Source organism: Myxocyprinus asiaticus, chromosome 5 (genome assembly GCF_019703515.2).
Source record: "Myxocyprinus asiaticus isolate MX2 ecotype Aquarium Trade chromosome 5, UBuf_Myxa_2, whole genome shotgun sequence".
Lineage (NCBI taxonomy): Eukaryota > Metazoa > Chordata > Actinopteri > Cypriniformes > Catostomidae > Myxocyprinus > Myxocyprinus asiaticus.
The window spans coordinates 12,311,754-12,455,932 of NC_059348.1; the positions used below are offsets into that span (position 1 = coordinate 12,311,754).

Consider the following 144,179-nt stretch of genomic DNA (forward strand, 5'->3'; position numbering starts at 1 on the left):
TAAATAGAGTGAGAAGTATATAAGGGTTGAGTTAAGCATGTTTAAAGATAAAGAAGTCAACAAAGTTACTAAGAAATGTACTGTACATAAAAATATCAAAGTTACTACAGGACATACAAAGGTTCAGCAACCAATATTAAAAATCATGAAAGTGCAGTTGACAAAGAAAATTATGAAATTGGTAAATAGCTCAGTGTATTTCTATTTTATTTTATTTCACGTATAATATTTAACGATAAAAATGTAATATTATTTTCATCACAATAGTTTGGAAGTGGTTTCCGAGAGTCTTTTTCTTTATCAACAGCGACCTCATGCGGACAGTTACACGCATTACACACTCACACACACTGCAACACGAATGATTGGGCGCTTGTATAGCACACAAAATCAGACGAATCTTAAATTGGTGAGAATCTTGATGTTAAAAAAAAGTGTTCAAATAGACTGGGCTCACACAATACAGATCATAATCTTAGTTCTGTTAAATATGCAGATCATTTCCTGATCCATCGAAACCGAAGCTGTTTTGACATGCTTGACTGTCGCTGAGGTTCATATCACAGTATTTGCGCTCACCTGCTGTCTTACTGAGCTGGTAAGTTACAGTTTAAGTATGATGCCACGACATTAAGTCAACACATGCATTTTTATTTAAAATATTTTGTTGCAAACCAATCGTTTGTTACAGTGCACGATATCTGTTCTTATGAATAAGGACGAAATGAAACTAGATTGTACCAGTCAACAAAACTGAATTGGAGGTGGATCCACTTGTTTGGGCCTTGTTTGACCTATGTTTATATATATATATATATATATATACTATTGACTTATTGTAAAATATTTTTTTTAAAAAGCATACAACTATGAACATGTGCCCTCTTGATCCTTGCCTTAAATGTATCTGTAGGTTAATCTGATAAAATTCCCACAATCTCCACTAAACAGACTAAAGATTATCAGCTTTGATCATTCTCATTTAATAAGCTCCATTACAGTTGTTTAAGGTTTACATTTGGACATTTATATGCCTGCCAAAGACACTAGTTTTACCACTATGACCACATTTACCATGTTACTACTGAACAAAAGTCTTGAACAAGCTTTAAATGTGTTTCTTTCTTTAGTCCAGTGGAGAAATGAGTGAGCCTCTTCTTAACCCGTTGACCGTCATAAGTACGGGTTCCTGCTTCGCCTTCTCTGGACTGTTTTATAAACTATACTCGGATAAAAGGCAAGAAATAGAGAAGTTGAAGGTAATGATGTCCATATCACCCACTGAAAAAATTATAGGAACATGAAATACTGGTTCAGCAGAGCCGCGACTAGGATACAATGTTTGGGGAAGGGCATTTTAAGGTTTAGGGTGGGCAATAAGTTCTCTTTCCATCTGACCGGCCCCCCTTGGTTGTTTCACCATCCGACTGGGGGAAAATCTTGGGGGGCTCTGTAGCTCCATTCAATGCAAGTGAATGCGACCAATGGCACATAAAAGCAGCATAAAAGTAACCCATACAACTCCAGTGGTTAAATCCATATCTTCAAAAGCGATATGATACACTTGAAGTCAGAAGTTTACATACACTTCAGTTGAAGTCATTAAAACTAATTTTTTAAACACTCCACAGATTTAATATTATTAGTAGTCATTTAGGACATCTACTTTCTGCATGACACAAGTAATTTTTTCAACAATTGTTTACAGACAGATTGTTTCACTTTTAATTAACTGTATCACAATTCCAGTGGGTCAGAAGTTTACATACACTAAGTTAACTGTGCCTTTAAGCGGCTTAGAAAATTCCAGAAAATGATGTGAAGCCTTTAGACAATTAGCTTCTGATAGGAGGTGTACTGAATTGGAGGTGTACCTGTGGATGTATTTTAAGGCCTACCTTCAAACTCAGTGCCTCTTTGCTTGACATCATGGGAAAATCAAAAGAAATCAGCCAAGACCTCAGAAAAAAACTGTGGACCTCCACAAGTCTGGTTCATCCTGGGGAGCAATTTCAAAATGCCTGAAGGTACCACGTTCTTCTGTACAAACAATAGTACACAAGTATAAACACCATGGGACCACGCAGCTATCATACCGCTCAGGAAGGAGACGCATTCTGTCTCCTAGAGATGAACGTAGTTTGGTGAGAAAAGTGCAAATCAATCCCAGAACAACAGCAAAGGACATAGTGAAGATGCTGGAGGAAACCAGTAGACAAGCATCTATATCCACATTTCTTAAAATATTTCACATTCTTAAAATAGTGATCCTAACTGACATAATACAGGGAATGTTTTCTACGATTAAATGTCAGGAATTGTGAAAAACTGGGTTTAAATGTATTTGGCTGAGGTGTGTGTAAATTTCTGACTTCAACTGTAGGTGTGCATGAGAAACAGATCAATATTTAAGTCCTTTTTTACTATAAATATCCACTTTCACATTCTTTTGTTTTTGGCAGTTCACATTCTTTGTGCATATCGCCACCTTCTGGGCAGGGAGGAGAATTTAGAGTAAAAGGGACTTAAATGGTGATCTGTTTCTCACTCACACTCATCATATCGCTTTCTGAAGAAATGGATTAAACCACTGGAGTTTTATGGATTACTTTTATGCTGACTTTATGTGCTTTTGGTCACCATTCACTTGCATTTTATGGACCTACAGAGCTGAGATAATCTTCTAAAAATCTGCATTTGTGTTCTGCAGGATTAAGAAAGTCACACATCTGGGATGGCATTTTTTTTATTCAAAGCGACTTGCAGTGCATTTAAGCTTAAGCATTCTTAAGAATTATGCTTGCAATTTGGCCGTGGCTAGCACTATGCTCTACTAGTTGAGCTACTATTAATTCTATATAACCTATTTTCAACACTTACATTCACAGGAGATTCCAAACTTTCAGCCAGACCATCACCTGCTGAGGATTCTCAATGCATCACCCAACAAAAAACTACATTATGTTGCTGTAGAAGGTACATAAAACTCTCAGTAACTAAAGAAAATAACTGCGCATGCTTGGAAACCTCTGAATTAATTCATCTTCATTTTCCCTACGTTGTAGGTTTAGTGCAGGCCATCGGTGAGCCCATTTCTAGTCAGTATGTGCCACGGTGTCATGGTGTTATACAGAAAATTTCTGTGCATGAGCACTGGAAATATTGGAACTCGTATCTTCAGTCATGGTAAATGCTTCATTGCTAATAAAATACAAAAATTTTAATAGTCCCTGAAATGTTGTTATTGTGATTACTTTTAATAATAAATGTCACTATTTATGGAGCATTTGTGTCTTTTATCGTGTTACTGTCCCGACATTTTATAAAAGTAACGATTTTAGGGATTTTTACTCTTTTTAAGAGTGTTCTTAAGAGTGTCATCTTAAACATGACAAACATCTTCCACCCAGGGTCTCCAAAAAAGTGAACAAGAAACAGACCACCAATACGGTTCCCTTCAGTCTGGTCCTGGCCGGCTCATACATCAGTGACGTATCTGTCCGCATCGACTCTCCTCTGGAAGCGAGCGGCGTTTACATGGAGCAGGTGCACAGGCGGCTCCGGCATGCTAAAGAGGGTTTGGTGGACATCGTGGTGCAGGAGTTGAGCGGAGAGAAGCCTGTAGCTCAGGAGGAGCAGGAGGAGCTTCTGCGGGTGGGGGCATCCCTCACAGGGTTTGGAGAACTCGTGCTGGAGCAGGACAAGGTGATGAGGTTACAGCCACCCAAAGATGGCCGCAGCTATGTATTGATTCCCAGTGATTACAAGAGCTTCATCCAGCGACACGAGAGCAGCGCCAGCATGTGGAAAGGGCTGACAGCACTGTTTGGAATCACAGGGTTTACGCTGCTGGCTGGTTTTATCCATAGTGCCATTAGTAAGGACAAGAAGAACTAATCAAACTAGTCTGGTCATGTGTTACACTTGTAATAACAGATGAACTGGGTCGTGCGGTTTTAACATTTGTTGTGGCTCTTCACGTGGGATTTTGTTTGGTAACTGACTTCAAAATGCTTTCATTTGAATAATGATCATTTTTATGGTGATGTTTGTGATTGTTGAAGATAATTATGAAATATGCAATATCATGAGAACAATGAACAACTATGTCCTACAGTCTTTGTTTGTGAAAATGTATCCAATGAAAATATTTTTCAAGTTATATACTTAAAGGAGTGATCAAGATAATCTTCTCATTACAGTTTTATTTTTATAAATCTAAAATCAATTGCCTTTACTGAATGTTATAATCTGTTTCACTAAGTTGCCTCCTGAATGTAAATGAGCTTAACATTACAATGTATATGCAACCCAATTTGCTATTGTAATATCACATTTTTCAGTATTTTCAGTGTAGAGTACTATTTTATTCATTGAGAATTAAGGTGTTCAGTTTGTAGTCCAAAAGGCCGGAGAAGAATTGGCATTTTCGTGCTATTGGTTCCCTCAGGATTTTCCTAGTAATGTCAGTTTTGTATTTATGAGTAAAATGAGGTCTGTGTTAAGCATTACTTGAAGATACTTGGACGTTTTGTTCTACAACATAAATTTCACAGTCATATCTCAAACGTGAATTTTTAAGCTGCTGATTTTTTAAAAAAGGATGTTGCTAACATGTTACTAGATGAGAACTACAACTGTTTTCCCTTTCGTTAGGCTTGTTCACTCACATGCTTGGGGTATTTCAGGGTTCCCACTTTTTTCAAGGAACAGTTTTCCAGGACATTTCATGTGCCACACGGGTGTAATATTTAAGCAAAAACACACGAGAGGTCATTAAAATTCTGGATATTGAAGGGTCATTTTTGTTCCGTATTCGACAGTTTAATTAAATTTCATTCAAACAAAATGGTGTCTAATCAAATTAATTTGTGAAAACGGAACTAAAATTTTAAAATAATTGACTTCATAAAAATTTTCAAAATAACATTGCATTATTTTAATCAAATGAAGTGCATTTAAGCACAACCCGAAACAACACGAGATGTTTTTGTCAGATGAAGTGCTGCACAACAGAATATCACCGATGTGAGACATTCCTTTAAAACATTATTATTATTACAGTTATTATTATATGATTGCATTAAATTGCATTGCATATTTTAAAAACACAGCAGCTTCAAAATTCACGTCCGAGTTTTGACTGTGTGTAATTTGTTGTAGAACAAAATGTCCAAGTTTCTTCACTTCAAGAAACATTTTCCACAGACCTTATTTTACCTTATTTTACTCATAAATCCAAAACTGCTGTTATAAAAAAACCCATAGGACATTCCAGAGGGAACTCATGGTGAATTTGCCTTCTGGGTTCACCTACAAATTGACATGAAGGCTGAACAGCTCTATAGATTGGATCGTGAAAAGTGGGGGTTTCTTACCAGAATGGAGCAATTTCCAAAATGAAGGATGGCAGGGCCAGTGGAAGAGTCATTTATATTCATGAAGAAAGTCACAAAAAAAAAAAAAAACGTTTAAGAAAGTAAATTTAGCAGATTTCTTGTTGACTTTAATCAATGAGATTCTGTCAGGGCCGGAGTGGCAATCGGGAGAATTCCCGCTGGGCCGGTCAAATATTGGGCCGGTTAGGTCCGCATGTTGATTGACAAACTTTCATCATATGTCACATAACAATTGCCACAGTCCGTAACATCTGGTATTTAAAGGATCAGAATTGCGTTCTGTATTATAGCGGACGCAGTCTGTATTTTATCATCTCACACCCAAACAAATGAGAGAGAAGCCTGTGAGAGACCAAACTGATGTTGTGCCGCTTCACTTGACAGTGCTGGAAGGATCACGGAAGATCCATCGAGAACAGATAGGCTACTAATAGCTGAATGGATGAACATGCTTCAGGTGCAAGATCATCACAAGTTTAATACTGACTGCAGTCTCACAATCTCAATCAATTAATCTCTGAAATCCTCTTCCTTAGCAGTGCAGAATGATAATAGCAAAATTATTTTTTGTCACAAAATAACAGAATACTTAAAGTATATGAATACAGATGCAACAGCACGACACGGTACGAAAATAATGGGACTTTACTGCTCTCAAAAGATTAAACTCAACGAAACAAACTGCACAGAGTGCCTTCAATGTTGTATAATGCGATAAAACCCTCTTAAAGAGACAGAAACCATTTTGCCGTTGTCCTGAACATTTACAAGTCTGGGTCATCCTTGGGAGAAATTTCAAAATGCCTGAAGGTACCACGTTCATCTGTACAAACAATAGTACGCAAGTATAAACACCATGGGACCACGCAGCCATAATACTGCTCAGGAAGGAGACGCATTCTGACATAATACAGGGAATGTTTTCTATGATTAAATGTCAGGAATTGGGAAAAACTGAGTTTAAATGTATTTGGCTGAGGTGTGTGTAAACTTCTTTCAACTGTATATAATAAATAAATATATTTCAGATAGGGGAGAACAGAGGAGTAGAGGCGTCTTAGGATAGAAGTTGATTGACTTTAATTCATGAGGTCTTAAAATTTGCTTCACTTCTTTGGTATGAAAATGACATTTTACATTATTAATCAAATGGAAACTCTAATACAAATAATGAACTAGTGAAAACAAAAGTGTTTATACTTTTTATGTCAGGACGTTTGGTCAAATATGAGGTCACTGTTTTCCAATAAATGTTTTTAAATAAGCATTACAACAACCATACATCAAACCATAAGAAATAGAGATGCCAGTTTTACTCCTTTATATGTTGCCATTCAACTGGTCATTTTGTCAGGACTGTCAAACCAAGAGAAACCACTTCCTGGAAGTAAACCAAGTCAAGTCAGCTCTGGCAGAACATGGCATGCCTCACAGCTTGATTTTTTTAGGTTTGTAAAGTGTCAGAATGATGATTAGATGGTTTAAGGTGGTCACACTATCAGGTCCTGATGATGGTTTATGTTCATTCATCTCCTTCTGATGACTCTTCAGCCTCCTCCAACCACTGGATGAACTTCAGGAGCTGTGGAAAGACAGATGGTAAACTCCAAAGCTGGATTTGACTTCATTTTAAAGCAAGAAAACCTTACCTTTTTTTATTATATGACTAAATAATTGGTTTTTCCTCATGCTGTGGTACTCACCCCTTGATTCTTACGGAGTTGTCGGCTCTTGTCTGTTGTGGCTCCCTGAGAGAACCAGCGCATGATGGCGTCCTCCTCCAAGATCTCCAGCTGGTACATGTTCATCAGAACCTAAAGCGGACATGAACAAAATGATGTACAATCAGCCTTTAACAGGGTTCCCACATCTTTTGATTAATTATTTCTATGACCTGATTATTATTATTTTTGCACTCACAAAAAGCAGTATATCTACCAAATGAAATGTAGTTTAGTTTAGGGCCTCTTTACGATTCTGAGCATAGCCAGTTGGAGTGTTTAAACGTACTTTGACCAAAGCAGCCCAATGCGTGTCGCGCTCCAGAAAGACCTCCTCCAGAGATGCCAGACAGTCCATGTGGTCTTGAACTCTCTTCACATAGTTCTTAAAGACTGGTGCCCACTTCTTCAACATCTGCAAAGGAACATGACAAGGACTATTATTGGTCTCTTCAGCTACTGTATAATCATTAAATGCACAGCTGAAGGGACTGACAGTCACTCACAGGCAGCAGATGAGATGAATATTGGGCTGTGGTGATCTGAGCTCCCTGTTGATGGAAAGGAAACTCAAGCACAACTCTGGTCAAGATCTGCATGACCTCCTTCAGAGTGATGTTGTAGGCGTACCTGACAGAGGGCAAATAATAAAAACAAAAAAATAATTGTTTAAATACCTGACTTTGCGTTTCAGAGCAACCTTTAAAGTGAGTACATGATACATATTTGACTTACTTGAGTGAGTTAATCTCAAGAACCAGATTGTCACAGCTAATGTTCTCATCCAAACCTCTCTGTAACGTTCCATGGACCTCATTCTGAAACACTGAGCGCAGGAGAAAAAGACAATAAAGAAAACATACAGTGCATATTAAGTACAAAAGTGATCAGGGAAATATTTACTATGCATAAAGCAATGCAGTTATGTAGTTTTTCACTTTTACAGTCCTCACCTTTGTCATCATCAAGTTCAGGTGATGGCGTGCGTCTTCCTGTGTCATGTGACCCTTGGCTGACCTCACTCTCACTGTCACTCTCTGGATCGGGATTCAACACTAGGCCTAGTCAAATACAAACGTTATGAAGGTTTTCACAGTGATACTTAAAGGGATAGTTCACCCAAAAATGAAAATTCTCTCATCATTTACTCACCTTCCTGGCATCCCAGATGTGTATGACTTTCTTTCTTCTGCTGAACACAAATGAAGATTTTTAGAAGAATATTTCAGCTCTGTAGGTCCATACACTGCAAGTGAATGGGTGCCAAAATTTTGAAGCTTTGAAATCCACATAAAGGGAGCATAAAAGTAATCCATACAACTCCAGTGGTTAAATCCATGTGTTCAGACACAATATGATAGGTGTGGGTGAAAAAATAAATCAATATTTTAGTAATTTTTTATTATAAATTCTCTTCCCTGCCCATATCACCCCATATGCACGAAGAATGCGAATCACCAAAAACAGAAGAAGGAGAAAGTGTAATAAAAATGACTTCAATATTGATCTGTTTCTCACCCACAACTATCATCCTGCTTCAGACAATATTGATTTAACCACTGGAGTCATCTGGATTACTTTTATTTTTGCCCTTATGAGGATTTTGGAGCTTCAAAATGTTGGCACCCATTCACTTGCATTGTATGGACCTACAGAGCTGAAATATACTTCTAAAAATCTTAATTTGTGTTCTTCAGAAGAAAGAAAGTCTTACAAATCTGGGATGGCATGAGGGTGAGTAAATGATGAGAGAAATTTTCATTTTAGGGTGAACTATCCCTTTAATGAACTTTTGAAGTGTTCATGGAATATGACAGACATCTCACCCCAAATACATTCTGCAAGCTCATCTTCTTCGGTGTCATCGAGGTTGCTGGTTTTCCACCGGTATCCTTTACCCTCTGTGCCCACCTCTGCTGGATTAAACACTGACCACAGATGCACAAAACTTTAAACATGCTAATCACATACAGTATCAAGTCAAGCACAAGAAGGGTCAAAAAATGTTAGTGAACCGTAGTCAGGGAGGATTCCACATTTAATTTGACACAAATTAAAACGAGGTACGTGAAGAACAGATGTGAATTAAGTTCAGTCCTCCTGTCTTAAAAGGAATATTCTGGGTTCAATACAAGTTAAGCTCAATCGACAGCATTTGTGGCATAATACTGATTACCAAAAAAATTAATTTTGACTCGTCCCTCCTTTTCTTTAAAAAAAGGCTTAAATCTGTATTACAGTGAGGCACTTAAAATGGAAGTGAATGGGGGCCAACCCGTAAGCGTAAAAATACTCACTTTTTCAAAAGTATAGCCACAAGACAAAGGATATGCGTGTAAACATGATTTCAGTGTGATAAAATCACTTACTAAACTTTTATGTGTAAAGTTACAGCTAATTTTACAACTTCATCGCCATGACGATGTAATGTCAACAAACCCTAAAACCCTAAAATGACTGTAAAAATGACAATTTAAACAACTTTTCAGCTCAAATAATACATGAGTTTTAACAGAAGAATTAATGCAAGTGCTTTTATAAAATTATAAGCTTCACATTTCTGACTTTAAACCCTCCAAAAACTGGCCCCATTCACTTCCATTGTAAGTGCCTCACTGTAACTTCGATTTTTGCTTTTTTTAAAGAAAAGGAGGAACGAGTCGTAATACATTTTTGTGGTAATCAATTGCCTCTTTTCCAACATCGGGCCGAACTGTTCTTGTTGCGAATCTGTTCTATTCTGTGCCGATTCGGGCCAGCCGACACGATTTTTTTTCCACTGCGGTGCTGAAAACAGACTTTGAATGTACACAAGAAATATGTCAGTCGTTACCTTGGTAATGTAAGAGTTTAAGAACCGTGCGAGAAGTGTGTTTACTTTGCACAAATAGTGTGCCTGGCCAGCTACAGGGAAAAAATCTAGTAACCGTGGCAACTGACAAGTGACCAATTGTGAGTCGCGACGTCACTACAGGCATTCCACCAGCACAGTTGAGCACGGTTGTCTAACCATGCTGAGAATTCTGGGCCGAGAAAGGTTTCTAATCGTGCTGTACTGTACTGTAACCATTTCTCACCATGCTCAGAACCGTTCAGCTCGATGGTGGAAAAGAGACTAATATTATGCCACAAATGCTGTTTGAGCTTAACTTGTGTTGAACCTGGAACATTCCTTTAAGGTGTTACAACTAGGGCTGTCAGTAGAGTAAACATTTTTAATCGTAATAATTTATTTTTTTATAGTTAATTGCAATTAATCTCAGATTTTAAAATTGTTACTCTATATAAACTTAGTTCCTGTCAAAATGCATTTATTTGTTCTTTGGAAAGAACAACACAATATAACAAAACAATACAGCATGTAACAAAAATACTTTATTAACATTTTCCAAACTCCACAGAATAAAGACAGAAATGCACTAAAATAACTCCAATTCAAGTAACATTAAACATTTCCCAAAGTCTAAGTGGGATGTTGACTGTTTGAAAGAACTAGTTTTCATTGCAATGTGCGATAAATCCTCATTTAATATTAATCAGTCGGCATGCTGTCTTTTTACATTAGATTTATGCACATTATTCGTGTCAGGGCATCAAGCGCCGCGTTGAACTCCATATGAAAAGCGCGTCTTGTTCTACTTTTAGTGGTAGCACTTCCAATATAAAGATAATTCATCCGAAATGTCCACTGATAATTAGCTGACACTTCTCGCATCAAGCTCGGCATCAACAGGTACAAAGTTTAAATCAAATTAAATTTGAGCGGAGCGTCAACAGGGAGAAAAACGTCACCGGTTACACATGTAACCTCGGTTCCCTGAGATGAAGGGATACGAGCCTTTGCGAAAGCTGGCCGCACTACTACTTCATGTCAAGTGAACTGAATCGAAAGGGAACTACAGCTGCACAGCGGGCTTGTAAGAACTGACATGCTTATGTGGTAAAATGCTGACTTACAAAGGACTCGTGAAGGACTTCAATGCTGTTGGGTGTTTGTTTTTAGTGTGTATAAGAGTATAAAGTTCCCACTAAACACATTGCAAAGGCCTCGCCCTCTAACAGTGTTTAACATTTTAAAATAATCACGTGTTAACACTGACAGCACTAGTTACAACACATCAAGTTTTCACAACCCATGTTTCGGCAGCTGAACAATCAACACCAAGGTACACCAACAGTATAACCTATTTAACCGACTGTGCTTTTATCCATCAACACCTTGTTTTTTTAATTCATGTGAAATTAAACATGGTGAGTTCCTCGACAAAGGTCCAATTCCTCAAGAACTGTGTTCTTGGGGGCCTGGGTAGCTCAGCGAGTACTGACGCTGACTACAACACGTTGACTCGCGAGTTCGAATCCAGGGTGTGCTGAGTGACTCCAGCCAGGTCTCCTGAGCAACAAAATTGGCCCAGTTGCTAGGGAGGGTAGAGTCACATGGGGTAACCTCCTCGTGTTTGTGATTATTGATTCTCTCTCTCAATGGGGTGCGTGGTAAGTTGTGCGTGGATCGCGGAGAGTAGCATGAGCCTCCACATGCTGTGAGTCTCCGCAGTGTCATGCACAGCGAGCCACGTGATAAGATGCGTGGATTGACGGTCTCAGAAGCGGAGGCAACTGAGACTTGTCCTCCGCCACTCAGATTGAGGCGAGTAACCACGCCACCATGAGGACCAAGTAAGTAGTGGCATGCCAAATTGGGAGAAATGTAAAAAAAAAAAAAAAAAAAAAAAGAACTGTGTTCTTGTAAATTCGCATGATTGTGTGCAGTTATTTACTACATTTCACAGAAATCTTTGTCTACATTTAAAGAAATAAGTGGAACATTCACCTTTCTGTTTGATTTTGTCTTTTTTGTGGGCGACATCATTGTCATCACTCAGGAACTCATCATCATCCTCTTTATCTTCTTCATCTGGATGGTGCATGGACAGAACTGTGCCTCCTGGAAGCGTGACATCTGGACCCACCACGGCCTGCATATAATGACATCTGGTTAGAAGACAAGGCAACCAGCTCATCTTTTAAGAGACTCTTATGGCACAGTGGACAATTCTCTATCAATAAAATATCAAATGAAAGGATGTTAGTGATTATCACAATAGATCTTATTTACAGTAGCAGCATCTTTGATTTTTGACGTGAATGACAACGAGGCTGTGAGAGATAGATGTACAGTTCCTTCAATGGGCTGTACTGCAGTTTAAAGTTTTTTGGATCATTTCAGTAGACAATAGACTCAGTGAAAATCAGATGTGATCTAGGAACTTTATACAGCTTTATACCATACATGCCACTGAAGAGACTACAGGTGCATCTCAATAAATTAGAATGTCGTGGAAAAGTTCATTTATTTCAGTAATTCAACTCAAATTGTGAAACTCGTGTATTAAATAAATTCAGTGCACACAGACTGAAGTAGTTTAAGTCTTTGGTTCATTTAATTGTGATGATTTTGGCTCACATTTAACAAAAACCCACCAATTCACTATCTCAAAAAATTAGAATATGGTGACATGCCAATCAGCTAATCAACTCAAAACACCTGCAAAGGTTTCCTGAGCCTTCAAAATGGTCTCTCAGTTTGGTTCACTAGGCTACACAATCATGGGGAAGACTGCTGATCTGACAGTTGTCCAGAAGACAATCATTGACACCCTTCACAAGGAATGGACTGAGGCTGGGGTCAAGGCATCAAGAGCCACCACACACAGACGTGTCAAGGAATTTGGCTACAGTTGTCGTATTCCTCTTGTCAAGCTACTCCTGAACCACAGACAACGTCAGAGGCGTCTTACCTGGGCTAAGGAGAAGAAGAACTGGACTGTTGCCCAGTGGTCCAAAGTCCTCTTTTCAGATGAGAGCAAGTTTTGTATTTCATTTGGAAACCAAGGTCCTAGAGTCTGGAGGAAGGGTGGAGAAGCTCATAGCCCAAGTTGCTTGAAGTCCAGTGTTAAGTTTCCACAGTCTGTGATGATTTGGGGTGCAATGTCATCTGCTGGTGTTGGTCCATTGTGTTTTTTGAAAACCAAAGTCACTGCACCCGTTTACCAAGAAATTTTGGAGCACTTCAGGCTTCCTTCTGCTGACCAGCTTTTTAAAGATGCTGATTTCATTTTCCAGCAGGATTTGGCACCTGCCCACACTGCCAAAAGCACCAAAAGTTAGTTAAATGACCATGGTGTTGGTGTGCTTGACTGGCCAGCAAACTCACCAGACCTGAACCCCATAGAGAATCTGTGGGGTATTGTCAAGAGGAAAATGAGAAACAAGAGACCAAAAAATGCAGATGAGCTGAAGGGCACTGTCAAAGAAACCTGGGCTTCCATACCACCTCAGCAGTGCGACAAACTGATCACCTCCATGCCACGCCGAATTGAGGCAGTAATTAAAGCAAAAGGATCCCCTACCAAGTATTGAGTACATATACAGTAAATGAACATACTTTCCAGAAGGCCAACAATTCACTAAAAATGTTTTTTTTATTGGTCTTATGATGTATTCTAATTTTTTGAGATAGTGAATTGGTGGGTTTTTGTTAAATGTGAGCCAAAATCATCACAATTAAAAGAACCAAAGACTTAAACTACTTCAGTCTGTGTGCACTGAATTTATTTAATACACGAGTTTCACAATTTGAGTTGAATTACTGAAATAAATGAACTTTTCCACGACATTCTAATTTATTGAGATGCACCTGTATGTAAGTCTATCCCTCACAGCCTCGTTCATTCCTGTTAAAAATCAAAGATGCCGCTACTGTGAATAAGGTATATAAATGGTCGAACAATATGGGGATTTTAATGGTCGATGCCAATTCCGATAACTATACAGCAGAGTGACAGGTATATACTGTATTTGTACTGTAGCATCCCAGTATGTTTTATGTCAATTGTAAGCAGAGAGGCATTGGTTGTAAGTGTAGAAGTGCATTATGGGTAATTGCAACCGCTCAATGGGCTCACACTCTGTTAGAAGGTTTGCATCAGTAATTAGGCGACTGTCAGTACGTTTACATGCGCAGTTATAATCCAGCTACAGCGGGTTTTTGTGTAGTCGAGCTTAAGTCTTTTTGTCCAAATCTGTCCATCCAAGTATACACTACACAGTGCGCAATCAAATATTTGAAGGAAGTCAAATAAGCCAGGTTAAATACAAGTCATGTGTGGGTTGCCAGTTTTCTTCCAGCCAAATATGATGCAATTCACTGACTTTCTCAAATGCCTAACATGTAAAATGCTTAACGTGACTTAATGTGCTTATATGAGCAAGCAGAACCAAATTTCTCTCCATCTCACTTCTACCAAAAGAACGAAACCGCAGTCCATGGAGAAAGACAATATTTTTCTGTTAAGCATTTTCTTTCCTATAATTGATAAATGCTAAGCCATTTCTTTTCCGTTCTGTAAAGCTTTTGTTTTATAATGTGCTAAAAAAAAAAGAAAAAAAAGACTACAACAATACATTTGGTCTAGGGTGTGGTTTTAATTCACCTGTTTTTGACGGAAAACAGGACAAAAGACACGCTAATTGTCATTGATTTTCCTTGATCTTTCCCCCACTGTAGAGTGTAGTGTAGTAGGGAGTGTCTGTGTTTCAGGTTCATTTCTCTGGATGTGTTGTCTATTGTAATCTGTCATTTTTACCACTGACAATTGAATGCCAAGAGGATTCAATAGCAAACAAATACTGAAACTTGCTCAGCTGTTCAGGTGTGAGATGCTAAAAATACAGGACAAACTATGTCCTCTATGAATTTAATCTGGAACGCAATTCTGTTCCCTTAAATAAAGGACGATTCCGTATTATATAGGACGGTTGGCAATGGCAACCCAAGTCGCACGTCATCGGCAAGTCCAGTTCTGGTCCAATTAAAGGAATATTCCGGGTTCAATACAAGTTAAGCTCAATTGACAGCATTTGTGGCATAAAGCTAATTACCACAAAAATTTATTTCGACTCATCCCTACTTTTCTTTAAAGAAAAGCACAAATAGGGGGCCTGGGTAGCTCAGTGGTAAAGACGCTGGCTACCAGCACTGGAGTTCGCTAGTTCGAATCCCAGGGCGTGCTGAGTGACTCCAGCCAGGTCTCCTAGGCAACCAAATTGGCCTGGTTGCTAGGGAGGGTAGAGTCACATGGGGTAACCTCCTCGTAATCGCTATAATGTGGTTAGTTCTCGGTGGGGCGCGTGGTGAGTTGTGCGTGGATGCCGCGATGGATGGCATGAAGCCTCCACACGCGCTATGTCTCCACGGTAACGCGCTCAACAAGCCACATGATAAGATGCGTTAACGGTCTCAGACGCGGAGACAGCTGAGATTCGTCCTCCTCCGGCGAGTCACTACGCCACCACAAGGACTTAGAGCAAGCACATTGGGAAGTGGGCATTCCAAATTGGGAGAAAAAGGGGAAAAAATTCCACACAAAAAAAAAAACAAGCAAAAATGGAACATTCCTTTAAGGTATGTAGCTTGGCTACAAATTGCTTTATCGTCATTCGGACAAAAGCACTTACAGAACATGACACTTTATAAAGACAAATTATTGTTAAGTCCCATTGAAATCGAACTGATAATGTGCATGTACTGTGTGTTTTGTTCATGCTGTATGCTTGTTTTCTGTCATGTCTCAGAATGTATGCATATGCATGTTATGCTTTTTTATTATTTCTTTGAGCAGAAAAATGCTTATTGTTCATTGACAAGGCTATTGGTAGATTTTGAAATGGACACAATGGGACCTAATACGTCTGATAATCATCCATGTTATTAGCTTCTAATCTCAAAATAGCCAAATGTTGGCCAATTAAAAAGATTTTTGTTTTTACTATAAAAAATAAATAAATGATGTGGCAAGTTGGGGGGAAAAAACACTGAAAAACTATACAAATTACACAGATTTAATAAAGCACCAATAACTCACACTGTATTCGAACATCAAAATGTTCATTTAAATAAATGAGAACAGCCTTACTTTTCAAACCTACCTTACCTAACTTCACTTTGTTTACCTTTCATATTTAAACACTTATTTAAACTCCAGCAAATGGGTTGGAACATTGCAAGATAACCCTTATGATTGAACCCTTATAAATTGTTTGTATTTTTCAAACAAAACATACTGTAGTTTCTTACATTGTAAGCGAGCACACACTGCTCATTAAGAGTCACTCTCTGTTTCACCTCCACACCGTCACAGATTACTGACTGCTGGACCTTCACATTGTTGGCAATACGGACTCTGTTCCAGATATAAGCTCTGTCCAGAACCACGTTGTCCCCTACGAGAGAAAACAGCAGAGAGACGGGATCAATCAAACAGATTTTTACATAATCACATATTATTTTTAAAAAAAAATAACATAGGAATCAAGTGATAAGACGGAATTGACTCTCTACAAGCGTTGACCGTTCGTAAATGCAAAACAGTGAAAACAAAACCATCAGAGCCATGTCATTCACTACAACATAGGGGACAGAGACACAACATCAGTTAATATGAAAACCGTACCGATGACACAGTCTGCACCGATCACAGTGTTGGATATGGTGCAGTTTGCTCCAATCACTGTGTTTCGGCCAATGAGAACGTTCTCCTCCATCTGACTGCCGTGACCCAAACTGACCTTCGGCTCACGGTACACGTTATGTCGAGAGTGTGTACAGCTCTGGCCTTCATGGTCTGCAAAGTTTGCTTCAGGCGTGATCGGATAGATCCAGCGTCGAATCATGTCGGAAGATACAGAATCGTACATGAGGAGGTTAGACACCCGAGCCCCATATCCATCTTTAGTGACATGCATGTGGATCTGGTTTCCCAAGATCTAGAGGAAAAGAAACGGCTTATTAGGATAAGATAAGAATGCATGACAGAATGTCACTTTTTTGTGCATTTTATACCTCCTCACTGACTAAAATCCCACGGACAAAGTCGTTTCTTGTCTGGTAGTCAAAGTTATCAGAGAAAAGTTCAGCAACCTATGAGACACAATCTTCACTGTTCATCTGAGTTTTTGTCTTAGTCAAGATACATTTAGATATGTCTATAATTTAATCAGACAAGTACAAATGTAAAATGCCAAACTCACCTGTGGAGAACAGATGCTGATATGACAATCCAGAAGATCATACCTAACTTCAAATTCATCACTTCCACTATGGAAGATATTCTGTGTGCAAAAGAAGGAACTGCCATCACTTAATGACCATGAACTTTTGAAAATGGAAATATATTACACATACCCAGGAAACAAGGCTCTGAAACTTCATGTTTCACCAAAGCAAATAAATAAAAGAATATTTTTTATAAAGAAAATGCAACTTACAAGACCACTAATACTTGTTTTGCATTGTAACATTACTTTTATGACAATTATGCACGCACTATTCCCCCAAAATTATAAATACCGTACTGCAAAAAAAAAAAAAAAGAAACTTAAATTGTTACATTTATACATCATGGTGGTATTTGTTGTACAGCGTATAATTTATTTAAATAAAAAAGCAATTGTGTGTTGACAGGAAGGATGATTTTCATTATTGGGATTCAACATTGAGAATAATGAGGATTTGAATGTTACACATAGCCAGGAAACAAGGCTCTGAAACTTTTCATCTAATAAATAAATAAATAAATAAATATAATACAAAACATTATATTGTGCATAAAGAAAATAAGAAAATTATTAAAAACAAAACTTCATTGATATAATTTTTTCTGACAATTAGGCACAATTCCCCATAAAATAGAATTACTGTAATGCAAAAAAAAATTATGATACATTATTTAAATTGTAAAGTATTTATTAGGGCAGTCGATTTAGTGTGATTAATTATATAAAAAATAACACATAAAAAAAACTTAACAGTTAATCATGCCTCCTGACCCGCAAGTAAATTCGGTATTTTCTTAGTATTGGAATAATTTTAGCATGAAGTAAATGTAAATGTGTTTCTATGAGCCGTGTCAGCAGGGGGCAGTCAGCGCGGCTCAAACAGGTTACAAAGGATGCGTTCTTAACAGCTGGACGAAACAACAATGCTGGGATCTCGAGATGCGATTTTCTAAGTTTCAACTATTTTTCAACTTCACACAGCATCCTTAAAATGTGGCAATTAAGACTTTAAAACCAATGAGATGCTCCAAAAGCGGCCATCTGTTGCATATGTACATAGACCGACAATATAATTAAAAATAGTGCAGATGGAACACAAGAATGCGTCCTGTGAGATCAGGACAGATTGATGAACTCAATTGCAAAACGGATTGCTGTCAATACTGTTTGCGCACAAAAATGCTATATATTTCAATCTGATTATATATTTGAATTATTATGTATTATTTATATTTAATTACCTTTATTTACGGGCCTTGCTCAGCAAATAACGACATATGCAATTAATTAAGAATTAATTAATCATGAGTAGGTCATGCAGTTCATTCAATTAAGAATTTTTGTTGTAATGAATTTAATTTATGTTCATTTAAATAAAAAAGTAATTTTGTTTTGACAGGAAGGATACTTTTCCTTTATTAAAATAATAAAAATCAACACTGTAAAATAAAGAGGATCTGAATGAACCCATAAACTCAGTTAAACAAACTTAAACTTTGGTGTGTTACTCATCCCACATGTTTGTGCAGTGAACATTATATCTCAAATCAAGTGGCTTGTTGGGGAGATACAGTGTTCAATTACTTTCTCCAAATGCAGTCGATCTAATGGTTTTCACATGGGTCACATCAAGAGGCAACCATGTCACAGGGGGTATTTACCGAACACTTGGTCACTTCATGCGTTTTTGTTGATTGGATTGCTATCCAATCCAGAAAAGACCAAGTGACAATGCCCTCCAAGACGATACGAGACAGATATAAATCCGATCATTCAAACGACCTCTGGAGGAAATTCACTCTAAAATATCACTAAAATCTTATACCATAGGGAACTGAAATTTCTTTAGCCCTTGTGCTCTCTGGTAATGAAGGACACGCTTGTTCTTGCTGTCCATGGCTACAATGATGTCGTCTTCTTCACAGCGAGTCTTGTGGCCGGGCGAGGACTCTTTGAAGATCATGGTCATCACAGAGACATTCTTTTCCATTTTGCGCCGTTGCCTTCGAGACAAATCACCACATATTGTATTAAGTGTAAAAATCAACAACAATGTATGATATAACGGTACATTTAGCCCAGTAACTAATGTTAAATGCAGTTTATAGACAGGACAGAGTACTATAGACCATGTTTACTGTTTAGGTATAACCATCACCTGTGCTCCTGTAAGGCCTGGGACACATCAATGTTGGACACCACATCTCCATATACCAGCAGAAAGTCTGAGCGGACCAGAGCCTTGGCGTCCACGTCCCTCAAAACATCCCCAAGGGAACGGTACAGGTCAGATGTGATGATGTGCACAGTGTTTGGGGACGAGGGGCGACACCATTTCGACTTCCTGTAAAATAAGACAGAATAGAGTCAAGAGGACCCCGGTCATTCTCAGATATCAACTTAAACAGTATCTTACTGTAAGTGCTCCTTGATTTTGTTGGACATCCAGCAACAGAAGACAAATGTCTCTTGCACTCCAGTAGACGTCAGGAACTCTAGTGTGTAGTCGATCATGGAGACGTTAGCCAGCGGCAGAAGAGCCTGATAGGAGGAAGCAAAGGTTTGATCTGAATTAAACAGGCAACAAATAATGCTAACCCTTACAAAAAAAGTACTATGGCAGTAGCATAGTACAGTGACTGTTCAGCATGGTACTGAATTATTAACATATTCAAATAATGGTACTCTAATGTACGTCAAGAATACCAAGTTCTACTCTACATAAGCTCAAACCAAGAGCAATACTTAGGAAATTAAATATTTTAGAGCACAGTGCAAAATCGAAAAATGTATATTCACTTTATAAATTTTCATTATTTTCCCATGACTTTTAGATTATATTAGGCTAATTTCCATGACTTTACCAGCCATTTGTGATATCTGGAACCCAGCTGTTTGATTCAGACAGATTCGCTAATGAATCATCGAACACTTTGTAAAGCATTTTAACCAAATAACTAGGGATGCACCGATATGAACATTTCTGGCTGATACCGGTATTAACAAAAAAAAAAAACCTTCAAAGTGGTACAAAAGCTTTTTATTTGTCTAACAATAAATAATTCTAATTGAACATGGATTGGATCTGTTGAACACATGACAGGCCAAAATTTAAAAGATAAATAGAAGATAAAAAAAAATATTTAAAAAATAACTAAATATCATAGCATGATGATTGGTGTGAAATATTTTGCACTTCAGTTTTTACAGTTCAAAACAACAGAACTCACATTATACATGTTTGTACTGTATAGAATAGAACATCACAAATTAATATTATGCATAGTTTGGGCAATTCCATGCAAATGTCAACCACATCATAGAAAAATAAAATGTCTTAACCAAAGGAACAAAACAGCCTTTTAAATTGTGTTATTATGGATAATGTCATCCAAACCGCTAGAGGGTGCCGCTTGCTTACACGATGCTGACTGAAGCACAGAATGCATACTATTTTTAAACAAAGCCTTTCAAGTTTAAGTAATCGTGCAAGACCATATTGCGATTTCATTCTTAACTCAATTAATCATGCGGCCTTAATGGATACCATTCCAATGTCTCACAAGTCAAGATTTGCTGGTTTCAAAGCATTTTGGATGGATGTGCCTCATCATATATAGGTCAGTGCCACTTTCACAACTGTCACGTCCACTAGGATGGTTTTTCCTCATTAATGTGAGAACGAGTATGATTACAAATTAAATATTACATGTTTTTAGGAGTTTAAAGTTAGCATTATTTCTGGATTGTGCATTTGAATTCACAGTTTTTACAAAGTGTGCTGATAATTAATTATAAATAATACTGATAATACAATTCTGTCCAGCCATCATAGAGTCTGTCCTCACTTCATCCACATGTGAGAGGATGAAACTCCAGCGCATCATCAGGACAGCTGAAAAGATCATTGGCTGTAGTTTGCCTTCTATCCAAGATCTGTATGAGGCCCGTTGCAGAATGTGAGCAATTAAAATAACCAAGGACTCTTTACATCCTGCCCACTGTATTTTCCAGCCTCTTCCATCAGGAAGGAGATTCAGGTCCATTAGATCAAAAACAACAAGACACAAGAACAGTTTTTTTCCCTAGAGCTGTATCTTTGCTGAACACATAAGAACATAGGTGGCACTGCACTCTCTAATATCATGGGCCATTTTTAGTGTTTATCTGTACGTCTGCACTTGCACTTTTTGTCCATACATACATACATATTGATGTAATCGTATATATGCTATACACTGCTGCATACCTTTGCTTCGCTCTATCTATTCGCACATACAGTATTTGTATTTACTGTATTGTAATACATGTCTGTACTTATAAGTAAGTTTGTCTATATTAATGTACATCCTCCGTCTGCAACTGCCAAGTCAAATTCCTTGTAAGAGTAATCTTACTTGGCTAATAAAAACAATGATTCTGATTTTTTATTTTTTTTGTTCCTGAAAAACTATTCTGATAAACCATCGTTTTTTCATATCGGCGTATTTTGTGCTTAAAAACGATTTGCCGATGGTTTTCATTTGGTAAATAATTGGCCGATAAATATCGGTGGCCGACACATCGGTACATCCCTACAAACGGCTGCAAAGAACCGACTCAAAAGAAGAATTCGCACACAAATCCGACATCACTATGGCTTGCAAGCACGTTCTAGCAATGTTCAGAGAATGAAATATATTAGAGCAGAGTGCAACTCGAAAAATGTATATTCACAATAAAAAATGTCATTATTTTTCCATGACTTTTAAGAATGTATTAATTTTCATGACTTTTACAGGCCTGGAGAACACAACTGTAAAATTCCCTGATATCTCCAGATTTCCATGACCATGGGACCCCTTTACCATGCTACAATGTTCGAAAATAATTTTGGACTACCACTGTGTACCTTTTCTTAAAAGAATAGGTACACAGTTGTACCATGGTAGTCCAAAAGTATTTTCTGACATTCAGATATTTAAAAAGAACTTGGCTTTATAAGGTAAAGGTCCAAAAAAAAAAACATGGTAGTACCATGGTATTAGGCTAGATGCTACTTTGATGGTAGATGATACTTTGATACAATAGTACTGAATGACTGGCATGGTATTTACATGGCACTCCAAGGAACTTAAAAGAACAGGTACCACAATGGTCCAACAAACTATGATACAACCATGGTACATGTCTAAATAACATGGCATGACTATGGTATCATGCCGCACAAAACAATAATCGTCAATAAATACCATGGTACAATACTAAAAAACAACACAGTGGTACCATAGTACAGAACCACGTTAAAGAATATCATGTACATACTGTATTGCAAAATACAAATACATCATGCCATACTACAGGTGCAGAAAACATGATATTCCAATGGTATCAATGGTAATACCATGATACTATATACAGTGGTACTGAATGATAACCATATTCTGCATGTATCATGGTATTTACATGGTACTCCAAGGCACTTAATTGAACAGCATGGTACTACATGGCACAAACACATGGTATTGCCGCTGTATGGGACTTTTTGTAATTGTTGTATCATAGTGATGATGAGCAGTGTTCAACACGGTGATCCAGAGACACACATGTGCTCGCAGTCATGTGCCCTTGACTCACCCGCGGCTGGTCTTTAGTGATCGGGAAGAACCTGCGGTTGAAGCTGTCCGCGATGAGAACCGCGCGCAGCGGCTGATCCTCTTCATCCTGATCCGCTCCGGGCTTCCGAGCGCGGCTCTGTTTCCCTGCTTTGCCTGCCATGTTTGTCATCTGAAACTACAGTGAAGCGTTTAGAAAACCGGAAGTTAGCTCTAGTCGGTTAGGTTTAATGGTTCAACTTCAAATTAATAGTTCTAATATTTTAACTCTATAATGTGTATATGCACTTTAATGGCTATTAAAGTTGTTCAGTGTCATTGTTTAAGTGTAAATTATAGTCCAGAGCGCTGCTAGAGCAGCACGTGCATGACGGTTCGTGTTCCTTTTCTCAGCGCTGTTCAAGCTGGACCAATCACAGTCGTTTGTGATTAGTGGATTAGCCATAATAGCAATTTTGTAGGGAACTGCTGACGCCAGTGTACATTTGTAGAACACGTAGAAATTCTTGGAATAAAAAGATAAGAGGACAACTATGAATACTGTCTCCAATTACAGAAAGAAATGTCTTTGGATTTTGAATTGGATTGGGGATAGGGCCTTCTGAGCCGCCGTGCGCCACCTGCTGGTTAAAAATGAGTGTTGCGCATTGAACAGCTGTAGCATTATTCGAGTACAGAAGCCGGACTGGGTCATGAAAGTCTTTCTGCTGTCTAAAGTCGAAGTAGGTGATGTAAGTTTAATTGAAACCTACCCACCACGAAACAAAACATCGACAAACTATTTAATATTCTTTGTGAAAGAACAGCACAGAGTATCAAAATGTAACTGGCCCTTGGGGTATATTGGTTCCACAAAAAAAAAAAAAATTTTTTTTAGCCTATTTATTTATTTTTAATCCCCTTTTCTCCCCAATTTTGGAATGCCCAATCCCCACTACTTAGTAGGTCCCCGTGGTGGCGCGGTTACTCACCTCAGTCCGGGTGGCAGAGGACCTCCGCTTCTGAGACTGTCAATCCGTGCATCTTATCACGTGGCTCGTTGTGCATGACACCGTGGAGACTCACAGCATGTGGAGGCTTATGCTATTCTCCGCGATCCACGCACAACTCACCACGCGCCCCATTGAGAGCGAGAACTACTATTTGCAACCACAAGGAGGCTACACCATGTGACTCTACCCTCCCTAGCAATCGGGCCAATTTGGTTGCTTAGGAGACCCGGCTGGAGTCACTCAGCACGCCCTGGATTCAAACTCACGACTCCAAGGGTGATAGTGAGCATCAACTCGCTGAGCTACTTTTGAACACTTTTGAATAATTGAATACTCAAATTCAGTTTGACTGAATTTTGTTATGAAATTGAAATGTGTAAATGACGTTTTGGTAACATGTTATTCACCAAATTTCAGAATAAATAAACTTTCCCTTTTGCAATCTGCTTAAGAAAGAAATGTTCAATAAACGTTTCTGTTTAATACTTAACAGTGCACTCAGTGATAAAGGTAGCCTACATTTCTATGTTCAACAATATTTGTGCTTTGTTTTGTTGGACAAAGCTTCATATTATGTGACCCACATCTGGTTTTCTGATGAGTTAAATAACAACTTACATATGAAGCGACATTGAGAGCCTAATATCTCTGAGATTTGACCATACAGGGCCTTAAATATGAAAATACAAAAAGGACAGTTTGTTCTGAAAAATAATCTAAAGGGATATTAAGATATTTTTAATACTTCTGGAGTTATAGGCACTCCAACTTTGTAAAAACAACACAAAAAACTTGATTTGACATGGAATAACCCTAATTGCTAAACATTTAAACAAAGAAATGAATCATATTTTTGAAAAATATGTTTACAATGATGTACTGTACACTCACATGAGATGAAAAGTAGTCAACACATGTCAAGGACTGTGTGAACAATAGGACTGTACATTTGCAATACATTGCATTTTTTATTAGAACAGCATAGAAAGAAGACTCGGACCCCCAAGTTTGCAACAACCAAAAGATGCTTTATTTAAAGTGCAAATTGTCAGGAAAATGATAGAACAGAAAAAGGCACAAGCTCTGGAGTGAAGATACAATTGTATAAAGGTTTACCATTACTTAATCCATTAATTAGCATACCTGGCCAGAGGTTGCTTTCATATCTATGAACGACACGTATAATCTTACATGCAAGTTACGATAACAAACCCAATAATTGAGGACAGACATCAGTCCCTGACTGAGCCCCTGATGAGCAGAAGTGTCATAACTGCAGAATTGTCCTTTGATGCTGGTTAATTACATGCAGGATATGAATAGCAGAAGATGGAAGAGTTCCTTCAAGATAGAGAAGAAAATCATCTGCTCTTCAGAAGACCTTTGCACATAAAATCTAACGTGAAAGTGTCTTACCTCGTATTTTCTCTAAAAACTCGGAGGTGTTTTTGAATGTCATTTGCTTGAGGTAGTTGAAAGCATTTCCCTTCCAGATTTGGAATTTGATGTCTAACTTTTTAAACCAGCATTAACAAGACAAAAGATGACATTTTAATTTAACAGCTAAATGCAGAATATATGTGCAAAGGCCACAATCCTCAATGAATCCAAAAACTCAAATAATACAAGTGGAGATTCTTCATGAATGGAAAGGACAGAAATATTTCTGCACAAGTATCAGGAGACTTAAAGTTATATATATATATAACTTTATAGTTAACCCAAATATAAAAGTTATGGCATTATTTTTAATTGTATTTTTACTCTAGGTCCTCGTGGTGGCGTAGTGACTCACCTCAATCCGGGTGGCGGAGGACGAATCTCAGTTGCCTCCGTGTCTGAGACCATCAGCCCACGCATCTTATCACGTGGCTTGTTGAAGCGCATTACTGTGGAGACATAGCGCGTGCGGAGGCTTCACGCTATTCTCCGCAGCATCCACGCACAATTCACCACGTGCCCCTCCCACGAGGAGGTTACCCCATGTGACTACCCTCCCTAGCAACCGGGCCAGTTTGGTTGCTTCGGAGTCCTGGCTGGAGTCACTCAGTACGCTCTGGATTCAAACTCACGACTCCAGGGTAGGTAGTCAGCGTCTTTACTCACTGAGCTACTCAGGCCCCTAAGTTATATCATTATTAAACTCTTTAAATGTCTGAATGTCATTGCAATAGATACAATTTATCAAGTGGCATCTGCAAACACATAGTTTTAGAGGTTTTTACAGAACAAACTTCACTTTTCTGAGACATTTTTCCAGTACTTTTACCTAACTGGTCCCAAAATTATACACATTCACAGTCATTTACTCAAAAGTTCACATAGTGTTCCTAGCAAAGTAACCACAGCTGCAGTTCAGTACATTAACTATGTTCCACTAATGTCTGAAAACCAGAAATTGTCCAAATATGTCAATTCCATATTGAAAATTATACCTACTGGTTTTACAAACTTATTTTTATTAAATGTTTTGCTTGAAATGTGTGCTTGATGACCTTCTTTAAAATGTCACTTGCTTTGATATTTTGATATCTAATGCAATGATATTCAAACATATTTAACTGTCCAAAATTTTTGGGGCCACTGTAAATGTTAGAGAAAGAGTAACTATAGCACTCTACTGTTGTGCAGTTCAGATGAATCATTGACCACATTTACATGCACATTATTTTCCTGATTAAAGTTCATATTCTGGTTAAGCCTTTATTCAGAAAAAGATATTTACAAGCCCCACAGCAACTGGAATATTCCTGTATACATGAAATCAGCATATTCTGAATGAACTAAGACATGAACGTTCTTTTCCTGCTATTCTCTGTTCTATTTATTTCAATTCATTTTCAGTAATTCTGCATTATCTAATCAGCTTATTAATCCTGATTCACGTCCTTAAAAATAGCACGCAAGAGCTAACTGTAGTCATGAGGCTTTCAACTGTCTGTGTATTGACTTATGTTCATTTTGTGATACAATACAAGCATTTGACAGTCACAGTTTTCTTATTCAGATTTCTTAAAACCGGAATATTGGTTTAATCGGGTTATGCCAATCAGATTAATCCATTAACATGATGCATACATAATCGGAATATGACCAAATTCCGATATTAATCTGAATACTCATGTGCAGGTAAACATGGTCAGTGACATACAGATGAGTTTCAAGATTTAATTTATAATTTTACCTCAAAGGTAACTACTTTGGTTGACCGATAAGTATGTATTTCCATTTTGATATTAAACAGAATACTAGACAATACAAATATTCAAATAGGTTCAGGAACAAACAAGCACCCTATTGATGTTAAATGATTAAAAATGACTTAATTTGATTTTATAAACAGAACAGACCTGAAATTCATTAGGTCACAAACAAGCACCTGTGCAATGAGGAATTTTTATACATCCGATACGTGATGCGACTCCAAATGAGCAAACATACATATAAACCACCAACGTATGCATATATCTGTAATAAGAATTTGTGCTGTTTGCTGGCGAATGACGACACACACTTGGCTTCAGAAACCATAAATATGCCTTAGATGCTATATACACACTCACCAATAAAGGATAATGTTCGTCAAACCTACAACAGTTGTGGCGTCCAGTGTAACTGCAGGAGTTATACCAGTACCTGATCTGTAGGTTGAAGAATTACGCTATTGTACGCTGGTGGTGTGTTGAAGTTTAGGGCTCCTGAATTTGTAAAGTTATAAATACTTGAATACATTTTTTATACTGCTGCTCTGTGTGACTCTTAGAGAGAGAGCATGGACCTGACTGACCAAACGCTCCCTCAGACTCCCTCATCTCCTCATTCATCTTAGCCAAACGCAACCTGAGAGACAGAAAGAAAAACAATATTTTAAGTCTGGATTCATTACAATATGACAAAAAAGTTTGAATTCAATGAACAGAAATTTTAATGAAGGAGCAGAGAACAGTTTATGGTGTGTGTAACGTACAGAGTGACAATGTCAGCATTGGCGGTCTCTACTGCGATGGACAGCGGACTTCTGCCGTCAATGTCCACAGTGTTCTGCTTGGCCCCTCGCTTCAGGAACAGACATACTTGACTGACACGAGATCAACACAGAAGAGATTGATACTGTATACTGTATGTATTGTTTTCTTTCAAAATGTAGTGGATGTATTGGATTCCACTGGCTAAATTTGGATCATAAATACATTTCATCATACTAAGACTACAAGTAATCTGTATGTGGTTTTTAAAAAACATATAAATTTGTTTAGAAAGTTTTTCTTTCAAGATTCTTACGTATGAATTATCATAACAAAAAAAGAAAGAAAAATGTGTTAATTGTTTTAAATAAATGTAACGCTGATAAACATGTTGTGTAACGTGACATGACATCTTTTCGTGAGTGTCTTTGTGCATTTATATCGCAATTATATTGTAATTTTACCCAACTTTGCACAAGTTATTTTTAGTTGTAGTACCCTGTGTGACCATGTATGGTGGCGTGATGCAGCAGTCCTCTGCCACGGATGTCCTGCTGGTCCACGTTAGCAGCGTTTTGAAGCAGGAACTCGCAGGTGATCAGAGATTCCTGGACACGCACACAAGAATGGAGTCATAAACAGTGCGAGGGTTGCAGTTGGGTAAGTGCAACAATTGATTTACAAATGCCAGACACTTTTAAGTTCAGTCATGACAACTCTCTGAAATATATAGCATGTTAATGTAGGTATGACATATTAATAGGATATTGGTCTTGGCGGACTAGATATGCTACGCTGCTGTAGAACATTTTAGCACGGAGGAGGGCGGGGCCGGGCGGAATGACGGATGCCCGGACCCCAATCAGCCTGATGAGGCGAGCGAGGGATAAAGGCGACCGGAGACGGCAGCTCGAGAGAGAGAGAATTACAGGCAGCTGCCCTGTATGTGTTTATGTTTGAGTGTTTTTTAAATTAAATATTATTTATATTGTTAAGCCAGTTCTCGCCTCCTCCTTTTTCCCTTGTACCCCCTTTACATTGGTGCCGAAACCCGGGAGGGAGAAGGGATGCCCGTCGTAGAGTCCTCGACACTGCCATCCACCCAGGGGAGCGCCGCTGCCATCCGCCGGGGGACGGAGTAGCCCGACCACCCGGACGCGGGGAACGGCCGCAGTCTGCGAGGCGAGGAGGGACGGGACTCCCCAACCGCCTGGAGCGATGGAGTCACTGCCAGGGGCGGAGGAGTGTCCCCATGTGCCTCCAGAAAAGCGGAGGGGCATTCTGTCCATTGGGGGTCGGAGGTTTGACTCCGGTCTGCCTGGGGAGGCGCGGCTGTCGTCCATCTGAGAGGGTGGAGGAGTGATCAGGGACCACGCGACGGCGCATCAGAGAACCGGTGAGTGAGCTTTTTCTCTCTCACGCGCTGTCGCTCCGTGTTGGCCTTTCCCTCGCCCCTTTTTTTTTTCTGTCTCCTCGCAGGTCGAGGAAGGCGGGGATGACCTTCCGGCTGGAGAGGAGGTGGGGGATGTACGACATGCCGGGGGCTGTGTTTGAGGGTTTCTAAACCTGTATTGTGTTAAACTCACCTGGTTCACTCAGGCTCCTGTTGGAGGGGGTAGAGGCCAACATCTCTCTGCTGCCATCTGCACTGTTCTGAATACCGCTGTCTGCACTCCTCACTGCCATTACATGAACAAAAGTAAAGACTGTATCTGACCTTTTCAACCAGTGCATGTGTAATCAGAACATTGCAGCAGTAAAACCTACAATGACACACTGGTACTGGTGCTACAATGCAACCAGGTGCCCAACAGTCAGGCAAATAACATAAATGGAGCTTTTTCAACAGCAGGTTAAATCCGTTTTAAGAACTGTTCTAAGACAGACAGAACAGACAGAGCCAGTGATCTTCGAAAAGGGTTTGGGCAGTGTAGCACTTACAGCTTCGTAGCTTTGAGGATGTGTCAAAATAAGAGAAGAGAGAATCAAGCTCGTCAGGGCAGAACAGAGAATCACATCGCACCTCCTGACCATGGAAGGGAGCTGTTCACAGCAGATGTTAATAACAGGGTCAAAAAAAAAAAAAAAAAAAGCATTAGTCAGCAGGCAAAAAGCAGTAACATGGCAAAAATGTATTTTCTTAATCAGTATGGTATTTTTGTATTGTTTCCCAGCAAATATATCTAAACATCCTTAAAACAAGATCTAGTAGCTGGTAACACTTTACAATAAGGTTGTATTCATTAACATTAGTTAACACCTGGAGTTTGCTAGTTTGAATCCAGGGTGTGCTGAGTGACTCCAGCTAGGTCTCATAAGCAACCAAATTGGCCTGGTTGCCAGGGAGGGTAGAGTCACATGGGGTAACCTCCTTGTGGTCACTATAATGTGGTTCGTTCTCGGTGGGGCACATGGTGAGTTGAGCGCGGATGCCGCGGTGGATGGCGTGAAGCCTCCACACACGCTATGTCTCCGTGGCAACACGCTTGACAAGCCACGTGATAAGATGCGCGGGTCGATTGTCTCAGACGCGGAGGCAACTGAGATTTATCCTCCGCCACCCGGATTGAGGCGAATCACTACGCCACCACAAGGACTTAAAAGCACATTGGGAGGGGTCCTACGCAAGGGACCATCATATCTGAGGTTTGAAACATTTTTTTATGATTTTTTTATAATTTTTTTTATCTATTAAAACACAGGAAAACAAAACATAATTATAAATACACAAAATCAACATTTAACACCCACTACCACCCCTCCTCCTCCCCAACCCCAACCCCACCGCAAACCTCAACAAACATCCCTGTGGTCTTAGATGAACACATATAAAAGAATACAAAAACAAAAACCAAACAACTAAAGGAGGAAAAAAGAGAGAGAATAAAAATTATAATAAAAATACATATATATATATATATATATATACAAATATAAAAATCACACACACTGACAATTACCCCTCTCTCTCCACTATTCCACCCGAGAACCCTCCAAGAACGCTAAATATCCACCCCATTTTCTTACAAACAAATCCGGATTCCCTGGTCTTCTATAAGACCCCTCTTCTAAGGCTGCCACTCTCCCCATCTCCGAGCACCACTCCTGAAACAGGGGTCACAGGTTAGGACTCAATCCTCCACATGTTTATTCTCCACATTCATTTATGCCCCATCTCCCAAAATACAGAGTCTGGGGCAAAACGAAACCTGAGTGCCCAAGACATCACATACAAAATTCTGAATTCTCAACCAAAACCCTTGGATCTTAACGCACCTCCAAAAAACATGGGTTATACCTCCATCCTCCGATTGGCATCGCCATCAGGTAGGTGTGTCTTTAAGACCAAGCCTATACAGTCTAGTGGGGGTCCAATAGAATCTATGTAAAATCTTGAACTGCATAAGGCGAACCCTTGCATTTCTAGATACAGACTTGACATTTTTCCACACTCCATCCTCCGATAACAAATTCAAATCTTTCTCCCATACTATCTTGAGAGAAGTTAAAGCTCCGTCCCCCAGACTCTGAATTAACAGAGAGTAGTACACTGATGCCTCATGACCTTTTCCAAAAGCCGCAATCACCTCTCCCAAAGCATCTGCCTCCTTAGAGGGGGGTATGCTACTCCCAAAAATAGTACAAAGCAGGTGGCGCAATTGTAAATATCTATAGAACTGAGGTCTGGGGATCCCAAACTGTTGGACCAAGTTTTCAAATGATCTCAACACTCCACTTTCATATAGGTCACTGAGTGTAGTAACCCTCCTCAAAATCCACTCTGGCCAGCAGAAAGGGGACTTGCCAATATGTAATCTTGGGTTCTGCCATATACTCGAGGCAACATTTAAATAAGTGTCCAATTTAAACAATATGGACACTTTAGTCCATACCGAATGTAAATGCGAAATAACGGGGTGTAACTTAACTTTTCCGATTAGTTTGATAGAGATGCTTTGTAATGATGAAATAGGGGCAAGAACTTCCTGTTCAATAACAAACCAGGGAGGGGCTCTCAGGTGGAAGTGACCAATGAGCCAATTGTCTGAGACTGAATGCATAGTAATAAAACAAAATCTTGGGTAGGCCTAGCCCTCCTTTGTCAATCGGCCTATGTAATTTATTAAAATGTAATCTGGCGCCACACCTCCCGGCACCACCCCTGGAAAATCATCCTCCCCCCTTATCGTGGCTGCTAATGGTTCCAGGGCAAGACAGAACAATAATGGGGAAAGAGGGCAGCCCTGCCGAGTGCCCCTATCCAGAGTAAAATAATCTGAAATTAATCAATTCGTTTGTACTGCCACTACAGGGTGTCTATAAAGTAACTTAATCCAACCAATAAATGTACTCCCAAACCCATACATTTCCAAAATCTTAAAAAGATAATCCCATTCTACCATATCAAATGCCTTTTTGGTGTCAAGTGAGTCTGATCATTCGCTACTGACCACATGATATTGATGAGACGCCTGATGTTATCAGAAGAGCTGCGGCCCCGAATAAATCCCACCTGATCTATATGTATAAGAGATGTCATAACTTTACTTAATTGGTTAGCCAAAATTTTTGACAATATTTTTAAGTCTAGCTGGATCAGGAAAATTGGACGGTAACTTTTACACTCGCTTGGATCTTTGTCCTTTTTAAGAATCAGACTGATCCGGGCTTGTGTCATGGCTGGAGGAAGCTTTCCATTCTTTAACGATTCAGTATAAAATTCTAACAAAAGTGGAGCCAGTTCTGTAGCATAGGATCTAAAAAAATTCTGCGGCAAAACCATTTGTCCCTGGAGTCTTGCCAGTAGGTAAGGACTTAATTACCTTGTCAAGCTCCTCCAAGGTTATCTCAGAATCAAGAGAGTTTTTTTGCTCAGTCTTCAGTTTAGGAAGATCTAATGGTTCCACAAAGTTTCTAATATCTTTATCAGTAGACGAAGACGTGGAACTATAAAGATCAAGATAGAACTCTTTAAAAGCATTATTAATATCAGTGGCTATAAAAATTTCACCACCAGCAGATTTCACTGAGGGAATGATAGAAAAAGACTCTCTTTGCTTTATATATCTAGCCAAAAGCTTCCCTGCGTTGTCCCCTGACTCAAAGTATGACTGTCTTTCCCTGAATAACCAAAACTCCACTTTCCGCAACAAAATAGTATTATATCTATATTTTAATCGGGTCAATTCTCTGAGGCCATCAGCTGACATACGGCGTTTCAGCTCTGCCTCAGCACTTTTAATATTCTTTTCCAACTCCACGATTTCTTGTGCTTTGGATTTTTTGATGAATGAGGAATACTGTATGATCCGACCCCTAAGAACCACCTTAAGTGCCTCCCAAGCCACGCCCACAGAGGATACTGAGGACCAGTTGGTCTCCATATAAACACTGATTTCAGGCTTTAACATTTGTTGGAAATCAGGATTTTGCAAAAGGGATACATTAAAGAGGCAACTATATGATTTCTTTTTCTCCGTATGTGGCACCACCTCTAAACTTACCAGGGCGTGATCTGAGACTTGAGCAGTCAACAATAGATGAAATGTGGAATTTGGATATATAAAAAAAAATCTATTCTAGAATAAATCTTATGGACTGATGAAAAAAATGTATAGTCCCTACCAGATGGGTTTAAAAGTCTCCAAATATCTGTAAAACCGAGATATTTACACATCCTGTGAAGCATCAATGTTGCTCTAGGGGGCTTACACACTTTTGCTTCACTATGATCAAGGACTGAGTCCATTAAAAGATTAAAGTCTCCTCCCAATATTATATCATGAGGGGTGCCAGCGGTTTGCAACATCCCTTCAAGATCTATAAAAAAGCCCTTATCATCAGCGATAGGTGCATAAATATTAGCCAAAATCAGACTTTGCCCTTGAATTTCAGCTAAAACAATAATTACTCTTCCTAATTTATCTTTAATCTGTTTGAGATGTTTGAATTGTAGATGTTTATTAATCAATATAATGACTCCTTTGCTCTTACTTGAGCCAGCACTAAAAAAAAACATGTCCACCCCATATCTTCCCAAATTTTTCAGCTTCCTGCGGGGAGAGATGTGTTTCTTGAAGAAACACTATATCATATTTCTTACGTTTAAGAAAAGTAATAACCTTCCTTCTTTTTATGGGGTGCCCCAACCATTTACATTCCATGTGGAGAGAGATAGTACACTCATATTAACATCTGACATTTTGATATAGTAGAAAAAATAAATTGTGTGTCAAAAACAAAATGATACAGACCACATTCCTCATTAGTGAAACAATCAAACCCCAAACTTCCCCCAGAAACAAAACAAACAGAAAAAAGAAAAACGTGCGCATTATCCCCACGCATGAAAGCGCCAACCGGCAACAATCCCTCTAAACTCAAAAGGTCCATGAACACCTACGAGTCCCCACGACAACTTTGCCATGGGATTGCTCAATTTTGCCTCACAAATTTGTGAGGCAAAATTACATAACAGAAAATACTTAGTAAAATAAACCCCAGCCAATAGGAAGAATGAACATAAAGAATGTGTAGATTCATTCACAGAACTGTCTCAAAGGTGTGATCTTCCACAAAACAAATTCCAACTGATATAAAACTGTTCAATGTTCAATGATGCCGGCAGTTCAACGGATGACGTAATCATTCCAGTGTCCCGTAAAAATATTCAACAAAACAAACTCCAGCCAGCAGGAGGAACAAGCACAAAGAACAAATAGATTAATCCACAGCTGTTCCAAAGGAGTGTTATTCAACTGAACAAGTTCCAGCCGTTAGGCGGAACCAATACAAAAAGAAACAAAACCGGCATCCCGGTTCCCCGGATAGTCGAGTCAATTCACTCGGAGGCTGCATAAAAGTATATACCATGACTTACACAATCCATCAACTTTATAAAAGACATCCTTAGTGTGAGCATGTAGATATTTTGCGGTCATCCGTAGTGTCCACTCTCAAACTGGCCGGGAACTTCAGTGCAAAAGTTTCTTTAAGGAAAAGTGTTATTCACAAAACAAGCTCCAGCCACTCGGCGAAGAAAAAAGAAACCAAAATGACTCCCAGCTTCCTCAAAAGCCAGAGTAAGCACAGCGAGTCGACCCACTCACATGAGAAACACCCAATGGTTTACTCACCCATTGATTCAATAAAAGACATTGCCTGATTGGGACATGTAAATACTTTGCGACTGACCTTCGTTTCTATTCTCAGTTTGGCTGGAAACATCAAAGTGATCTTTCGCTGATGTAAGAGTTTCTTACATTCCTTGAACCGATCGCGTCTCTCTATTGTCGAACTCGCAAAGTCCGGGAATAAGAAAATATTATGGTCTTCCAAGAAAGCTTCCCTTTGCTACTCACTTGGCGTAACACAAGATCTTTATCAGATGATCTCAGAATCGATCGGGGCCTGTCTCCCTCAGCAAATCTGTGAGCTGAGACTCTGTGAGCTCGCTCGATTTCCAGCTTGTGGCCTGTTATGTCGAGCAGACACGGGAAAAGCTCGTCTAGGAATTTCACCATATCACTGCCCTCCTCATGCTCAGGAATTCCAACAATTCGAACAATTCCCTCTCTGAAGATTCCAGAAAATCGATTCATCTCTCAACATCAGTCACTCTTGTAACTATCTCAGAGAATTTTATTTCCATCGCCGAAATTGATCGACGTATTACAGCGAGATCCTCCAAGTCAGCAAGAACCTTCGTCAACATCACGGACATGTTGGACAACTGACGCTGGATCTCCTCTCCCGCCGCGCCATCCAAATCGAGTCCCCAGTCTGTAGGCCTGTCGGGGCTTTCATCCTGAAAACGTAAGTGTCTTTTAATGTCTCCAGAGCCCGAGGATTTTGACTTCTTTGCCATGTTTTGCCTCAAAGAGCAAATGTGTAACTGGGTGTATCAAATTTCACCAGATTAAAACATAAAAATAATTAAACATTTAGCAAAGTGCGCAGAGCTCATCGCTCACACGTCTGCTTCTTACATGGCGTCACGTGCCAGTGTTGCCTTTGATTTATGGTCTCCAGCTCTCACCTGAGGTATTAGAGGCAGTGCGGAGTTTGGGTGTAGGAGGTGGAGGACGGGGGGGAAGAAACTCCATGTTCCCCTTCATCCGTTTGTCATGTTTCCTCAACGCCATATTCTTTTCCTTTTGCTGCTGAGCTGTGGGTTTCAGAACAAACTTCTTCTCAACATATTTTGCTCGGATGAAGGCCTCAATCTCCAGTCTTGAATCACACATAGAAAAGGTTTGAAACAACATAACAGTGAGTAAATAATGACCAGTTAGTTGGGAGAACTATTCCTTTTATATAAACATGCATGAGAGTGTCCACTTTCAGACAGTTAAAAATGTGGAGTTCATTATGAAGTAAGAGGAACTGATGTGGTTCAGAGCTGCAGTCAAAATAAGCAGTGGTTAAGCCATTGGGAGGTACCGGGGATCTCCAAGCTGAGATCTTCTCGACGAGCTTCATGGATATGATTAATGATAGTGTTTCCCAGCTCACACATCAACTACAACCAGACAAGAAATAAAGTGAACCCACTTTATATTAGGTGTCTTTAACTACTATGTACTTAAGCATTTGATACAATTGACTTATTATGTACATATGTGTTGTTGCATTGCACTAAAGTGCCTGGATTTAATTACATCTGTAGTTACACTGTTAACCTTACCCCTAACACTAAACCAAAGCGTACCTAAACCCAAAACCCTACCCCAGCTCCTTAACCTACCCGTACCTCAATCTCAGTAGCAGTAAATGTGAATCTTGTGAGAACTGTACAAAACAACATATAGTTACACAGTAAAAACACTGTATTGTATTTTAAAGTTAGTACATAGTAGTTATAGACACCTAATATAAATGGGACCAATAAAGTTATATTTGGTTCTATACTATAGAATATAGTCTCAGATCTTCCACCACTACAGTTGGGTTATCCTGAAACACAGACACACACACATAACTGAAGAATACCACTTTAGATCCTGTGTGTTAGATGGATTTGGTTGTTTAAACCAGACTTACCCTAAATCTCTTCTGATAAACCAACTAACTGTTTTGAATGGAGAACCATCGCCTATGAGTGGGGAGAAAATAACTTGATTTCTGTTAAAGATAAAAAGTTTAATGGAAGAGTATTTGTGGACAGCACTAATGAAAGAGTATTGAAGTGATAATTATAGATATCCAAAAGGAGTAAGAAATGGAAAAAAACCCTACATAAGTCTATAATATAGTACATACCAACCTCAGTTTTGTGTGTCATTTCAACATCCGTGTGGACCAAAGCAGATGAGAGCAAATAAACCAACAAAAAGAAAAAGAAAACTGAGGTAAAAGAAATGTCAATGGATAATGAATAAATTCTGATATGAAATGATAATGCACTGAACTATGCCGACCCAACCAACTGAATGCAACACAAATGCATTAATAAACAAATCCCATGTTACTACAACATAAGGTGATATTTGGAGCGGAAGTTTGTCAGACAGAAATAAAAGAGCAGTTCTGCTGTACCTGTCCACGATTTGAAGGCATTGCTTGCTCTTTTGAAGAGATATCCCTCCATAGCAATTCCATTATCTGTGTCCACATCTAGTTTGGTGTCATCAGTGGACAAATCCTTGAAAATTCACCCAGAAATGTAAGTCAAATTCTACTGTAGTTTGAGAAACTTCAGCTAAATTTCAAGAGGGGAGACTACTGCACAATTGCAGAAAATAAATATACTGAGAAAATAATTGGGTAAATCTCATGAAGAACATGCCCAGGTCATATTTAACCCCAAAATAAAAATAATAATATTAATATTAAAAGCATTATGATTTTAATGTAATATTATATAGTCAAAGTCAAAGTTAGCTTTATTGTTGTTTTCCTTTGTATGGCAGAGAAAAAAACTAAATATAGTTTCCCGGGAAACCTTGGTGCATACATTTAACAAAGAAAACAGTTACAGCAGTGCAGTAGATACACCAAGTAGATACAACAGACACAACTACAAGCAACAGAGAAGTGGTGCAAATACATGCAACAACAAAACAGAGACAGCAGACAAATAAATACAACCAGTACGAATCCAAAAGTTACATAAAGTGTGTATAACAGCATAGTGCAACATCCTGTAAACAATGGCAGATGAATGTTGTGCATTATTGTCAGTTTTAAAGTGTCTAGGGTGAGGTATATAATATATAATAAAGTATATAATATTAAATATTATTTAAGATTATATGTTGCATAAAATAAAGCCCTTTTTTTTTAAACTTTTAACCATCAAAAGATCAAAACATAGGGACTGATGATATATTTTATTTTTTCCTCCTTGATCATGTTTTTACGAAGCCACTTTAATCAAACCCTCATGCACTGTTCGGTCATTTTTGACCTAAATCAATTTTGTTTCTTTAATAAAACTGGTTTCCTTTATCTGATGGGTACGAGACTTGGTGACTTTTCGTCCATTTAATATCTGAACACAAACAAATAAATTGGAGTTGATTCGATCAGTGGTAGGGGAAAAAAAAAAGTTACACTTGTACTGTTCCCGGTCAAAAGTGACCGCCATATGAAATTAACGGGAAACACTAAAAATCACAGATTTTTTTTCATTATTTATTATATAAAATCTAAAAAACAGCCACAATGCAGAAAAAACACACACAGACATGAAGGGGTGAGACTACCAAACATCAAGATCACAAAACACAAACACACACAAACATACACATACACAAAACTGAACTGGTCAGACTATAAAAACAGAACCATTTTTTTTTTTTTTTTTTTTGTCAAAAAAACAATTATTTTTTTAAAATGGACAGCACAGATTCTTGAGACTTTAAGCTTTCAAACGGTATATAATTTATAAGGATTGGTTCAGTATTTGAGAAAATATTCATAAGAAAATTTAAAAAAGTAAATTTTCAAGCTCAAGGTCATATAGGTAAATAAATTAGTAAATAAAATAAAAAAGGTTTCTGCTCATCCCTCGTTTATTTAAAAAAAAAATCAAATTGTGGTTACAGTGAGGCACTTACAATAGAAGTGAATGGGGCCAAAACTATATATATAATACTAAAAATATAGTCACAATATGTAAACATTATACATGTTAACATGATTTTAGTGTGATAAAATCGATTAATAACCTTATCCATGCAATGTTTTATCCAATATTGCAACTTCATTATCGTGATGACACAATGCTGGTAAACCCTGTAATCTGTTAAATGCTGTAATACCGGTTAAACCCTAAATTTTTTGCACACTAAAATCCTGTTAACACATAATGTTTGTCTTGTGGCTATTATTTAAAAAAAGTGTCTATTTGAATGTTTAGCGACTAGCCCCATTCCCTTCCATTGTAAGCCTCAGATATGTCAAAATTATTTTTGTGGTAATCAACATTATGCCACAAATACTGTTAATTGAGCTTAAAGGAATAGTTCACCTAAAAATGAAAATTCTCTTATCATTTACTTACCCTTATGCCATCCCAGATGTGTGTAACTTTCTTTCTTCTGTAGAACACAAATGAAGATTTTTATAAGAATATCTCAGCTCTGTAGGTCCGTACAATACAAGTGAATGGGTGCCAAGATTTTGTCAGCATAAAAGTAATCCAGACTCCAGTGGTTAAATCAGTATCTCCAGAAGCGATATGAAGCAGAGAGAAGCTTTCACATTCTTCTTCTTGGGTTTTTGGTGATTCACATTCTTCATGCATATCACCCCCTACTGGGCAGGAAGGGGGCGAAATTCTATATTAGAATTTCTAGCAAAAAAGGTTTTAAAATATTGATCTGTTTCTCACTCACGCTTATCATATTGCTTCTGAATATGTGAATTAAAACACTGGAGTCGTATGGATTACTTTTATGATGCCTTTATGTGATTTTTGGAGCATCCAAATTTTGGCACCCATTCACTTGCATTGTATGGACCAGCAGAGCTGAGATATTCTTCTAAAACTCTTTATTTGTGTTCTACAGAAGAAAGAAACTCATACACATCTGGGATGTCATGAGGGTGAGTAAATGATAATTTTCATTTTTGGGTGAACTGTTACTTTAACTTGTATTGAACCCTGAACATTCCTTTAATTGTTATGAATATTAATTCTCAATGGCAAAAATTGTAATGGTCCTAAAAACAGGCTCCATTTTCTTTTGGGATATAATACAATTAATAATACAATTCCGTTTCTTTCTTTTGATTTTAGGTTGAAATCTGACCTGGACATGTTCTTGAAAGGCCTTATGAGATTCGCATTTTCACTGTTTTTGTTTCCTTACAACTTACAATTCCTTACAACAATGAAAGAGACATAACTGCGATTAGAAGTCTTACCTGCAAAGCAGCCTGAAAATGCAGACAGAAATCAGAAATTAGCCAAAAAGACTTTGAAAGGAAGATACAGAATTACATTTCTTAAAGCATGCATGTTAATTCAGTTCCGTTTTGAAAACGATATGAAAATGAAATCTAGTTTCTGTTCATATTCTTCCTTCTGTTGGATAGTTGAATACTTTTGCTCCATGTCTCTCTTTTTTCTTGCTGAATCCACCACCAGCCGATCCAACTGACAAAGAAAACATTACACCAACAAATTGTGAGCTTCACATCTGAACACAGGACGTGTGTGTGTATGTGTGTCTAGTACATGCTGCAGTGTTTGTACCTGACCACCCAGCTGCTTCATTAGCGGCTGAAGCTGACTGAACAAATCATATCCTTGATGGAAAAACATGAGGTTGGAGTTCATATAGGACAGCATCTACAAAGACACAAATAATGGACGGAATATATCCTTAATAGTTGGAATTAAAAGGTCCTTAAACTTTCAAAACTATCTTCTATATCTTGCCGATTTGAGGATTTCCAGTCTTGTTTTGGACTGAAGGACGTTTATCTGGAAATTTAACACAACATGTTGAACTACAAGGAAAGTTCATCAAGACAAACTTGAATGTTGGCTTGACAAAGCCTTGCCTGAAAGTTCAAAAAAGCCTTTTAAAAAGCCCTTTTGAACATTTCCTGGTGATCAGTTTGACCAGTAAAGGCCAAGTCAACTTTTTCACTGCAGAAATTACTGAATACAAAGTGCATGATGATAAAGAGCAGTTAACTGACCTGTAGCACATAGTCCAGTGCGATGTGGCGGAAGCACTTGCGTGTGGTAGTCAGGATGTTGGTGGCCTCCTCCACCTCGTGCTGTTTGTTACGAGGAACCTGAGCATTCTTCACCAGCGCCACCTCCTTCTCTTCGCTCACCTTATCAGACTGCTTCTAAGCATCTTTAAACTTTTTCAAGTCTCTGGAATGAGGTGAGAAACATCATCACGGTCCCAAAACAACCAGCACAGTACATAAAAAAATTATAAATGACGTAAAAGTCTTAAAATACTCACTCCTTCACAAAAGCTTGAAGTTGAGACCTGATGGATCTCTGGGCTTGATCAAACAATATCTACAGAAAAGCAATATAGAAAACAAAAGTTACAAATATAAATAAATATGATAATGCACATTTTTATAGGTTTGACTATGTGAATACTGAGTTTAATCAGAAAATAAATAATATTTAAAGGATTTATAATGAACTTTTATTATATTTAGTTTTGCTAACACTTTAAATTACATGTATAAGTTATACATAAATACAATTATTTTATCTTATAACAATTATTATAAATACAGTTGTCACAATAGCTATAACATAATGTGTAATTACAAGCAGATCAACAAAATAATTCCATTATAATTGTGCATTATAATAACTAGCTGTCATATACTTATATAACTTGCATATAAACATGAACACTACTGTAAAGTCAAACCTTAACCCTTATGTTGTGTTCTGGTCATTTTGACCCAGACAACTTTTTTTTTTCTATCTTATTTATTTTTTTACTTAATGAATCGATTAGACTACAAAATACAGAAATATGAAGTGTTCAGGAGCATCCCAATCCTTTAGATGAGCACATATGTGGATGTGTGTTTGCACACACAAGATCCTCGAACATTTGCACACACACACACACACAAACACACACAGCGCCCTTTTGTGCATCGTCTTTCCATGTACACTCTTTAAGGAATATTTCAAGATCTACAAATCATATTATGTTGTGTTTGGGCTCGTTTGAATCGGGTTAGTCTGCTGTAAGTTATAATATGTCATTGTCTATGTTCTATGTATGTTTCAGGAAGTAATAAGGAAAAACTTTACAAAAGACACTTCTGTTTATTATATTTATCTGTGTCAGTGGGAATTTCAAACACTAATACTCACTGCAATTTGGCTTCTGAGTGAAACAAATTCACTCATTGCATTCTACAAATTGAGCCTTTTCCAACGATACATAACACATGGCTATCTCATCTTTTTTATGGTTTTACCAACTCTGAATATAATTGTTGTGATAACAAATTTACAAATGATAAGATCAAAACAGTTCTTTTTTGTCAGCAAATTAAAAAGCATTATTTATGAATTGGTAGGATCATCTATATGCATTGTAAAGACCAGATTCTACGCTTTAAAATTACACCTGTTTTGTTCAGATCAAGCAAGTGGCTATTAATTTATTATGTAATTATTTTTTGTTTTGTTTTCCACAGGGAGTGCCCACTAGCCTGGTATGAGCTCAGTTCAATGAATCCTTCTGTCAATACAAATTTATATTTTTAAAAATATGTTCAAAAAAGGAGTACAAAACCAGTCATAAAAAAAAAAAAAAAAAAAAAAAGATGTTTATAAAAAGATCTAATGCAATATCTTTTGATGTTATATGCAATATGAGAAATTTATAAACAATCTTAATTGGACGGTCATTTTTGACCGGGAACACAAAATGTGTTAGTACAAAATGAAAGGGTTAATTGCATTCATGTAAATTAGGAACAGAAATTGATAAAGGATGAGAATGAGAATTACATCTTAATCTTGGGGCACATACACACACACACACACACACACACACACACACACACACACATTTACCAAGTTATTTAAATGAGAACAAATCTAGCTCATTTTAATTACAGACCAGTGCTGGGTGTAATCTGATTACACATTATAGTTACTGCAATCTAATTACTTTGTCACCATGTTAAACTTATGCATTTCATTTTAAATTCCTGTCAGCTAACAGTTACTGACCTTCAATTAAGTTAATTACTTTTACTTACATTATTTAGGTTACACATAAAATAAATAAAATAGTATTATTTATGTAGAATACATTTAATACATTTATTATATTCATATGTACGTCTGTTTGCATTTCTGTGACAGGTGACTGTTAAAACAAATTTGTTTTTATTTGTTGTATGGAAAAACAAAACATTTCTGTGACAAGTGTTTTAGAATGTAACTTAAAAGTAAAGTAATCAGTAATTTGATTACTTCTCCCATAAAGTAATCAGTAAAGGAATATGATTACAATTTTAGACAAGTAATTGGTAATTTGAGGTTGATTACTTTTTTTGAGTAACTTACCCAACACTGCTACAGACTACCAAAACTCAAACCCAAACCCTGCCCATTTTCCGCATTTTTAGACTTTAAAAAAAAATAATTCAATTATCTAATTTATTTGTGAATAATTTTTACATTTGAGGATTTCCCCTGGACATACACAAAGGGAGGTTTTGTCCCATTTAGCATACTTACAAGGGCAATTTTGTTACTATGGACCATGATACTATTTCCACACAAAAGTGGTTTATGCAGCAGTTTGAGCAAGGAGCTTGGTCTGAGGCCTCTCCTCTATTCACTTGCGTTCAAACCGATTCAAACTGCTCTCCTTGTATGGCACCGCATTTGACGTATCCAGACCAGCCGAATGAGGCATCTATGTATTATTATCTATGCCCCTCTGTTGTAGACAACACTTGGCTTCCATATTGTATCGTATTTTACGCGTCAGTTCTTGCATGAACTTGCCAAGGCGCTTACATCACACTCGTGATATTTTGCAAAAAAAAGTTTTAAATATTGATATATTCCTTACACACACCTAGCGTTTTGCTTCAGAAGACATTAATGAATCCACTGGAGTTGTATGGATTATTTTTATGATGGTTATTTGTGCTTTTTGGAGCTTAAAAAATTTGGTCACCATTCACTTGCATTGTATGGAACTACTGAGCTAAAATATACTTCTAAATATTTTCATTTGTGTTCAGCAGAAGAAAGAAAGTCATACACATCTGGGATGGTATGAGGGTGAGTAAATGATGAGAGAATTTTCATTTTTGGGTGAACTATCCCTTTAAGTGTCCAGATAATTTTTGGGGTAACTGTTAACACCAACAAAAATGAATACCACCAGGAGAGTGTGAAGCTCACCTTTTCAAGTTTTGACTCATGTCCCCTAATGAGCAAAAAAAAAAAAAGCTACATTCCTCCATTTGAACATCTCTATGCACTGGATAATTAATTGACCTGGGACAAACTAGAAGTGTTTAACATTCTAGTTTAACAGGATGCAAGAGGTGTATCCTTCACTGGCACTCACAACCCACAGTTCTTTGCTTCAGCGTTACTTCCCAAGTTGAAGTACCTCAGTAGACGTGTGTAATTTATAAAATAAGTATAATTATAATAGTATATAATGTAAAATAAATGATTATAAACTAAATGTACACTAAAAGTACAGCCACAAAATCCTGTTTCTTTTCTCTCTACTACATCATTATAACTCTTCTAAAGTTTCCCTCAGGAATTCCCTTCTCACTCAGAGCGCACGTGCAGGTTAATCTAAACTCTGCAAAGATGAGTCTCCAGGATTAGAACTGAGCCCTCCAGGTTTATATCATCATTTTCAACATTTCACAAACACTTTACTTAGGCCTACATTGAATAAGCCTACAGTAGTGGAGATTTAACAGAAAGCACAATTTTACAACAGCTGAGCAAAAGTAGAACATCAAACCCACCAATAATGCCAGCATTTTGAAAACAGGTAATGCAAGTATTCCAGTGAACTGTTTCACGCAGTAATCTTCAGCACCAATGAAAAACACTTGGGATAACATTGGAAAAATAGTTTGTTTTTCATCTCTTTTAAAATATAAAATCATATGTACAGTACACATTAGTCATATTTCTCAGATTTGCAATAGTTTGTACACTGTAAAAAAGACTGTAAAAATGCGACAGTAGAAAAACGTTAATTTGTTAATGGGTTTTATATATTTAAAAAATCAATACATGTAGTTTTACGGTAAAATGATGTAAAAATTCAATTTTTTAGATGTAAAAAGTATGATTTCCCCATATAATTAATGGTAAAAATTTATATTATGTTTAACAAGTACTTTTTACAGTAAATTATTGTTAAAATTACAGTAAAAAAACAATAATAGGGCATTCCCAGAACTCCCTGCATGAGCCAGTTCATTTCATTATATTTTATGGGAATAGTTATGTCTCTTCTTATTTTTAATATCAGTTACGTATATTGGGGTGTTCTGTGTTATATTTGATGTTGTCATGAATCCCGCCTCTGTAGTTCCTGCCACAAGCCACCAGAGGGCTCCATCACCTAAATATTGACTTTTATACTCTGAACTCCATTTCCCATAATCCCCGAACCCGGCACTGATTACCTGCTCAGCTGTTCCTCATTTATTCAGCTATTTAAGTCTCTCACTCTCTGTCATTGCAAAGTCTTCTTTTGCCCTGGCTGACATTTCTGAGCGTTCTGTGCGTTTAATGCATCTCCTGTGTATGATCCTGGACTGTTTACCCTGTTTTGACCCGTTGCTGCATGCCAACTATTACTGCCTTGTTTACCTGGATATAACCTGTGATTGTCTGCCGTCTGCCCTGACCTCTTGCCTGTTTATTGACTATCCCTCTGGACTACCTTGGATATTACTGTTTTTGGTGATTGACTCCTGCCTGTCTGTATTACTATGTTTATTGTTATTAAAGCTGCACATGGATCTCAACTCGGGTGACTCATTACAGATGTAGTTTAGTTAATGTTTACTGCATTATTTTAATTTCACATGTGTTACCCTGATAGTGTTTAGTGTTTGTGTGAGTGACACTGAGCACTGTCTCTGTTTATTGGTCATTGCTCCTGGAAAAGCCTCTAATGATCAACTTCAAGTCATCATGTGCCCTTCTGGAATTACTATGGTAATTAACAATACATTATAAAGTATAAAGCAGATTTTTATAGTTTCAGAAGGTAAATGTATACGTTTTTTATTGAATAATATAAACAACGGAAATGCAACATGAAATATACAGGAATCAAAGTTACATCCCGTAAAGCCTGAAACGTGGTTACCGTATTTGTTACAGTAAAAACAATTTACACAGCTGCCAGTTTTTTACCGTAAGTTTAACAGGATATTTTTTACAGTGTACATTCTGGAAATAAGACATGGTCCATTAAATAGACCAATGAAAGTATGACATCTGTAGCGAATAGAATAGGGCCTAGTATACTAGTACTGATCTTGTTGTCCTGGTAACTTAAAAGCCATGTGTTGGGAGATGAACAAAAATAACATTACATAATCATAATAATGGGAATTATTATGTTTTCCTGTCCCTGTCTTTACAATCCAAATGCACATATCATATCATGACGTGTTTCTATACTTTCTATGTCTTATCTGCTAATCAAACACTCAAGGTTTAACCCACCATATAGTGACATTCATACACACATGCAGTGTTGGGTGTAACGCATTACTAAGTAATTAATTACTGTAATTAAATTACTTTTTCATTGAGTAAGGGATGACTCTTTTCAGAAATGTCATTATAGTTACTTCTGATGTAATTGTGTTAAATACTGTATAGACTATAGAACAATTCTATATAAAACAACAGTGAATTTAAAATCGAATTTTAATATCTAATGTTAAAATATATGTTTTCTAATATAACACTGCCCCCTTAAATTCTTTGGCCCGTTCACTTTTGGCCTGTGTCTTAAAACTTAGTGAGCTGCCCAGAGATGCTGTCTAGCTAGGCAGCTCGTTAGGTTTGAAACACAGCCCGCTGCATCATGAGGAGAGAGGGATGCAGGAGCGCCGCTTTTGTGCATCATTCACGCGTGTATTTGCAGGACGTTTATGGTTTAATCTTTTAGACATTCTTCAAAATCCACCGTCACTTTCATTTTGATGAATGAATGAATGATAATGGTGACAATGATGTCTGAAGATGATCCCAAGAGCTCGATACACAAAAATGACAATGCTTTACAATGCGTTTGCGTTTAACGCAATAAATGAAAAGCATTTACAGTGCAAACAGTGGCAGTTATTGCTAATGTGGTCACTGTATTGATTTGACAGCACCGGGTGCATCCCAGATGATACAGTAGCACTGCGCCCCATCGGGATAGCGGATTCACCAATCTTACCACTGCGAAGACTACAATCATGAATTTAAATGACGTAGAGTGACGTTTGGTCTGTAGGACTTACTGATTGGCTGAACCGAGGGTGACCAGACATCCCGATGAAAGCTATGGGAGGCCAGAGTTACATTTTTCTCTAGGCGTAAGGAGAGTGAAAACATTAGACATCAATTATATATCAATTTACGTAAAATAATAATAATAATAATAATAATAATAAAAAGGAATAAGAAAGAAAAGAACCTATAATTCCCATTTTCATATTCATTTCTGTATTATGTCATAGTATTTCTCAACCGGGGGCCGCGGACCCCTAGTGGTCCGTCCCGTAATTGCAGGGGATCCATAAAATCATTTTAAAAATATGCATGATCATATCACATCTATGCATCATATCATTGCATTTTTTTCTGGGAGCTTCTGCTTAAAGTAACTGTGTGCAACAGTATTTCATATTATGTTCATGTTTCTTTAAAAATGCGACCAACAAGCCACTTCTGTTTGTAACGTGTGTAATTCTATGCTGTCGCCTATACAAATAAACTGCTTTAATCTATGAGCGAAACAATATGCTTGTTCTTTTCTATTTATTTATTAACTTTAACGACTGACAATCATGGACATTTCTTTTTTTTTTTCTCCCAATTTGGAATGCCCAATTCCCAATGTGCTTTTAAGTCCTCGTGGTGGTGTAGTGATTCGCCTCAATCCGGGTGGCGGAGGATGAATCCCAGCTGCCAACGCGTCTGAGACCGTCAATCTGTGCATCTTATTGTGTGGCTTGTTGAGCGCGTTGCCACGGAGACATAGCGCATGCGGAGGCTTCACGCCATCCACCGCGACATCCACGCTCAACTCACCACGCGCCCCACCAAGAACGAACCACATTATAGCAACCACGAGAAGGTTACCCCATGTGACTCTACCCTCCCTAGCAACCGGGCCAATTTGGTTGCTTAAGAGACCTGGCTGGAGTCACTCAGCACGCCCTGGGATTCGAACTAGCGAACTCCAGGGGTGGTAGCTAGCGTCTTTTACCACTGAGCTACCCAGGCCCCTCAATCATGGACATTTCTGATCTGTGCAACACAATTAATTGTCCGATTCACTGACTGAATGTTTTTACCACAAGCGTGATGAAACGTCATTTTATGGGAATGTGAAGAAGTCATATCAAAGTTGGAATGTCTCAACCAAACACCATTCAGGTCTTCATGCTCATCCACAGCAATAATGTATACCTGTAACTTTGATTGATTTCACTTATCAAAAGTACATTTTTACATTCTTTATTTCCCTTCATTTTATTGGTCGTTTATGAATTATTGTAAGTAACCATTTCTGTATCTTGTAATACAAGACTTAATGTAAGGTGGTGTAGTTGCAGCTATCCTAATTTTCCACTGTTGTCTACTTCTCTGTAGCTGCTGGCTTGGGTGTAAAATGTGTTCTTCACGCACACACATAATCCAGTCTCCAGGCGTTATGGACAGGGTTTGAAATAAACGTTTTGCCTCACCAGCCACTGTGGCTAGTAGTTTCCACTCAACATTTTCACCAGCCAAAATCCCCTGCCTCACAAAAAGAGATAAAAGTAACTGCATACATTTGTTACTGCAAGAATATTCGTTTAGCAGGACACAAGCCTAATGATTTAAGTCATTGTTAGAATGTGTGAAGGCAAACATGAATAGTCAGAACAGGAGTAGGATAGAACAGGTCAATAATTTGTCCATAATTCATGGAAGTTTTAATCCCTTCAATAATTTTTCCATTGCTCTACCCTTGTTTAACAGTGGCATTTGTAATGATATGGCCATTACCACATTCAAGACCATGGGTGGCTCCTTATTACTGTGGTTAGGTTAATGTTGATAGTCTTTATAATAAATACAAAAATAAACTATAGTATGTTATGAAAAAACTAATAGCCTAAACACAGTTGAAAACCTATAGCTATAACTTTCACAGTTATAATACAAATATAGTCTAGTAGATTCGCCCTATAGATTTAATATGAATCTATACAAGTTACCAGTTAATGATGTGCATTTTAAAAATTGTAGAAGACCAAAAAATACAAACAAAGGCACTTTGTGAGGAAAGCCTCTCAGTGCAGGTGCTGAGCACAGGCGACAAGTCGTCCTGTTCGTGTCTTGCTGAGAGGTTCTGTCCGCTGTAAGTGTATATCGACGGAGAAGCAGAAAGGGTTCCAAGATGAAGACGAAGACGAAGTTTGTAGTCTTGAAGGAAGAAAATTCAGAAGAAATGGTGACTGAGCACCCGCTTATATAGGCCAACTGCACGCCTAAAGCGGAGGGGCTCAAACACTTTGCCAATCAGAAGATTGGCGTGATTGAATAAGGGTTTCAACAAGGTTGTCTAGAAGTAATTCCCCATACTACTTATGGCAATGTCGAGTGAACTGAATCGATAGGGAACGAAGCTTTCCGAAACTTCGAGTCAATTGAAACAATTGCTTCGGAAAATGATGCACTGTTTTGAAGCGCTCCAAACGCTGCACGCTGAGGACATTTGCTGGTACACAGGCGTGTAAATGCAATGAGAAAAGACTTAAGTCAAAAGCAGCTACAGTGACACAATGCAATGATATACATTTACTGCCCTGTTTTGATCATATATTTTTCATGGTTGTCAACAATATCCTGGAATAAACAGATTTGATATATATATATATATATATACACTGGCGGCCAAAAGTTTGGAATAATGTACAGATTTTGCTGTTTCGGAAGGAAATTGGTACTTTAATTCACCAAAGTGTCATTCAGCTGATCACAAAGTATAGTCATGACATTACTGATGTAAAAAACAGCACCATCACTATTTGAAAAAAGTCATTTTTGATCAAATCTAGACAGGCCCCATTTCCAGCAGCCATCACTCCAACACCTTATCCTTGAGTAATCATGCTAAATTGCTAATTTGGTACTAGAAAATCACTTGCTATTATATCAAACAGCTGAAAGTTATTTGGTTCATTAAATGAAGCTTAACATTGTATTTGTGTTTGTTTTTGAGTTGCCACAGTATGCAATAGACTGGCATGTCTTAAGGTCAATATTAGGACAAAAATGGCAAAAAAGAAACAGCTTTCTCTAGAAACTCGTCAGTCAATCATTGTTTTGAGGAATGAAGGCTATACAATGCTTGAAATTGGCAAAAAAAAAAAACAAAAAAAAAAAACTGAAGATTTCATACAAAGGTGTACACTACAGTCTTCAAAGACAAAGGACAACTGGCTCTAACAAGGACAGAAAGAGCTGTGGAAGGCCAGATGTACAACTAAACAAAAGTTCCCACATGGAAATGGTGGCTGGGAAGTGCCCTAATGTTCAGTGGATGAACACCCTTGCCAGTGCCCGAATTCATGTTCACGAAATAGGGAGCTGATTGAGACACGTCAATCATGAAGTAAGAGACCTTTTCTAAATTCTCAGAGAATGCTATCCCAATTTTTTGTCATGGTCATTTGGAGTTTTTGTTTCATTAATCTGCTTTCTTCCTAAATGAACACAATGTTCAATTTAACTTAAATGAAGTTTAAATCCAAATTAAACAATCTAAACTGGCAAGATGTCAGAAGTAAATTTTAGCTTGCCGTTTATGTCACTTGTTTTGCACTTTTGTTCAAATTTTAATGCTTAAATTCATTTAAATAAATGTATTCCAGTTGATATAACAACAAAACTAAGGTCATATTTATAATAAATGAACTAAATTCTTCCTGTACAAGATGAATTTAAATGACCATGATGAAAATTTCTGAAAAATGACTACACCTGCAAAGAAGCGTAAATGACATGATAAAACAGTCTAGAACACACAATTTGACCAAAGAAACTGGACAGTGTTAATGCTTTGGTGTAACTGATTATTATTAGTTTTGCAGTCAGTGTATCACAGTCCATTTTAGCCTTATTTGTTGTCAAACGGTTAAAGATTTCTTTTAGGACCACATTTTCAGACCAGTGTCACAATAAATGTGCACTTACATCAAGTTTAACACATACAGGAGTGCTGACAACAAAGCCTCTATTAAAATACCATATCCAGCACTGACAATCTGACATTTTATACATTGACTAAAACTACAGGGCTGTTACAATTATACAACTGGACAACTTTTCATTTCTCACCTTTTTATACAGCAGTTATTATCATATACTGCTTTCTTGTTAACAATATGTGACTCTTTCATTGATAAAAAAATAAGTTTTAATTTAAAGGGATAGTTCATCCAAAACCGACAATTCTGTCATCGTTTACTCACCTTCATGTTGTTCCAAACCAATAAAATAAAATGTAAAAAAATAAAGTTTTAATCATTTTAATTTAGTTAAAAAAAAATTACAATTTAACTTGGTCATTTTTGTCATGAAATTGAGATGTGAAAATATTCAATAGGCTAAAAAAAATTTAGTGTAAATGAGAGAAATTAAATTTTTTTGAGCAAACTATGCCTTTAAGGTGAGCTGATGGCAGCTGCTTTTACTTGTTCACTTGTTATGAACATATTGCTGGTTATAGTAAGTGTATTCGCTCCTGTAATTGGCCCGAAGCATGACATTTCAAAGCATACAGTAGATAACATTTTTGCTATATCAGGAAGCACAGAATTAATTAGTTGATGTATCCGACATGGTCCAATCATTGGCAATATCACTAATAGTGAGTGTAGAATATAGAGCTGTTAATATTATCATTCCATGTGCAAAAAAACTAAACAAAAGAAATCCCATTAAATGAACTGTAAAATACTACAAATCACCTTAAAGCATAATGGAAGTTAATTATATATGAAACAGTATGCAAGCGGTTGAATTTGGGGATATGCCTTTACATTAACTACAGTCACTACGCTGCTGTCAACGGTTTTCTGACAGTTGAAAAAAAAAACAGTTAAAATAATTAAAAAGCACCTACAGTAAACAACAAAGGATTTACCTTAAGGCCATGCAAAAAAAAAAAAAAAAAAAAAACAGGCAACCTCTCAGCCAAACTAATCTATTAGTCCAAAATTACTTATTAAAATAGCATCTTCATTAAGAGCTCAACGCTTCCCATTGGGAAAAACAAAATAATCATGAACATATCTGCAACTTCTGAAGTTGAGAAAAAAAAACACCATTTCTAAAGTGCTCAACTCGCATGTAAAGGCTGAAGTAGTTTTAAGGCAGAAAAAAAATACCCAAATGTTATAGAGCATACAACGGTGAAAGGGTGGAAATAAAATATTGGCATAAAAAAATTAAGAACAACTAAGCCGAAAATCTCTGAATATAAGAGAAGTTCAGCTTGATTCGAAATCAAGCAATTAAAACCAGAGCTGGTGTAAATTATTTGGCAACATCCCTGAACACAAACCTTTTTTTAACACTTGCCGAGGCTAAAGCTAAAGATTTCAAAAACATGCACATGTAAAATCAACTTAAAACAAAATCTCAAGATTTAAGAACAAAATGTAAAAAAAAAAAAAAATTACATAAAACGGAAAAACAGTTCCTGGTATCTTGGTGCTTTCGTAATAAATAGAAAAGCAGCCTGAATCATTATTGATACGCATATTGTGCAACTACTCGTCGAGTGGACCAATCACAGGTCGTTTCTGTTGGTTAAGAATATTTAAGAAAAAAAAAGAATATTGAAACCAGCAGAAATGATAAAATAGTGTTTGGGCTAATTCTTACGAGTGTGCGTTTATGAATGCGTGTTATCCGATGGTCTCTTGAGCACAGCGCTGTATTTACTAAGAGCTCCATCAGCCTTCAGCTGAACATTCAACAGGGTGAAAATGGAGATCTCCTGCAGAAGAGGAAAAAACAACATTATCCACTGCAGGAATAATTCAGATAGGAGCAAATCTGACCAAACTGACGAGGGAAGCAGAAGATTTTGACATGACTAGATTTTGACATTTGACTCATTTTATCATCCAGCATGTGAAACTTGTCTGAAAGTTGGAGTTAGGGCTTTGTTCAAATGTGCTGCTTCCCGTGTGCTACTGAAGCATAAATGCTTCAACACATTTTGAAATTGTAAACTCTCTGTTTGTAACTGCATGTTTAGAAACAATCTTGACTAAGAATGTAAAAGAAATTGGGTTAAATCATATTTCTTATGATTTGGATTTGGCACCTGTTGTATGAAGTCTTTTCTCGGGTCATCTGTTTCCCAAACAAGCGTCATCTCTGGTCTCTTCCTCACTTTACGGAAGTGGAATGTCTTTAGTCCCTCTAATGCCTTCATGAGAGAGACAGCACATTATGTATTATTCATTATGTCATGCGTTGTTCAGAAGTAATAGAAAGTCTCTGATGTCATTGACATTTATGGTGCCGATTTCCTGCCTGAGCCTGGTTTCATACCATGTTACATTCAGTTAAAGGTGCACTCAGTAATTTTTTCCCCATTAAAAAATTTCTCCTAAAGAAGTGAATTGTACTTTTGAAACATATATATAAAATTAAGAGCACTCACATGAGATGAGGACTCTAGTCATATCAGTAACCTTATAAAAGCTGTTTTATTCTACATGGGGCAGGAGTGCCCTCTCATGGGGGCTGCCATTTTAGAATCACATGACCAGCTGAATACTAGTCGCTTAATCTCAGTAACCGTCCTGTTATTGGACACTTTCACTCTTGGATTAAATTAATCATGGCTGATTGTGAATAATGAATTTCTACAATGGCATCTTGAACTGAAAACTGTTGATTTTGAATGATGCTGCATCCACACCACTAGGTGTCAGTGTAGGTCCAAGATGACACTTGCAAAAAGCTACTGAGTGCACCTTTAAAAGGAATATCCAGGGATAAATACAGATGCTGAATTACCATAAACAATCTTGTCTTGAAACCTTAGTTTGTAAAACATGCTGACAGCACTTATCAATGGAAATCTATGGGGCAAGCGTAAATGTTGCCCCTTATACTTCAAATGCAAGTGGATTTCTCTACACGTTTTTGATTTAAATAATTTTTTGTGGTAAATTTCAGTATGTCACAGATGCTGTTGATAAAGCTTAATTTATGTTTAGTAGAGGTAGACCGATATTTTACCGATTAAATCATTGCCGATAGTTGCCAATAGTTTTTTGGAGATTTTATTCATTTTTGACTCGACTCTTGTAGCCTCCCCATTTGTGGGGGGGGGGGGGTACATTCTATAAATCGATTTTATTGGTGATTAATCAGTTATCGGCCTTTTCTACCACTTTAGTTATCGGTATCTGTAAAATCCACTATCAGTCGACCTGTAATGTTAAGCCTGGAATCTTACTTTAAAAATTAAACCACTCAGTCTGACTGTGTGGTAATTAATACACTCCATTGCATATGAGGTTAAAGGTTCTAATCTATCCATATGAAACTATATATGTGGGGGCCTGGGTAGCTCAGCGAGTATTGACGCGGACCACCATCCCTGGAGTCACGAGTTCAAATCCAGGGTGTGCTGAGTGACTCCAGCCAGCAACCAAATTGGCCCGGTTGCTAGGGAGGGTAAAGTCACATGGGTAACCTCCTCGTGGTCGCGATTAAGGAGTTCTCACTCTCAATGTGGCACGTGGTAAGTTGTGCGTGGATCGCGGAGAGTAGCATGAGCCTCCATGTGCTGGGACTCTCTGCGGTGTCATGCACAGTGAGCCACGTGATAAGATGCATGGATTGACGGTCTCAGAAACGGAGGCAACTGAGACTTGTCCTCCACCACCTGGATTGAGGTGAGTAACCGCACCACCATTAGGACCTAAGTAGTGGAAATTGGGCATGCCAAATTTGGCGAAAAAAAAAGAAAAAAAGAATTAAACCAATCCAGTTTGCGAACATGTAGAAATGTTAATGATTAATCTATGATCAATTAATTGTCGTTAATCATTTGATCGTTTAAGCTTATCGATCGTTAATAAAAAATTTCAGTACAAATGCATTTCAACAATCTTGCCATTAGACGTTGAAAAGAACATCTATACAATAATCGGCCTCTAGAGAGCGCACTACTGCTTGCGCGCCGCATGTCACGTCTTGTCCGCATCACAGAATAAGAAACAGATACGCATCCTTCACTTCCTCTCTTGTAAAGATGAAGTGGGCTCAATTTAACCAATCATGCAGCGTATCTCTATAGATGAACATGATGTTTTACAATTACGTCAGTGATCTTCGGTATAGCACAGAGGCACTTAACTTGACATCTCATCATCAGCAGAGAAGCGGTATGTAATTGAGTGTGTTTGTACGCAGTGGTTATCATTTGACTTAATTTCAAATAAAAAAAAGCATGTCCAAAGGTCCGAAATATCCCAAGATCCACAACGTGAAGTTTTAATGACTTCAAATATGTATCTTCCATAAAAGTTATTATTGACCGTAATTCATAAACGGTAATTAAACAATTCTCAAATTTGTACTAAACATAAGCCTAAAAGTATTAAAATACACTGAACTAAGAATATTTTAAGAGGACAGTGCTCATACTTGCATTTCTTAAAGTGTATTAATTAAAATTATATTTAAACAGTAGGCTACATGCACGTGTATTTCGAGTCCTCTACGTGCGTTTTGCGGTATTAGCGTCAACAGTCTATCGATTAACTGATTGTGAATTTCCATAACAATCGATTATAAATATGTCTGAAAATTGACATCCCTACAATGTTTAGAAAAAAATACCTTTAAAAACTATTTTCATGACTGTTGTGATGAAATATGAGGATAAATTGTACACATACAATGCCTTTGTTAAACAGATTTTGCATATTAAAGAATGCAAATGCAGCTTAAACAAATACATAGAAACAAGTGGTACGTACTTTGCAGTAGATTCGTTTCTGCACTCCATAGCGAAGCACCAGCACATCAAAGGACTGATCCAAGACTCCCATGACCATAGCCTCAGAGTCCAAAGGACCACACTCCTACAAACAACAGCATCCTCGCTCATCAATACACACTGACTCCGATATAGACTACGATATGTTTGACCTCTTCAACATCTAGATTTACCTTCACAAAGACACCAAAGAAAAGCTCAGAGCTCAGCTCTTGGACTCTCTTTGAAGCAGTCTTTCTATCGTTGCAGTGCGACGCCTGTTTGTGAACATCCTCCCCTGAGAGATCAAAACGTGGCCCACAATCTGCAACAACACACAAATGCACACATGAGGCTTCAGATGAAACTATTACTATGCATTGTTACCAATGAAATACAGCACAAACAACTAATGAGTGACCCATGTGTTCTCCCGGCCGAAGAGTTGGTCGATATTTAGTTATTTGGCATTATTAGGCATTGGCCAGCAACCATACCCACTCAATAAACAAAAGTGGTTGCTCCCCCCCAATCACTGTGGTCACTCAACACTAGAGTAACTCACTGAGGGAGGCGGCCAGTAGACGGTGCACTATGACATCAGCGTAGCGTCGTATAGGGGAGGTGAAGTGTGTGTAGAGAGGCACGTTCAGAGCGTAGTGACGGAAGAGCTTCTCATCATTTAGCGCTCCAGTACAGAAATACACCGCCATCTAAACACAACAACAACAATAATAAATCAATCAACAAAGGTCACTATTGCTTCAGTTCTAATAATGTGACATAAAATGCTCTGTACACATTGGACAAGAGGAGCGCGCAGAGATTAAATAGGAGGAGAATATTTTCACCTGCATCGGCCTGGAGCACATATGAGTGAGAACTTCCTTCCTGGCTGCTGTGTACTCATCATCACTGAGATTTTGATGCAGAGTCCTCTGTAGAAAATAATGTTTCATGACAATCAGACATGGCTGACATTATCACTTTAAAAGTTCGATTTCAGCCAGACTAAATCATTCGTCTTTTTAAAAATGTCATGTGAATGCTTTTTGATGTCTGCGAAGTCAGACTAACAGTCCTAGATAAATAAGATAGATAAGTTACATTTTCTAATTGCCTTAGATGCCAATGTGAAATTCACAGTTTAACATGTTTTTAATGATTATTGACAATGGAAATCCAGGAAAAAATATCATGAAAAGCATATACTTCAAACAAACATGACAACCAACTCTAAAACAAAAACGGAGGAGATATTTTAAAGAATGTCCTTTTAATTTATTTCCATGTTAAAGTACAAAGAATTGGGACTAGAGATTTCAAGCTTCAGAAAGAATGCAAAAGCACAATAAAAATATCACCTAGTGTAATAAAAATAGTCCATAGGACTCTAAGATAACTCTTAAAGTCTTAAGTCTTCAGAAGCCATTCGACAGATTTGTGCGAGACTGAAATTTACGTAATTATTCACTGAAAATGTTGACATTCGCCCCAGCTCTCCTTGGCACATTCATGAGCATTCAATGGGAGTTCATGAGAGCAGTATTGATGTCAGATTTGTGAACAAATTGTTCTTTGTCAGTTGATCTGGTTCTCTACTTCAGCTCACTGACTCAATGATCTAGTTGCAGAAGTTAACATATCTCTGAACAGTTCAATTATCCGTAAATAACTTTTGAAATTTTTGTCTGTTCTAGAGGTCGACCGATAGTGGATTTTCCAATAACTAAAGGAGGTAGAGAAGGCCCATACCCGATTAATCGCCCAATAGTTTTTAAAATCAATTTATAGAATGTTAAAAAAACCAAGCCCTTTTAATTGTAGAATCCTCCAGCACCGGCCACACAGGAATACCAAGTCTGTTCCTCAAAAAAAGCTATCATATGGATTCAGAAGACATAAATATGTAATGCCATATGTAAAGTCGTACAGACAACTTTTAAGATACTTTTATGGTGCTTTTGTGTCCCAATTCGAAGCTTGAATGCCTCAGTCCCCATTCTTTTTAACTGCATTAAACAACCAGTACAATTCTTTTTTCTTTTATTCCCCAATTTGGAATGCTCAATTCCCAATGCGCTCCAAGCCCTCGTGGTGGCGTAGTGACTCGCCTTAATCCGGGTGGCGGAGGACGAATCTCAGTTGCCTCCGTGTCTGAGACCGTCAATCCGCGCATCTTATCACGTAGCTTGTTGAGCACGTTACTGCGAAGACACAGCGCATGTGGAGGCCCACACTATTCTCTGTGGCATCCACGCACAGCTCACCACGTGCCCCACCGAGAGCGAGAACCACATTATGGCGACAACGAGGAGGTTAACCCAACGTGACTCTACCCACCCAAGCAACCAGGCCAATTGGTTGCTTAGGAAGCCTGACTGGAGTCACTCAGCGCGCCCTGGATTCTTGCTGAGTTACCCAGGCCCCAACCAGTACAATTCTTCAAAATTCTTCTTTTATGTTCTACGTAAGAAAGTCATATACTGCTTTGGAACAACATGAGGGTGTGAAAATAAAGACAGAATGTTTGGGTGAAGTAGTGTTAGACCCACATGCAGTGCTCCAGATGAGGAGAAGTCGATGTTGAGGCCCATCTGATCACAGAACTCCTGCAGGTCATCCACCATCTTGGTCTGAGGTGGCGGGTGTCTCCTCAGCAGTGCCAGCTCTGGGTACGAGCGGTAGATCTGATGAGCCACCGCAATGTTTGCCAGCAACATGAACTCCTCTACCAGTCTGTGTGAAACAGAGCATGTGATTCACAGCTCAGAAGCTCAATTTGGAAGTGGTCAGTGCCACGTTATGCACTACTGGCACAGGAGGAGAGAACGTACTAAGAGAAAGAGGACAGAGCCGAACAAAGCTGGCTGTAGATGAGAAAGCATGCGTGTCATCTCATAGCACAATCTCAGATCACTAAGAAGTGAGTATTTTATGACAAAACCCACAGTCGGAAGCATTTGGGCTTACTTGTTGCTGTCGCGATACTGATTGATGTAACAGCCCTGAGGCATGCTGGACTCTTTATCCAGGGTGAAAGACAACTTAAGCTGCAATCAAGACATGACAACAAATTAATGAAATGAACATTACTATAACCACAGTCAAACCATCTGTAAATCTATTATTCATCACAAAGAACATGGCAAACATTTAATTAAACACATGCCACGATGACCATAAAGGCTAAAGTCACTTCGGTTTTCCGCATAGTCCATCTTGGGCACAGTGTGCGTGACGTAAATATATTCCATCGTCAGCACAGTCCGCACGTGCCTGGAGTTGTCTGTACTAAACATCACAGAGCAATCACAGAGAGTATCACAAAGCAGTCGAAATGCACATGCATTGAACATGTCCATATAAGCTTGTGGTCAAAAACACGAGTTGTGGAAAATTAGATGTGGCCTTTGAGCTTTATACAGTGCATGCCATTGAAAAGACTGTAAGTCTTTCCCTCACAGACTTGTTTTCATTCACGTCAGAAATCATGGCGCTACTGTGAATTAGGTCTTTACCCTAGCCTTAAGAACATCTACACTATGTGGGTAAATCTCAAAATGACTGTAAAGAACATGTCCAGGTTCATATTTTGACACAAATATAAAAAATTACAATAAAAAAAGAATCTTTTGCATACAGAAAATTAATCCTACAGCAATACAAAAAAAAAAATCTCATTCTCATTAAGAAAATAATTAGTGAAGAACTAATAAAATATCATTTAAATTGTTAAGTATTTATTAGGGCTGTCAATCGATTAAATTTCTTTATGCCATTTAATTAATTTAAACTAATCGCATATAATTATTTCCCAAAAAAAGGTCCCCAAATAAAGATACTGTAATTCAGTATATAATAATCAACATATTATATATATATATATATATATTTTTTTTTTTTTTTTTCCTTTCTTCTCCCAATTTGGAATGCCCAATTCCCAATGCGCTCTAAGTCCTCGTGGTGGCATAGTGACTCGCCTCAATCCGGTTGGCGGAGGACAAATCTCAGTTGCCTCCGCGTCTGAGATCGTCAACCCGTGCATCTTATCACGTGGCTTGTTGAGCGCGTTACCGTGGAGATATAGCGTGTGGAGGCTTCACGCCATCCACCGCGGCATCCACGCACAACTCACCACGCGCCCCACCGAGAGCGAACCACATTATAGCGACCACAAGGATGTTACCCCATGTGACTCTACCCTCCCTAGCAACCGGGCCAATTTGGTTGCTTAGGAGACCCGGCTGGAGTCACTCAGCACACCCTGGGATTTGAACTAGCGAACTCCTGGGGTGGTGGATAAATATAATATATTTAATGATGAAAACAATACAGGTTATTAAAATACTTTAGGCAGACGAGTAAAGCACTGATTACACAATAAAAAAAAGTGGCTTTAGAAGTCAATATATTGTTAGGTTTATTTTACATTTCATTGAACATAAGCCCATCACTGGCCTTCAGTCCACTGCAATCTATTTTGCAATTGAATTTTTATATCTGTTGACTTACAGGACACATTCTTGCATTCCGTCTGTACGCATGCATCAGATGCACGCTTGTGGAGCGTCTCATTGTGGTGGTGTTGCGTTTCACTGGTTCACTCCGCGTTTTTAGGACGCTGTGTCAATTTACATGTAGTTTGAAACTTTAGAAAGAGCAACTAGAGACCCCTGCACTCTACTCCGTAGATGTCTTTGAACAGCTGTCGGTTTGGAGCCTGTAAAGATGGAGTTGTGGTGATTGCCCCCTGCTGACTGCGACTCAAAAAACGTGAAGGTAGTACTTCAAGCTTGAATTGCTACGTTGATGGGAAAATTCCTTATGGAAATTACATACAGTCAGGGGGCATGATAAATTGCGTTAATTTTTTTTTAACACATTTTTATTATTATTTACATTTTTTTTTAATAAATAACATTTATTTAAAAGTTATAAAATAGCATTTATTTTAAACAAAAATATATTTACATTTATTTGCATTTTATTTTAATTAATCATACTGAATTAACATTAAAATCAACAGCCTTAGTATTTATACATCATGGTAAAATGCACTGTACTAAATTTAATTTATTGTACTAAATTTAACAGCATAATTTATTACTGTATTAAAAAAATTAGGATAAGATTTCCTTTTGCATTATGGTAATGAAAATTTGGGAAAATCATCATGAATATAATAATAAAGTTCTTGGAACAAAAGTGTAAATGTATAAAGAGTCAAGTACAGAACAGTAAATTGTGACTACAGGGATGAGACGGAGAACTCGAACAGAGGGGATATTAGTATTTTGCTAAAATGAGACACACCTGGTCAAGCCTCAGAGCTCCGCCCTCGAAGCGCTGGGACCGCAGTTGTTTGGCGATGTTGTGTAAGTTAAGGACGGCCTCCTGTATCTCAGAGATGGAGTGGTCTGGGGAGCAGGGTGGCAGCTCTTCAGCACTGAAGCTCTTGTCAGGAGCTTCAATCATGCTCTGAGCATGATCATAACTCAACTTAATGCAGGAACAGATGACAGAGCGGCCAAACCACTCACTTAGGATCTACAGGATATACAGAATATAACACTATAGAAAACACCAGGCAAAAGAGGTTATTATTCTAAGAGCTCTTTTAGACATTTGCTCTAAATAAGAGTCAAAGATCCTTCTGACACACACATTACCTTCCCATCTGGCGAAAGCTTCCAAATGATGGAGAACGTCAGTCGATCTGTCAGAGGATTCAAGCTGCACAGCTCCTCACACAGGAGACGAGGCAACATGGGGATCACCTGCATCAGAACATACATGTATCAAAATTCCAACCCATAAAAAGATAAACATTCACGTATGCATCCGCAGCTCTTCTTTCAAACTATACAAAATGACTTAAAACTGCCCTTTAGAAGAGATCTGTAAAACAATTCAGCATGAAAACCAGATGTGCTTGATTATTATAGTGAGTGAAATCTACTAGATGGTTCCAACAAAAAAAAAAAAAAAAAAAAATGTCAGATGGAATTTAAGATTTTACAGATTTTTTTTTTTAAACATTGTGCCCATTTTTTAATTAAAAATATTGGTGTAATTAAAAAAAAAAAAAAATGAAGGAGATCAGCAGTTACAGAAATACTCAAACCAGCCCATCTGGCACCAACAACCATCCATGCGATTATCTAATCAGCCAATCGTGTGGCAGCAGTGCAGTGCATAAAATCAAGCAGATACGGGTCAGGCAGCTTCAGTTAATGTTCACATCAACCATCAGAATGAGGAAAAAAATGTGATAGTGATTTTGACCGTGGCATGATGGTTGGTGCCAACAGTCTCTAGAGTTTACTCTGGTGCCAAAAACATCCAGTGAGCAGCAGTTCTGTGGACGGAAACACCATGTTGATAAGAGGGGTTTGAACTGACAAAGTCAATGGTAACTCAGATAACCGCTCTGTACAATTGTGGTGAGAAGTATATCATCTCAGAATGCTGTTCTGAGATGTGTGTTGGTGCTGTTTTGACGGCACGAGGGGGTAGTTTTAATGTTGTGGCTGATTATATATATATTACACACACACACACACACACACACACACACACACACACACACACACACACAGTGCATTCATAAACTGTTATCCAGTAAAAGTAATAAGAATCACCACTGAGAATAAATTGGAATCACAAAAAAAAAAAAATACTAAAATAAACCTTCTTAAGTAAAACATCCGGACATATTACAGTAATGCGTGAAAATACGAAAATAACCTCAAAAAGGCAAAAAATCTTTTTCACCCATAAGTGAAAATTCTCTCATCATTTACTCACCCTCATGCCATCCCAGATGTGTATGATTTTTTTCAGCAGAACAAAAACAAAAATTTTTAGAATAATATTTCAGATTTTCAAGTCCATTTTTTACTCTAAATCTCCACTTTCACTTTCATATGTGAAAGTGAAACTAAACAGGCATCACATGTGACTCACAGTAAAAGATTAAAGGGTAGGGTAAAAAAAAAAAAAAAAGATTTAAATGTTGTTGTTTCTCACCCACACCTATTATATATAGCTTCTGAAGATATGGACTTAACCTCTGGGGTCATTACGGATTACTAAATTTATGCTGATTTATGTGATTTTTGGAGCTACAAAAGGTCTGATCACCATTCACTTGCATCGTATTGATCTACAGAGCTGAAATATTCTTCTAAAAATCTTTGTGTTCTGCTGAAGAAAGAAATTCATACATATCTGGGATGGCATGAGGGTGAGTAAACGATGAGAGAATTTTCATTTTTGAGTGAACTATTCCTTTAAAGGCTCAAATAAAAGGATCCAGTTTCTTTATGCAAATTATTCTTTTTTCGGTGAAATGTGACCTGGACATGTTGACTTGTTGGGAGATTCACCCATTCACTAAATAACTACTAAAATGATCACAGCACAAGGTAAAAGAAACATTCATTAAAACATAGTTAAACGAGGTGTGATGAGTCCGATCAGTGCTTTCCCATTTCAGATTACAGATCAAACATCTTCCACATCTGCAGCAATTTAAGATGCATGTCCAAAAAAAAAATACCACTCTGTCAAACACTGGTGCCTACAGCAATGTTTAATTCAGTCTAAAATTACCATTGCTTTAGCACTGCAAGATGAGAGATTTAAGAGGCTTTCACTAAGAAACTACTGTGAATCGATTTGGTTTGTCAATTTAAAGTGAGCAGGCTTTGTACCTTTTGAACCAGATACACACTTGTGGCTCTTCAGCTGGCGATTTGATCCAAGGCATTTCCTTCCTCCACAAAATAACTCACATCAGCTATATGAACACCAACCTCAAAATTACCTACATCAGGAGAGAGGAGAAATAGGAAGTCACTTTTAACTTTTACCTGAACTGTATGAAAATCCAAAATGTAGTGCACAATAACAAAACAGCCAACAGTGTCAACAGCAGGAAACATACCATCCGAGAGCTGTTTGCAGGACAGAGCATCATCCAGATCTCTGGCTGTAGCTGGGTCAATCGTAAAGATGCAGTCTTTTCTTTAAATAAATAAATAAATAAATACAATTTAAACTGGAGCGTCTTTTGCTAAATTTATGTTTTTATTCAAATTGAGTCCCATTTATTGAAAGATTAAATTAACTGAATTAACTCTGTGGCGAGTCACCTATGCTTTCAGGGTCGCCCCTGGAGAAAACAGCCCAAACCACACCCCTCGAGGAGGAGTGTCAGGATTGAATACAGCTAAAACCACTCTGCTCGTCAGCCCAGCAGGGAACAAGCTCACTCCCCCACACCAGGAAAACCACCACTCACACCCAGCCGGGCTCTCCACCTCACTCCCCACACTCCTTTATCTAATACAAGTTTCTCCGGGGTACCCACCCCGGTCTGTCATTCACTGCATTCTGAGTCGGGTTGCAACGGTATGAGATTTTCACAGTACGATAACAGTATCAGAAAATATCACAGTATACGGTATTACACAATTATTATTATCAGTTACAATGACCCAGATTTTACATTGGAAATCAAGTGGTGACCCACCATAGTAAAAACATAACCTGTATTTAATTTATCCTGGGTCGCATTTCCTTTTATGTTGCATAGTTTTGTTCATGGTTTTCAAGTAATAGAACATGCATCAAGTGGCATTATTTTTGTTGAAGTCAACAACAAAAGCGACAGGAAGTTTTCTCTCCATTTTAAAAATGTTTCTAATTTCAAACATAATTCAAACAGAACATACATATTTTACACAGGAGAAAAGGCTCCTCATTACCATGGTTAGGTCAGTGTAGCTAGTCTTAAATAATAGTAATAATAATAATAATAATAACAACAAATTATAGTATTTATGAAAAAATAAATATTAGCTGAAACACATCTTAAAACTATAACTACAACTGCCACTGTTGATATAAAATGAGGTCTACTAGATTCTACCTTTAGATTATTTCATATGAAACTATAACATTTTGTCAAAATATAACGGTTACTTTTACTCATGAAAAATCGTGAAACAATTTTGTAAAGGTGATGATGCATAATGAAAAAATAAATTAGCGCATAACACAGTGTTGCTCTTCTCCTCCTCAGTGCTGTTTGGCATGTCAGGACTGCCTACTGTTTGAGAGGTTCGACTTGACTTCCTCCGTAACACTTTAAACTAGAAAAGTCTCACTAGAATTTAAATTGGTCACATCAGTTTTGAAGTCTGCGCTCCGCAATATCGAGGGAAGCCTGGTTGCTGCATGCACGTGCCAGAGAGCAGAGTATATCATGATCGCGAGCTGGTTCCGTTACACTCGTGTGAAAGTGCAGATGAGAAGCCTTTAGCTGATTGCGAGATTATGATTAAATCTGCCTCAGCAGTTCTAAATAGGCTATCACTTGGGCGGCCGCCGAAATATCTTCAATGGGAGAACCATGGCATTGTTCTTTCCCTGCTGTCCGCGACCCAATCCGAATAGACCTGTGACCCACCAGCTGAGAAACACTGCTTTAACTCACACAAACACACTCATGTCAGACCCCCCCGCCTCGCTTGTCTCTGACATTTTCTCCGCTGTATGTGTGTGTGTGTGTGTGTGTGTGTGGCAAGTTGACGAGTCTGACAGGCACTCGAGGAGGAAAGGAGATGCGCACGCGCAGGTGAGATTCTCTGTCCGGTTGCATTTTTTTTCTCAGTACCATAGATAAGCAAATGTACATGGTATGATAACCGTCAATTTTCATACCGTGGTATACCGCGAAACCGGTATACAGCTGCAACCCTAATTCTGAGTCTGTGCCTTGTTCATTCCGCTACACCTCATTAAAAAATAATGTTGCTGTTTTTTTTTTTTAAGAACAATTTTATTGATTCAATGAGCTAATTTAAGTCGAACAATTGAAAAAAAATTAAAAAATTAAACACATATACATATATACACACATATATATACATATATACACACACACACACACACACACACACACACATACAGAAAAGTGATGGTTGATACATGTGGAAAAATGAAAAGCTCTAATATGAAGCCTAGCAAAATTGGGACAGGGTAGCAGGTTACCTGAGGTCTCTTCTTCTCGAGAGCTCACAGGCAGGGATGCTCCAGGGCAGATCTTGAGGAAGACATCCCAGCACCTCCTCTGAAAACTCGGAGAAGTCCACATCATATTCAGTCAGCATGCCTTCCGTTTTTGGCTCTATATCACCTGCTTGCCCTAATGTTTTTGCAAGCCGCCTTAAACCATAGAATAATCATTTTGAGTAAGATGTAAAAGATCAAGTTTGTTCAGAAAAGGTCCAAGATCAAAAATACTGAAATAAAATAAGTTTTGCAGAGAACTCACCCTTCAGCAAAGTTGCTGTCTGCGGGCCAGTGTGTTATGCGACAGATGAAGAGAGTGTTTTCATAGTCTCCAAGTCTGGTGATAAAGTCTACAGGACAGTCTGCTAGAGGCACGTTAACTCTCGGTACCCGATGGTCCACAGGAGAGAACATGGCAAAATTCTTGTCCGGGAGAAATTTGAGGAAGCCTGATGCAGCCCTTGAATGCTTCTGCTCAACAATGAACACAACCTGAAATACACAACATCCATGTACAATTATAAACAAAGCAATAAACTCATATATAAAAAGTCACTGTAATGGGAGGGATGTTTTCATGTTGTTTGAAAAACTTTTTTTAGGACGCATCGAAATAACTCAACCCATTTTTAACCTATTACATGTCTCTTTTAACAAAGACTGACCATGATTATTTTTTGTGATTAACATTTTTATTAATTTTCAAAACAAAGAAAAACAAAACACATATACAGTGATTCAACATTAACACCCACTACTTCCCCTCCCCAATCAAGTACCCCAAGCCAAACGAACATCCCAGTGGTCTTACATAAGTACACACATTTACAGAGAATAATAAATATAAATATATACACACACACACACACACACCTATAATAAACATACAACTCTAAACTATACCTCTCTCTCCACAGACCCACTGCGAGAGCCCCCCAAAAACTTCAAATATCTACCCCATTTCCCAATAAAAGAATCCCATATCCCCAGCCTTCTACATGATACCTCTTCGAAGGCTGCCACCCTTCCCATCTCTTCGCACCACTCCCGAATTTAGGGTGCTCCCACCGACTTCCAACCCCTTAAAACAATCTGTCTGCCTATCATCGCACTAGTGAGGATCCAATTGTTTATGTATTTATCACCTACGTCGATGACCGCCCCATCACCCAAAACACAGAGTCTGGGGCAAAACGAAATCCGAATGCCCAACACGTCACACAGAACACTCTGTACCTTCAAACAAAATTCCTGAATCTCAACGCACCACCAAAAAACATGGGCCATGTCTCCTTCCTCCGATTGGCATCGCCAGCAGGTGGGTGTGCCTTTAAGACCAAGCCAATAAAATTTAGAGGGGGTCCAATAGAACCGATGTAAAATCTTGAATTGTATAAGGCGCACCCTTGCATCTCTCGATGCAGTTTTTATGTTTTTTAAAATCCTAGCCCATTCTCTCTCCTCCAATTCCAGGTTTAAATCTTTCTCCCATAATCTCTTGAGAGTGGTTGAGACTCCGTCCCCCAGACCCTGAATTAATAAGGAGTAATACACTGATGCCTCATGGCCCTTTCCAAAAGCAGAAATCACCACTCCTAGAGTATCTGCTGCTTTAGCGGGGTGTATGCTATTCCCAAAAATAGTACAGAGCAAATGGCATAACTGAAGATACCTAAAAAACTGAGATCTGGGGATCCCAAAATATTGAACCAGATTTTCAAAGGATCTCATCACACCGCTCTCGTAAAGATCACCGAGTGAATTAACCCCCCCTCGCAATCCACTCTGACCAACAAAAAGGGGACTTATTAATGCATAGTTTGGGGTTTAGCCATAGGCTCGAGGCAACATTTAGATAAATATCTGAATTAAACACTCTGGACACTTTTGTCCATACCGAGTGTAAATGTGAAATAATGGGGTGTGATTTAACTTCTCTATTTAGTTTGATGGAAAGGCTGTGCAATGGCAAAATAGGGGCAAGGAGCTCTTGTTCTATGCAGAACCAGGGAGGGGCTCTTTCAGGTGGAAGCGACCAATGATCCAAATGTCTGAGACCGAATGCATAATAATAAAACAAAATCTTGTGTAGGCCTAGCCCACCTTTGTCAATCGGCCTATGTAATTTATTGAAATGTAGTCTGGGGCGCTTACCACTCCAAATGAAAGACTTCGCTATGCTATCAAAGTGCTTGAAATAAGAGAGGGGGACATCTACTGTAGCAAGTAGTTAAATTTTGGTTAACATTTTAATAACATTAACCTTCCCAATCATCGATAAATGTAATAAAGCCCACCTGTCTACATCGCTCGAAAACCATTTTATTAAAGGGTCAAAATTAACTCTGACTAAATCAGACAAATTTGCTGGGAATAAAATGCCCAAATACTTAATGACCTGTTTGAGCCACTGGAAGGCGCCTGGCTGGAAGGCCGTTAATGGACAGTACGTTGTCAAAGCCAAAGCTTCGGATTTAGACCCGTTGACTTTGTATCCTGAGAACTTGAAAAAGGAATTAATAATTCTGTGGAGGCAAGGCATAGATCTAGTGGGGTCGGAGACGAATAATAAAATATCATCTGCATAAAGCAGAAGCTTATGCACCACACCTCCCGCCATCACCCCTGGAAAATCATCCTCCTTTCTTATCGCGGCTGCTAACGGTTCCAGGGCAAGACAGAACAATAATGGGGAAAGAGGGCAGCCCTGCCGATTGTCCCTATCCAGAGTAATATAATCTGAAATTAATCCATTTGTTTGTACCGCCACTACAGGGTGTCTATAAAGTAACTTGATCCAACCAATAAATGTACTCCCGAACCCATACATTTCCAAAATCTTAAAAAGATAATCCCATTCTACCATATCAAACAACTTTTCGGCGTCAAGTGAGATGGCAGCGACTGGAGTCTGATCATTCGCCACTGACCACATGATATTGATGAGACGCCTGATGTTATCAGAAGAGCTGCGGCCTCGACTAAACCCCACCTGATCTATATGTATAAGAGATGTCATAACTTTACTTAATCAGTTAGCCAAAATTTTAGCCAGAATTTTTACATCTAGCTGGATCAGGGAAATTGGACGGCAACTTTTACACTCGCTTGGATCTTTGTCCTTTTTAAGAATCAGACTGATCCGGGCTTGTGTCATGGTTGGAGGAAGCTTTCCATTCTTTAATGATTCAGTATAAACTTCTAACAAAAGTGAAGCCAATTCTGTAGCATAGGATCTAAAACATTCAGTGGCAAAACCACCTGGCCCCGGAGCCTTACCAGTAGGTAGGGACTTGATTACCTCCTCAAGCTCCTCCAAGTTTATCTATATATTTTTTTTGCTCATCTGTCAGTTTAGGGAGATCTAATGGTTCCACTAAGTTTCTAATATCTTCATCAGAAAACGAAGATGTGGAACTAGAGAGATCAAGATAGAATTCTTTAAAAGTATTATTAATATCAATGGCTGAGGTAAGAATTTCACCACCATCAGATTACACTGAGGGATTGGTAGAAAAAGATTCTCTCTACTTTATATATCTAGCCAAAAGCTTCCCTGTTTTGTCCCCTGACTCAAAGTATGACTGTCTTGCCCTGAACAACCAAAACTCCACTTTCTACGACAAAATAGTATTACATCTGTATTTCAATCGGGTCAATTCTCTGAGGCCATCAGCTGACATACGGCACTTCAGCTCTGCCTCTGCACTTTTAATATTTCCTTCCAACTCCACGAGTTCTCGTGCTTTGGTTTTTTTGATGAATGAGGCATACTGTATGATCCAACCCCTAAGAACTGCCTTAAGTGCCTCCCAAGCCACACCCACAGAGGATACTGAGGACCAGTTGGTCTCCATATAAACATTGATTTCAGTCTTTAACATTTGTTGAAAATCAGGATTTTGCAAAAGGGATACATTAAGGCACCAACTATAAGATTTCCTTTTCTCTGTATGTGGCAATATCTCTAAACTCTCCAGGGCGTGATCTGAGACTAAGATATTTCCAATTGAGCAATCAACAACAGATGAAATGAGGGATTTAGATATAAAAAAAATCTAGAGTAAATCTTATGAACTGATGAAAAAAAAAAGTATAATCCCTACCAGATGGGTTCAAAAGTCACCAGATATCTACAAGACCAAGATCTTTACAGATCTTGTGAAGTGTCAGTGTAGCTCTAGGGGGTTTACACACTTTTGCTTCACTATGATAAAGGACTGAGTCCATCAAAATATTAAAGTCTCCTCCCAATATTATGTCATGAGAGAGGCCAGCAGCTTGCAACATCCCTTCAAGATCTATAAAAAAGCCTTGATCATCAACGTTAGGTGCGTAAATATTAGCCAAAAATCAGACTTTGCCCCTGAATTCCTCCTAACACAACAATGACTCTTCCTAATTTCTCTTTAATCTGTTTGAGACATTTGAATTGTAGATGTTTATTAATCAATATAATGACTCCCCTGCTCTTACTTGAGCCAGCACTAAAAGAAAACATGCCCACCCCATATCTTCCCAAATTTTTCAGCTTCTTGCAGGGAAAGATGCGTTTCTTGAAGAAACACTATATCATATTTCTTGTGCTTAAGAACAGAAATAGCCTTCTTTCTTTTTATGGAGTGCCCCAACCCATTCACATTCCATGTGGAGAGAGATAACCCATTCACATCTGACATATTGATATAATAAAAAATGAGTGTCAAAAACAAAATTATACAGACCACATTCCCCATTAATGCAACAATCAAACCCCGAACTTCCCCCAGAACAAAACAAACAGAAAAAAGAAAAACGTGCTCATTAACCCCGCACACGACAGCGCCAACCGGCGACAATCCCTCTAAACTCAGAGTCCATGTACGCATGTGAGGGCCCCCTCGACAACTTTGCCATCAGATTGCTCGAGTCCGGTGCTTCTGCACAAATTTTGTGAGGCACAATTACAATAACAGAAAATACTCTGTAAAACATACCCCAGCCAACAGGCAGAATAACAGAAAAAACATGTAGATTCATTCACAGAACTGTCTTGAAGGTGTGTTCCTCCACAAAATAAATTCCAGCTGATATAAAGCCGTTCAGTTTCCTCAGACAGACAAACAAATGATCAGTGAGCCAGCTGTTATGAGTGCAGCAGATGAGGTAATCATTCTATTTGGAGGCATAAGCACAAAGAACAAACATATTTAACCACAACTGTCCCGTAGTAGTGTAATTCCACAAAGCAAGCTCCAGCCGTTAGGCAGAGCCAGCACGAAAAACAAAACCAGCATCCCGGTTCCTCAGATGATCAAGAGCCAAACTAACTTGGAGGCCGCGAAAAAAACAAAAAAAAAAAAAACACCATAACTTACTCAGCCCGTCATCTTCATAAAAGACGTCCTTTATGTGAGCATATAGATATTTTGTGGTCATCCAAAGTGTCCATTCTCGATCTGGCCAGGGGAAAAAAATCTTCCGTCAATGCAAAAGTTTCTTGGAGTCATGCCATAAAACAAACTCCAACTGCTAGGCAGAGTCAACGCAAAAAGAAACAAAAATGGCACCCAGCTTCCTCGAGTATAATAGAGTACCTGAACCGCGAGTCAGTCCACTAATATAAGAAACATCAAATGGCTTACTCCAATCTATTTATAAAGGAGAGTGCCTGTTTTGGACAAGTAAATACTTTGCGACCATTCTTCGTTTCTATTCTCAGTTTGGCCGGGAACATCATAGCAAACGAGATCTTTTTCTGATGTAAGAGTTTATTGCATTCCTTGAACCGATCGCGTTTCTCTCGTGGAATTCGCAAAGTCCGGAAACAAGAAAATATTATGGTTCTTCCAAGAAATCTTCCCTTTGCTCCTCGCCTGGCGCAACGCGAGATCTTTATCGGATGATTTCAGAAATCTGGCCAGAATGGATCGAGGCCTATCTCCCTCAGCAGATCTCTGAGCCGGGACTCTGTGAGCTCGCTCGATTTCCAGCTTGTGGCCTGTTATGTCCAGCAGGCTCGGGAAAAATTCGTCCAGTAATTTCACCATATCTCTGCCCTCTTCATGCTCAGGAATTCCAACAATTCGTATGTTATTCCTTCGGCTCATATTTTTGAAATATTCCAGTTTTTCCGAAATTAATTCCAAATCTGTTTTGGACGTGGGCGGATTAGCGGTTAATTCCCTTTCCGATGACTCAAGATAATCGATTCGTTTTTCAACTTCTGTCACTCGTTTCCATCGCCGTAATCGATCGACGTATTACAGCGAGATCCTCCAAGTCAGCAAGAACCTTCGTCCACATCACCGACATGTTGGACAGTTGATGCTGAATATCTTCTCCCGACGTGCCGTCCAAATCGTGTCTCCGGTCCGCAGTCCCGTCAGAGGCCTCAGCTTGAACACTTAAGTGTCTTTTAATGTCTCCAGAGTCTGAAAATTTTGACTTCTTTGCCATATTTACCTCAAAGAGCAAGTATGTAATTGGGTGTATCGAATCTCACCGGATCACAACATGAAAATAATTAAACTAGCAAAGTTTGCAGAGCTCGTGTCTCACACGTCTGTCTCTCGCATGGCGTCACGTGAACCCCCCAAAATGTCGACCGACCATGATTATTAACCATTTATTTATGCATATTAAAAAAATAAAGAACAAACTATAACACAAATACAGCCCCAGATGATACATAAAAAAAATAAAAAATGTGCTGAATTTTTTTTTTTCCATTCACAACTGCTAACGACATGAATAAGGCAATGAATAAATGAATGAATTAATGAATAATGGTGTATTCCTAAAGGTAAGCATCATGGATATCCTTTCAAAACCAGCACTAACCTTTCCAGTCCTTTGCACTGCTTTCTCTGAACTTGATCCAGAAGTGTTGGACACAATTACATGTTTGGCAGGGGCTATGATAAATGAAAGAAAAAGTCAATTTGATTGGTAAAATAAAATTTTCCTTGTATTTCCTCGAATGGATTTAATTAGAGAGAACTCTTCTACAGGTGGTGGAAACACTATGGCTGGTTCATTTGTCCTCATTCTGCTGCCTTCAACAGCGTAATTAACAAGATTTGTCCATCTATCCTATGTAATTCACTAGGTAGCTACAGCTAACCACCGGTGTACTCCAAGTTTCGGTACTCGGCCCTCTCCTCTTTGTGATATACAGAACATCGCTGGGATAATCAATCAGAAACAAAGATTCTCCTACCACCACTAGACTAATGAAACACCGCTCTAACATTAGACAACCCCACAATGTCTTCATGAATCAGTTTGCTTTATGGACACTTCGGCCTGGATGAAAGAATGCTTGAATCAAAGTGTCTCCTAAATTTATCCATTTATTTATAACTCTGAAAGCCACTGAATGCAACATTGTTATGCAACTATTATGCCATTCAAACCCTTTCATTTCAACAAAATCTGATTGTTATACAGCAACACAAGGGTCATTTAAGGACATAACAATGAGTCATGACAATCCGGATGTTGTAAAAAGTGAGGTGAATAGCACATTCATCCTGCCAACACAATCATGTCTTTCATTTCCTGCTCACTTCAGTCACCACAAGCCCTGCATCACACTTGACACTCTGGAATCTGATGCAGTGTTTTGAGCTATGGATGTTTAATGATTTAATATGTAGACGTCTTTGGGAGGCATGTGCAAACAAAGATATCTGGACTTGATAAAGAGCAAAATTATCTCAGCTCTTGGCACTTTAGTCAACAATTTTGATTCCAGCCCTGTAAGATGGCACAGAATACATATGGCACAAAAGTGACCAAAGCAAATGTAAACCAGGTAAAACAATAAAATTCTAAAATTTGATTATACAGTTGCAAACTCATATCAAATTTAAGTCAGTTGAGAATACTTCATGCACAATACATAAATGAAATTATTTTAATCAATTAGAAACAAAGAGAAAATTATGCTAGATAGACTTGAGCTTACACCCTGTCTACACCGGGCACGTCTGTTTGCTTGGGGCTGTCTACACTGGAAATGTCGACACAAACGTTCTAAACCATTTATTTGTGTTGTTGGCAGTAGTAGTGCAAGCGCGTGCAGTGCAAAATGGAACGGGACACTCGTTTACTGTCTACGCTTCCAGTGTAGACAGCAGCATTGATTATAATGTGTTCGACTCCTTTTTGACACAACGCACACATCCGGTGTAGACAGGGTATTAATTTTAAATTATTTTGGAGTAATAAAAAGAACTAATTTAGTGCATGTTTATAGGAAAACCTTAAAAGGATAGTTCACCCAAAAATGGAAATTCTCTCATTATTTACTCACCCTCATGATATCCCATATGTGTATGACTTTTTTCTTCGCTAGAACACATTTGAAGAAAATTAGAAAAATATCTCAGCTCAGTTGGTCCTTAAAATGCAAGTGGATGGTGAGCAGACCTTTGAAGCTCCAAAAATCACAGACAGTCAGCATAAACGTCATCAATACGACACCAGCGGTTAAATTAATGTCTGACATGATCACTTTTGGTGTGAAAAAGATAAATATATACAATAAGTACTATTTTTGAACTCTAAATCATTCTTCTGGTCAGCAGCGGTATGCGCATGTGACATAATCGCATTGGCATTTGAAACACGCGAGAACTGAGGCGCAGCCGGAAAAGCAGCACTGTTTACAAGTGAGGAGGAGGAACGCTGTACAGTAGCTTGCTGGACTCACGTGATCTTTCATACTTCAGAGATGGCATGCGCGAAAGTGAAGTGAAACACAGCTGCGTGTCTGATGAGAAGCATTTTCAGAATGCGAGATTAATGTAATTGAATTTTACATTAAAACCTGTTTCTTCAATTCTCTCAGTCTCACATAAAGCCGTTCCACCTTCCCTCTCCATTTCTCCGACAGAATGTGTAACGCAAACGTGTTGTTACGTGAATAGAATGAAGTGGACATTTCTTGCATGCGGTGGCGGTTTTGCGTAACTGCGATACAGACGATAATCCAAAATGTATACTGGTTGCCAAATTTCTACCGGTTTATTATGTCTATCGTTATATCACCCACCCCTACGCTGGAGTCGTATCGATGACGTTTATGCTGTCCGTCTGTGATTTTGAGCTTCAAGAGTTTGATCACCATTCACTTGCATTTTAAGGACCAACTGAGCAAAGATATTTTTCTATTTTTCTCCAAATGCATTCTGCAGAAGAAAGTAAGTCATATACACTTGGGATATCATGGGGGGTGAGTACATAATGAGAGAATTTTCATTTTTGTGTGAACAATCCCTTTATATAATGGGTCTATTAGAACTACACTTATCACAGTACCTGCAAGAACAGCTCATTACCTTTAACATGAAGACTGACATTCTCCATTTTACTGATCACCTCATCATCTTCATTAAAATGGGCCTCCACTATGACATCATGAGCCTTTGCTATATTCTGATTGGCTGGACTGCTCTCATTAACATCTCCATTGATTGCCTGTGGAAGAGAAAGCACTAAAGAAATACATTTCAGGTTTAAAAACAACTTTTCCTCTTTTGGCACTAGTACATGCTGTACTAGGCATGGAAATCACAATATGATTCCTGCAATACGCTGTAATGATGAAACATGGGTCATGATGATATGACACATATTGTGTATCAGAGCTTTTTAACAAGTACTAGGAAATAGTGTAGTATCAGATTTGCACTCTATATATAAAACTACATACAATAAACATACTGGTTTTATTAATCTACTATACAAATTCAATTGGGCCACTGTTCATTATTTGAGAGCCATGTGAGGAGTTTTTGCTAATAAAGTGAAAATATGCTTGTGATCGTTAAGGCCAAATGGACGGGTGAAAATACGCTCAAAATATTTTAGCCTATATTTTAAGATTTGAGATTTTGTTGCACTTCATTATTGGTTCTACAGTTTCACACTCTTTGCTTTAAAATGAGCTGTGAAAAGCCAGAATGGAGTCAGGTTCAAAAGTTCTTATTTTTTACCCATACTTATTGGATTTCAGATGATAGTAAATCACCCTACATGACTGCAGATCTAAGAATAAATAGATTTGTGCCTGTAGGGTGTAATAGCTACATTTCTCTATATTTAATTGCTGTCCTGTGCTGCTGATTATTTACAAAATGTCTTCTTGACATAACTTGCCTCAAAGCATTTTAGATTTCCTGACACAAACTGCCCACACATGCACACACAAAGAAATGTACTGAGCATTAAAAGCTTTAGCTTTGTTGCTGATTCTGATGTACAAAACATGTATTATTCAAAAGGTTCAATGACCTTAAGATCTGGTATTTGGAAAGGCTATGATTCTGATGAATTTTTTGGCATCTGACATTATTAAAATAAAATTAACTAGTGGCAGAATTGCTTTCAGAAACATGTTGAAACATGACACTGAAACTTTTCTGGAAATAATCATTGCTATGTGTCATGTTTTACATAAGCCAGTGCCTTTCTTTTTGTTCCAGAAACTGCAAGTCATGAATTGATGGGTAGAGAACATCTAAACGCTGAAGATGCAAATTAAAATGTCACAAGCAATATTAGATTCAGTAACACTTTACAATAAGGTTCCATTTGTTAACATTAGTTCATGCATTAGGTATTCTGAGCTTATAATGACCAATATATTTTTAAAGCATTTATTAATCTTGGTTAAATGTTAGTTTACAAAAATACAATTGTTTATTGTTCGTTCATGTTAGTTTATAATGCATTAACTAAGGTTAACATTAACAACTTAAAATGAATTACTGGTAGTATATGATGAAATTTACATAAACAGATTAATAAATGCTATAAAAATAGTGTCAAGTGTTAGTTTAACTAATGTAGTAAAACTATGGAGCTAGATTTATGACTAAAATATTTGAATTTATTTGAATTTTAGACATGGCATTGTTTTTGTGGCATATTTTATAGATATGTATTTTTAAACAGCAGATTTTATGTTCAGAATTTTTTTAAAGGTGAAATTAGCTGTAAATATTCAGATTATAAAATTACAGCTGAAGAAGAAATTCAATATTCAAAATCCAATAGAGAATTCAATATTCTAAAATTCAGATCTTACAGAAAGTAGGACAGAGGTCAAGCTTCTGGGTTCATCAGGGAAATGTAAAGGGTTTCAGAAAAGTCGAACAGAGCATCTGGCCAATCACAGAGCTACTACGGCAGTGCTTCCCAAACTGGGTGCTGTGAAATTTCCACTCAGTTTAATATTTTAATAGCCACCAGTTAAAAGTCCCGGCAGTACCTTACTGTCTCAATTCTGTACCCACGCACTGTTTGTCTACAGCCAGAAGCTTTTTAAATGCTCGCATGCGTATGTGTGCATGCTCTCTACAGAGTGCTCCTTTCTTGTGGTGAATGCAGCTGCGTGCGTGAACATTTAAATGCGCTTCTTGACGCGATATGAATGTAAACACAGACGTTGATGTATTAGGGGTGTGTTAACAAACGGGACAAAAATTTGATCCTCTTGACGCGATATTAATGGAAGCCATTAATGTATTAAGTGATGTAGACAGGACAAAAATCTTATAGCTAAATATCCGATCTGTGTGATGTGTAAATGCAGCCTAATAGACGTGCTTCAGCTGTTCTAAGCCTATCATTAATATTAATCAAACAACAATATTGACAAGAAAGAGAAAATCACTCACCGTCCTTCAAAACATTTTAATAACAGGTCTGCTTTTCAGTCAAACTCTGACTGTATTGCATCTTTATTAAAGTAGGCTATATCTAATAATCACACAGTAAATATAAGATGTTTTTTTTTCTTCAGTGGTTGGGGTGCCGTGGGGGGGAAACACTATAAAGGGGTGCTGCAGTTTAAAACATTTAGGAACCACTGTACTGTTAAATCTGCTGTTTAAAAATACAAATCTATAAAACATGCACAAAAATAATAAAATTTTGTTAAATGCTACATGTAGAATTCAAATTTACAAAATTCTAATTAAAAACTACAAAATATGCCATGGAAAATTATATTTTGTTAAATGCCACGTCAAATATTCAAATGTACAAAATTAAAATTCTAATCTTTTAGTCATAAATCTAGCTCCATAGTAAACTAATGTTAACAAATGGAAACTTATTGTAAAGTGTTACCTTTCATTTTTACAGTAGATATTGATTTGGTAATGTTTCTCAATGTTTAAGAATGATCACAAAGCAAGTTGGCCTGAGAAGTCATCAAATATCGTCATAATAAAGTTCCTAAATGAGTCAAAATGTATGAACATTTTTATGAAGTACCTTCCACTGTTCAGGGGGGAGAACTTTCACCACTACAATGTCTCCATTCAATGCCCTGTTACGAGCTGGAATCCCATCCAGAAAGATATCAGCAGAGCCATCCTGCAGCACAACATCAAAACAGGATCTCACATTTAAACTCATCACGGCAGTTGTGTAGTTATATAAATAGAAAAATGTTCAACAGCTAACCTTTTACCCAAAAATATGTTGTGTTGTAGTTACCTTCATTGTTCTAGCATTCATACAAGTGCAAAAATATTACCAAATAATTGGTTGTAGGGTGAAAATATTAAATACTTACAGAAGATGGGACAAAAGCTTCCTTATACTTCTTTGGGTTTATTTTCAGTACTCCCTTGAAAAGAATGATATGTAAATGTTTCAGTTCAGATGAATGTTTTGAACATTTTACAGTTTGAAGTCTTGTTTAAATAAGTGTACATTTGTATGAATGTACCTGAATGAGCTGTCCTCTCTTTAGGCCTGCAGACACATCCTCTGTGCACATGTATTGCTCGAACAGTTGCTTCCATGACACTCTGCCACCTTTACTCTTTTTATCCTTCTCACTTTGGTGTAAACTTTCTTTTGAAACTGTGAAAGCAAGGATGATATTTCACTCACCAGCTTTAATTAAGTTGAATCACAAGTGTCATTTGAAGTGCAAAAGAATGAGAGGCATACTATATATATAGTATATTGGAGCATAAATCTGTTTATAGCAGTTTCGAAAATTAACTTTGTTATTAAGGGGAAATATATGCCAGCTCAAACTCATGTTCATGCGCATTTTTCACATTTATGGGGCACATTAGTAAAATAGTTTTGCAGTCCCTCGCAATTCATTTTGCATTACCTCACAATACCTTTATTCATCCCTTATGGAAATTAACCATGGTTTTACAACAGTAACCAGCTGAACTATGGTATTTGTAGTAAAAACCAGTCAACACAAAATTTACAGTGGTTTTACTACATTAGTGATCTTTCACCATGATATTTGTAGTATTAATATGAGAAACACAAAACTATGGTAATAGGAATCAATCATTCTGCCAAAACATGGTTAGCTTTACTATAGTAACACCATGGTTAATTTGTGATACAAGTATGCTTTTTAAAACCATGGTTTCCACCCACCCAAAAAAAAAACATGGACTTATGAAAATTAACCAGGATTTTACTATAGTAAACCTGCAGTAACCACGTACATTTTTTGTAGTAAGAACAGTACAGTTACTACTGTAACCCTGGTTCCCTGATACGTGGGGATTGAGACGCTGCGTCAGTTGCTGACACTATGGGAATCGTATACCATCATGCCATGCTACTGATCTGCTCACACTAATAATGCCTACTAGCCAGTAGGGTAGTTGAAGGCATCAACATGACCTCCCCTTCATATAGCTAATAGGAAGGGGGAGGATAAAAATAACCATTTAAGGTAGAGAGGTGGCAGTGAAATTAGCCAAACCGGGTAGTGAAGCACCCCAAACTACATCCATTCAAACTGTGGTGCGGAAGATACAGGACGGTCCATGACCGCCAGCTGACAATGTTACTTGCCAAAAAGGGGGTAGCAGGACATTAGTCAAGAAACAATGCAATAACTAGCATGGTAGTGCATATTGAGAACCTAGAAAGAGAGGGAGAAGACAAAGTTGTAAAACCAGGCAAAGGTGTTAGGGGAAGCCCAACCCACAGTAAGGCAGATGTCCTGCAAGGACATGCCCTTAGACTACAATCAGGAGAAGGACATACTCCTTGGAGAGTGAGCTTTAACACCCAAAGGACATCGTATGCCTTGCGAATCAGACGTGAATGCAATGGCATCAACAATCCAGTGAGAAAGTCTTTGCTTGGAGACGGCCAAACCTTTTGAGTAACCTCCGAGGCAGACCAAGAGCTGATCCGTCAGCCTCGTTTGATTCGTACGGTCAACATCCATGCGTAGCGCCCTCACAGGGCACAGCATGTGCCGCTTCTGTTTCTTCGTCAGATTCGAACGGAGGAGGAGAGAAAGCTTGTACGGTAACAACAAGAGCCCTGAAAGGAGTGGCCAAAACCATGGGCACATAACCTTGCCTAGGCTTGAGAATGGCTTTTGACAAGTCAAGTCCAAACTCCAAGCAAGATTTATTGACCAATATGGCCTAAAGGTCTCCAATACATTTAACTGAAGGCAAAGCGATAAACAGCGCAGTCTTGAGTACGCGTAAACTAATCTAACAGTTCCAAAAGTCCAACAGCACAGATTCCCTGTCTTCCCGGACTTTGCACAACAGTTGGTGAAGCAAATGAACAAAATTAAATGCATACTTGCATTCTGCTGGCCACCTGTGAGCCAGGGCATCCAAGCCCAGCGGAGCCCGACTCATGGAGTACCGGAGATGACAATGCATGATCTCAGTATAGCAGCTGCAGTAGCCTTTCTGCACACCGGCAAGCTATACAATCGCTTGTTGTAGGAGGCACTGTACCTCTGAGCACAAAATCGGCATTATGCACCATAATGGAGAGGATGCCATTAAAACGAGTACGCCTCGTGAACTGAAGCACTTAGATGAGAGTACTTTTTTGCCTTGTGCAACCACAACAGGGTTCAAAAACCTTGTTAGAATGCGGCAACCACGGCACAAAGCCAACAGCAACACAAACAGTGAACACACTGTGACTGCAATCTCATTCCCGGCTTGTCAATGGTGGGGAAGCGAGAATGCTACTAGGCAACATGGAGGCACCTAAAATCTCTGTGTTGCGACATGGCAGTCTTCTGGCATGGTGTCAACAACACTGAAAATAGGCATTGAAGTGGCCTGTGTCACGCCACAAACTCGTTCTTGGCTCACAACAGCGGGGAAACGAGAGGGCTAATTGGCGACATGAAGGCGCCTAAAATCTAAGTGCTGAGACATGGCAGTCTGGCATGTCGTCAACAATAGTAAAAACAGGGCAAACTGTCCTGTATTATACAGGAGATGTCTCACTCTCATTCCCAGCTCACAATGGCGGGGAAAGGGAGAAAGAGTCAGAGTGCCAATTCGTGGCATGTTTAACAAACACCGCAAAGGCAGCAGCACCAGAGACCTGGATTCTCACTGAACAGGGAGAACGTCAAGTTGTAATAAGCTGCTCTGTCCAGCCTCAGAAAAATGGCACCGGTGGTCAAACTCGGGAGGCGTGCCAATACGTTGAACACCATTCATCCCTTTTCTTTTTAAGGCTCAAACGAGAAACTTCAAGCATTGCGGTCTCAGAGGCCGCTTTTTGCCCAACTATTTCCTTACTAGGTATAGGGAGGAGAGGGGACCGGAGAGCAAAACGCTTTGAATATCATGCGCTCGCAATGAACACAATCAATCTAAACAAGCGGTGGGTGCCTGGCAGGCATAACATCAGCGACAGATCACTCCCTTCATCATAATCTCCGCTGAACATGAACAAATCATGTGCACCACTGTGCAGATCATCATGGCCATACTGGGAAGGCAAAACTGCTTTAGATGGAGAAGAGGAGAGATGCAAGGCCAGAGCCGGCAACAAATCACCCTCAACTCTCTTTGCTCTATATCCCATCCTTATGCGCCTCCCTTGTGCGGTACCTTTAGGGTTGCAGAAGGAGTATGGCGGAAGGAGAGGGAAGCGGCTTTCGGCTCTGCACAAGCAATCACAGCGCTCGTACCGCAAATGGGCAAAGCTGCTTGATATGGAGGAGAGGAGGCACACAAGGCTGGGCCGGTGACAAATCCTTCTCAAATCTCCTTGCTCTATTTTCTATCCTCATGCACCTCCCATGTGCGGTTTCTCGGAAGCCACAGAAGGAGTATAGCGGGCAAAGAGGGGAACAGCTTCAGCTTTCAGAACGAAAGCGAACGTAGAGCAAAGCATCTTGAGTTTAATGCATTACTAGAGAACGTAATCAGTCTCAACAAGCAGCGCTTATAAAACAGCACTAGTGCTCGTCAGATGGCGGGATATATCACTTCGTTATCATGTTTGTGGAAACCATTGCGAAAAGCCCCCTTGAAAAAAACGTTGTTAATCAAATGGTTCTTTTATGTGCTTTTGTACAGTAAAACACAACACTATCACAAGGCATAGCATTTCAAACGTGTAGTAATAAAGGAGACACTTTCTGTTGGAGCAAAACAGGGAAGTAGAAAATAATCTACTCGCTGAAGCTGTACAGTATCAATGGCAAAGCGAGGCTCATGCGTCCGTCTGAGCACTAGGTAGGAATTTATCCACTCGCTGACGATGTGCAGTATCAATGAAGCGATGTCTCGTCCACTCATCGAAGCACAACAGGGAAGTAAAATACAATCCTCTCGCATTAAAGGTGTGCAGAATCAAAAGGCAAAACGAAGACTCGGGCATTCAGAGTACAAGAAATTTCATTGCGACCCTGAATGAGAAAATTCTGATCAGATAAGTGCCATGCTCCACCTTATAAGCTTGCATTGATGCACACATCGGGAGTGGAGCATCAAGCGCTGTCTGCCAATTAAATTGCCATGATTCTTCTTCAGAGATCATCACTCCTGGGTGGAGCATTCCATAGCGTCAGCAACTGACGCAGCGTCGAAGTGACCGACTTGAAAGGGAACCTAGCATTACTAGCATAAAACTAATTATGATTAACAAAATCCGATTTTATTATTATAGTTTTGGTTTTCCGGTCTTATTACTCTAGTTTTACCATGAATATCATGGTTAAAAAATGGTTACTATAGTAAAACAAAATGCCACATTTTGTGGTAATGGTTTTCCTATAGATATAGTTCAACTATGGTTACTGTAGTAAAACCATGATTTATTTTTGTAAGGGATGGATAAGGATATTACAAGGGAACACAAAATAATTGCGAGGGAACGCAACACTATTTCAGAAAACAAATTCTCTCCCTGTCCTATAAGAGGCTCTGTAGCATGTCAGCCTTTTATGTAAATACTTACCGGTAAATTGAATACATTAATTTAAATTAGCAATCTGAACAATTATGGCTGTTACTTACAAAATCTAAATGCCTAGAATAGCAGAGAGTCTAATGAGAAACATTCAGACCTTGATCACCCAGTACACGATAAATGTGAAAAATATACTAAGACTATTGTACTGAAATGCTAATACTGTTGGTAGGGCCTTCACCCTTTTTAAGACCACTAAAACATCAAGGTTTTGAAATATAAGCTTATTACTTTAATAAATACCTGGAGCTTGAGCTTTTTTGTTTGGTGTATTTCCAGCAGCAATGGCTTCAACTTCAGAAACACAAGCCTCCTTCGGTTTTTTGTCCATATTCCCTTTTGATTTCTTCTTCTTTGATCTTTTCTTTGCTTGTTCTTCCCCACATGAACCGCTCAACTGCTGACCGTCACCTTCCTTAGATCCCACCAGACTTGTGCTGGCTTTCATGTCATTTTCACTTCTCTTCTGTTGCTGTTTGGAGGGTAACATTTTGGGCAGAGCAGCCTTATGTAACTCTGTTTTGGCATGCTTCTCCAGCACGGCTGATTTCATCTCCCAGTCCTCAGTGCATGTGACTGGATGGGCCAATTTGTCCACATACAAACATTTAGAAGAGTCGGCCATCTGCCTACTCTGTGGAGAGGGTAAGCTGTCACCGTAGTAAGATGACTCTGAATTGGCTTTTCCTCTTCTGTTCACATCATTTACAGGCCTGCTAACTGATGGACTCGTGTTCTCTGTCTGCACCTGCTGCTTCGCAAACTCTTGCAAGTAAGATCGAAACTTTCCGTTCTGATGCTGATTCAGAAGTCAGGAGTACGCATCTTTCTGGGATTTGGGAAGAATTTGTCCACCTTTTCCATCTTTGGGTTTAGTGGTTCTCTTTACTTTGGGTGAAGACTCCATAATCTCTATTAGGATACATACTGTCTATAAGCAAAGAACGACCATGTCAGTAGTTTCAAGCAGAAATCGAGCAGCTCTGTCATGTTTAAAGGGCCAATAAGTGTATCCATTATGTTCTACAGCTTGTTTACAATATAATAAATGCATTTTCTTCAAATAAGGGCACTATACTCGCTTAAAAAAATAAAAATAAATACAAATCATTTCCATTACATCTCTAATCATGTATTTTGTTTGAAGTAACATTCTGTTGTGGCAATGACAGTCTAAAACATATGTTCCAGGGGTTGATTTTTATTAAAACTATAAGTGTCCGAAAACACCCTTGTATTTCTATATTTTGCCAGAAAGAAATCTGTGGTGGCCATGTGGAAAAATCATGTTTAGTCACTTCCACAGGCTGTAATCATGGAGTGACTTCACAATAATGTCATACTCAAATCACTGAGGTAAATTCAGAAACAAGTGCACTACACAAAGTGAGCTTTAAAGTGTGAAAGAGTTTTGTTTACATTGTGATTTACAAATTATCAAGGCTTTCTAACAACAGTCTGACTCACACTGTTGTTGCTTTACAACGAGATAAACAGCTACATATTCTCACTTGCTAGCTTATCTTTAAAAAAAAAAATAGACCTGTATCCTTCAAAGCAAAAATATTTATATGTGTTTACAAACATAAATAGGAAACACAACACAACAATCTGAATTTAGAATAATGTTTTTCTCACCGTTGACCCTCGAACAACAATAACTTCGCGTCTCTTCCGGGTCCTTTATGTCAAGCGTTACAGTTGCATTGTGGGAGTTGTAGTTTAGTTACTTCAAAAAGTACAGGCTAATTATGTTTAGTATATGTGTAAAGGTACAGGAGGATAAATAGGCTATAGAAAATTCGACTCTGTTACTTATTCAGGTTATTTGTTGCTCACTTGAACACGTGAAAAGGTCCTGTTTATTAATTAATTAATTAATTAATTTAGGCTACAAGTTGCTCATATTCACACGCGAATAGGGCTATTTATTAATTAATTTATTAATTTATTTAGGTTATACATTGCTCACTTCCACACGTGAATAGGTCCTATAAATTTATTTATTTATTTAGGCTATAAGCTGCTCACTTTCACACACGAATAGGTCCTACTAATTAATTAATTAATTTATTTATTTATTTAGGTTATAAGTTGCTCACTTTAGCACGTGAAAATGTCTTGTTTATTTGCTTGCTTATTTATTTATTTATTTAGACTATATGTTGCTCACATTCACACGCGAATAGGTCCTATTAATTAATTAATTAATACATTTATTTATTTATTTAGGCTATATGTTGCTCATATTCACGTGCGAATAGGTCATATTTATTAATTTATTAATTAATTTAGGCTAAAAGCTGCTCACTTTCACACGGGAATAGGTCATATTAATTTATTAATTAATTTATTTATTTATTTAGGTTATAAGTTGCTCACTTTCACACGCGAATAGGTCCTATTAATTAATTAATTTATTTATTTATTTAGGCTATATGTTGATCATATTCACACGCGAATAGGTCATATTAATTAATTAATTAATACATTTATTTATTTAGGTTATAAGTTGCTCACTTTAGCACGTGAAAATTTCTTGTTTATTTGCTTGCTTATTTATTTATTTATTTAGGTTATAAGTTGCTCATATTCACACGCGAATAGGTCCTATTAATTAATGTAATTTATTTATTTAGACTATATGTTGATCATATTCACACGCGAATAGGTCCTATTAATTAATTAATTAATACATTTATTTATTTATTTAGGCTATATGTTGCTCATATTCACGTGCGAATAGGTCATATTTATTAATTTATTAATTAATTTAGGCTAAAAGCTGCTCACTTTCACACGGGAATAGGTCATATTAATTTATTTATTTATTTATTTATTTATTTATTTATTTATTTAGGTTAAAAGTTGCTCACTTTCACACGCGAATAGGTCCTATTAATTTATTTATTTATTTATTTATTTATTTAGGTTATAAGTTGCTCACTTTCACACGCGAATAGGTCCTATTAATTAATTAATTTATTTATTAATTTATTTATTTATTTAGGTTATAAGTTGCTCACTTTCACACGCGAATAGGTCCTATTAATTAATTAATTAATTTATTAATTTATTTATTTATTTAGGTTATAAGTTGCTCACTTTCACACGCGAATAGGTCCTATTAATTAATTTATTTATTTATTAATTTATTTATTTATTTAGGTTAAAAGTTGCTCACTTTCACACGCGAATAGGTCCTATTAATTAATTAATTAATTTATTAATTTATTTATTTATTTAGGTTATAAGTTGCTCACTTTCACACGCGAATAGGTCCTATTAATTTATTTATTTATTTATTTATTTAGGTTATAAGTTGCTCACTTTAGCACGTGAAAATGTCTTGTTTATTTGCTTGCTTATTTATTTATTTATTTAGACTATATGTTGCTCATATTCACGTGCGAATAGGTCATATTTATTAATTTATTAATTCATTTAGGCTAAAAGCTGCTCACTTTCACACGGGAATAGGTCCTATTAATTTATTTATTTATTTATTTAGGTTATAAGTTGCTCACTTTCACACGCGAAAATGTCTTGTTTATTTGCTTGCTTATTTATCTATTTATTTAGACTATATGTTGCTCATATTCACATGCAAATAGGTCCTATTAATTAATTAATTAATTTATTTATTTATTTAGGTTATAAGTTGCTCACTTTAGCACGTGAAAATGTCTTGTTTATTTGCTTGCTTATTTATCTATTTATTTAGACTATATGTTGCTCATATTCACATGCAAATAGGTCATATTAATTAATTTATTTATTTATTTATTTAGACTATATGTTGCTCATATTCACATGCAAATAGGTCATATTAATTAATTTATTTATTTATTTATTTAGGCTTTAAGTTGCTCACTTTCACACGGGAATAGGTCATATTAATTAATTAATTAATTTATTTATTTATTTAGGTTATAAGTTGCTCACTTTCACACGGGAATAGGTCATATTAATTAATTAATTTATTTATTTATTTATTTAGGTTATAAGTTGCTCACTTTCACACGGGAATAGGTCCTATTAATTAATTAATTTATTTATTAATTTATTTATTTATTTAGGTTATAAGTTGCTCACTTTCACACGGGAATAGGTCATATTAATTAATTAATTTATTTATTTAGACTATATGTTGATCATATTCACACGCGAATAGGTCCTATTAATTAATTAATTCATACATTTATTTATTTATTTAGGCTATATGTTGCTCATATTCACGTGTGAATAGGTCATATTTATTAATTTATTAATTAATTTAGGCTAAAAGCTGCTCACTTTCACACGGGAATAGGTCATATTAATTAATTAATCAATTAATTAATTTATTTATTTATTTATTTATTTATTTAGGTTATAAGTTGCTCACTTTCACACGCGAATAGGTCCTATTAATTAATTAATTAATTTATTTATTTATTTATTTATTTAGGTTATAAGTTGCTCACTTTCACACGCGAATAGGTCCTATTAATTAATTAATTTATTTATTTATTTATTTATTTATTTAGGTTATAAGTTGCTCACTTTCACACGCGAATAGGTCCTATTAATTAATTAATTAATTAATTTAGGCTATAAGTTGCTCACTTTCACACGGGAATAAGTCCTATTAATTAATTAATTTATTAATTTATTCATTTATTTATTTAGGTTATAAGTTGCTCACTTTCACACGGGAATAGGTCCTATTAATTAATTAATTAATTTATTTATTTATTTATTTATTTATGTTATAAGTTGCTCACTTTCACACACGAATAGGTCATATTTATTAATTAATTTATTTTTTTATTTATTTTTTCATTTAGGTTATAAGTTGCTCACTTTCACACGGGAATAGGTCCTATTAATTAATAAATGTATTTATTTATTTATTTAGGCTATAAGTTGCTCTCATACACGAATAGGTCATATTTATTAATTAATTTATTTATTTATTTATTTAGGCTATATGTTGATCATATTCACATGCGAATAGGTCATATTAATTAATTAATTAATTAATTTAGGCTATAAGTTGCTCTCTTTCATATGGGAATAGGTCCTATTAATTAATAAATAAATTAATTAATGTATTTATTTATTTAGGTTATAAGTTGCTCACTTTCACACGCAAATAGGTCCTATTAATTAATAAATAAATTAATTAATGTATTTATTTATTTAGGTTATAAGTTGCTCACTTTCACACGCAAATAGGTCCTATTAATTAATAAATTAATTAATTAATATATTTATTTTTTTAGGTTATAATTTGCTCACTTTCACATGCAAATAGGTCCTATTAATTAATTAATTAATTTATTTATTTATTTAGGTTATAATTTGCTCTCTTTCACACGCGAATAGGTCCTATTAATTAATTAATTAATTTAGGCTATAAAGTGCACTAATGGAGCAGAACTGGACTAAATGCCCCATGCATTTGCATGCCCCATGACAGATGCAGCAAGTGCTGGGACCACGTACACATTTTAAAAAAAAAGGTTTCCTCAGTGGTTTTCAGTTAAGTTTTACCAGTCATCACAGCAAACCACTGTTATAGTCAGTGTCAATTTGTTATAATTCGCCATGGGTTTCCTCTTGAATTTCCTACAGGTTTTCATAATGGGGTTTTTCAGTTTATGAGTACTTTCAAGAGACATCCTACAGATGCGCTGGGATGCATCATCAGTGATGTGACCTGAGGTCCTCAGGTGTTTCCGGTCTTTCTCAGCATCAGACACCCTCTCCCAGGCGACCCAGCCAGGGTTGATCAGGCTTGCATCCTAGTAGCACTCGTCCACGGATCTGCCCTCTTCACCCAAAGCCACCTAGTGGCCTTCTCTGCGGCTCCAGTTATGGATGTAATTTTCCTTCTCTTTGCTGCCACTGTGATGCCCAGTAGTGTAAAGGCTCTGGAGAGTGACCGCCATGCAAATCTCCTGCAAGCCACCTCTACGGGCTCGTACTGAGTCTTCCAGCCTTTCCTCTGGCACTGCTCCACAAGCTCCTGGTACCTAGCACACTTCCTCTCATTGGCCTCCTCCATATGCTCCTCCAAGGGCACTGTCAGCTCCAGTATGATCACCTGTTTGGTGGCTTCTGAAAGGATGACCATGTCTGGGCATAGCCTTGGGGATGCAATGTGCTCTGGGAACTTCAGTTGCTTACCCATGTCCACTTTCAACTGCCAGTCTAAGGCTGTAGAAAAGAGACCTGTCTTTGCTCTTGATTGCGGGTGGCACTTCTCTCCAGCCTTCCTAAAAGCAACATACTTCTTTGTGGGGCAGTGGTTCTTGCTGGTGTTGATAGATGGGGCTATACTGTCCGATATTGCTCTGAGGACCTGGTCACTTTCGCACTTTCAACTGCTGAGGAGATGTTCTAATGATCCTTTTCCAAAGCAATGAAGACAGTATTGTGACTCACTTTTGCCCCAGACATGTATGTTAACAGGGCTTGGTAGGGTGTCATACACTGATTGAATCAGCATTATGACACTGTGAAAATCTGCTTAAGGATCAGGTGACCTTCCGCTGCAGGTTGCCTTCTCACCCTGTCCATGCTCCCTGCTGTTTAAGACCTACCATCCTACTGGCTCGCTCATCCTACACACCGTTCCCGCACTTCTTCCTAGACTAGATGGCGTCTCTTTTTGCCTTGGGCCTTACCCACCTGGGTCCCTGGTTCAAATCCTAGGCCAGTTTGACCGGTAGCCACAGTTCCCTCTAGAACCTTTATCCTAAAGCAAGATTCTGCCACTTCCAGCTCTTCAATAGCCCTCCACCTCCTACCTCTCTGGACTACGATGCCAGTGGATGCCACCTTGGGGTCCCTGGAGTCTCTGTACTGAAGAGCCTCTCTTGTGTGAGACACCACAAACTCCTCAGTGAGACCACTGAATGGGGGCTGCAGGAAAACAAGATCTGTGGTAACATTACTAAATCACACTCGCAGTCGTGTTGTATGGCCCCGCATCAGCACGGCTGTGATTCAGCTGTAGGCCGAGTGCCGGAGGTAATCACAGCCATGCTGATTAATGGCTATACAACATGACTGTGAGTGTGATATTGCTTTTATACAACAGTTCAAAGAACAAGTAAATTAAAGTTAGAAACACTTGTGCAAGGAACTACTTTCTTACACCACGGATCAGGATCTGCCGTCGCTAGTTCAAAAGATGCGCACAAGCCTCCATTACTAAACAAAAAAACCTCACTTTAGGACTAGAAAGGATGGCTTGGGCTGTTTCTAACAAGTCATTGGGGAAATAAGGATGTGTGTTTGTGAGAGAGAGTGAGAGAGCGATAGAGTGTGTGCGAATACCTGCTTCAGTTGCAACTACCAAGCAGCAGTTAACATAAAAGCCATCTTTGATTTTTAATGGGAATGACAATGAGGCTGTGAGGGATAGACTTACCATCTCTTCAATAGGCTGTATTGCAGTTTAAAGTGTTTTTGGATCGTTCCATGGACAAAACATTGAAAAAATATCTTTCTAAGAACATTCAGTATACAAAGAAATCCAGACAACATGAGTTGTGGAAAATCAGATGTGATCAAAGAGCTTTTTACAGCTTTATACTGTTCGTGCCATTGAAGAGACTGTAAATCTATCCTCACAGCCTCATTGTTATTCCCATTCAAAATCAAAGATGGTGCTACTGTGAATAAGTTCTTCTTTCCCAGCTGTGACGTAATAGTGGTAATCCGAGAGATCATGACAATGCCCATGACTTTAAAGAAACCGCTCACTGACTGACGTGCGCTGACTCAATGCACATCAAACTTAACTGGCTCATTACACATAACAATGGTCTTTTGTCGACACACAGTCTTACCTCAAATGTGAATTTTGATCACAAATTTTGATCAATGATAAACGAGTTGCTAGATAAGGACTACAAATACCACAAGCACGTGAGTGAACGCGCATGATGAAACCAAAAATCGTTGTAGTACATTTCTTGCAACATGTTAGCAACATACTTTTTTTTTAAAACATGGTGGCTTCCAAATTCACGTTTGAGGTACGACTGCGTGTAATTTCTGCTGTAGAAAAAACGTCCAAGTATCTTCAAGTAATGTTTACCACAAGCCTTATTTTACTTGTAAATCCAAAACTGCTATTATAAGAAACCCATAGGAAAATCCAGAGGAAGCCCATGGCTCAAAAATACCAATTCTCTTCTAGGTTTTGGACTACAACCTGAACAGCTCTATTGAACTCTATGAAGCAGTTTGTCCTATAAGACACGATGAGAAAGAGAAAAATCACTTAGGAAATCAACATTTGTTTTTGCATTTAGACTTATTTTTCGCATTTAGACGCATTTAGAGTTTATTTGATATATATATATATATATATATATATATATATATATATATATATATATATATATATATATATATATATTGCACAACAAATATTATACATACACAGTAAGCACACTAAAGAGATAGACAGAGAGCCTGAGATTGGAACATCCGGGGATCTCACTGGCTCCGCCCACATTCCGCTGACCCTCATCAGCGCTGTAAATATGGCGGAGGTAAGAAGGAAATTCTCATTATTTTCCCTAAAATAAATAAGAATTCTTTTACAATTAAATTAAAATGTACCTTCACGAACGCCTATAATAATTACATAACGTATATGTTTATCATGGATACATTCTGCGGAATTTTAGGTCGTAAGACGCGTTGAATTATTTAAATTTTATTTTTGCAAAGTTAACAGCAGCTAGCTCGCCTGCAGTTAGCCTGATTCTCTATTATAATCATATCCACATGATGAATAATCTTTAAAATATTAACACAAACACTGTCGAGTGAACTGGTAATTTATGCAAAATCACGAATTTATGGGCTGATGTTTTACACGCTAATTTGTCTTTGTAAGAGTGTTTCTAATAAATGCTAGGCAAAGTATTAGCTAGAAATCAACCTCAACTTCTAAAGACACACACACACACACACACACACACACACAAGTACTCAAACATACACAGCATCTCAGATTCCTCTGGGTTTATCAAGTATTCTTCACCATTGGGTTGCTTTACAGTATGAAGGAACAGAAGGCATTATAATTAGTGAATAAACTAAATTAAGATCCAGTTTGAAGAATGCTGAAGGAAGTTCATCATGTTACTGATGCAAAGATCTTGTCAATCATATCCACTCTGGATCACTGTGAAACTGGTGTAGAGCTTTTCTTTTTAAGGCTGATGCAGATTTGTCTAAATGCCTGGTTTACACAGATATGTTTATGATTACAGACCAAATGGTAGTGTTGGGTTCGAGTCCACCTTAGTCAAGTCCAAGTCTTTAAACAATCGAGGCCGAGTCGGACTCAAGACCGAGTCCATAACAGGCCGAGTCTGAATGAATCTGTTCAAGAATCTGAATTCAAATTGTAACCATAAACTCAACATCAATATTTTGAGCTTATTTTAAACTTCAAAAATAAGAAAAACAGTTTGTCAATATAAATGTAACAAAAACACCTCTGTTGTATTTCATATATACATTTTATGATTAGTGTCCTGCTGAACAAACTTCAAAGTGGTTTCAGAATGAAAGCACTTGATTTAGGTGTATGAAGACAAAACTGTCCTTCAACACAATTCTTACTGAGTTCTGTTGACATTTTAATTATTTGTAGCTTTTTCCCCTCCACTCAAACATAGACTAAAGAAAATGAAAGCTGCGTTAGTCATTACAACCAAGGTTATTATTATTTCCAATTTTAATTTCGTTTTTATTTCTACTTCATTTTCAATTTGTCAATTCGATTTGATTTAATTTTATTTAAAATGATCCCTATCTAAAGAAATAATAGTATATACTGAGATTTCTTTCTGAACCTTTTTCCTCTATATGCTGACTGATTTGAGAAAATACAGTACATACAAATGAGTCACAAAATTAGCACTCGCTGAGAAGTTTCATCTCACGATTTGACTGCAAATGCTACATCCAAAAACAATGGAAAAGCCCACTGATAATATTAGCGTCATGTCCTCATTGACATTATTTTCTAGTTAATTTGCGGGAAACCGAACAATGCAGGGCAGTTCTGCGTGCTGCTGATGTACATAAATCCCTGATGTGTCCGTGTGCGTCTCGCAGCAGCTGCCGCAGAAGATAAAAAAATAAAATAATAACTGATATTTGCTTGAGTGGCAGCCGTGTTGGTCTGCAATCAGTCTGAAATCTTTAAATACCAACAAAAGAAAATTGAGCTCTTGTTAACTGCAAAAACATGGAGAATAATAATTTTGAGTCATAAATTGAACAGAATTGTCCTTCAAAAGTGTCAGAGATGTAGGCTAAAAAAAGACGTGCATAAGTTACCCGGTGGTTTACAATAAAAATATAATAAACATAAAATAAAAACGTCATAACCAACTAAATTCATCACGTAATTTTAGCTTCATACACACACACAAAAAGATAATATAACATTTATTTTATAGTCTATAATTAAATGATAAACAAAACATGTCACTGCCCAAAATATCCTAATATTCTACTGTGAATGGTTGAATGTTGTGAATGGTGGACAAATGCTGTAAAAGAATGTATTTTAAGCAGCTCGTCAATGCTTTGAAAATAGTCAATCAATAATAAATAGGTGCTGTTTATCTATTTAGAGTTGCTGTCTGCTTTAGTAATAACGCTTTTTTCCCGACTATTTAAAATGTTACACATTTAATTCATCAAGCTATTATGGACCAGTTCAAGCTGACAACACTGCGTGGATCACAAGAGACTACAGAAGTCTACATGTGTAGATACATCACACCTAAAAAGACTTAATATCCATTATACTATTTTTATGTATTTTTATTTCGATATGCTTTTTTAGTGAACTGTGAGAGACATGATGTGGTTGACTTGACTCAATGAAGTTTTAACCAAGATGAATCCGCAATGCGAGTACCGTCTTGGCTGCACAAACGGCACACGCAATTTTCCAGTTGTCAGGTCCCGTGTCGTGTGAAACTGCCTTGTTTAGTTTCTATTACATTGGATACATACCCTCCTTTATGTTTTCGTTGTGCCAGTCACCTCGGTAGTCAATGTTATACAGTAGTCTCTGTAGTAACATTCAAGCGTTTTGGTTGACTAATGAGTGTGACTGTGCACGTGCGTGTGCGTGCGTTTGCTTTAACACAGTGAAGGCTACGTCTACGACTTAAGAGGCTAATACAGCTGCATGCAGACAGAGATGCATTCATTAATTTCTGTTTTGTTATTTATTTTATTTTTTCATTGAATCACAAATACCATGGACTCGGCTGGACTCTTGAGTCCTAAAGGCTCGAGTCCGAGTCAAGTCAGAGTAAAAATGCATCCAAGTCCGTGACAAGTCCAAGTCCATTAAAATTGGACTTGTGACCGAGTCCAAACTTGAGCACCCCAACTCTACCAAATGGATCATTACACTTAAAAGAGCATTTTTTTTTTTTTTATGCACAGCAACAGTGTTGAAACAGTGAATTCTGCATAAAACTCATTTGACTGCGCTCACTGTCCTGCTTTATGTACTTAGAGCCATTTGAATAGACACTAAAAGCTGGTTTTATATATATATATATATATATATATATATATATATATATATATATATATATACTTTTATTATTCACATTATTTTCAATAAGGACTCTCATTACATTAACACAGTCACTTTTTACTGTATTATAGTAAAAAAAGATGCTGTTGTACTATTATTTTGTCATGAAAATAATGTCATAATGTCACAATGTAAATTTTCTTAACTTCCCTAAAAGTAGGTTTTGTTTTCTATATGCAACATATACTGCCTCATTTTGGAGTAAAATAGGACCAGGAAATGTTTCCTGACAGGTTCTGTGAGAATCACCCAATCCCTCGTATTGACGTTTTTACCCCTCTCCTCCTGTTCTATAGAGAGCACCTTTCCTGATACATATTAACAAAATGCTCAGATAGTGTCAGATATATATTTTGATGTTTTATTTTTCATTAATGAAAGAGATGATGCAACAAATTTAGAACAGGATTCATTATTCCCATACTGAAACTGAATGAGACGCAACTGGCTGTTAAACACATATTGACCAACACATAACACATAAGCTAGGCATACTGTAAGCTTCACATATGTATTTTCTCAGGCAAATAGATGCACAACTTGCATTATTTCAGTAGTACACCCAAATGGCAATAGCCATATCATACTGTTCATGTGTTACACTTGCTATAGTTTACTTCCATGTTGCTTGTTCATCAAATAGCAATGTCAAATCACTGAATCAACAGTGCCACCTTGAGTAACAAATAGCATGTATAATATGTACTGTATGTGTTCTCACATATGGGATACTGATAATTCACCATTATTGCACAGAAAATCAATATAGTAGGATATAGTAGTCATTTGTATGAATATAATACTCATTTATCTTGTAATAAACAAAGAAGTAGATATCATGTGATAGTAAACTTATATGGATATGAAATAATCATAAAAATATGATTTATGGAAGCAAAAAAAAAGAAAAGCGACACTAATACATATCTCGGGTCTTTAATGACCCGATACACTTTTGGTAATCAAGCAGTTATAAAAAAGTTTTTTGTTTTGTTTTTTTGTTTAAATGTTTTTGCTACATTCAGAAGAGAAAGGTTGAGGAATACTAAAGAGTTGGAGGCATAACTCCAAAAAATGGATGAGGTACAGGGGGTGGAATGAGGTCCCGTGTCACTAAAGTATGCATTAAAGGGTTAAGGTGAATACTGTTATAATGCAGAATATTGCATCATTGCCATTTTCAGATTGTTGTTTCAGATAGTTGATTTATGATGTATGTTTTCAGTTAAATTGATTTGTTTGTTTGTCTCATTTTATAGCCCTCCTTGGGGAGTTCAAGCCCAGGTAAGACAGTTTTCCTGTCATTGTAAAACATATATTAATACACACATCTGCTCTGATGGCCTTTTTCCTTTCTTTTCAGGAATTTCAGTTGGTTCTGAAAACGTTGACTTTGAGCCGTCAGCAGGGATGCTGTTACCTGATTATGAAGATAATCAGACCCCTGAAGACGAGGAGGTGCAAGAGGGGGATGCTAACTTCAGCAATGAGATTGAAGACCTCGCAAAGGTTTGTTCGTCTACTGATCCCAATATTTTCAGTTTGCCTCAGCTGGTCTTTATTCTTTTGTTTCAAAGACATATGAAGGTGGGCACTTCGCCTGTCTCCATATCTGTAATATCTCCGTTCTGATGCTAAAATGAAGGTTCAGATGAAAATCCTGCAACGAACCTTAGCCCAGCATTGATTTCATTCAAACATTTTAAACCATGTCGATTTTGAAATTTTGCTCTTTTCAAAAGCACCTGAAGTCTTGATATTTTTGTGTTTTATTGTATTAGCTTCATCTCAGGTCTTGTCGCTGCATTTTAAAGATGCACTCAGTCATTTTTTGTCATTTGAAGTATGGCTTACAGTGACACCTAGTGGCCTGGATGCTGCATCATTCAAACACAGTAGTTTTTAGTTACAATGCCATTGTAGAAATTCACTATGCACAGTTTACCAGGATTAATTTAATCCATGAATGAAAGTGTCCAATAACAGGGCAGTTACTGAGATTAAACGAGTAGTATTCAGATGGTCATGTGATCATAGCATGGCTGCCTCAATGAGGTGCCCGTGCCCCATGTAGAATAAAAGAGCTTTTATAAGGTTTCTGATTATGATTTTATACATATGTTTCAAAATGACTATTAATTTCTTTAGAAGTAAAACTTTATTTAAATGAGGAAAAAAAATTACTGAGTTATGGCTGTGACTTTGAGTTGAGTTTCTTAAAACTTGACATTTCTCTTACTTTAGCCAGGATCATTGTGGTGCTGCATTAATGACATTTTTTTTTTTTTTGTTTGGATGTGGATGACACACAAAACATTTTAATTTCTTTGATGGACAGGAGGGGGAAATGCCCATCCAGGAGCTCTTGAATCTCTATGGCTACGGTGGCAGCGGCTCACCTGAGGAAGAAGAAGATGAGGAAGAGGAAGATGAGGAGGATGCAGATGGAGATGAGGAGGAGGAGGATGATGAAGGAGAGGATATGGATAATGATGAGAGCAGCAGAAGCACCGGAGAACTGAAGAAGAGCAAGGTTTGTCCCAGCAGAAGCCATACTGAATTAATTTAATTGAATGTGCACATAGGATGCATTAATGACAAAAAAAACTAAAACACAAACAAACCTCATTTAAATGCAAGTTAAGGAAGCCGGAAAAAATTATTGGCTGAAACCAAGACTTCTGCCAACATCTTTAGCGCACAAACGTATTACAATTATCTAATGGCTTGTTTGGACCATCAAATGACCTTTTATTAAAGGAATAGTTCACCCAATAATGAAAATTTGCTGATAATTTACTCACTCTCAGGCCATCCAAGATGTATCTGAGTTTCTTTCTTCATCAAAACAGAATTTAAGATTTTTAGGATTTCATTTCAGGCCTCCTCCTCTAAACAATGAATGTCCTCCATTTTTTGACGGTCCAAAATACATATTTAGGGTGCATCAAAATAATCCACACGACTCCAGTCGACAAATCAAGTTCTTCTGAACCCAAACGATTGATTATTTTTAGAAACAAAACAATACGGGGCCTGGGTAGCTCAGTGGTAAAGACGCTGGCTATCACCCCTGGAGTTCGCTAGTTCGAATCCCAGGGCGTGCTGAGTGACTCCAGCCAGGTCTCCTAAGCAACCAAATTGGCCCGGTTGCTAGGGAGGGTAGAGTCACATGGGGTAACCCCCTCGTGGTCACTATAATGTGGTTTGTTCTCGGTGGGGCACGTGGTGAGTTGAGCGCGGATGCCGCGGTGGATGGCGTGAAGCCTCCATAACGCAATGCGCTTAACAAGCCACGTGATAAGATGCGCGAGTTGGCGGTCTCAGACGCGGAGGCAACTGGGATTCGTCCTCCGCCACCTGGATTGAGGCGAATCACTACGCAACCACGAGGACTTAAAAGCACATTGGGAATTGGGCATTCCAAATTGGGGGAAAAATCCAAAAAAGAAACAAAACAATACTTTAATAAACTATTATAAGTTTTAATCTACAATTATAATCTTTATTTGGTTTTAAATAATAGTGGGACAGATGCTGTGCTCCTTTATCTGTTTTATATGTTTCATATGCTGCTTTGTCTTACATTGAGATTGAAACTTACATTCAAATTAATGCTATATATAGGCAATAGACGTCAATAATGGTGTTTAGTTGAATTAGTCTTATGAGTGGTTTTGTTATACAGCATCTAAATATAAATGGCAGATCCAAACAGCTTGAGGTTTTTGTTTCAGGAGGATGGAGTTAAAATATGCAAGGGTTTGGTGAATGAGAGCCGCTCCACTGACAGTCGAGCTTGGGCGGTGAAAACCTGTAACACAACTGAACTCAAACGATCACAGAACTGCAGCTACTTTCAGAGTAAGAAACGACCTGTTTATCTAAAACTGCTCACTGCATCTAATTAGCCGTTTATCTCTCGCCCAATAAAACCCCATTTCCGAAATGTTGGGACAGTATGGAACATGATAATAAAAACATTTGATGATTTGTAAATTCGATTCACCCTGTGCTATATTGAAAGCACTAAAACAAACCTATTATTTGATTATTTATTTTACCCTGTGAATTTGTTTGTTTTTAAATGTACAGTAATTTCAAATCAGATGATTGCAACACTCTCCAAAAAAGTTGGGACAGTCAAGTGTTTACCACTGTGAAACATCACCATTTCTTCTAATAATGCTTATTAAGCATTTGGGCACTGAAGACACAAGTTTAAGTTTAGAAAGTGGAATTTACCCCATTCATCCATTATGCAGGTCTTCAGCAGGACAATTGTACGGGGTTTTCGTTGCTGTATGGTGTGCTCCATAATGCACCACACATTCTCAGTTGGAGACAGATCAGGACTGTTGGCAGACCAATTTAGCACCCACACTCTCTGCTTACACAGCCATGCACTTGTAATCTGGGCAGTATGTGGTTTGAAGTTATCTGGCTGAAAAAGACGGTGCTGGATGGCAGCATATGTTGCTCCAAAATGAGTATGTATCTTTCTGTATTAGTGGTGCCCTCTCAGATTATCCATGCCATGGGCACTGACACACCCCTGGCCCATACAGACACTGGCTTTTGGACTTGACGCTAATAACAGCTTGGATGGTCCTTTTCCGCCTTGGCCCGGAAAACACAATGGTTGTTATTTCCAAAATCTATTTGAAATGTGGACTCGTCAGACCAAAAAACATAGTTCCACTGTTCTATTGTATTTTCCATCTAAGATGTGACCGAGCCCAGAGAGGTCGGCGGTGCTTCTGGACAGTGTTGATGTAGGGCTTCTCCTTTACATAGTAAAGTCTTAACTTGCATCTGTGGATGCAGCGGGGAGTGGTGTTGACTAACAAAGGTTTATGTTCATGATATCCATTACAGATGAATGATGTTTTTTTAAGGCAGTTACGTCTGAGGGATCTGAGATCACGTGCATTCAGAACTGGTTTTCGTCTTTCTCTTTGTGCACCGAGATTTGACCAGATTCCTTGAATCTTTTAACTATATTGTGCACTGGAGGCTCCTTACATACAACAACAGGATTGCCCCACTTGTTTAACATCACCTGTTTCTTATCACCTTGTTATATCAACTCCACATACTGTTAATGGTCCTAAATTGCCCCTGCAGCTCATTTCGAAGGCTGCATCCTCTGGAGGTCGCATTTGTCGGTCGCATATGTCATCGAGGCTGTCTCGTTTCAGAAAGGCGAGCAGGACACTCCGAATGCGGGAAATTAACATAATTTGTCTGAAAACAATGACGCCAGTTTGCCCATAAATATGATGTTCAAACGCAAGTAATGTTAATTCCCAAGTTGAAATACCTCAGTAGAGGGGTGCAGAGGATATCATATTTATAATTATAGTAAGATATAATTAACAAAGTATTATAGACTAAAAGTACACCTGTAAATTGTATTTTCTTTTCTCTCTACATCATTATAACTCCCCTAAAATTCACCTCATACATTCCCTTCCAAAGGGACTTTGTTCCCTTCTCACTCAAAGCGCTCGCGTTTGTTAAAGAGTGGCGTGCTGTCATGGCAACCATGATAAGTTCTGTTTCCATTTGTCCTACGAAGGCCATCTCGTTTAAACAAGGCTCGGTATACTGCAGCCTTCAAAGGACACGTCCTAGCTAGCACTCAGCCTACAAAATGAGACACAGCTTGTGCCAACCTTTTTGGAGAGTGTTGCAATAATGTTATTTGAAATGAGTGTAAATTTAAAATAATAATAATAATAAAATTCACAAGGTAAAACATCATATTATGTGTAGTTGTAGAGCTTTCAATATAGCACAGGGTGAATGGAATGTACAAATCACTCCTTTTTGTTTTCAGTAGCATTTTCCATACTGTCCCAACTTTTTCTGAATTGGGCTTGTGTAATGTTTGCAGTTGCTTTTGACTTAATGCACAACCTCTCATAACTAATTGCTTGTATAAAACATTGGCAACAGCAATGTGATAAAAGACACTAACGTTCAATAAAATAATCAAATTAATTGATGATGATAATAGTAAAGTCCCCCAGTCCCTGTCACTGAAAAACACCCCCACAGCATGATACTACCACCACCATACTTCACCGTTGGGATGGTATTGTGCAGGTGATGAGTGCTGCCTGGTTTCCTCCACACATGATCTCTGCAGCTCAACCAGAGTGACCATCTGGTTCTTGGTCACCTCTCTTACTAAGGCCCTTCTCCCCCGATTGCTCAGTTTGGCCGGGCGGCCAGCTCTAGGAAGAGTCCTGATATTTCCAAACTTCTTCCATTTAAGAATTATGGAGGCCACTGTGTTCTTGGGAACCTTCAATGCAGCTGAAATTTTAATGTAGCCTTCCCCAGATCTGTGCCTCTACACAATCCTGTCTCTGAGCTCTGCAGGCAGTTCATTTGACCTCATGGCTCGGTTTTTGCTCTGATATGCATTTTCAGCTGTGAGACCTTATATAGACAGGTGTGTGCCTTTCCAAATCATGTCCAATTAATTGAATTTACCACAGGTGGACTCCAATCAAAGTGCAGAAACATCTCAAAGATGATTCAGAGAAATGAGATGCACCTGAGCTAAATTTCAAGTGTCATAGCAAAGGGTCTGAATACTTATGTCAATGTGATATTTCAGTTTTTTCTTTTTAATACATTTTCCAAGTTATCAAAAATCTGGTTTCTGCTGTGTCATTATGGGGTATGGAGGGTAGATTGATGTGAAAACAAAATAATTTAAAGCATTTTAGCAAAAGGCTGCAACATAAAATGTGGGGTCTGAATACTTTCTGAATGCACTGTATATGTGCCTAATAAAATGAATTTGGAGACTGGTGAAGATGTCTGATTAAGTACTGTTTGTATTTATTATTTTTTTTAGATAATGAAGTTGAGGAGGAATCAGAGGAGGATGAGGACTATATTCCCTCTGAAGACTGGAAGAAAGTAAACACTTTTTCATCATCATCATGATTTTCTTTATGGTTGTCTCTTTAAACACCCATGAAATGTGACATATTAACGTCTCTTGAACAGGAGATTATGGTGGGCTCCATGTATCAGGCTGAAACACCGTCTGGACTGTGCAAGTACAAAGACAATGAGAAAGGTTTGATCAATTAAAGCTGATCAATGAAAACACTGTCATTATGAGGTCTAGGGAGATGTTCTGAATCTTTGACTCCATCGCTGACAGTGTATGAGAATGCTGACCAGCTGCTGTGGAATCCGGAAATCCTTCCTGAAAACACTGTGGTGGAGTTTCTAACAGAAGCGTGTCGACGGACGGGAGAGGAGACGGGAGTAGATGCTATTCCTGAAGGGTCTCATATCAAAGACAATGAGCAGGTACTCAATGACTATCCTCAATCATTTATTAGTCATAAAAGACACTTATTTGTACACAATTCCAACAGCATTTTTCTCCCCACAGGCTTTATATGAGCTGGTGAAGTGTAACTTTGACACTGCAGAAGCTTTACGAAGATTGAGATTTAACGTTAAAGCAGCCAGAGGTGAGACTTATAGTCAAAGTTGGTTTATTTGCCATTTCTCTCCATCTTTCATCATGATGCTTGAGGAAGTAGAACATTTACTGAATTCAGTTCACAATCAAGCCTAAATGTAATATTCATGTTTTGTTTCATTAGTAGTGTAAATTTTAAGTATGTGAGTCTGGATTGGATTTGTCACTGTATAGTGTTTTTGCTTGGTGTAGAATGTGTTCTTATGTTTGTCTTTCCTACAGAGGAACTGTCTGTCTGGACAGAGGAAGAGTGCAGGAATTTTGAACAAGGTTTAAAGGCTTATGGGAAAGACTTTAATTTTATCCAGGCCAACAAGGTATTGATTGTTTTTTCCTCTAATCACGCACAATATTTAAAAAAGATTGTTCACTTTATTTATAATGTATTTGTAATTTCTGTCAAACCAGATACAGCTCTTTCCTGTAGCATTTCTGCTCTTGGAACGTTATTCTAGCTGCTTTAAGGAAACGACAGAGTTCTTAAACATCCTTAGCATTTACTTCTACTTCAATGTCTTCAATCAGGAAATAAAGAAATTGAGTTTGCTTTACTGGCAGTATGTTTATACAAACCTACTAGGTGAAGCTAGTTGATTAGTCTAGTCTAGTTTATCTAGATTCTTTCAGCTTAATATTTTTAGCAGCTGTGCTTTAAACAAGATGAATTTAAAGACACGGAGAGGGTTTTAGTGTGGTGTGGTTTTGCGTCATAAAGGCGCGGTCACACATACCTTCTCACTGTGAAATTACACGGGCAAAGATGGCGCGGTGGATGTTGGGCGTGCGTGAAATCAGCAAAAATATAATTGTCAAGCAGCCTTTTCGTAATGCTGCACTTTATACTCTGTGAGACTTAAGTTAAAAAGAAATTCTAACTGCTAAAATGATACCCTTGTCCAGTGTGAATATTCAGTGTAGCTCTTTACGAAGCACCGCCCACACAGAGGTCACCGCCAAACCAAGGAACTTCCTATTAGCCAATGCGGTGATTTTGCTTGTCAAAGTTCATAAAACTTAAACCCACGCGAAATCCACGAGAGGAAATTCTTCGCCACCGGATTGTGCGAAATTCACGATTGCGCGGATTCCCATTGAAATGACTGTATTTCGCACATGGAATTTCGCTGTGCAAAGGTATGTGTGACCACGCCTTAACAGTAACTGTTAGGGGCCGTTTGTGCAGAGCGTGTTTTTTTGCATCTGTCTTCACTGGTTTTCAATTGTAAATATGTGTTAGATGGACATTTTTGACCGTTGCTCCACATCTCGCTGTTTTTCAGCGTCTTGCGCAGGAACACGTGTTTTTTAGGTGCCATGTGAAGTTTAAAACGACTTCATCTTTTAAAAACGCATCTCAAGACACCTGCGTTCTGCTCTTCATTGCACTGCGTCTAGCTTTTTGTAGCACAAGAACGTGTTTTGTCAACTTCTCTCTGAGAAGTCCCTGAAATCATTCTGTTAAAAGCACCGCCACTGTAGCTATCAAAACACTGCTTTTGTAAAACATTTACCACCTTCAATACAGTCAATTTCAGGTGGCTCAGCAAGTATTGACGCTGACTACCACCCCTGGAGTCACGAGTTCGAATCCAGGGTGTGCTGAGTCACTCCAGCCAGGTCTCCTAAGCAACCAAATTGGCCCGGTTGCTAGGGAGGGTAGAGTCACATGGGGTAACCTCCTCGTGGTCACGATTAGGGGTTCTCGCTCTCAATGGGGCACGTGGTAAGTTGTGTGTGGATCGCGGAGAGTAGCATGAGCCTCCACATGCTGTGAGTCTCCGCGGTGTCATGCACAACGAGCCACATGATAAGGTGCACGGATTGACTGTCTCAGAAGCAGAGGCAACTGAGACTTGTCCTCCGCCACCCGGAGAGTAACCGCGCCACCACGAGGACCTACTAAGTAGTGGGAATTGGTCATTCCAAACTGGGAGAAAAGGGGATAAAAATAAATAAAATACAGTTCATTTCAAGACACTTGCTGAGCAATGTTCCCCTTCTTTTGCATGATTGTTTTATGAGTACTACAACAGATCTGTGCAGTTCCAGGTTATAGTTATGTAACTCATTTATTTGTTGAATCATTCAGTTACCCTATTGAAAGGATGTGTGATCTTGCATTGTTCTTTTTATATTGATTGTCTATGTACACATGCAGAGAGACATCTTTAGTTATTGCATTACATCTGGATGTTGGTTCAACATGTCGCACCATGACCGTTAAGATGATTATTATTTTTTTATGTCGTTGCACTCCATCTAGATTTTTTAAATTTTTTTTTTTAAGAAGAACTCGTCCTGTGTGAATGGTCCTGAAGAAATGCGTCTGAATTAGAGGTCGCCGATAAAACGGTTTTACCGATTAATCGGTGCCGATAGTTGCTTTTTTGAACTATCGATTATCTGTGAAATGCTGATAGTTTCTCTGTGGCCAAAACTCTTCATCTGGAGAATATATAGGCAATAAAATGCTTAATTTGGGGAATATTTACATATAGAGTTTTGTAACGGAGCCAAGACTCTGTCACCATCACTGGTTATGGAATAATTCACGATTATTAATATGAAATGTTATTAAAAATATTTTTTTTTAAATAGGTTATATAAATAAATGTTGAATAATGTCTATGCTTCATATGTGCCTTTTTTTTTTATATATATATAATTTATATAACCTTTATTGATTAAGTTCATGTTGATTTTGACTGAGTGTCTATAGAGAAAAGGAAATAAAGTCTTGTTTTTATAAAACCGGAATACCTGATGATCTACTATTGATGAATGATAATCTGCTGTTGACAATAGAGGTTGACCAATAGTGGATTTTGCAGATACAGGTAACTACATTTTACTGATTAATCGGCCGGTATTTAAAATTTTTTTTTTATATCAATTTATAGAGTGATAAAAAAAGATTCTTAGTCTTTTCTTACTGTGAAGGGCACAAACATTGAGGCTACAAGAGTTTAAAATTAATAAAATCCCAAAATTAAATTTATTGTGCAACAAAAAAATCCCAATAATAACCAGAAAAATTGAGATGTGGTGTACAACACGTATATTACCAGATGAGGTTTATTGATGAGTAAAAAGAAGAAGAATGGAACTTTTTATTTTGGGCTTTTTTATAGTTAAAAGACCCACATTGTGCACCAGATCATATTTTTTTCTGGTTATTAGTGTTTATGGCTGCACAAGGAACACGCATCTGGGATTTTAATTATTTTGGACTCTTGCAGCCTCTGTGTCTGTGCCCGTCACAATAAGAAAATACTTCTTTTAAATTCAATAAATTAATCGGTTATCTGCCTTTTCCACCAGCGACCTCTAGTCTGAATAGGGTCTGGTGGACATGCCGCTTGATTTAGTTTTTGCTATTGTTCATTACAATTTTTCAGGTCAGAACGCGGTCTGTCGGAGATTGTGTGGCTTTTTATTACATGTGGAAAAAGTCAGAGCGATATGATTTCTTTGCACAACAAACTAGACTTGGTAAAAGGAAATACAACCTTCACCCGGGAGTGACGTAAGTATCTCTTTCTAAATTATTCCTGTCTTAATGAAATGACATAAGAAGTGTGATTGTGTCTGAGACGTGGCATTGGTGTCTGGTATCATTTCCCGATCCTACACTACCCCCACCCTACTCTTCTCCCTATCGCTGCCTGTCACCTCTCCACTGTCCTTTGATTGTAGTGACAAAAACCCCCAAAACAACACACATAATAATTACATTTAAACTGAAAAACCCAAGATGACCATAGCACACCAATGGCCAGATTCACTGTTGACTAAAGGTTAGTGAGGTACATTATTTGCATACAAGTGTGTATCCTGTGCTTTACTTGTGTAGGGATTACATGGACAGACTGCTGGATGAGACAGAAAGCACAACCTCTAGTCGAGCAGCCACGCCCCTTCCCGCCCATTCCAGCAGCAGCACCAGCCAATCAGAGAGAGAGGAGACCAGCGCTCACAACGGTGAGTACAGAAGAGGTTTGAATCTTTGGGTTGACAGCGAATCAGTTCCTTTCACAGTTCATTTTGTTTTCGGTTCAATTCAAAAGCAGTTCAGAGTGATTAAAGTTGATTCCAACAGCAATTAGATTTACTTTTTAAAATGCATTAAAAATACTTCCCCTAATCGATTTTAAGCAAGAAAAATTACAGTTTATTGCAACAAAGACGTATTGTTATTAAAGAGGGACAATAAAGTATACTTTGACGTTTTAACACACACTCCATAACACAATTTTCACATTTGATTGAATGTTATATTATGTATATTTCAGTTACTCTGCAGGTCTGAAAAAAGTCTTCAAAAGTTTGAAATTGCCCATTTGCAAATTAAAGCTAGAGTATGCAATTTATACCAGAAGCATTTTTTGTTATACTGGTTGAAAGCCTCTTTGCATCCTGGCAGCAATCAATAAATCAAGTGCTCTGATAAAAAAAAAAATCTATTATCTGTGGCAGTCACAGGCCTGCAAAAGGCCAGTCCAATCAGTTCATTCGGCCCGAATGCAATGATTGGATGGCCTACCTGCCTGTCTAACTATGTACCTGCCTATCTCCGCGCACTCTGCCCGTGCACTCCATGGCGTGAGTTGGGGGCGGGACTATCTGACTGTTTGAACAACTGCAGGCAAGAGGCGTATTCAGAAAGACAACGTTTAATTTTGCAATTCCGTTCGATGGCACTAGTGTCGCAGGAATTACACACTCCAGCTTTAAGGCCTTAAAAAGGTCTTAAATCAGAGCAATAAGTCTTGAATTCAAAAGCTCATGGTATTACATTTTGCATGAGGCATTGGTTTCTCGTTGCGTTTAAGTCGTTTTAAAGTGAAGAGTAATTTCTGGGCATGTATAGCCTCATATCAAATTTGCAGTCTCTTGGACACACTATAGCACCACCACCAGTTAAAAAAATTACTTTTTGTTTTGCATATACATTTTGAACCATTTGTCCTAAAAACAAAATTATTTCTGCATGATACAAGTGGACTGCTTAAACTAAAGGAATAGTTCACCCAAAAATGAAATTTCTCTCATTATTTACTCACTCTCATGTAGGGATGCACCGATTTGATACCTGGATCAGTATCGGACCGACGAGCCTGATTCAAATCCGATACTGTGTGTTAGTCGTGTTCGTTCCTGTCAAGCTCCAAAAATGACATAAAAGAACCATTAAAACACCATTAAAGCAGTTCATATGACTCGTGCATTTTATTCAAAGCCACTTGAAGACGTGCAATAGTTCTGTGAATCACAAAAGGCTGTGTTTAATAAGAAAATATATAAAATGCACACGCAGCTCCAGCACATCAGTGAATGGTGCTGCTCTGTTTACACACACACACACACACACACTCGCGGCTATTTTTAGCCTTCACAGCGGTGCGCAATATTTGAGCGCTACTCACGAACAACATCTCAGATATAGATGCTCAAAAGTTCGGTTCACTTATAGTATGCATTTAGAACGGCACAGGAGGTGTTTTTTTTTTTTTTTAAATACCAGAATTTGAATAAGAAGTGAATTAAACTACTGTGAACTTGCCTACGAACAGACACATACAGGACTTCCTGGAGAGTTCAGAATGTCAAAATAAAAGCGTGAGGGTTTAAAAGTTAAAGGTGCACTATATATTACTATTATAATATATTATTATTATTATTATTATCATTTGTTTACAAATTATAATAATATTTAAGTTGAATGGGTTCCGAAAAGTGAACAAAATACAGGCTGCTCTGGAAAAAGATGGTGTGGTTGTTTCAAGGAGCACAATACGACGATACTTGAACAAAAATGAGCTGCATGATCGAGTTGTCAGAAAGAAGCCTTTACTGCGCCAATGCCACAAAAAGCCCAGTTACAATATGCCCGACAACACCCTGACACGCCTCAGCTTCTGGCACACTGTAATTTGGAGTGATGAGACCAAAATAGAGCTTTATGGTCACAACCATAAGCGCTATGTTTGGAGAGGGGTCAACAAGTATTATGCTCCTTGAAACAACCACACCGTCTGTTTCCAGAGCAGCCTGTATTTCTCCTGAGGTTACCTGTGGGTTTTTCTTTGTATCCCGAACAATTCTTCTGGCAGTTGTGGCTGAAACCTTTCTTGGTCTACTTGACCTTGGCTTGGTATCAAGAGATCCCCAAATGTTCCACTTCTTAATAAGTGATTGAACAGTACTGACTGGCATTTTCAAGGCTTTGGATATCTTTTTATATCCTTTTCCATCTTTATAAAGTTCCATTACCTTGTTATGCAGGTCTTTTGACAGTTCTTTTCTGCTCCCTGTGACTCAGTATCTAGCCTGCTCAGTGCATCCATGTGAGAGCTAACAAACTCATTGACTATTTATACACAGACACTAATTGCAATTTAAAAAGGGAAATTAACCTTTAATTGCCATTTAAACCTGTGTGTGTCACCTTGTGTGTCTGTAACAAGGCCAAACATTCAAGGGTATGTAAACTTTTGATCAGGGCCATTTGGGTGATTTCTGTTATCATTATGATTTAAAAAGGAGCCAAACAACTATGTGATAATAAATGGCTTCATATGATCACTATTCTTAAATAAAAGATGATCAGTCATATTTTTAAAATCAATGCCAAAATTTTACAATTTCTGCCAGGGTATGCAAACTTTTGAGCACAACTGTAAGTGAATGGGTGCCAAATTGGTGAAGCTCCAAAATCCACATAAGGGCAAAATAAAAGTATTCCAGACGGCTCTGGTGGTTAAATGCATATTTTCTGAAGCGATTTGATAGGTGTGAGTGAGAAACAGATCAATATTTAAGTCCTTTTTTTTATTTATTTTTTATTTTTTTTTATTTTTTTTTTACTAATATTTATCCTCCCTGCTCTGTCAATCTCCACTTCAGTTTCACTTTCTTCTTCTTTTGTTTTTGGTGATTCACAGTCTTAATGCATATCGCCCCCTACTGGGCAGGGAGGAGAATTTGAGAAAAAATGACTTAAATATTGATCTGTTTCTCACCCACACCAATCATATCATGTCTGAACACTTGGATTTAACCACTGGAGTCTTATGGATTACTTCTATGCTCCCTTTAATTCGATTTTGGAGCTTTAAAGCTCTGGTCACCATTCACTTGCACTGAGGACCTACAGAGCTGAAATATTCTTCTAAAAATCTTCGCTTGTGTTCAGCAGAAGAAAGAAAGTCATACACATCTGGGATGACATGAGGGTGAGTAAATGATGAAAGAATTTTATTTTTGGGTGAACTATTCCTCTAAATTCCACCCATTACATTTTCCTCTAAACTTTGCCCAATTTGTTTAAACAATGGCTCAAAATAATGAATAATACCAAATTTAGATTTAGTTGAAAAGTTACGTTAACAAAAATGTAACGAGGTCTATGTAAAACAGGACGTGAGGGTATATATTGGCAACGGTTTGTCGAATTAAAACGAAACTTGGTATGCTTCATCAGGACCGTGATCTAAGGGGAAATGCAAAGTTTGGTGACTGCGCCACCTATGGGTCAAGAATTTGAAATGTGAAAAATTGCTATTTTTGCCCATAACGTTTGAACTGCATGTCCTAAAATCATGAGTTTGGTGTCTATGGATTCCTTGGATCATGGTGATTTCAAGGATACCCATATCAGCAAGAAAATCATAAATGCTCCTTTTGTTGAGCTTCTAGATTTAATGACCAAAATGTATTTAAATAAAATCTTGCTTTTACATGTTTGGTGGTGATCACTTATATTTTATTCCAGAGCTTTGAAGTATATTTTTGGGTGTTGTTTAAACACTATTCAAGTGAAACAGCAGTGTCGTAGAGGAATATAGCTGATCCAATAGGTCTGATCAGAAAGTTAAAGGTTATTTCCACATTCTGGTGGTCTTAAAGTCTTAAATTTAGCTTCATAAAACCTGCAGAAACCCTGTAATTGAATTACTTGTATATGGATCAGTGTTTTTGAACAGTTTGTTACAGTTATTTATTCTAGTCATCTGTGTGGTTCCTAATGCAGGACTCCACAGTCACAGCTCCAGTGCAGACTCCACGCAAACATCGAGCAGTGTGAACGAGCTGAAGAGTGAATCTGTCCAATCAAACGGAGCGGACAGCATATCAACAGATCATCAGGACTCTAACGGCTGTAAACTCACAGACACTCACAACACAGACACAAACGGCTCTGTGAAGCACCAACAGGACTGCCAGAGTCTCGACAGGCCGACAAAAAAGTGCCGGACAGAATCAGACTCGCTGACCCAGGCCGAGACGGACGCTTCTAGGGCGAAGGAAGACTGAATGAGACCAAAGTTCAGGCCAGATCCAGAGACTGTGGGGATGGGACAGCGCTGTGACACCTCTCGCCCCATCCACCCTAAATCCAAAGCCAAGCTGCTCCAAAAACGCCACCCTCCGACTCGAACTACAGCCAATTAATGCTCCTTTTTCACGAAACCATTTACAGAGAAATGTATATTCTATTTGTAACGGAATTTGCCTGATATTTTTTTACCAACAAGATATTTATATTTTTATTGAGACATTTTGACAATGGGTGAATATGCTTTGTAAGCCATTATACATTATTCATGAGGATGATTGTTGGTGAGCTTGGCCTCGTGTGAATGGGGGCGTGGTCAGTGTATCTCCAGGCACATCAAGCTGTATTTTTGTCCTGTGTGTGTGTGTTGGTTTATGTGACATACGGTGCAGTGCTCGGCTTGTGTGTGTCAATGGAGTCGTACTGCGAGCTCCCCAACTTTCCTTCAACAGATGTAGTAAAAAATAAATAAGCCAATGGAATCACTCCTCGGTTTGTTTTTGTAAAGTGTTCGACATCAGTGATGTCTGCTCGGAAACTCACTCATCGGTTTGCTAGCGGTATGTTTGTAGTAACTAGGTGAAATGTCTGGGTCATATTTTATGCCATAATCAAAAGAAAAAAATATAAAAAGATATTTTTTAGATTTTTTTTTTTTTTTTGTTTTTGACCCATTACAATTTTTTTAAAGATTTGTTTTTGACAAATATGCACACTTTCCCCAAACTCTTACATTATTCAATATTTTACTGTAATCTTCTACTGTAATTATGCATATGTTACTGTAATCTCACCCTTATTATCATAATGTGTTTAGATGTTTACTTTGTATTAGCTTATAATTCTCATTATTATCATTGATGATTCCCATTAGAATCTCAATGATTACTGTAATACTACATTGAAAACCATCCTGTCCAGACACAATGTTTTTTTTTTAAACAGCGTAGATCAAATTCAGTGCAAGAAATACTACCATGTTGAATACTTACAACATTACAATATACATAGTATATCATTTTTTGCATTACTATAATGACAGTGAGATTTAAAAGCAAATCTTAATACTAATAGGGTTTTCTTTAAGCAATATATGTCTTTTTTTTTATTTTGGGCTGACATAGAACCTTTTCATTTGTTGCATATGGTTTGTATAGATTTCTTAACGTGCTTATATCTCATGCTTTTGATAATCGACATTTCTCAATTTGCGTTTTTGTACCTGAGATGCACGCAACTAATTATTCGGAAACCTAAATTCTTATAAGGTTAGCAAACAAATAGAATAAATACTGATAGCTTCTATGAGTAACCGGCTTCACATTCCACTGTTTTAAAGGTAGGCCGAATTAATATAGTGATATGACCCAAATCAATGCAAACGTATTGCCTCCAATGTTATAAAACAACCCTATAATACACCTCTCTTGCCAAAACAAGCACCTGGCCAGTTATAGAAATGAATTTACTCCACCTCACATTCTAGGAAAGGTGCATCAATTGTCCAACAGGTCCTGCATTTAGATCTTTAAGAGTTCATGGTGCTATATCTCTACTGAATGGTGGGTGATACTGAACCTCCCATTGGCTTATTTATTGTAATTTCTGTTGTTTTCTGCCTGGAGTGGTATTAAGACTTCCGTTTAGCCTCATGTGATTTAAGCATTGATCGTATTTTAAATGGTCTAGTATGGGATATAGCCACACACTGATCAAAGCTTATTCATAAATCCATGTTAAATAGTAAAGCCATCTGTATCCACACTGGTCCACTGCAGATGATGGTATGCTTTCTGAAATTACTCGCTGCATTTTGGAGTAGCGCAGAGAGTGTTTATTTAAAACATGATTGTAAGAGTTAAGTTGGTCCTCTGATGTTTATCTAATAAATATTGTGAATGTACTTACAGAAATGAAATACTTAGCTTCCTGAATAGATTAAAAAACTACATCACACTTGCAAGAGTGCTGTTGTACTGAATATCAGCACACACACAAAAAATGTTTTGTGTGTCGCCAAATGACACTGTTTAAAAGATTTTAAGTGTTCAGTACAAGGGTGTAGCCAGGACATTACATTTGGGTGGCCTCAATAAAAATGGATGGGCCAAATTTTTTTAACCAAATTTTCCTTAACAAAAGGTGGCGCATTCTTTCACAAATCAGAACTTGCATTTTTTAAACTATTTTCTAAATATATATTTGAAGTCAAAGGCTAATTTGTAATATTCTGGGCAGGCCTGGGTTTAATTTGGGTGGGCCACCCCGGCCCACCCTTGGCTACGCCACTGGTTCAGTATAATTTGTGTCAGCTGCATTTGTGGGTTACAGTCATTCCCATTTACCATTTTTTTAAGTAAAAATTGCACAAAAGGAAATTCTTATCTTTAAACAATCCACTCTAAATCAATGCTGTGATACATTCAACATCTTCAAACTATTTTTTTAATTCAATAGATCATTACAAATGCTTCTTTTAAAAACTTATTAAAATAAAGTATACAAATACTGCACAGTTAATATAGAAAAAATAACAATAAAGAGTCAACAATCTGGCATCTTAAAGGTCAAGTGTTATGGAATGTTACAACAGAGCACAACAGTCTGGATCTAGAAGTAAAAATCCCACTCATTTTCTCCATAAAGAAATTTGTTTTTTACAAAAACAATAATCCTTTACGACAGACTTGAACGCCGAGGTTAAGCGATGGTAAATCCTTCTGTAAAAGTTTGATATCAATAGCATATTTTTTAAAAATTGTGTTTACTGACCGAACTCCTGCTGAGGAACTACACTACCCATAATCCTCAAGAGAGATCCACCAATCGGAGTGGAAGCTATTACCAGAGAAATTGGAATCATGTTAAAAGAGCTCTGCAGTGATCGCCTACTCCCATAAAGCACTGCGAATGACGTAATCGAGTCTACCTAAACGCTCAGCTACTTATATATCTGTATATGTCTAAATGTTTTGCAATATACATGAAATATATCTAATTTTATACTTATAATAAATGACTTATAGTCAATGTTGTGCTATTGTTTTTTATTAAATTATGCCAATGTTTCATTCATGGGACGAGTAGTTCATTCAATACAGTCTTGTACCTTTGTCTGTTTTTCAATTTTCACATACTTTCTTGTTTCAGTTTTTAGTGAGATTAATTTCGGAGCTAGTTGGTGTGATTCATGGCTTACAACCCTTTTTTTAATAATTTTTTGAAATGCCAATGGAGAAAATGAATGGGACATATACTAGGAAAACAAAACAGCTGAAATAGTGGCTGGTCAATGCTGTGCTCTATAGCAAGACACTGTGAAATGTGTCTGCTCATGTTCTCCACTGATGAGGTTCTTGATGTCCAATATACATTATCATTCTTCTATTGAGGCTGTTTTATCTTGTTTGTTCCATCAACTTGTTTCTATAGAAAAAAAGATCATTTCACCATGTCATATTAAATACATCTTACATAGTATTAAAGGAAGAAAACCCAATGGCAGTTTGATTCACATGCGCACATGTATGAAGTTTTCCTGCACTTACTTTTTTGTTCTGTAGTGAAAGTGATGTATGAGTACACCAGACTGCCAGCAATGCTGTTGTGGAAAAAACATAGTTTAAAAAAATTGAGCAGGAAAGCAGTTTGTGGAAGTACTTTGGAAATATTGATAGGACTTTTTGAAGGAAAAAGTGCCATTTGTGTATTATGTGCATCCCTATGACTTCTGCTAATTTAGTTAATAGGATACTGAACTTAGTCATATTATTTGATAAATTGATCTTGTTTAGTGTGTAAAGCAAAGCAAGTAAAAAAAAAAAAAAAAAAAAAAAATATATATATATATATATATATATATATATATATATATATATATATATATATATATATATATGTATATATATATAGGTGCATCTCAATAAATTAGAATGTCGTGGAAAAGTTCATTTATTTCAGTAATTCAACTCAAATTGTGAAACTCGTGTATTAAATAAATTCAATGCACACAGACTGAAGTAGTTTAAGTCTTTGGTTCTTTTAATTGTGATGATTTTGGCTCACATTTAACAAAAACCCACCAATTCACTAACTCAAAAAATTAGAATACATCATAAGACCAATAAAAAAAAACATTTATAGTGAATTGTTGGCCTTCTGTCACGATTATGAAATTTGGCTGACAATTAATTGTCAAAAAATAATTGCGATTATGCCGATTAATTGTCAAAAAATAATTGCGCTTATGCCGATTAATTGTCGAAGATAATAATTGCGATTATGACGATAAATTGTCAAAGAATAATTGCGATTATGACAATTATCTGTTTTAGGGCTGTGACAATTGTCTCGTTAAGGGCTTTCACGATTAATTGTCAAACAAATAATTGCGATTATGACGATTCATTATCTGTTCTATTGCTATGATGACTAATTGTCTCGTTAAGGGCTTTCACGATTAATTGTCAAACAAATTATTGCAATTATGATGATTCATTATCTGTTCAAATTGCTATGACGACTAATTGTCTAGTTAAGGGCTTTCACGATTAATTGTCAAACAAATAATTGCGATTATGACGATTCATTATCTGTTCTATTGCTATGACGACTAATTGTCAAACAAATAATTGCGATTATGATGATTCATTATCTGTTCTATTGTTATGACGACTAATTGTCTCGTTAAGGGCTTTCACGATTAATTGTCAAACAAATAATTGCGATTATGACGATTCATTATCTGTTCTATTGCTATGATGACTAATTGTCTAGTTAAGGGCTTTCACGATTAATTGTCAAACAAATAATTGCGATTATGACGATTCATTATCTGTTCTATTGCTATGACGACTAATTGTCTAGTTAAGGGCTTTCACGATTAATTGTCAAACAAATAATTGCGATTATGATGATTCATTATCTGTTCTATTGCTATGACGACTAATTGTCAAACAAATAATTGCGATTATGATGATTCATTATCTGTTCTATTGTTATGATGACTAATTGTCTCGTTAAGGGCTTTCACGATTAATTGTCAAACAAATTATTGCGATTATGATGATTCATTATCTGTTCTATTGCTATGACGACTAATTGTCTCGTTAAGGGCTTTCACGATTAATTGTCAAACAAATAATTGCGATTATGACGATTCATTATCTGTTCTATTGCTATGACGACTAATTGTCTAGTTAAGGGCTTTCACGATTAATTGTCAAACAAATAATTGCGATTATGATGATTCATTATCTGTTCTATTGCTATGATGACTAATTGTCTCGTTAAGGGCTTTCACGATTAATTGTCATATAAATTGTCATTTTTTAAGGTGTGCTTTTTTCTGCATGTGTGCTTCATACACCTTAAGAAGTCATTTTTACATATTTAACTTCAAATATATAAATCAAATAATAAAATAGGAATAAATTATGATTTCCTTTTAAGGCTTTAAAAATTACATGAAAAATATCATAATATTCATAAATACTTAAAATATGTATCTCTTTTTGGTAACAAGTAACAAACCATTTCTAACAGATATCAGAATCCAAATACATTCTTAATATAGCTTGCGCCCACATTACAAACAGCACAGCCAGACGCTGACTGTTCATGAATACACAATGGAGTTAAAATGACATTTTTGTATAAACATAGAAGTGTTATCTGACTTGGAATGAACTTTAGCTACCCAGTTTGCAGTTTGCTAACCTTGCAGCGATAAATGCTCCCAAGATCATGGTAAACACAGTTGCTTTAATGGACCATGAAAACTTCTTTCTACATGAAGGCAAAATATACATCTATTTAAACTCTACTGCTGCTGTTCTGGGTCAACTGTAAACACAAGTATATAGACACACTTCAGCAGGTAACCCTCAAACAGCATTGTGAACAAGATGGAGAATCTTCTGAGCACAGTAAACATTGGCAGACTGCAAAAGAGAACATACAGTACAGAGTACTATATTATAATTGTATACTCAATATATAATAACAACAACAACAATAATATACAATAATAATTATAATATACTTCTTTCCTGCATATTAAACACTTACTTGAGTTGTTTTGTTCCTAACAGGCCAGTTAATTGATTTCCCACATCAGAGCAGAGCAGACAAGATTTAGAGAATTTAATAACATAAAGAACAAATAAAGTGGAGGCCAGACAGACGGACAGACAGACAGATAGATAGATAGATAGATAGATAATAAAGTGGTCAGATATACCTTATGGGGTACATTCCTGTCAAAAGCTGGGAAAACTATCATATTCAATGATTTTGCCCCTCGGAACACAACAACTGTTGCCAACATCTGAAAACAGAAAAAAAAGCTGCTGGCATCATAGTACTGAAGCTGTGTAAGATATCAGTTTAATTAGTAGAATGTGATAAATCTTTACTTTTGAAAGCCATCTGTCATGCTGGTGCAATTCTGGGCAAGATTATTGTAATATAGTGATGATGACACTATTAAATCTAGCAAACTTAGAATTTCAAGGATTAGTTCACCCAAAAATGAAAATTCTCTCATCATTTACTCACCCTCATGCATCCCAGACATGTGACTTTCTTTCTTCTGAAGAATTCAAACGAAGATATTTAGAGGAAATATTTCAGCTCTGTAGGTCCATACAATGCAAGTGAATGGTGACCAGAAGCTCCAAAAAGCACATAAAAGCAGCATAAAAGTAATCCATAAGACTCCAGTGGTTTAGTCCATGTCTTCAGAATTTATATAGGTGTGGGTGAGAAACAGATCAAGATTTAAGCCCTTTTTCACTATAAATCTCCACTTTCACTTTCACATTCTTCATCTTTTTTTTTTTTTTTTTTTTGGCGATTTGCATTCTTCGTGCATATCGCCACCTACTGGGCAGGGAGGAGAATTTATAGTAAAAAAAGGACTAAAAGTACGGATTACTTTTATGCTGCCTTTATGTGATTTTTTTTGAGCTACAAAGGTCTGGTCACCATTCACTTGCATTGTATGGACCAGCAGAGCTGAAATATTCTTCTATTGGGTTCAGCAGAAGAAAGAAAGTCAAACACATTTGGGATGGCATGAGGGTAAATAAACGATGAGAGAATTTTTATTTTTGGGTGAAATATCCCTTTAAATGCTCAGAAAAGTGACAGTTTGGGTAATAATATTTTCTCTTACTTGCCCAGTTCCCACTGATAAAGATGACGGGAATCTAAACAGAAACACACACTAGATATGAATTTTGATGGAGTGCCCAAAATATCCACATCTTAATTAATTATTCGAAAGCAAAAACTGGATTTAACGGCTGAATGACTTGTTTACATGAATGAAGAATAATAATATGGACATTAGATTAAGTTAACAACAGCTTTTCCTCCACCCGTTTGCAGGAGTGGTACCATGACCAAGCTGTTTAATTCATGCCAAAGGTGATTAAAAGTACAACTCTGGATACAGACTCACTTTAAGAGATTTGTTTTCATAAACGATGTACCACAACACTCATTAAGGTTATATCTGGTCATAATAACAGCAACTATATAATCTGAATATGGAAACATTAAAGAATGCAATAAGATTAATGACCTGTAATTAGTGAGAACACTCTTGTTAACAACAACAACGAGGAAAGAAGCGAGTCCGTAGAAAGCTGCAGTGAATAACTGTGAAGATAACGTTAATGTGCCGCTGTCATTCTCAGTACAGCTCTTATGAGGACGCTTTCGTGTGACCGCCATGCTTCAGTTCATCGAGGTCCAACTGTACACAACAACAACAACAACAACAACAACAACAACAAGAGTATTTCCCCTGTCCTTAAGTTTTAAAGCGACAGCGCTCCGTAAATCATCTCACGCAAGTGAAAGCTACTGTAGCATATGGCAAGCCGTTTTGGCTTTTAAAGCTTTTGTCTAACTATCCGTAATTATATTTTAAATATCTACAATTGCATTTTGACGAGTCACAGTTATAATCTGACTAGTCAGAAATAACATTAAAGATATCTGTTCATATATTTTGCCCAGTCCAAATTCCATTTTAGAGCTCTGCAGTGACGTCACAGATTTCGTCACTTGTTACGTCACACATCCACAAAGATGATTTCTGTAATCAGTGCTATGGAAGCTGCTAATGTAACCAGCTGCTAATAGAAAGATTACAACAATATCTTGATGCATTTATATATGTTAAAAGGTCTCCAGTTAACTATGTGTAGCAAAGTGCTTGTTATATGTTGCAGCACGAACCAATTTAAGTGTAAATGCTTAATAAAGACAGACAACCACAAACGGGTCTTTTGAATTTATTATGCAGTCTATAAAAATGTGAAATTGGGCAAAAAAATTCATGATGTAGTGGTTTAATGCTGCAGAAATTAAGGCACCCATGTTTTTTTAATCTGTTAAAATCTTTAAGCACAGTTAAAAATTACAGTCAATTAAAAAGATAGCCTCATTCAACAAATTAAATAACTGATGTGCAATTAACCTTTGGGCTAATGTAGGGGTCCCTTTATTTGGGAATGACTGCTGATACAGATCATTTTTTACAAGTGCTCATCATCATTGTTCCTTATTATTGGATTTTTATTTATTTTTTAACTGCAAAATTCTGTTTAAAATAAACCAGACATGCAAGACTAACATAAAAAGATCAATTCTTTATCAGACAAAATAGCAGACGGCAAAAATGTCCGTGGTAGGATTGTTTTTGTTTGGTTTTTTAAGGCGGGGCACAGCAGAGAGGCAATTTGCATAAGCATTTTAGATATCTGTAAAGGAATTTTAACTAGGAAGGATGTTGATTTAAGATATCTCTTTTAAAATTCTTCCCAGTCAGATTAATAATTACAGATATCGGAATCGGTGTGGACGCCATGCGAGGAGCGGACTTGTGAACGACGAGTTCTGCGCGCTTTGCTAATTTTATTACTATTTGTGTCATAAACCGGTGAGATTCGACACACCCTGATTCTTAAATGTTCTAGGAATATGTCAAAAAATTCAAAATCCTCAGGCTCTGGAGACATTAAAAGACACTTATGTGCTCAAGCTGATGCCCCTGAGAAACAGGCCGAAAGCCTCGGACTCAATTCAGACGGTAAACTGAAAGAAATCCGGCATGAATTGATGAATGTGTCTGTAATGCTGACGAAGGTTGTTGCAGATTTGGAGGATTTGGCTGTAATACATCGATCGATCACTTCCATGGAGACAAAATTCTCTGAGTTGGTTACAAGATTGTCGGACGTCGAGAGACGGATTGATTATCTGGAGTCATCGGAGAGGGAATTAGCTGCTAATCCGCTAGCGACCGAGGCAGATTTACAGTGCGTTTGGGAAAAATTGGAGGATTTGGAGAATTGTAATCGGCGAAACAAGGTCAGAATTGTTGGAATTCCTGAGCATGAGAAAGGCCGAGATATGGTGAAATTCCTAGACGAGCTCTTCCCGAGTCTACTCGACATAACAGGCCATAAGCTGGAAATTGAGCGAGCTCACAGGGTCCCGGCTTGCAGATCTGCAGAGGGAGAAAGGCCCCGATCAATTCTGGCCAAACTTCTGAGATCATCTGATAAAGATCTTGCGTTACGTGAGGCGAGGAGTAAAGGAAGGCTTTCTTGGAAAAACCACAACATTTTCTTGCTCCCAGACTTTGCGAATTCGACAAGAGAGAAACGTGATCGAGTCAAGGAATGCAAGAAACTCTTACATCAACGGAAGGTCGCTTTTGCTCTGATGTTTCCGGTCAAATTGAGAATAGATACTAAGGATGGCCACAAAGTATTTACATGCCCACAGCAAGCAATGTCCTTCATAAAGACATTGGAATGAGTAAGCCATTTGGTGATTTTCATGTGGCCGCCTAGTGGACCGACTCATTGAACATACACTCGACTGTCCGAGGAAGCTGGGCACCTTTTTCATTTGGCTCTGTGCTGGTTCTGCCTATGGGCTGGAGTTTGTTTTGTGGAAAATCATTTCTTCGGGACAGCTTGTGGATGAACTGCTCGTTTTGGGTGCTTATGCCTCCTGTTGGCTGGAGTTGGTTTTGTGGAATATTTCTTGCAGGACATTGGAGTGAGTTTGACTGACCGAAGAAATGAACGGCCTTTTTTTTTTTTTTTTTTTTTTTTTTTTTTTTTTCTGGTTCCGCTATCGGCTGGAGTTGTTTTGTGCAGGAACACACCTTCGGGACAGTTAAGTGGATGAATCTACATGATTTTTATGTGTTTATTCCGCTTATGGGCTGGAGTTAGTTTTATAGACAATTTTTTGCTGTGTAATTCTGTCTCACAAAATTTGTACAGAAGCACCGGACTTGAGCAATCCGACAGCAAAGTTGTTGCAGGGGCTCTTGTAGGTGTACATGGACTTTTTGAGTTTAGAGGGATGAACAACAGTTGGCACTGTCGTGCGCGGGGTTAATGCGCACATTTTTCTTTTTTCTATTTGTTTTGTTCTGGGGAAAGTTTGGGGTTTGATTGTTGCACCAATGTTGGAAAGTAGTCTTTATAATTTTATTTTTGACACACAATATTTTTTCTAATATGTCAAAATGTCAAATGTTAATATGAGCGGATTATCTCTCTCCTCATGGAGTGTGAATGGCTTGAGGCACCCCATAATAAGAAGGAAAGTTATTTCTCTTCTGAAATGTAAGACATATGATATAGTGTTTCTTCAAGAAAGGTTGATTTTGGCTAATATTTTCACACCTAACGCTGATGATCAGGGCTTTTTTATAGACCTTGAAGGGATGTTGCAAACCATTGGCACCTCTCATGATATAATATTGGGAGGAGACTTTAATCTTTTGATGGATTCAGTCCTTGATCATAGTGAAGCAAAAGTGTGTAAGCCCCCCAGAGCAACATTGACGCTTCACAGAATGTGTAAAAATCTTGGTCTTACAGATATTTGGAGTCTTCTGAACCCATCTGGTAGAGACTATACATTTTTTTCATCAGTCCATAAGACTTATTCTAGAATAGATTTTTATATATATATATATATATATATATATATATATATATATATATATATATATATATATATATATATAAGTCCCTCATTTCATCTGTTGTTGACTGCTCAATTGGAAACATGATCAGATCATGCCCTGGTGTGTTTAGAGGTGTTGCCACATACGGAGAAAAATAAATCATCTAGTTGGCGCTTTAATGTATCCCTTTTGCAAAATCCTCAATTCCAACAAATGTTAAAGGCTGAAATCAATATTTATATGGAGACCAACTGGTCCTCAGTATCCTCTGTGGGTGTGGCTTGGGAGGCACTAAAAGTGGTTCTTAGGGGTCGGATCATACAGTATGCCTCATTCACCAAAAAATCCAAAGCACGAGAACTCGTGGAATTGGAAGGGAATATTAATAGTGCCGAGGCAGAGCTGAAGTGCAAAATGTCATCTGATGGCCTCAGAGAATTGACCCGATTGAAATACAAATATAATACTATTTTGTTGCGGAAGGTGGAGTTTTGGCTATTCAGGGCAAGACAGTCATACTTTGAGTCAGGGGACAAAGCAAGGAAGCTGTTGGCTAGATATATAAAGCAGAGAGAGTATTTTTCTACCATTCCCTCAGTGAAATCTGCTGATTGTGAAATTTTTACCTCAGCCATTGATATTAATAATGCTTTTAAAGAATTCTACCTTGATCTCTATAGTTCCACGTCTTCGTCTACTGATGAAGATATTAGAAACTTTGTGGAACCATTAGAACTTCCTAAACTGACGACTGATTATCTTGATTCTGAGATAACCTTGGAGGAGCTTGACGAGGTGATTAAATCCCTACCTGCAGGCAAGGCTCCGGGGCCAGATGGTTTTGCCGCTGATTTTTTTAGATCCTATGCTACAGAACTGGCTCCACTTTTATTAGAAGTTTATACGGAATCATTAAAGAATGGAAAGCTTCCGCCAACCATGACACAAGCCCGGATCAGTCTGATTCTTAAAAAGGACAAAGATCCAAGCGAGTGTAAGAGTTACTGTCCAATTTTCCTGATCCAGCTAGATGTTAAAATATTGTCAAAAATTTGGGCTAATTGATTGAGTAAAGTTATGACTTCTCTTATACATATAGATCAGGTGGGGTTTATTCAGGGCCGCAGCTCTTCCGATAACATTAGGCGATTCATTAATATAATTTGGTCAGTAGCGAATGTTCAGTCGCTGCCATCTCATTTGATGCCGAAAAGTTGTTTGATATGGTAGAATGGGATTATCTTTTTAAGATTTTGGAAATGTATGGGTTCTGGAACACTTTTATTGGATGGATTAAGTTACTTTATACACACTCTGTAACAGCATTACAAACAAATGTATTAATTTCAGATTATTTTACTCTGGATTGGGGCACCCGGCAGGGCTGCCCTCTTTCCCCATTATTGTTCTGTCTTGCCCTGGAACCATTAGCAGCCGCGATAAGAAAGGAGGAGGATTTTCCAGGGATGATGGTGGGAGGTGTGGCGCATAAGCTTTTGCTCTATGCAGATGACATTTTATTATTCGTCTCCGACCCTACTAGATCTATGCCTTGCCTCCACAGTGTTCTCAGGATACAGAGTTAATTGGTCTAAATCTTAAGCTTTGGCTTTGACAGCATACTGTCCAGTAACGGCCTTCCAGCCGGGCGCCTTCCAGTGGCCCAAACAGGGCATTAAATATTTGGGCATTTTATTCCTAGCAAATTTGTGTGATTTAGTTAGAGTTAATTTTGACCCTTTAATAAAAAGTTTTTCGAGTGATGTGAGCAGGTGGGCTTCATTACATTTATCAGTGATTGGGAAGGTTAATGTTATTAAAATGAATTGTATTCCAAAATTCAACTACCTATTACAGTATCTCCCCAGTGAAGTTCCCCTCTTTTATTTTATTTGATAGTATAGCTGAATCCTTTATCTGGAATGGTTAATGTCCTCGGATGCATTTTAATAAGTTACACAGGCCAACTGACAATGGTGGGTTAGGTCTCCCCAAGATTTTGTTTTACTATTATGCTTTTGGTCTCAGATATTTGGCGCATTGATCGCTTCCACCTGAGAGAGCTCCTCCCTGGCTCTTTATTGAACAGGAGGTCCTTGCCCCTCTATTGCCATTGCAATGTCTTTCTACCAAGCTGCCCAGAGAAGTAAAGATGCATCCCGGTATCTCGCACATGCATTTAGTGTGGACAAAAGTTTCTCGTGTACAATTCGGACATTTATCTGAATGTTGCCGCAAGCATTAGGTTAAACCCTAAATTGTGCATTAACAAGTCCCCTTTCTGCTGGACAGAATGGATTGGTAGGGGTGTTACTACGCTGGGTGATCTGTATGAAAATGGAGCGTTGAGATCCTTTGAAAATATTATATAGCGGTTTGGGATTCCCAGATCTCAATTCTTCAGGTACTTACAGCTGCGCCATCTACTCAGTACCACCTTTGGTTGTAGTACGCAGCACCCTATAATAAATAAACATATAAAAAGTATATATTGACAAAAGTTGATTTCGTGTTTTCATGCGTTGTTTGTGTTCATTTTAATTTTGGAATCAATAAAAATTGTTAATGACAAAAAAATAATTGCAGATATCTCCATATAAATATCTTCCTGGTCTGTAATCAATTTGAGATATCCATAAATACATTATAGATATCTTTAAATGAAAATTGACTAGTAATAATTCAAATTAAAGATATCTCCCATTAAATATTGACTAGTCATAAATCTGATTCAAGATATCTACAACTATATTTTGCCTTAGTTTCAGATATCAAAAAATTTAATTAGGATATTTTTAAAGATGCAGAATTGTAGATATCTGTAATTGAATTATGACTAGTCAAAACCATATTTAAAAATATTTTCTTATATTCAGTCATAATTCAATTACAGATATCTACAATTGATTTTATTACTAGTTACAACTTAGAGATATCTTAAATTATAATTTGCACTAGTAATAAATCAATTGTAGATATCTGTAATTACAATTTCTACTAGGGAAAAAACTCTTAGATATTGTAGATATCAGAAAATAGTTTTCAATGCAATCCTATGGAAACAAATGACTAGTCAGAAATGCATTGTAGATATCTTAAATGTGAATTACTACTAGTCAAAAATGCACAACAGATATCTGATATCGGAGTTTTGACTAGTCAAAACATAATTATATCAAATCTGAATATTAAATGATAAAAGCACCTGCCATAGTAGCATTTTCCACTACGCACTTCAACTATACGGTCATTTGAATATTACAAATTTTGAGAAACGATACACAGAAACAATATGTGAACTTTCCTCATTCTGATTTAGATATGAAGATAGTTCTGAATTTCAAACCGTAAAATACTTTACTGGATCCATTCTGAATGGGCCATTCATAAACACGAGTGCCTTTACCTTAATCTGTTATCTTTATTTCAAAGATTTTTAAAGGAATAGTTCACCCAAAAATGAAAATTCTCCCATCATTTACTGACCTTCATGTCATCCCAGATGTGTGACTTTCTCTCTCCTGCTGAACACAAATGAAGATTTTTAGAAGAACATTTCAGCTCTGAAGGTCCATAAAATGCAAATAAATGGTGACCAGAACTCAGAAGGTCCAAAAAGCACATAAAGTCAGCATAAAAGTAATTCATAAGACTGAAGAATATGAAAGGTGTGGGTGAGAAACAGTAATACAGAGCATTTTTTATTTTAAGAATGTCAAGTATACAGTACACAGGATGAAAGAGACAAAACAATCAATGAAAGAATAAATAAGAATGACTCTGGATGAAATTGAAAACAGGAGGAAACAAAGAATGGAAATAATCTAATAAATAACTAAATAAAAAAGTAACTAAAATACAAATAAATTAGGTGTTTATTAATGTCATACAATTTCGCAGTTTTGACATTTTTTTGTAGTTCAGTATTCTGAAGGCCAACATTAAAGATGAAATGTCTTACACAAAAATCTCAAACTTGGGAATATCTGATGAGAATTTGCAATTATAAATAAAATAATTTGCCATTAACAATGTCACATTAGCTATATATTCTATGCTATGATCACAATGAGAAAAGTAACATCTACATCACATAATGTTAAAGCAAACTTGGCCAGTTTTTAAGGAAAAAAATCTTAATTTTTAAGTATGGGACATTTAAAGAAAAGATAGTCCAACTAAAGATTTAATTTACAAAAGTTGCAATTTAAATAATCATTACAAAATTTAGAGAGGATATATTTTATGTAAGAGATCTAATATTATTGGGGATACAGAATTTGTATGGTAGAAGTCATGCCTTTTTCCAATTACTATTTTCTATTAGAGAATCTCTCTCCCCCACCCACCCACCCCACCCCACCCAAAAAAACAACAACAAAAACAAACCCATGGGTGATTAATTTCCTTGAACGAAAAACATTTCCAGTTACCTTGTTACAACATTTTGGTTCATCGCTACTTACCTTCACTAAAAAAAAACTTGTGTTCAATCTTCATAATCTCTTCAAATGATAAATTATTTGTCATAAATGGAATAGTTCCCCCAAAAATGATTAGTCAATGAAAATGGATTGTGTGGATCTCATCTTTGAACACTCATTCACCAAACTGCACTAAATTAAAACCCTTTTGCAGTGACTTAAAAATTACTCTACGACAACAGGAAGAAAAATACCAACACAAATGACATCATACATAAACAGTAAATACAGTATAAACACAATAATAATTGAAAAATAAACCATGGCCTCTAGAAAGTTTAACACAAATCTCATAATTGTTTCATAAAACAGCTACAACAGTGATTGTCAGGGGCATAATTTGATGTTCCGCTGTATTTTCAGAGTCTGGACATGAAATCTTATTACCAACTGCTGGTGGAATCTCCAGACTGCAAATGTAGGAACTGAGTTTAGACTTTACACTGAAAACAGACCTGCTATTGAAACATCTTAGCGCAATGGCTTATTAAGCTTTGCGCCACTTCATTAACATATGATACACCCACAGTTTATGCGCATACACCCACAGATTGCACAAACACTCCCACACGTTCACTTGCGCTGGCACGAAAATTGCCCTTAGAATTAGCGCTCTTACAAAAATCGGTTGTTGCGTGTTGTGCCTAATGCAGTCACGAAAACAGAGCCCTAAGTGTGTTTAATGTATTGTACGATGTGTTGGTGTTTGCTTGCTTGACATAAGGCTGAGGTTGGCCAGCAGTTCTTTTGGTAACGCATGTAATGTTTGGTATTATTTTAACTACTCATTTAAAATAATATGAAAGATAATTAGACCCAGGGCCATTGCAAGTCATAATCTGCCCCTGCCCTCTTGCCATCCCAGATGTTTATGACTGACTTTCTTCTGCAGAACACAAAGATTTTTAGAAGAATATTTCAGCTCTGTACATCCATACAATGCAAGTGAATAATGACCAAAACTTTGAACTGAAGCTCCAAAAATGACATAAAGGCATCATAAAAGTAATCCATACAAATCCAGTGGTTAAATCCATGTCTTCAGAAGTAATATGACAGGTGTGGGTGAGACACAGATTTTTATAAAAACTCTTCGCATTCACTTTCTTTTGCTTTTGGCAATTTGCATTCTTCTGGCATATCGCCACCTACTGGGCAGGGAGAATTTATAGTACAAAAAGTACTTAAATATTGACCCGTTACTCACTCACACTTATGAAGACATGGATTAAACCACTAGAGTACCAACATTTTGGTCACCGTTCACTTGCATTGTATGGACCTACAGAGCTGAAATATTCTTCTAAAAGTCATAATTCGTGTTCTGCAGGAGAAAGTCAAACACATCTGGGATGACATGAGGGTGAGTAAATGAGAGAATTTTCATTTTTGGTGAACTATCCCTTTAAGTCTGAATATGAATACGGGATCAGACATTGTTTTTTGATCAACAACTGGCCATTTATCATCAACTGACTGTTTATTTTACCTCTAACATCAGTATGACACTATCGACTTCAATAGTTATCAATAATATTAAACTGAAAATGGAGGTTAGCGTGGATGTGGCCTCAGTTTGGCTTCTAGGAAATGCATGAAAAGCACTCACTAATCACTTCTAGCAATTTATTGAACAGGAATATTTGCAGACATGTTTGTCATAGAAACAATGAAGTCACAGAGAGTAAGATGAGGAAGTCATCATGACTGGAAGAGTCCCAGAGCTATCCAGTACAGCAATGACAAATCAGAAGCTTGGGCTCAACCTAGTGTCATCTTCCACTTTACTGTCCCTCCTCCTATGAATAGAGTACATCGGCCATCACACTTGGAGGGCTTGCTAATTCACATCAATAAGAAGCTGGATCCAAACATTCCTTCGCAGCACACCGTTGTCCCACCCTGAATTACACATTTATCAGAAAACGCAACAGTAGTGCTGTCGTTGTAATAATTAAAAATACAAATCACAGCAAAGATCACAGAAGGAAAAAAAAAAAATTAAAATTGTACTGATGCGAACAGACCATGTGCTTATTAGCTATAGTTCAAACGTCACTATAAATCTAAGTGCAAGATATGCCAAAACCCTTAGCTAGAATAAACTCACTAAAAAGCCAATAAAACTTCATGTTAAGAACATGACTTACCGAAACTTACAATCTAAGCTCAGGAAAAACTATATTTATGGCAAGGGAGTATTTAAAACAATTCATCTTTCTCATACACACACACACACACGCGTGCGCGCGCGCACACACACACACACACAGTTCAGACAGTGGTCCTAAGGTTTCTAAGAGATGAACCTATATGACTTACAAGGACCAGCCTGGATCTACATTGAACCCTGGTGCTTGAACAAGATGAGGAAGACAGACAAGTATGTATACTAATTTCACTGGTGCACCAGAGGTCGTCACGAAACATCAAACAAAGCAAAATCAAGACGAGGCATTCGCTTCTTGCTACAGGCCAAGAAAAAAAAATAACCCAAAGGGTAACTTGACCTTAGAGCTTTCTTTCAAAACATTTAAAATAGTCAATATACATTACTCATGTATATATTATTAACAGTAAAATAACCACTACAAGTCATGTTGTATCTCACTTGGAAAAAACTCAACATTCTGTTTTGGTAGAGCCATTGAGAGAACAGTACTCTAAACACAAATGTGGACACCACAGTGTCTCGAGGGAAGCGTAAGCATTCACAACACACTTCAAATTCTATCTTGAAAACGCAGACATTCAAGCAGCATTAAAAAAATATTTATGGCGAATGCATAATCTCTGGAGAAAAGAAAGGGGAAAAAAAAATAAAATACTGTATGAACATCCCTGCTATCAAGTCTCTAAATACAAAACCTCTACCAATAATTTGCTTCAGTGTAACAAGAAGTCCATTTGTGTGTTTCTCCGCAGGTAAAAGTCAGTACTCAGTGTATGTACGGATGACAGTCTCATGTTTGATTTTTTTTCTTCTCTTTTCTGGTTTTCAAAGAATCCATAAGCATGCAAGCGTCGAAGAGGAGTGGACCCGGAGGAAGGTTAGGAGGTTTAAGCCAGCGCTGGAAAAGCCTCAGGATCATCCACATTAGGGACAGAAACTCCTCCACCCTGTTAAAAACAACAAGTTAATCTCCAAGACTACATGTAAGCATCCTTGGTTAATTTTAGAAGCAAAATTAACCAGCAAAAGCACTAGATTGCTGCAGCACTATGAAACACTTTAGGAGTACATGCATGTTATTTACCTTCTCAGATCTGCCTCCACCTCGGCTTGGCCGCCCACCTCCGCCGCCGCCGCCACCACCGGCACCACCACGACCCCCACGGCCTCCACGAGAGCCCCCGCGGCCACGTCCTGGTCGACCCAAGTCTCCGAAGTTAATCTCCAGCTGGGAGGTGATGTCATTGGCTGGTTTACGTAAGTGGTGATCTCCGGTACCTTCTTCTGCCTTTAAGAAAATGTTAAGGGATCATCTTTAGGTACATAATCTACCATTCCTAATTCCACATAATGCCTTCCTTCTTAGTGGCTTGTAGGAATTTCAGTAAGAAAACTATGACCACAAAGCCCAACTGGCTTGTCCATTTTGTTAAAAGCTTCTGAATTGGGGTTGAAACACTTGAAAAAGGGAAACGGCAAAGGTGTCTAATGTCCAATGTTCTGAATTTTGTAGTAATTTAAAAAAAAAAATGTGATGCCTGCTTTTGCACATGTTGTGAAATGATTTTATTACAGAAACATTAATATTTCAATTTAGGGGCATGAGACAATTCAAAAGGTAGTGATATACTGATATATCGGCCAATATTTGGCCATTTTGCGATTATTGGCATCAGCAAGTGTTAACTAAAGTTACTGTATTAACTGAAATGTTTGTTAAATTTACTCTAATCAATATTATGCCATGAAGTAGATTTTACTTTAAGCCATGAAAATGTATTCAGAAAATAAGCAACAATATGTACTAGATTTTAAGTTATTCAATGTAATCCCCTACAAATTATTAATTGTGAACAGAAAAAGTAATCAGTAAAAAGTAATCATATTACTAATTACTTTAACTAACTTTACAAAACACTTCACAGAAAAAAAAAAAAAGTCCACGATGAATTCAAAATAATGTGTATTTCCTCTTTAATCTGATTACAAGAATTTACTTAAAAGTAAAATATTTAGGGGGCCTGGGTAGCTCAGCAAGTATTGACGCTGACTACCACCCCTGGAGGGCGTGCTGAGTGACTCCAGCCAGGTCTCCTAAGCAACCAAATTGGCCCAGTTGCTAGGGAGTGTAGAGTCGGTAAAGTAAAATATTTTATATTTATTTTCTCCTCTTTTTCTCCCAATTTGGAATGCCCAATTCTCAATGCGCTCTAAGTCCTCGTGGTGGCGTAGTGACTTGCCTCAATCCTGGGTGGTGGAGGACGAATTTCAGTTGCCTCCGCATCTGAGACCGTCAATACATGCATCTTATCACGTGGCTTGTTGAGCGCATTACCGCGGAGACACAGCGCGTGTGGAGGCTTCACGCTATTCTCCGCGGCATCCACGCACAACTCACCACACGCCGAGAGCGAGAACCACATTATAGCGACCACGAGGAGGTTACCCCATGTGACTCTACCCTCCCTAGCAACCGGGCCAATTTGGTTGCTTAGGAGACCTGGCTGGAGTCACTCAGCACACCCTGGATTCAAACTCGCGTCTCCAGGGGTGGTAGTCAGCGTCAATACTCGCTGAGCTACCCAGGCCCCCTCAGCTTTTTTCCTTTAATAGATAGGTTAGTGGAGAGATAGACAGGAAATGACTGGGAGAAGAAAGGTTGTTCAGGATCAGGAAAGGAGCTGGACTCGAACTCGGGTCATCCGTGATGCTACTGCACCATGTGTCAGATCACTAACCCACAAAGCAACAGCTCTGACTACTCACTGTTTTTTTTAAACGCCTTCTATCTATATGAGATTAATCAGCTATATCAACAAAAATATAATATTTCAACTTGCATCTGTACAAATAATAAAGCGAATAAACAGCTATAACTGAAGTTGCGCGCAAAATGCGTAACTTGCGTAGTGAACAGGCCGTTGCCGTAACAATGCGCTATATAGTGCAAAATCCTGTGCAAGTCTCTTAAAAGATGGAAAATGTGTCAAGCATGAAGAATGATGAATCTAGCAGAAACACAGTAACTAAGGATCTAATACTTCACTATTCTCATTATATGCTAATATATCAGGAACTTATTTCCGGTTTTCACAAGGTCTGACATAAGTGCACATCACTGCCATAGCAGATACCTTGTGAAATGAGTCAGGATCAACATCTCCAGCTTCTATCACAGCTCCAGCGTGCCGCTGAAAGCACACAAAGAAAAAAACATGACATTGGACTAAACAGCATTGAAGTAAAACTGATAAAAATATAGAGGTCTGCACGGGCCTTAAAATGAAACCCGAACTGTACCAGAGACTATATGGCCCGACTGTATCCGGCCCGAACAATACCGTCAGATTTTAAGCCCGAACCTGACCCAAAATCGCTTACTATCTAATTTGTCCTCCTAGCAAGTACTGTTGCAATAGGCTGTATTTTATGCAAGCATATAGGCAACATTCATAACAGTACTGAAACAGTAAACATGCACAGTTTTAACAAGACACAGGAGCCCCTTAGTACACTAGAGCAGAAGGGAAAAAAAGCATTGACTTACCGTTTATTTGCTGAAACTTCACTTAGTGCAGAACAATCTGGAATAATATGAAACAATGCAACAGTCCACTCTATGCAGCCTGAACTGGTTTAGAATGTTGAATCTTTGTGACAACTGCGCTAAAAACAATCCAGACGCAGCGCAAAGAATGAAACAGAGCACAGGTGTCTCAACATGCATTTTTGAAAATTTTAAGTTCTTTTTAACTTGACACAGTGTTTAAAATATGCCGGTCCTGCACGAGATGCTGAAGAAAAAGTGAGACGTGGTGCAAATGTCAAAGACATTTGTCCAGCATGTGTTTACATAGGAAAATAAGGGGAAAACAGAACAGACGTGCGCAACACCACGTTCGGTGCGAACTGCCCCTAACTCGCCCGTTCGCGCGTCTGTGAGTGAGAGAGTGCGTGCGTGAAACAAGTTCGATAAGCCTGTTTATTTTATTAATTCATTACAAACCCCAACCCAACCCTGAAGTCCTTCTTGAAAAACTGACCCAAACCCCGCCCGAAACCCGTTGGGTTCTTGGGTCCCGTTGGGCCTGGGTTGGGTTGCAGACCTCTATAAAAATATTAACTGTCTTTTAGTCGAAGCCCATTAAAATTGAGGCCATCTATATGTTAGCGTATTTTCAGAAGTTGACAAAAATAACTTTTCGCAAATATGCGCCTCTCATATCTGGTAATATGGACAGAAAATACGAAGACGAGCGATGGCGGAAAAAACACTGTGCTTGTTAAGTCTCCCATGGGGTCTTTATAAATTACACATTACATGTTTAACTTCACAGACTTACAAGAAATCTTGTACTAAAGAGAAACAATCATGAAACCTACCGTGCCGACTTCCTCGCTCTTTGACTTGTGCAGTACGTAGCCCTTCTTCCACTGACCGTCGTTCCCCTCGTTGGGCTTGCGAATGTTGAATTCAACTTTGGCGCGTTCTTTATCCTGCATGGCCTTCCACTCGTCCAGCGTCATCTCCTTCGGGCCTTCCTCCTTCACCTCCTCCACTTCATTTTCCCTACACAGACACAATATTCAAACCATGATGCTCTTTATACATGCAGGCGCTTTCATCAGCAACTGTTATTGCGAACAGAACTGCACTGCACTCACTTGTTTTCAGAGTCGGCAGGGGCGTTCTCCTCTCCTTCAGGAACGGGTTCAGGTGCAGTTGACTGATCAAGCTCACTGTCAAAAAACACACTACAATTAGATCTAGGGAACAGCCAATTTACACACACATCACCCCTTTCAAACAACACTAAATGCTAAAACATTCGTTTTTACAAAATGTTCGACATTATGCATGACTTATTGGGAAAATGTCATGTCAATAACCCAAATAAGCTGCTACAACACTAAAAGCCTGAAACACTTCACATTTATGATTGTACCTGGTTTCTTCCTTTACATTGCCCCAGTTGTGCAAGCCACTGCCGCCACGCTTCTCATCTCCTTTCTGTCGACTACAATGTGAAAGAACATAATTCCGGTGAGATCCATGCAACAAGACACCTCAACCATCTGTGTTATCACTGGCTTGAACACACTCACGATTTGTCATTGCCGCTGTGTCTGTCAAAGTCACGTTTCCCCCGGGAATCAAAGCCATCTCCACGTCCCATGCCTCGTCCACGGCCTCCTCTGCCCCCACGACCGACACCACGCCCTCTAGACGGCTTGTCTCCGGCTAGCCTGAGGAATGTGTCACATTTTATGACAAACTGATTATCAAATTAAATCAACCAAATCAATACTAAAATACCAGTAGCTTTCCCATGGTGATCCAGTAGATTTATTTAAATTTAACACGATAGCTCATTTTGTAAATGTCCTGAGACATCATTGGAGTTTAATGGGTGAGTAAAACAAGAAGCGTGTTGCGTTTTATTCATTCATTCATTAACGTTAGCGACTGTCTATCTGTGGATACTTCTGATATTTGTAAATCTCTTTGCTGTGCATTTATTATCCAGTTCACTGACTGAATATTTTTACTACGAGTGTGAAAACGTTTGTTTGAAAATGCCACTTTTGTGAGTGGTATTTCAGCATAAAAGCATATGTTTTTTTCACTAACCACTCGATACAGTGTTATGCCTTGAGTATTTAATTTAAGCCAGTGTCATTACATTTCATTCTATTTCTATGTAAAGTAGGCTTATTATAGCTTGCACCTTATACACAAAAGTGAGCTATATTGTGGTAGTATGCTGTATATTTTACAGACTAACACTCATAACCAGCCTGCAAGATTGGGAATTGCACAAATTGCATTCAGTACAGATTTCGAGAGAGTAATTCTTTTAGTGAATTGGGTTCTAAAAGAATGCAGACAGCATGTGCAAATAAACAGTGATATTAGTGGGCACAAATCAATCTTAGTGAACTCCCTCTAAAATGGTGTTTGTTGGAGAAGAACAACGTAACATTAAATGTAAGTGCAAGGTAAGTTACACTCAACTATACTCTGAAGAGTTGTCTATTTGGCCAATAATAAGCACAGTATGCGGTCAGTCACATTCTTTGGATTATGACAATAACTCACTTGTCTGCAGTGAAATCGCCACCCTCTGGTTTTTCGTCAGCTGGTTTCTCAAAGCGCCGTTCACGAGGAGGTCGTCTGTCAGGCCTCCTGTCGGTGGGACGTCCCTCTCCTTGACCTCCTTGGTTTTGAGTACCGGCTTGACCTTGCTGCTCCGGCCTTCGGCCAACCCTCCTTATACCTTAAAACATATTCAAATATTAAACTCAGGGAACAAGGTATAATCCTGAAGACGTCAACAACCCTCTGGATTTAAACCTACTGAATCAATTACATTTGCAATGAAATCTATTAAATATCTACCATATTATGCACATCGCTTGTAGATCTGACAGACGCATGAGTTAATGGTTATGTCACCAAAAGAAATACAAGTGCACAACAGTGACCATCTACTTTTTCATCCATATTGGTTCTGGAAGTATTTTCCCCCATTCATTTTTTCCAATGGGTTTTCACAAAATCCTTCATAAAAGGGTTCTGAGCCATGAACCAAACCAACCAGGTGAATCACAACACTGCAAACTTTTATTTGAAGCAAAAAACATTTATCTTTTGGAAACTTATGTAATCAAATTAAAACCAAAGAAAAATTATAAGCTAAAACTATTGATTTAAAGGTGCACAAAGTAAGATTTCAGCTGGCTCTTACTTGTCCCATCGGTCCCAGTAGTACTTGGGGTTTTGGACTATATACTGACACCCATCATCCTAGATACTGGAAGTTTGCTTACTAAGTTCTGCCGCTTTACACCGAATAAGTTTATTTTCTGTATTGTTACTTTCAGTCTGTGTTTTTCTCCGTCTCATACTACACACACACACATCCATATTATGGACATTCTTGGATTTAATCCAAACGAATTATGTGTTGTTGTACGCTGGACTGTGACCGGACACCCACGACTCGATCGCGAGCACTCTGCCAGCTGTAGACAAATTGTGCTCGCGTTTGCCGTTTGATATGGTGCCGTTTATCTATTATCGGTGCCGTGAGAGTTGCAGAACGTAGCGATTTGCTTCATGACTTCCTCCATGTAAAACTAAACAGCTTTTATTTCATTACTGATATGACCAGAGTCTTCATCTCATTTGAGTGTACATTTTCCAAAAAAATGTTTTTTTCACCCAATTTGGAATGCCCAATTCCCAGTGTGCTTTTAAGTCCTTGTGGTCGCGTAGTGATTCGCCTCCATCCGGGTGGCAAAGGATGAATCCCAGGTGCCTCCGCGTCTGAGACCATCAACCCGCGCATCTCATCACGTGGCTTGTTGAGCACGTTGCCACAGAGACATAGCGCATGTGGAGGCTTCACGCCATTCACCACGGCATCCGCGCTCAACTCGCCACGCACCTCACCGAGAACAAACCACATTATAGCGACCACGAGAAGGCTACCCCATGTGACTCTACCCTCCCTAGCAACCGGGCCAATTTGGTTGCTTAGGAGACCTGGCTGGAGTCACACAGCACGCCCTGGGATTCGAACTAGCGAACTCCAGAGGTGATAGCCAGCGTCTTTTACCACTGAGCTACCCAGGCCCCCTCATTTTCAACATATATATATAAAAAAAAAAAATAATAAATATTGTAAAAAAAAAAAAGTGTAAACTTTGTCAAAAAAAAAAAAGTGTCGGCTCAGGCAGGGAACACTTATCACTTATCCATATCCGTGATCATCATCCCAAGGTATATGTGGGGATATGTGTTTTCCGGAATACAAGTCGTCTTTTTTTCATCATCTGAAAGGTCCTGCGATTTATATACATCATTTATACACATTTAATGTTGCCCGTTAAAACGCACTCACACCAAAACACATACGCTTACACTCAAACTGATGAAACAAAAAAATCAGTCAAAATCAGTAGAAGCCTTTTGAGAATTCAGCCAATTCAGAATTGAAATATTTTGCCTTTATAAAGTACTTTATGCAACCAATTCTGTCCATCATAACATGTTTTCAAACTCTGTTTCACACTCGTAGTAAAAATATTCAGTCAGTGAACCGGATAATTAATGCACAGCAAAGAAATGTACAAATATCAGAAATATCCACAGATAAGACAGTAGGACTGCAACTAACGATTATTTTGATAATCGATTAATCTAACGATTATTCAACTATTCGGTCGATTATTGCAACGATTAATCATTAGCTCTTAACAGATTATTCAGCTTGTGCCCCGACTTAAAAGGTTGTATTAAACGTGCTTACCAACAATAAAGAGGACAAAATCATCTTTTAAAAATATCTCTAAATGACATTCAAGGAATTACAAGGAAAAAAGCTCTCTTTTTTTATTAAGTTTAATTCAGTAAAAAATTCACTGCATAAAAATCCTATTATCATCAAGAGTTTGTCTTGTTTTCCATTTAAAATTGTCTAAAAATCCTTAAAACAAGATACATTTACTTGGGAAGCAACATATAAGATATTTAGACTTGTTTTCAGAGAATGTATCTTGAATATTAGTGTATTTTGTATATAAGTGTATTTTTCCACTTGTTCATACTTCTGCCAGAGCAGTAAAGAGAAATATACTCATATGCAAGATATATACACCTTAATACTGTGATATGCTGTATTTTTGGTGAAAGTTATCCTACTGTGACCATTTCGTACCATTACACCCCTAATACAAATATACAAGTATTCTGAAAATGTAGGGAGACCGACATGGGAGTGAGTGGTCGCTCCAGAGCTCTATTGGTGCGCTTTGTTTGCTGTGATTCCCTGATTAGTGGATTTTTGTGGAAGATCATGGATAGTGTTGTTCTTCATTAGAAATTATGCTATTAAAATATTTTTTTAAATTAATATAGCTTCAAAAGAAGCATATGCCATCCATTAACAACCTTGGAGCTTATGGTAGGGCAGTCTTTAAATGTTTTTAAGTTATCGTTAAAAATTATTTCTCCATTGTGAAAATAATTGGGATTTTTAGATCACGAATCGGACAATTTCACTCTACTGTAGCACATAAAACTTGTTCGCTATATTCAATGTCTTCTAAAGCCATGCAATAGCTTAACGTGAGGAACAGCCCAAAATTTTAAGTCTTTATTCACTGAAAATGCTCCCCTCCAATGCAGCTCTCAAAAATCTAATTCATGTTGGAGTATACAGTTGAAGTCAGATGTTTACATACACTTTAGCCAAATACATTTAAACTCAGTTTTTCACAAGTCCTGACATTTAATCGTAGAAAACATTGCCTGTCTTAGGTTAGTTAGGATCACTATTTTAAGAATGTGAAATGTTGACACACACACACAGGAGAGCCTCTCTAATACACACCCGTGGATCGCTGATAGCCTATACTTACAGTATAACATATCAATCTGGCAGAAGAGACACTACCGCAGTTAAAAGCATGTTCCCATATGGAGGGATCTCAGCACATATCAGTGCTAACAGGCTGAAGGCAGAGGGCATGGGCTCTTTTGAGCAGGCCATGCACTTCCAGAACCAGGACTTTGAGGCCCTCAGACAGGAGTGTTTGGAAGGTGGATATCTGTTTGAAGATCCCTGCTTCCCCGCTGAGCCACCTTCTCTTGGCTTCAAAGAACTCGCCCTATATTCCTCCAAAACCCGCAATGTGGAGTAGGTGCACCCTACTGAGCTCTGTGATGATCCGCAGTTCATTCTGGGCAGAGCCTCAAGGACAGACATCTGTCAAGGAGCCCTGGGTGACTGCTGGCACCTCGCTGCTACAGCTTCGCTGACTTTAAATGAAAAACTTCTCCACAGGGTCGTGCCTCATGGACAGGGCTTTCAGGATGGCTATGCTGGAATTTTCCACTATCAGTTCTGGCAGTTTGGTGAGTGGGTGGCCATTGTGATTGATGATCGGCTCCTGGTCAAAGATGGAGAGCTCATGTTTGTCCACTCAGCAGAGGGGAATGAGTTCTGGAGTGCCTTGGTCGAAAAAAACCTATGTTAAGCTAAAAGGCTCCTATGAAGCTATGTCAGGAGGTTCCACCACTGAGGGTTTTGAGGATTTCACCGGAGGAGTGTCGGAGATGTACGAGCTCTGGAAGCCTTCCAGCTGGGCTGCTTGACTGATATTACTAGTGCCTTTGACATGGAAGCTGTGATGTTTAAGAAGTTGGTTAAAGGTCATGCTTACTCTGTGACCAGTCTCAAAAGTTGGAATTTAGGGGCAGTTTGGAGAGGCTGATCCGTATCCGTAAACCGTGGGGTCAGGAAGAATGGACAGGGGCCTGGAGCGATAAGTCCCCTGAATGGGATGAGATAGACCCATCTGAGAAAGACAACTTGCACTTACAAATGGAGGATGGAGAGTTCTGGATGTCTTTTAATTAGTTTTTGCAGCAGTTCTCCAGGCTGGAGATCTGTAATCTGACCCCTGATGCTCTGAATGATGACGATTTGAGTCACTGGAACACCAAGTTTCACGGTGCCTGGAGGAGAGGCAGCACTGCCGGAGGCTGCCAGAACCATCCCAACACATTCTGGATCAATCCACAGTATAAGATCACTCTGCTGGAGGAAGATGATGACCTGGAGGAGGAAGAGGTGTCCTGCAGCTTCCTGGTGGCTTTAATGCAGAAAGACCGTAGACAGCACCGGTGCCATGGACAGGACATGCACACCATCGGCTTTGTGGTCTACGAGATTCCTGAAGAGTATGCAGGCTGTCAGCACCTTAAAAATAACTTCTTCCTGACACACTCATCGTGCGCTCACTCGGAGACCTTCATCAACCTGCGGGAGTAGAGTACCCGCCTCCGCCTGCCCCCCAGGGTATACATAATTATCCCCTCCATATTTGAACCCAGCAAGGAGGCTTTTTTTGTCCTAAGGGTTTTCACTGAAAAGCAGTCACAGACAAAAGAGTTGGATGATGAGATTTCAGTAGATTTGGAGGATGAGGATGAAATCACAGAGGATTATATAGATGACACTTTTAAGTCAATGTTTGCCCAGCTGGCAGGAGAGGATATGGAGATATCTTTTCGGGAGCTCAGGACCTTCTCAACCAATTAGTGTCCAGACACAAGGACCTCAAGACAGATGGCTTCAGCATTGAGTCCTGTAGAACTATGGTCAACCTCTTGGATAAAGATGGTAGTGCATGTTTGGGCTTAGTAGAGTTTCAGATCTCTTCAGTTCTCAGGATACGAAGTCAACTGGTCTAAATCCAAAGCTTTGGCTCTGACAGCGTACTGTCCAGTAACAGCCTTCCAGCTGGGCACCTTCCAGTGGCCCAAACTGGGCATTAAGTATTTGGGTATTTTATACCCAGCAAATTTGTCCGATTTAGTTAGTTAATTTTGACCCTTTAATAAAAAGGTTTTCAAGCGATGTGGACAGGTGGGCTTCATTACATTTATCGATGATTGGGAAGGTTAATGTTATTAAAATGCCTTCAGTCTCAGACATTTGGCTCATTGGTCACTTCCACCTGAGAGCCCCTCCCTGGTTTGGTATTGAACAGGAATTTCTTGCCCCTATTTTGCCATTACAAAGCATCTCTATCAAATTAATCGGAGAAGTTAAGTTACACCCCGTTATTTTGCATTTGCACTCGGTAAGGACAAGTGTCCAGTGTGTTTAACTCGGACATTTATTTAAATGTTGCCTCGGGCATATGGCAGAACCAAAGATTGTGTATTAATAAGACCCCTTTCTGCTGGTCAGAGTGGATTGTGAGGAGGGTTACTACACTCGGTGACCTGTATGAGAGTGGAGTGTTGAGATTTTTTTGAAAATTTGGTTGAACATTTTGGGAGTAGCACCCCCCCCCCCAAGTGGCGGATACTCTGGGAGTGGTGATTACTGCTTTTGGAAAAGGTCATGAGGCATCAATGCATTACTCCCTGCTAATTCAGAGTCTGGGGGACGGAGCCTTAACTTCTATCAAGACAGTATGTTAAATGTTGATTGTATATATCTGTTTTGCTTTTCTTTATTATTGTAAGAAAAAAAATTTTTAATGAAATAAAAAAGAAAAGAATGTGAGATGTTAGGATAACAGGAAAGAAAACGATTTCTTTCAGCTTTTCTTTCTTTCATCACATTCCCAGTGGGTCAGAAGTTTACATACACTTTGTTAATATTTGGTAGCATTCCCTTTAAATTGTTTAACTTGAGTCAAACGCTTTGTGTAGCCTTCCACAAGCTTCTCACAATAAGTTGCCGGAATTTTGGCCCATTCCTCTAGACACAACTGGTGTAACTGAGTTACGTTTGTAGGCCTCCTTGCTCGCACGATTTTTCAGTTCTGCCCACAAATTGTCTATTGGATTGAGGTCAGGGCTTTGTGATGGCCACTCCAATGACTTTGTTGTCCTTAAGCCATTTTGCCACAACTTTGGAGATATGCTTGGGGTCATTGTCCATTTGGAAGGCCCATTTGCGACGAGCTTTAACTTCCTGGCTGATGTCTTGAGATGTTGCATCAATACATCCACATCATTTTCCTTTCTCATGATGCCATCTATTTTGTGAAGTGCACCAGTCCCTCCTGCAGCAAAGCACCCCCACTACATGACGCTGCCACCCCTGTGCTTCATGGTTGGGATGGTGTTCTTCGGCTTGCAAGCCTCACCCTTTTTCCTCCAAACATAACAATGGTCATTATGGCCAAAAAGTTAAATTTTTGTTGCATCAGACCAGAGGAAATGTCTCCAAAAAGTAAGATCTTTGTCCCCATGTGCACTTGCAAACTGTAGTCTGGCTTTTTTATGGCATGTTGGAGCATTGGCTTCTTCCTTGCTGAGCAGCCTTTCAGGTTATGTCGATATTGGACTCGTTTTACTGTGGCTATAGATACATGTCTACCTGTTTCTTCACAAGGTCTTTTGCTGCTGTTCTGGGATTGATTTGCACTTTTTGCATCTCCTTCCTGAGCGGTATGATGGCTGCATTGTCCCATGGTGTTTATACTTGCGTACTATTGTTTGTACAGATGAACGTGGTACCTTCAGGCATTTGGAAATTGCTCCCAAGGATGAACCAGACTTGTGGAGGTCCACAATTTTTTTTCTGAGGTCTTGACTGATTTTGTTTTTATTTTCCCATAATGTCAAGAAAAGAGGCACTGAATTTGAAGGTAGGCCTTAAAATACATCCACAGGTGCACCTCCAATTGACTCCAATTAGCCTATCAGAAGCTAATTGGCTAATTGACTTTTCCAAGCTGCTTAAAGGCACAGTTAACTTAACGTAAACTTCTGACCCACTGGAATTTTGATATAATCAATTAAAAGTGAAACAATCTGCCCGTAAACTACTGTTGGAAAAATTACTTGTGTCATGCAGAAAGTAGATGTCCTAAATGACTTGCCAAAATTATAGTTTGCTATATGAAATCTGTCGAGTGGTTAAAAAAATGAGTTTTAATGACTTCAACCTAAGTGTATTTAAACTTCTGACTTCAACTGTATATTTAAGATATATTCTCTTAAAGCAAGTCTAAATATCTTGTATGTTGCTTCTCAAGTAAATGTATCTTGTTTTAAAGATTTTTAGACCATTTTAAATGGAAAACAAGACAAACTCTTGATGATAATCTTGATGATATAAAAATACTTAACAACAGGATTTTTTTGCAGTGAATTTCTTTGCTGAATTAAGCTTAATAAAAATTATTTTTTCTCTTTAATTCAATGAATGTCATTTAGAGGTATTTAAAAAATATATTTATTTTGTCCTCTTTATTGTTAGTAAGCACGTTTAATACAACCTTTTAAGTCAGGGCACAAGCTGAATAATCTGTTAAGAGCTAATGATTAATTGTTGCAATAATAGCCAAATAATCATTCTAATGATCTTTAGATTAATCGATTATCAAAATAATCATTAGTTGCAGCCCTAATCTCTAATTGTTACATATTTTGTTTTCTTTCCTAAGAAGGAACTAATTGCATTTGTCAGGAAAATAAGTATATATAGTCAAAGATATGCACTTTCGAAATATGCAATTAAATATTGGAACACACGTATGTAAAAGGTTCTCACTCTCTTTGTTTCAGTGTTCTGAAAATGTTTGCAAGAATAGTATCGTCTATGAGAATGCAGCAAATGACTTCACACATCTCAGCTCAGGAGGAGCTCTGAGTTCAGTTCACTTTATTTCCACAGAGCAGTTCGTTGTGAGCGCAACTCTGCAGGGTCACACTCTATATACACACTACACATCTGTGATTAAATCATAAAATATTACAACACGTTCACCTCGAACCATGATTTATATTTCAGTGATTATTATCATCATTATAATTATTGTTTACATTTATCATTGTTTTTAGATCTTAATTTGTATTAGTAATTTTCCGCCTGTTGTCATAGACGGATAATTGCAAGATGGTAATCTATGTTTTTTTAACCACTTCGATATTTTAATTGCTTTTTCGTTTCGTTTGAAGTGCAGTTTGAATTTAGAAATGTCTTTGGTTTGAGTTTTTCATTTTTTAAATCAATGTAATTTTCAATGCAAAATCACTGAAGCAAGAATATTCACCAATCCCTCAGCCGGGGGGGTTGACGAAGTAATTCGATATTGTGATATATATAAAAAATAAAAATACTGTGAATATATTTCTTGAATATCATAGGAGGGAACAAAACGAATTTATTCACACACATTAAAAGTCATTACCCTTCCGAAGCAGCTAAACTGGGTCCTAGGATGAAAGGTAACCTTAAACCCGCAACAACCCACAATAGGTTGCCAAAGAGATGTTGCCCTTCACAACTGTTGAAAAGCCATCTTTCAAAAAGTTGTACAACACATATTTTAATTGCACTTAATTTTTTTTTTCAGTTTCATTTGAATTTTTTGTTAAAATAAAAATAAAGTTAAAAATTTGAAATCAAGCTGCCTTGCGTTACCTGTAGGATATTGCTTAAGGAAAATGTCCCCATAGTACCACTTAACATCCAACCAGCGGTAATACCGGTGTTAGTCGGTGTGAAAATTATTATATCATGGCAAGTCTATTCATTAATCTACACCCTTTCAATTGCCAGCCCTGACCCTGATCCACAAGGTTGCACTACCCCATAACACACATTCAAACTATTTACACCAGCAGGTAGTTTATGGTGCTGATGGTAACAATGAAACATCATTGAAATCTACCTGCCCAACACTGATCTGACCTAACAGATGCCCTATGAAATAAAAGCAAAACTAACCCCATGTATATCTGCATGTCTAATATTTGCATAGCCTACATTCTTATATAAATCAACGCACACAGATGTGAGATGATAATCACATTATTCACATACAGCTAGCAGACATGCATGTGGCTAAAGCAGCTACGCAGTTAAAAACGAAAGTAAATTGATCAGATGATGATCATATAATGATGTTGACATGTATCTCCAACAGAACAGCTCAATAAAACGCTTAATGCTGAAAGTGCTCAGAGAGCAAATCACGGTGTCAACAAACATTATGTGGTCGTCGAGGACGACAAAACAACAACAGTAGCAACAGCTCCGGCTCCATGTTGCTGTGTTTATATGCACACGAGCGCGCAGTCAGTAGTCGCGACTCAAAATCAAGC

The 144,179-nt window shown here is 37.8% G+C and overlaps 6 protein-coding genes and 3 pseudogenes across 22 annotated transcripts in view; 3 read left to right on the forward strand and 6 right to left on the reverse strand.

Annotated features, from left to right (window-relative positions):
• Window positions 1–338: 338 nt before the first annotated feature.
• Window positions 339–4,817, forward strand: LOC127440962 (mitochondrial ubiquitin ligase activator of nfkb 1-A-like). Of its 2 annotated transcripts, XM_051698055.1 has the most exons (6): window positions 339–409; window positions 497–598; window positions 1,131–1,259; window positions 2,889–2,976; window positions 3,066–3,186; window positions 3,411–4,817. In XM_051698055.1, exons 3-6 carry the CDS (start codon window positions 1,143–1,145, stop codon window positions 3,895–3,897), a joined length of 813 nt encoding a protein of 270 aa, XP_051554015.1. In that variant the 5' UTR covers window positions 339–409; window positions 497–598; window positions 1,131–1,142; the 3' UTR covers window positions 3,898–4,817. The 2 variants fall into 2 exon arrangements, with proteins under 2 accessions (XP_051554015.1, XP_051554014.1); XM_051698054.1 differs by having other exon boundaries at window positions 355–598.
• A 1,639-nt stretch (window positions 4,818–6,456) lies between these two features.
• Window positions 6,457–23,393, reverse strand: LOC127440938 (translation initiation factor eIF-2B subunit epsilon-like). The gene is made up of 16 exons (XM_051698023.1): window positions 22,853–23,393; window positions 19,653–19,777; window positions 19,395–19,580; window positions 19,062–19,239; window positions 17,210–17,290; window positions 17,022–17,099; window positions 16,633–16,945; window positions 16,257–16,402; window positions 11,952–12,096; window positions 8,947–9,048; window positions 8,074–8,181; window positions 7,856–7,946; window positions 7,627–7,750; window positions 7,410–7,535; window positions 7,103–7,213; window positions 6,457–6,981 (listed from the first exon to the last, which is right to left on the reverse strand). Exons 1-16 carry the CDS (start codon window positions 23,000–23,002, stop codon window positions 6,922–6,924), a joined length of 2,124 nt encoding a protein of 707 aa, XP_051553983.1. The 5' UTR covers window positions 23,003–23,393; the 3' UTR covers window positions 6,457–6,921.
• Window positions 23,394–27,982: 4,589 nt separating this feature from the next.
• Window positions 27,983–36,305, reverse strand: LOC127440973 (arf-GAP with coiled-coil, ANK repeat and PH domain-containing protein 3-like; annotated as a pseudogene).
• A 432-nt stretch (window positions 36,306–36,737) lies between these two features.
• Window positions 36,738–43,517, reverse strand: LOC127440582 (arf-GAP with coiled-coil, ANK repeat and PH domain-containing protein 2-like; annotated as a pseudogene).
• Window positions 43,518–51,086: 7,569 nt separating this feature from the next.
• LOC127440937 (DIS3-like exonuclease 2) lies at window positions 51,087–85,039 on the reverse strand. The gene is given in 21 exon segments (XM_051698021.1): window positions 51,087–53,034; window positions 53,368–53,472; window positions 56,045–56,149; window positions 56,238–56,368; window positions 56,609–56,756; window positions 56,895–56,981; window positions 58,599–58,782; window positions 59,017–59,096; window positions 61,360–61,593; window positions 61,716–61,823; window positions 63,762–63,874; window positions 63,995–64,074; window positions 66,106–66,279; window positions 66,389–66,618; window positions 72,949–73,022; window positions 75,453–75,591; window positions 78,397–78,498; window positions 78,701–78,754; window positions 78,857–78,993; window positions 83,611–84,294; window positions 85,006–85,039. Coding segments are annotated over 20 exon segments (3,054 nt in total). The 5' UTR covers window positions 84,275–84,294; window positions 85,006–85,039; the 3' UTR covers window positions 51,087–52,929.
• Window positions 85,040–91,887: 6,848 nt separating this feature from the next.
• LOC127440948 (mesoderm induction early response protein 1-like) lies at window positions 91,888–112,810 on the forward strand. 2 transcript variants are annotated; one of them, XM_051698038.1, is made up of 13 exons: window positions 91,888–91,922; window positions 96,274–96,298; window positions 96,378–96,523; window positions 97,353–97,547; window positions 98,752–98,878; window positions 101,889–101,953; window positions 102,044–102,116; window positions 102,204–102,355; window positions 102,441–102,522; window positions 102,756–102,850; window positions 105,932–106,059; window positions 106,387–106,514; window positions 110,566–112,810. In XM_051698038.1, the coding sequence occupies exons 1-13, from the start codon at window positions 91,914–91,916 to the stop codon at window positions 110,847–110,849; spliced, it is 1,509 nt and encodes a 502-aa protein (XP_051553998.1). In that variant the 5' UTR covers window positions 91,888–91,913; the 3' UTR covers window positions 110,850–112,810. The 2 variants fall into 2 exon arrangements, with proteins under 2 accessions (XP_051553998.1, XP_051553999.1); XM_051698039.1 differs by lacking the exon at window positions 91,888–91,922 and adding an exon at window positions 96,038–96,152.
• A 535-nt stretch (window positions 112,811–113,345) lies between these two features.
• On the reverse strand, window positions 113,346–118,914 carry LOC127440971 (UDP-glucuronic acid/UDP-N-acetylgalactosamine transporter-like). Of its 15 annotated transcripts, none has more exons than XR_007897253.1 (7): window positions 118,460–118,914; window positions 118,049–118,082; window positions 117,113–117,199; window positions 116,742–116,813; window positions 116,590–116,658; window positions 114,420–114,472; window positions 114,152–114,297 (listed from the first exon to the last, which is right to left on the reverse strand). XR_007897253.1 is itself a non-coding variant. In XM_051698067.1 (5 exons), the coding sequence occupies exons 1-5, from the start codon at window positions 118,609–118,611 to the stop codon at window positions 114,270–114,272; spliced, it is 354 nt and encodes a 117-aa protein (XP_051554027.1). In that variant the 5' UTR covers window positions 118,612–118,877; the 3' UTR covers window positions 113,346–114,269. The 15 variants fall into 15 exon arrangements, 3 of the variants coding, with proteins under 3 accessions (XP_051554027.1, XP_051554030.1, XP_051554029.1); XR_007897250.1 differs by having other exon boundaries at window positions 116,941–117,199; window positions 118,460–118,906; XR_007897255.1 differs by lacking the exon at window positions 116,742–116,813 and having other exon boundaries at window positions 118,460–118,913.
• Window positions 118,915–127,975: 9,061 nt separating this feature from the next.
• The window catches only part of LOC127440954 (plasminogen activator inhibitor 1 RNA-binding protein-like), a 16,789-nt gene continuing 585 nt past the window's right edge, over window positions 127,976–144,179 (reverse strand). Inside the window, exons 2-9 of the mRNA XM_051698048.1 lie at window positions 134,637–134,814; window positions 133,643–133,783; window positions 133,483–133,554; window positions 133,202–133,276; window positions 132,920–133,106; window positions 131,671–131,727; window positions 129,621–129,824; window positions 127,976–129,483 (exon numbers count right to left, since the gene is read on the reverse strand). Of these exons, the coding sequence (XP_051554008.1) occupies window positions 129,424–129,483; window positions 129,621–129,824; window positions 131,671–131,727; window positions 132,920–133,106; window positions 133,202–133,276; window positions 133,483–133,554; window positions 133,643–133,783; window positions 134,637–134,814 (974 nt within the window). The 3' untranslated portion in view covers window positions 127,976–129,423. The remainder of the gene's footprint in view (window positions 129,484–129,620; window positions 129,825–131,670; window positions 131,728–132,919; window positions 133,107–133,201; window positions 133,277–133,482; window positions 133,555–133,642; window positions 133,784–134,636; window positions 134,815–144,179) is intronic.
• Window positions 136,272–140,497, forward strand: LOC127440941 (calpain-1 catalytic subunit-like; annotated as a pseudogene).

Bases quoted from the DNA above. Each gene is read 5' to 3' on its own strand.
- LOC127440962 (XM_051698055.1), top strand. From the start codon at position 1,143: ATGAGTGAGCCTCTTCTTAACCCGTTGACCGTCATAAGTACGGGTTCC. The intron at 1,260-2,888 runs GTAATGATGTCC...TTACATTCACAG, and splicing joins AAGAAATAGAGAAGTTGAAG to GAGATTCCAAACTTTCAGCC. The intron at 2,977-3,065 runs GTACATAAAACT...CCTACGTTGTAG, and splicing joins ACATTATGTTGCTGTAGAAG to GTTTAGTGCAGGCCATCGGT.
- LOC127440938 (XM_051698023.1), bottom strand. From the start codon at position 23,002: ATGACAAACATGGCAGGCAAAGCAGGGAAACAGAGCCGCGCTCGGAAG. The intron at 9,049-11,951 runs GTGAATGTTCCA...ATCTGTGGTCAG, and splicing joins AGACAAAATCAAACAGAAAG to TGTTTAATCCAGCAGAGGTG. The intron at 7,751-7,855 runs GTAAGTCAAATA...GCCCTCTGTCAG, and splicing joins CTTGAGATTAACTCACTCAA to GTACGCCTACAACATCACTC.
- LOC127440948 (XM_051698038.1), top strand. The intron at 97,548-98,751 runs GTTTGTCCCAGC...TTTTTGTTTCAG, and splicing joins GAGAACTGAAGAAGAGCAAG to GAGGATGGAGTTAAAATATG. The intron at 98,879-101,888 runs GTAAGAAACGAC...TATTTTTTTTAG, and splicing joins GAACTGCAGCTACTTTCAGA to ATAATGAAGTTGAGGAGGAA.
- LOC127440971 (XM_051698067.1), bottom strand. From the start codon at position 118,611: ATGGCGGTCACACGAAAGCGTCCTCATAAGAGCTGTACTGAGAATGAC. The intron at 117,200-118,048 runs GTAAGAGAAAAT...TTCTGTTTTCAG, and splicing joins TATCAGTGGGAACTGGGCAA to ATGTTGGCAACAGTTGTTGT. The intron at 114,473-117,112 runs GTATATCTGACC...TTTCCACAACAG, and splicing joins ACAGGAATGTACCCCATAAG to CATTGCTGGCAGTCTGGTGT.